Consider the following 128,065-nt stretch of genomic DNA (forward strand, 5'->3'; position numbering starts at 1 on the left):
GTATGAATTACAGTGCAGTAACATATATATATATATATATATATATGAAGTATCAAAGGAGGCAGTGACAGTACAGTGTGGTAAATAAGCCTAGAACAGGGACTTCCCTGGTGGTGCAGTGGTTAAGAATCTGCCTGCCAGTGCAGGGGACATGGGTTCAATCCCTGGTCTGGGAAAAATCCCACATGCCACAGAGCAACTAAGCACGTGTGCCACAACTACTGAGCCTGCGCTGTAGAGCCCACAAGCCACAACTACTGAAGCCCCTGTGCCTAGAGCCTGTGCTCCACAACAAGAGAAACCACTGCAATGAGAAGCCCGCGCAACGCAACGAACAGTAGCCCCCACTTGCCACAACTAGAGAAAGCCCGCGTGCAGCAACAAAGACCCAACACAGCCAAAAATGAATAAATAAAATTAATTAATAAAAAAAAGCCTAGAACAGTGCCTGGCAAGTACGTGACACTCAATAAATGTTTGTGAAATGAATGAATGAATGACTAAGTGCTATGAGAGTTCAAGACCATGGTGCTGATGGAAGGAGACAGGCACAGACACAGTGATTCTAAGCCAAGACCTAAAAGATGAGTTGGAGATTAGCCAGGGAAAGCAGGGTGGAGGTGGGGCATTAGCTGTGTTTCAGGAAGAGAAGAATGTTCCAAGCAAAGGGAACAGCACGTTCAAAGGAACTGAAAGACGCAGTAGAGCTGCAAAGAGAGGAAGTGGTCCTCAGAAGCTGACAAGAGGGTCCAGGGAGCCATGGGAAGGAGCATGGACCGTATCCTGAGGGGATGGGGAGCTGTGGAAAGATTTATCAACATCATTATCATTAAAAATAATGATTAATAAGGCCAATGATTAATGAAGATTCCAACTTGGAAAATTAAGAAACTTATCCTCTTCCCAAATAAAGATCTATATTTTTCTTTGCTTACATATTCATAAAGATACTGGATGGAAACATGAAACAACATAGTGTAGTCCCTTGGGGGGTGGGCAGTAGGAACTGGAGAGCTGGGTGAGAGGATAGATGGGAAATGTTTCATTTCATTATATACCTTTTCGTATTTTAGTGTTTCAGCCATGTAAATTTAAATAGAGAGAGAGAGAGAGGTATATAGAAAGTGTATACCACATGCTTTAAGACTTCATCTTCCAATGCAGGGGGTGCGGGTTCGATCCCTGGTCTAGAAGCTAAGATCCCACATGCCTTGCGGTCAAAAAAACAAAACATAAAACAGAAGCAATATTGTAACAAATTCAATAAAGACTTTAAAAATGGTCCACATCAAAAAAAAATCTTAAAAAAAAGGATATACCACATGGACACTGAAAAGTCATACAGCTGGAAGGAGCAAAGCTGGACTTCTAAGCTTTACAGTGAACATGCCCATCAAGGAATCTTTGCATGACAATTTCATTTTCTCTCTATGCTTTCCAACGGGGTGAAAAAGATTAGATCTGCTTAACAGCTCTATTTCTTTTTGTATATTAATAATTTGCCTTTAAGTTGTATATTCCAATCTACTATCATAAGCTAGTCTCTCTCACATCTGGCACCATGTAAGTCCCCCAGACTTACATTTTTCAAGGTGATGTTCAAAACCGGGGTTTTGCACCATTGTTATGCACTGACATTGCAAAGGCAAATGGCTTTGGCAATGCTGATTTGTTTTTAAATTGAGGTATAGGGACTTCCCTGGTGGTCCAGTGGTTAGGACTCTGTGCTTCCACCACAGGGGGCCCGGTGTTCTATCCCTGGTCAGGAAACTAGGATCCCGCATGCCATGCAGCATGGCCAAAATAAATAAATAAAGATATTTTAAAATTGAGGTATTGTTGATTTACAATATTATATGTCAGGTGTATACCATAGTAATTTGCAATTTTTAAAGGTTATACTCCATTTATAGTTATTATAAAATATTGGCTACAGTCAATGCTGATTTTATCAGCTCTTTCTCCTGACTATTCTGGTAGGTGGGTTAGTGATTTATTAACCCTGTTTCACAGCTGAAGGAGAGCCACGAAGCAGTTCGCCCAGGGTAAGTGAGAGCATGAAGATAAAAAATAAAACAGAGGTCCCAAGTCTAGCTGGGGCCGTTCTTGCATCTGATATCCTTGCATCAAGAGAGTCCAGAATGCGGACTTCCCTGGTGGTCCGGCAGTTAAAACTCTGACTTCCACTGCAGGGGGCACAGGTTCGATCCCTGGTTGGGGAACCAAGATCCCACATGCTGCGTGGTGTGGCCAAAAAGTAGAAAAAATAAATACATTAAAAAAAAAAAGAGTATCCAGAATGACTTGCCACTCTCTCCAGACCTGTTAACTTTAAACCAAGAACCCACAGGAGAAACTTGGAACAAAATATGTACAGGGCTCTTGATGAAACAAACGATGAAATGAAACAAATCTGAGGCTTCAAGTCTCAGTGGATGCCTGTTGTTATGCCATGAGTCCCTCTTTCTAAGATGTAAAGGACAGAATCAAGCTACTGAATGATTGAACTTTCCCTGCTCTGTATCTTAATATTTTCATTTCAGGGGGAAATTTGTCATATGAATAACTGCACAAGGAGATAACAAGGGCATTGCCTGAGAAAGGCTGCCACTCGAGGTCCCAAGGGCCACCTAAATTTAGTGTCATCACATTGCAGAGAGCAGGGGCTTCACCTTTGTAGATCAGGCTCTCAGCTGATCAGGCTCTCACAGCAACGAAGAGTAGCCCCTGCTCGCCGCAACTAGAGAAAGCCCGCGCGCAGCAACAAAGACCCAACACAGCCAAAAATAAATACTTTTTTTTTTTTTTTTTTGTGGTACGCGGGCCTCTCACTGTTGTGGCCTCTCCTGTTGCGGAGCACAGGCTCCGGACGCGCAGGCTCAGCGGCCATGGCTCACGGACCCAGCCGCTCCGTGGCATGTGGGATCTTCCCGGACCGGGGCACGAACCCGTGTCCCCTGCATCGGCAGACGGACTGTCAACCACTGCGCCACCAGGGAAGCCCCAATTAAAAAAAAAAAAAAAAAAAAAAAGTAAGTCTGGGACTTGAAGTGTTCAGAAAATGGGGGAAATGGCTTGTTAGGGCCTACTCCTGGGAAATAGCCAGGGTGGGGATGGCATGGACGAGTATCTCCAAGTAAGAAACTTTCTCCCAGGCCTCTCATAGCTCTTTAGGTTTTTAATCGTTTTGCTTGCAAAGAGAAAACGTAAATAGAGAAAATCAGGGTAATGGTCAACCAAATGCATATAGCAAGGAGCCAGAGCATGTGGGCACATCCACAAATATTTGTTGATTGATGAAAAGAGGGAAATTACTGGTAGAGCTCAGGGCAGGGTTCCAAGATTCCCAGATGTAGAGAGACTGAGGGGTCAGCTAACTCCACATTCTACAGAAGAGGAAACAGGGGACCAGAAAGATAAAGGATCCTGCTCAGACTTGCAAGGCTAGCTGCTGATAAGAGCCAGCCAGAGCCCTGGATTTCTGGGTTGGCCACATACCCTTCCTTCCTGTGGCGTGGCTAGCAAGTGACCTTCTGAAAAGACATTGTTTGGTGATAAGGGCCCTGTGGCCTGGTCAGCAAGTTGAGGTCTGCTTGGCAAGGGACACCTCAATGGTCTCCAGTCTCTTACTCAGGACGTTCGTATGCGGATCTCAGGGGAGCACACTAGTGAAGATGCAAGCAGAGAGCTCTAGACTTAGCTCTGGAATCCTCACTCTTTCGTGGCGACAGCGTGGGTGGGAGATGGAAAGAAGGGCTGAGGAGGCAGTTAGAAAGGGGCTCATGGTCCCTCCCTCAAAAATTCTACCTTGCCTTTTTCACATTCAAGAAACAAGACAGTGGGAGAACAGAGAGAACCAAGGATTTGAAACCCAAAGTACTTTCTGTACCTAATAACCATGACAAGCAGATTTTGAGAACTAGACAAAAATGAACTAAAGAGGTGGGAGTGGGGGAGGGCTGCAGAAATGCTCGGGCAGGGGCAGTTCTACTGGTTTTAGTGGGAAAGGAATTACTAAGCTGTATATAGACAGAGAGCTTTGAAATCTCTCTCTCTACCTCTATCTCTATCCAAAATAAAACTTCAAAGCCTAAGCAGGACCCTTCCTAAATAGCCCTTCTCAACTTTTCTAGCTGTACTTTTTGTTATATCCTGTCACCTACCCTAAGTTACAGTTGTACCTGACTATTTGCTAACCACTCATTCAGTGGATATTTATTGAGCACCTACTACATCCTAAGCAACAGGCAAATAAATAAGAATATGATGTGTTAAATGAATTTATTCATTTATTCCTATGTGATGGCATAAGCATACCTAGAAACTATTCTTTATCTTTCCCTCTCTGTGCCCTTGAACGTGGCTTGCAGTTTTTCCCCTTCCTGGCCCTCTGAGCTGAGGCCCTTCTCTCTAGAGCAGTCTTTGGCATTTTTGGTGGAGAATTGGGAAGAAACTGGAAGGCAGGAAGAAAAGCCAGTGCAGGAGTGTGGAGGCCAGGGCTGGAGGAAATTTTTAAGGGCTGTGTTGTGTGAGTATAATAACTGATAGGTGAATGAGAAAGAAAGCAAGGGATTTTACGGAGAACTATTGGTGATTCGTATTTCTTTCTGGGTGTAAAGAACTACAAGTAAAGACCATGAATAGTTTTAGAAATTGCTTTTGGTTTCACAGAGAGCATCCTTTGGATGTAGACAGCACTGTGCGGGCATGATATATGCTTTTCACATTTATTCACTGGACCAATATTCATGGAGTGCCATGTATGTGCGGTCGCCATGCAGGGCTGAACAAAACAGACCTGGTCCCTCTCCTCCTAAAACTTGAAAATATTCAATAAACAAATATTGAGTTACATATTGTGATGTGTATTTTGAAGGAAAGAAAGAAGCACAGTGTTGTGAGTGTTAACTGGGGAACTGCTTTATGTCTTTGGAACACATCATCCTGCTCTTCACACTTTTTGATGCTGAAGTACTTTTTCTGATAGTGGACTCTATCAAAAATCCTAATAATATACTGAAAAGCTCAAATGTCACGGTCTTCAGGATGCTATGTCATGTCTCCCATTTAAGCTGTTCTCTCCCAGCACGTTGCTTTTATAAAACACAATTCTGCCGAGTGTATACCTGTTGTACAGTGACCAACTGTCTCTGTTTGCCCACATTGAGCAGCTTCCTGGCATGAGTTGGTCACCCTAACCTGTTGACAAGTCTGTCTTCCCCGTTATATCCAACACTCCAGGAGGGAAAGGAAGCCTTCTTATCTCTATTCATGCAACAACTTGCATGTAGAAATAGAGTTAATATTAACAACAATAATAATAGCTTACACTTGAGTGTTGACTATATTCCAGGCCCTATGCTTGCTTAACTCCTTGCAACAAGCAAACAAACTTCTTCCTTCTATAGAGAAACTCAGGCTAAGCCAGTTAAGCCCAGGATTTGAGAGGCTGGGGCTGAAAAAGAGAACCTCTTAATCACCACTCCCCGTACTAGCACAGCAGTCCTCCAACTTTTTGATCTCAGGTTCTCTTTACACTCCTAAAAATCATTAATAACCCCCCAAAACTTTTGTGTGGGAGATGTCTAGTACATCAGAAATTAAAACTGAGAACTTAAAAAATATATATTTTATTTAAACATCAATGTGCATTCACATCAATAACACATTTTGTAAGTAAAAAATAACTATTTTCCAAAATAATGGTTTTGTGAGAAGAGTGGCAAATTCCTTTAATGTCTGGCTTAACAGAAACCCACTGGATTTTCACATCTGCTTCTACATTCAATCTGTTACAAATATGTATCATGTAGCCTCTGGAAAACTCCATTGTACACTGGTGAAAGAAAATGAAAAAGGCAAATAACTTCTTTGTATGACTATGAAAATTGTTTTGCCTTCGGAGACCCCCTGGGTCCTTGGACACTTTGGCAGGCGCCGCTGTACTGTATAAAACAATTCACTCTTTCCAATGCCTTTGTGGCAGGCCACAGGGGAAGAGGTAACCACTGGTTTGCACTAATGTCGGGCTTTGGTTATATACGGCCTGGGCCTTGCGAAGGACACCAGCGAGGAGACAGAGAGGTGCCTCCCCTCGTCCAAACCTTAACCTGCAAGCTCTTCGCGGATTGCCCACAAGTGGCTAGACCTTGGCCTACAACTCCCGGCAGAGCTCGCGGCAGGGGGCGTGTATTCACAGGCGCGAGGAGCGTGGGTGACTCTAGCCGAGTGACGAAGTAAGGGGGCGTGTCTGTTTTGGGGCAGGCGCGGTGCCGCAATTGGATAATCCGGGAAGAGGGGGCGGAGCCAGTGTTTGGGTCAGCCAATGGTTTGCAGTCAGACGGAAGGGGGGACGGGGCGTGGCTGGACTGGCTCGGGGCTGCGTGGGGCTCACCGAACCCGGGAACGCGGGTGTCGTGGGTGGGAACGCGTAGTCCTGGGACCGCCGAGTCTGGGCGCGGGAGATGGCGGCGCGATGGAGCAGCGAGAACGTGGTGGTGGAGTTCCGCGACTCCCAGGTGAGCTCGGGGCCTAATGGAGCCTTTTAAGCATGCGCCCTTCCTGGTTCCCCTCCCCCACGCTGCCGGGTCATTCTTGGGGGCGGCGGGGCGACCCCCAGTCCGGGCTGGAGAGATGGGCAAGGGAGTGACCCGGACCTGTCAGACCCAAGCCGGTGAGGGGATCCTTGATGACCGTTGCGGGTGTTTGGGGCTGGCATGGGCGGGGTTTCGGGGTTCCCCTCGTGGATACCGGGAGTGGGGTCTCCCAGGGGACATCGAACTGCAGAGATTGCGTGCTAGTGAGCGCTGAGGGGAGGCTTCCCATGACCACGGTGGTGAGCGAGGGGGTTTAGGTACCCCTGCGCCTAGTGACTTTGGGCAAGTCGCAGAACTTATTTGAGCCTCAGATGCATGGACTTAACCCTGCCTCACAGGTCTTTGGAGTGGATTCGATAAAAAAAAAAAACTGCATGCAAAGTGCCTGTTTCGCGCCTAAGCTTTTAAGTGGTTACTGATGCTAGGATAGTGGAAAATACCGTAGGTGAATAGGAGTATGCACTGCATGTATTGCCCGCGTTCGAATCCCGCCTCAGCTCTTAGCCTGTCATCACCCTCTGCGCATGTTTTCTCACCTGTAAGAGGTGCGAATCGTACCTACCTCATAGGGTTGCTGTGAGAATTTTGAGGTCATACATTTAGAATGTGTGGCACAGTGCTGGACACATAGTAATCCCAAAGGAACGCTAGTATTTACTAGGAATTTTTACCATTTTTCTATTTCATTCCTTCCATATGCCGGGCCTTGTGCTAAGTGATCTACATTTCCTTTTTCTAATTCATGAAAGAACCATGCAAGATAAGTAGATTTTTTTTTTTTTCCCCCAACAGGGAAGCTGATCCCCATTTGTCTGATCCCAAGTGACTTGGCCAAGGCCTCCCATTATGTGGTCGCATTGGGATTTGAACACAGGCGTCTGGCCCCAGGGCCTTGTTGTGCTCATTACACTACTCTGCTTCATACTGTATGAGCCTGTCATACAGTCGTTTTACAATAAATATCACGCCCCCCTTTCCCCAGCACCTAGGACAGTGTGTTGGTGATTCTCTTCATGTATCGAACACATAATTTATTGAATACCTTCAGTGTGCCAGACTTTCATTCAGTCATTTTTTCAGTAAGGGTTTATTGAGCTTTTGACAGGTGCACACTGTACCAGGCACTGTGTTGGTGCGCAGGTGATTTATACTGAAGGGGAATCTGGATTTACGATAAGGGGGTGATGTGGTTTCTTCTTTCTAAAACCTATCCCTTCTTTTGCCGTAAAGACGCATGAGGGGAGAACTTCCCACCAATTTGCTCTATGGCTGCCCTTGATACATAGTGCCCATGGAGAGTTTGAGCAACCGCATTTGGGTGAAAGGATCCTAAAGCACTTTGCACTGTCAGCATGGTGTCTATGGGAGGAAGAAAGATGCCAGACTCCCAGGGGAAAAGAACCATATTCCTGTTACCCTTTTTGTTAATTGCTTTCACTGGGGACTAAGAAGAGAATCATGTGTCCTACCTCTGAGCTTGCTAATTTGGAAGCTACTAATCTGCAAACCCTTTAATTTTCACAGAAACCCAGGTAGTCTCACCCCTACTTCTCTACACAGATGTAATTGAAAAGACCTGCAGAGAGGGTGTTGACACATATATTAGGATGCTATGAAGTCGTATCAAATAATTAAACCTAAACAGCAGTTGTCATAGTAAGAGAACAAACTAAATTGGGTAATTTAACTGCCTTGTGGGAGTTTCTGTTTTTCTTTCTGATTTTTCTATTCATTTGGAAGGGTGAGTCTTAGTGTGAATTAGTATGGTTTTGTAGTTGATTTTGGTGATCACTGGGAGGGGTAGGGACTCATTTTATTAACTATTTCATTAATGTAGAAAGAAAAAGTTAAAACTCTTCACACCGCCTTTCTGAAAAGGCAGAACAATAAACTTTTCCAAACAGCCCACCACCTTTTTTTTTTTTTTTTGGCTGCATTGGGTCTTCGTTGGTGTGACCCCATCACTTTTAAAAATCATTTAAAAAATTTAAAGCTTTTAGGTTTTTCAGAAAAAAACCCCAGTCTGAAAGGTGTAACTTTTTTACATTTTATATGTGTCATTTACTTTATAAAACAGATGTTACTTTCACCGATTAATAGTGAGGAAGCTGTGCTGCTTGGCATCTACTCTGAAGTGGTCCCTGGAATCGATGAGTGTGAACGCTAAGAAAGCTTAGCGATAGTTTTCTAGAGCAACACCACCCACTAGAACTTTCTGAGATGATGGAAATGTGGCTCTTCAACACTTGAAATGGGGCTAGTGTGACTGAAACAGTGTTTTTTTTTTTTTTTTTCCTGGTATGTGGGCCTCTCACTGTTGTGGCCTCTCCCGTTGTGGAGCACAGGCTCCAGACGTGCAGACTTAGCGGCCATGGCTCACGGGCCCAGCCGCTCCGTGGCATGTGGGATCTTCCCGGACCGGGGCACGAACCTGTGTCCCCTGTATCGGCAGGCGGACTCTCAACCACTGCGCCACCAGGGAAGCCTGAGACAGTGTATTTTAATTAATTAATTAATTAATTAAAAAATAAATTTATTGTATTTATTTATTTTTGGCTGCGTTGGGTCTTCGTTGCTGCACACGGGCTTTCTCTAGTGGCGAGCGGGGGCTACTCTTCGTTGCGGTGCTCAGGCTTCTCATTGTGGTGGCTTCTCATTGTGGTGGCTTCTCTTTGTTGCAGAGCATGGGCTCTAGGTGTGCAGGCTTCAGTAGTTGTGGCATGCAGGTTCAGTACTTGTGGCTTGCTGGCTCTAGAGCGCAGGCTCAGTAGTTGTGGTGCACGGGCTTAGTTGCTCAGGGGCATGTGGGATCTTCCCGGACCAGGGCTGGAACCCGTGTCCCCTGCATTGGCAGGTGGATTCTTAACCACTGCGCCACCAGGGAAGTCCTTTTTTTTTTAAGTTTTTTTTTTTTTTTGGCTGTGTTGGGTCTTAGTTGCAGCACGTGGGATCTTCGTTGAGGCAGGCAGGATCTTTTGTTGCCGTGGGTGGGCTCTTCATTGTGGTGTGCGGGCTCCTGTCTAGTTGTGGCGTGCAGGCTCCTCTCTAGTTGTGGCGCGCAGGCTCCTCTCTAGTTGTGGTGTGTGTGTTTTCTCTTTAGTTGTGGTGCGCAGGCTCCAGAGCTCATGGGCTCTGTAGTTTGCAGCACGTGGTCTCTCTAGTTGAGGCTCCCAGGCTCAGTAGTTGTGGCACGCCGGCTTAGTTGCCCCGCGGCATGTGGGATCTTCGCTCCCTGACCAGGGATCGAACGCGTGTCCCCTGCATTGGAGGGCAGATTCTCTACCACTGGACCACCTGGGAAGTCCCAGCACAAGATATCTTAACATTTGTATGTGTCCTTTTCAATTTCTTTCATTAATGTTTTATAGTTTTCAGTATACATGTCTTTCACCTCCTTGGTTAAATTTGTTTCTAGGTTGTAAATGGGATTGTTTGATGCAATTGTAAATGGGATTGTTTTCTTTATATCTTGTCCTGATGATGTATTAGTGTATATTAGTGTATAGAAATGCTACAGATTTTTGTGTATTAATTTTGTATCCCACAACTTTATTTAATTAGTTTATTAGTTCTAACAGGTTTTTGATGCAGTCTTTAGAGTTTTCTGTATTTAATGTCGTGTTTTCTGCAAATGGTGACAGTTTTACTTCTTCCATTCAAATTTTGATGCCTTTTATTTCTTTTTCTTGCCTAATTTGCTCTGGCTAGGACTTCCAATACTGTGTTGAATAGATGTGACAAGAGTGGGCATCCTTGTCTTGTTCCTGATCTTAGAAGAAAGGCTTTCAGTTTTTCACTGTTGAGTATGATGTTAGCTGTGGGCTTGTCATATATGGACTTTATTATGTTGAGGTACATTCCCTCTATATTTACTTTGTTGAGAGTGTTTATCATAAATGGACGTTGAATTTTGTCAAATGCTTTTTCTGCATCTATTGAGATGTTCATATGATTTTTATTCTTCATTTTGTTAACGTGGTGTATCACATTGACTGATTTGTGGTTATTGAATCATCCTTGCATCCAAGGAATAAGTCACACTATGATCCTTTTAATGTCTTGTTGAATTCAGTTTGCTGATATTTTGTTGAGGATTTTTGCATCTGTGTTCATCAGGGATATTGGCCTGTAATTTTCTTTTCTTGTGATGTCCTTATCTGGTTTTGGTATCAGGGTAATACTGGCTTCATAAAATGAGTTTGGAAGAGTTCCCTGCTCTTACAGTTTTTGGAAAAGTTTGAGAAGGTTTGGTATTAAATCTTCTTTGGATGTTTTGTAGAATTCACCAGTGAAGCTCTCTGGTCCTGGACTTTAGTTTGTTAGCAGGTTTTTGATTACTGAGTCAGTCTTTTTTTTTTTTTTTTGCAGTATGTGGGCCTCTCACTGCTGTGGCCTCTCCCGTTGCGGAGCACAGCCTCTGGACGCGCAGGCTTAGCGGCCATGGCTCACGGGCCCAGCCACTTCGCGGCATGTGGGATCTTCCTGGACCGGGGCACAAACTCGTGTCCCCTGCATCAGCAGGTGGACTCCCAGCCACTGCGCCATCAGGGAAGCCCTGATTCAGTCTTTTTAATAGTAATCAGTCTGTTCAGATTTTCTGTTTCATCATGATTCAATCTTAGTAGATTGTAAGTTTCTAGGAATTTACCCATTGCTTTTAGGTTGTCCAGTTTGTTGGTATATAATTGTTCATAGTAGTCTCTTATGATGCTTTGTATTTCTATGGTATCAGTTGTAATATATCCTCTTTCATTGCTGATTTTATTTCAGCCCTCTCCCGATTTTTCTTGGTGAGGATAGCCATAAGCTTGTCAATTTTGTTTATCTTTTCAAGGAACCAGCTCTTAGTTTCATTGATCTTCTCTATTGTCTTTTTTTTTTTTTTTTGGCTGCTCCATGTGGCATGCGGAACTTCCCCGACCAGAGGTCGAACCCATGCCCCCTGCATTGAGAGTGTGGAGTCTTAACCACTGGACCGCCAGGGAATTCCCTGTTATTTTCTTTCATTCTACTAACTTTGGGCTTCTTTTGTTCTTTTTCTAGTTCCTTGAGGTGTAAAGTTAGATTGTTTATTTGAGACTTTTCTTGTTTTTTGAGATAGACATTTATTGCTATGAACTTCCCTCTTAGAACTGCTTTTGCTGCATCCCACAATTTTTTGTATGTTATATTTCCATTTTTCTTTGTCTCAAGGTATTTTTAAAATTTCTTTTTATTTATTCTTTGACCCATTTGTTGTTCAGTAGCATGTTGTTTAATTTCTACATATTTGTGAATTTTCTGCCAGTTTTGTTTGAGTAATTAATTTCTCATTTTATACCATTGTGGTTAGAAAAGACGCTTGATATGATTTCAGTCCTCTTAAATTTATTAAGACTTGTTTTGTGGCCTAACATATGATCTATCCTGGAAAATTTTTCATGCACACTTCAGAAGAATGTGTATTCTGTTGCTTTTTTTTTTTTTAATTTTATGTTTGGCTGTGTCTGGTCTTAGGTGTGGCATGCAGGATCTTTTGTTGTGGTGCACGGTCTTCTTCTCTAATTGCAGCACATGGGCTTCTCTCTAGTTGTGGTGCACAGGCTTAGTTGCCCTGTGGCCTGTGGGATCTTAGTTCCCTGACTAGGGATCAAACCTGCATCTCCTGCATTGGAAGGTGGATTCTTAACCACTGGACCACCAGGGAAGTCCCTGTTCTGTTGCTTTTGGATGGAATATTTTAGATATAACTGTTATGTCTGTCTGACCAAATGTGTTGTTTAAGGCTGATGTTTCCTTATTGACCTTCTTCTATCTGGATGATCCATCCATTGAGGCAAGTTGGGCATTAAAATTCTCTAATATTATATTGTTGTCTGTTTCTTCCCTTAGGCCTGCTAATATGTGCTTTATATATTTAGGGGTTCCTATATTTAGTGCATAAATGTTTATAAATATTATATCCTCTTGTTGGATTAACCCCTTTATCATTATGTAACACCTGTCTTTTTTTGGTATTTATTTATTTATTTGTTTATTTATTTTAACATCTTTATTGGAGTATAATTGCTTTACAGTGTTGTGTTAGTTTCTGCTGTATAACCAAGTGAATCAGCTATATGTATACATATATCCCCATATCCCCTCCCTCTTGCATCTTCCTCCCACCCTCCCTAACCCACCCCTCTAGGTGGTCACAAAGCCCCGAGCTGATCTCCCTGTGCCATGCAGTTGCTTCCCACTAGCCATCTATTTTACATTTGATAGTGTAACACCTATCTTTGTCTCTGCTAACAGTCTTTGTTTTAACGTCTATTCTGTCTGATAGAAGTATAGCTACTCCAGCTTTCTTCTGGTTTCCATTTGCATAGAATATCTTTTTCCATTCCTTCACTTTCAGTCTGTATATCCTTCCATCTAGAGCGAGTATCCTGTAGTCAGCATATAGATGGGTCCTGCTTTTTTTTATCCATTCAGTCACTCTTTGTCTTTTGATTGGAGAATTTAGTCCTTTTACATTTGAAGTAATTATTGATAGGTTTCCCCTGTTAATAACATTTTACACTAGTATGGTACATTTTCCACAGTTAATGAATCAATATTGATATATTAACCAAAATGCATATTTAACTCAGATTTCCTTACTTTTTACCTAATGTCTTTTTTCTATTCTGGGATTCCATCCAGGATACCACATTATATTTAGTTGTCACGTCTCCTCAGACAGATGTCTCCTCTGCCCCTTGCATTGAGAGCATGGAGTCTAACCACTGGACCACCAGGGAAGTCCCAAATTTTTTTTTTTTTTTTTTTGTGGTATGCGGGCCTCTCACTGCTGTGGCCTCTCCCGTTGCGGAGCACAGGCTCCGGACGCGCAGGCTCAGCCGCCATGGCTCACGGGCCTAGCCGCTCCGCGGCATGTGGGATCCTCCCTGACCGGGGCACGAACCCATGTCCCCTGCATCGGCAGGCGGACTCTCAACCACTGCGCCATCAGGGAAGCCCCTTTTTTTTTTTTTAAACCACTACACTTTCCTTCTTTTAAAAAAAAAATTTGTTTATTTATTTTTGGCTGTGTTGGGTCTTCATTGCTGCACACAGGCTTTCTCTAGTTATGGCGAGTGGGGGCTACTCTTCATTGCAGTGCGCGGGCTTCTCATTTCTGTGGCTTCTCTTGTTGCGGAGCACGGGCTCTAGGTGCGCGGGTTTCAGTAGTTGTGGCACGTGGGCTTAGTAGTTGTGGCTTGTGGGCTCTAGAGCTCAGGCTCAGTAGTTGTGGTGCATGGGCTTAATTGCTCTGCGGCATGTGGGATCTTCTTGTACGAGGGCTCAAACCCGTGTCCCCTACACTGGCAGGCAGATTCTTAACCACTGCGACACCAAGGAAGCCCAGGAAGAGAGGTCTGAAGTGATCTTTAATGTCATGCTCAGGCTGTGGGGAACCGCTAAGGGAGTGTGAGCAAGCAAGCAGCATAGCCAGAGGTAGGTCCTGCAACAGCCCTGAGGGTGGAGGGAGCAAGGCTGGTGACAGGCAGGTGTCCCTGCCCAGGGGAGGACCGACAAAGCCCTGAGCTGAGGCAGAGACAGGAAGAAATGTATGGATTAGGAACAGACTTTCCTAGCTGTTCCTTCAAGTGTCCAAAGCTAGGAAGAGTCCAGGAGGCAGTCATGTCACGAAGCCAGTGGTTTTAAGGAGGGAGTGATCATGAGTTCTGATGCTGCCACAGGATCAAGTAAAACAGCCAGTAAACAGCCAACAGTGCAGGAGGCCAGTGACAACCTGTGCTGGACCATTTTTTATTGTTGTCCACCAGAGAGGTGGTAGAAGAGGCTTCTGAATCCAGGCTGACATAAGCCCATGCACATCCTTTCTGCTGCACCAGATGAACTGTGTTTTATGTCTGCAGAAATGCCATGTAGAAACTTTCTTCCTTTTGATGCAACGCAGTCAATTTCTTTGGATTGGTGAGACCAAATGCTTAAGAACACGGCAGCCTTCATGAAAAAATGATTTTTTTGAACAAGGGCAGCAGCAATTTGTGTACAGAGGCTCACAGAGTCTCATGAAATGGTATCTTTTATCAGCCATCAGTTAGCTTTTCTTTTCCACATTATGAATTACATTTTCTCTAGGCCAGTAAGAATCAACCGTCACTGTCAGTGCTATGGCAGTCTTATTTTGTAGAGGTCATATGACTCCTAAAGTGTGCTGCAAAGGCCACCATCCTGCAGAAAGGGCAGGGCTGTAAAGAACTTTATTCTCTTTTGTCTAAAGATGTCACCTTGACAGGGAGCATTTCTGAACATAAGTTTGTTTCCTGCAGGTGGGAGAGGAATTTTCAATTTCTAAAAACAAAGGTTCAGAAAAGGTATGGTTGGAATTTTACATCATAAAATGTGGGGATAAGGTACACAAACTTTGCTCGTCAGTTCTCTCTATTCCAATAGAAGGTTTCCCACAGCAGGCAAAGAACTATCAAAGTTCATTATCCTAGGAGGTATTAAAAAAGTGAGGGAACTGGAGAAGTATAGATAAATTCATGGGTGATAAATTAGCAAGGGAAACTACTGAAAAAAATTCTTTGAGATGTCGGCACATTCCGAGCTGGGAGGACCCTGATTTTCACCTGGTTCTGACCCATCTTCAAAACTATCAGATGTGTGCAGAGTGACTGCATTCACAAAGCACCTCATTGGGAGCTCTGGGAGAAATGAAATAGACCCTCACCTGCAGGGGCTCACAGCTCGTGGGAGAGGATCAATGTGCACAGCAGTAACTACAGTAAGTCCCCTACAAACGAACCTTCAAGTTGCGAACTTTCAAAGATGTGAACGTGCGTTCCATCTACATCAGGCGTGAGTGAAACTGCAGCTTGCCCTCCGTCTCCTATTGCTGGCGATCCTTCAGCTCTACCATCTCCCACCTCCTCTCCCTCCTGCAGTCAGTAACTCTTCTTGCCTGTTCCCTCGATGCCAGCCCCTGTATGCCAGCTGTTGTGCTGTACTACTGTACTTTTCAAGGTACTGTACTGTAAGATTAAAAATGTTGTCTTTATTTTTTGTTTGTTTGTTTTTTATGTATTATTTGTGTGAAAAGTATTATAAACCTTTTACAGTACAGTACTATATAGCCGATTGTGTTAGTTGGGTACCTAGGCTAACTTGGTTGGACTTATGAACAGATTGGACTTATGTACTTGCTCTCAGAATGGAACTCATTCATGTGTAGGGGACTCACTGTACCACAAAGCAAGTTAGGACAAGTCCTGTGATGGAGGGGCAGGGAAGGTACTTTAGGAGAAGGTGGAGTCCCCTTGGTGGACGCTGGGTGAGCTTCTTAGAGGAGGTATGTCTTGAGCCTTAAAAGTTGAGTAGAATTTCAACAGCAGAGTAGGAGAGAAGGACTTTCTAGGCGGAAGGAAGAGCTTAAGCATCTCTTCAGAATTGGGAGAGCTGCAGAATCGGGTGAGTGCTGTGAATGGGTGTGGCTTGAGCAGGTAGAGAGTGGGTCAGCCTGAGAAATTCTGTAAGTGTCTGATTTGGAAGGACCTGAAGGCTGAGGAGTCTATGCTTGATTTTATTCAGAGTGAGAAAAACCAACAAAGGTTTGAGAGCAGTGGATTGATGTAATTAGAACTCTGTCTTCAGAGGTTCAGTGTTAGGTTGAATGGAGACGGGAGAGAGGAAGGTAGACTGTTGGGAGGGTGTTGCTTGACCTTTTACTCTGGTCAGTTTATTTTTAGGTCCTTTGCTTAAAGCACTTCCCTCTCTCCATTTCCCCCTTTGGGACAGCCTAGCAAACCCTCCTTCATGTGCTCCTGCAAGCATAACGTTGGCCTCTTTCTTTCTGGGATAGGAGTAGGGAAATATCAGTTAGGTGTGGATTTTTTTGTTTTACTTCTTAAAAAATAACTTGCTCTGATAAGGTGATATGGTGAGTTATGATACTCTCATTGCAGGCTCCTGCATTTTTCTATGTCATTCTTTAATGCTTCTAGAACATTTCATTGTCTGGAGATCTATAATTTACTTATAGATAACATGAATTCAACAACTCTGTGTATGAAAGTTTTGGCTGTATTTTGGATAGATTCTGGAGGTGGAATTACTGAGTCAAAGGACATGACTTTAGGGGAGTTCCTAGTGGTCCAGTGGTTGGAACTCCATGCTTCCACTGCAGGGGACATGGGTCCGATCCCTGGTCAGGGAACTAAGATTCTGCATGCTGTGCAGCGTGGCCAAAAAAAAAAAAAAAAAAAAAAAGACAAAATGACAACGTGACTTTTTTGGGAGGTATTATTACCAGATCATCCTTTATTGTCACCGTACCACAAACTTAGCAGCTTGAAGCACCACCCACTTATTAGCTCACGGTACTGTAGGTCAGAGATCCAGGCTCTGCCTGACTGCTTTCTCTCTTCAGTCTCATAGGCTGAAACCCAGGCATCCGTTGGCTGTGTTCTCGTCAGGAGGCTCAGCTGACTAGGGAAGAATCTGCTAACAAACTCATTCAGGTTGTTGGAAGAATTCGGTTCCTGAGGGTTATAGGACAGAGGTCCCTGGTTTTTTGCTGATTGTTACTTAGAGGTCACTCTCAGCTTCTGCCATGTGGTCTGTCCATCTTCACAGCCGGCAGCAAAGAGTCTTCTCCATGTTAAATCAATCCCTCACCCTTCAAATCTCTGACTTCCTCTGTCTCTGACCTCTAGACTTAGCTTTAAAGAGTTGATGTGATTAGGTCTATCTCCCCCTCCTCCCTCCCCCAAGAAATTTTTCGTCATCTCAAACGGAAACTCCGTACTCATTAAACAATAACACCCCACACCCCCAGCCCCTGGCAACCTCTACTGTACTTGCTGTTTCTATGAATTCACCTAGTCTAGACACCTCATATAAGTGGAATCATGCAGTATTTATCCTTTTTTGTCTGACATTTCACTTAGCATAATGTTTTAAAGGTTCATTCATGCTGTAGCATGTATGCCATTGTGTGTATATGCCACGTTTTGTTTGTTCATTCATCAGCTGATGGGCATTTGGGTTGTTTCGGGTCTCTCTTTCTTAGGGTTAACTGATTTGGGACTTTAATTACATCTCAAAATCCGTTTGTAGCAGTACCTAGATTAGTGTTTGAATAATGGGGAGAATGTGTATGTACACCAAGGGCCCAGAATCTTGGGGCCACCTTAGGATTCTTGCTACCACACACACTCTAGAAAGATGGTACCGTCCCTGGTTGGAGGTACCATCTTGCCCTCTTTCATACCCTTAATGTATACATTGCATAGAAGAGTTCTGGAAATGGCATCTCATTTCACTGCCTGCTTTTCCAGCTGGGCTATTCTCTGCTCATGACTCTAGTGGAATGAAGGATGCATAATAATCCCTTTTCAGCCTCCAGTGAAAGCACTCTGGCTTCTTGTCCCTAATGTTACCTGTGACGTGTTTCTTGAGGGTGTACAAGTGAGAAACCCATTAATAAGACCAGCGAGAGTGAGGAAGAGAATTTCTGTTTACCATTTGTGATGTGTGAGTGTAGGAGAATGTACAAAATGCATTCTCTCTTGATAGACTCTTGGAAAGAACTTAGAGCATTTAATAACCAAACAACGGCACAAACTGTTTCAGATAATGCCCTGAGAATACAGCAGGACTTGAACTTGTCCAAATAAGAGAATTTAGGGCTGTAACTCCCATGATTAAAATTAGCCTCACACTCTAGCCTGAATGTAGATTTGTTTGGTTCGGTGTGGTCTTTGGGAAATTGGACCTCAGATGCTGAAAAGATGGTGATCCCTAGGAACTGGGAGACCTGGGAAATGGAAGGCAGTAAAAGGTGCTGGAAATCTCAGATTAAATGGGAACTGGGCATCTCAATGACAAGAATGTGACCGTGGATTCAGCAGAGGTGGTGTTTGAATATTACCAATTGCCATTCGGCTTGGAGGAGGAGTCCATGCCCTTTGGGAAGGCATGGATGGTGTGTTTATGTGTGTATATGTGTGTGTGTGTGTGTGTGTGTGTGTGTGTGTGTGTGTGTGTGTGTGTGAGAGAGAGAGAGAGAGAGAGAGAGAGAGAAAGATGTCCCAGGTTAGATTGTGTGTAGCCCTGGTCTCAGGGGGAACAGACAACTGCTGCCCTATTGTGGAAGGTGAATGTGAGATTTGAATGAGAATTAGAAGGTGGTTAAGGTATCCACTGTAGAGAACTGCCAGCCGGGGACTGCCTGGGCCATGGGAAGAGGAAGACCCACAGGTGTCTACCTGCCTGTCTTCTCTAACCTGAGCTGGCTTTGCTGGCAGAACTGAATCTGTGTTCTCTCTCACAGGCAACTGCAATGTCTGTGGACTGTCTGGGGCAGCATGCAGTGCTTTCCGGGTAAGTGAGCTTACAGCGTTCGTCTGCCACGATTTCTGGGAACAAATTGCAAATCAAGAGGTTTCTGGGAAATTGGAAAATACTTTCTTATTTAAGGATTACAGTCATAGGGTTTATTTAGTTCTGCTGTCCTTGTGACCTCAGTGGTAGTTGTGGGGATTATTTGCAGTTTATTTTTTTCTCTGCCCTAACAGGTGAGCAATAAAATTCCTTTGAAATGTTAGTGACTGGTAGCTTGGCCTTGAAATTGCCATTTTCTGTTTAGTGCATGGACTCTTCAGAAGGATGCTGTGTGGTATGGTCTAACAGGTAGCTAGTTCCTAGGATTGAGAGGATCTGGGTTACAGTTTGGCCATTGATTATGAGCCCTTGGACATTTATTCAGTTGGCCTTCCTGGACTTCGGTTTTCTCATGAAGCAATTCGATTTCATCATGAAGAAGTTGAACTACATAATTTCTGTAGTGTCTTCTGGTTCAAAATTAAGATTCTGGCAATTAAGGTCCCTGCATTTGCTAATCATCCTAACATTGTACCAGTATGATAACATTTAATGGTCAGAGTCCCTTTCCTTTCATGTTGCTCTAGATTACTACCTCTCAGATTTAGCTATATGTTCATTAACTTAGTTGTTTATGAACCCATTTATAAAATGAAGTGTTTTCTATTCATTATTTTATTTTGAAATCATGTTTTAAATTACTTTTAAATAAAACCATAGCAAACATTAATTCAGAAGGATATACCATGGAAAGTAAGTTTCCGTCCTACCTCTGACTCCACTCCCCAGAGACAGTTATTGATACCATTTTCTTGTGTCACCCTGAATGCATAGATAGGAAAAATTGGTATGTCTCTTTTCTGCCCCAGCCAAACTCACTTTTTTAAAAAATAGCTTTCTCGAGATATAATTCACATACCATGCAATTCACCCGTTTAAAAAAATTATTTATTTTATTTATTTTTGGCTGCATTGGGTCTTCGTTGCTGTGCGTGGGCTTTCCCTAGTTGAGGCAAGCAGGGGCTGCTCTTCCTTGGGGTGCGCAGGCTTCTCATTGTCATGGCTTCACTTGTTGCACAGCATGGGTTCCAGAGCACAGGCTCAGTTGTTGTGGCGCACGGGCTTAGTTGCTTCACAGCATATGGGTCTTAATGGGCCAGCGATTGAACCCGTGTTCCCTGCATTGGCAGGTGGATTCTTAACCACTGCACCACCAGGGAAGCCCCCCACCTCACCTTTTTCCCCACCCTGATCTCACTCACCAGAGGCAACCAGTTAAGACTCTTTAGCTATTTATTTTGGGTTGCTTCTATTTTTCCAAGTGGTATACTACATACACTGCTGTATCTTGATTTATCCATCACAGATATTCAAATTGACTTCTTACAGTAGATGATGAATATTTAGCACTTTTACTTCAGTTGTGAGTCCCTTATGTATATATACCTGGCCTTCCCCCTCCTTCCAGTGTAGTCATGTAACAATTGTTGGGTTAAATCAGTATGTGGAGTTCTTTTTCTCAGTTATTGTCAAGAGGTCCTATGCCATTCTGATCTGGACTCTGTATGTGACCTATTTTTTCTCTTTGGAGAAATCCTATCTTTATCCCTAGTGTTATCTTTACCTCTCGTGTGTGTGAAATTTTCACTGTGACCGCTTTGGTATGTGTCTTTTTTCATTCATTGTGCTGGGCACTTAGAGGGACCCTCCTCCCGTTTTTGACATTATTACCTGTTTTATCTAAACAAATAGAAAAATAACATATACTTGGCATTATGTAGCCATATTAACAACCCATAAAATACTTGCAGGTGCCCTGGAAGAACTGTATCTCAGACGTTAGATTTCTCAGTATTGACTGATGTGGATATTGTCATTTGTAGCATTCTAGGAGAGAACGGGATTATATAACTGGAAATCATGCGAGTGTTCTTGTTCTGATGTGTTCTTAGACATGCATACGTCCATGTTATTTTTCAACATGATCTTGAAGTTCACCATTTCATTTTCTTATATTGAACTTTAAAATATGTGTAGTAAGGTGTATGCTTAAGTGAACTCCTCTGAGGTAGTTTCTCTTCCTCTCCAGCTCCTGCGGGCCTGGATTCCACAGTGTGAACCAGCTCGCTCTGCAGGCCCTTGGGTGCTGGTTGTTTTTCCTCTGGATCAGTTACCATTTTTCTGTCGGCTTTCCGTTTCCTCCCTCATTTTCTTTGTGGGTTTCCGTCTTTTATGTTTTCACTCTTATTCTTGTGGGTCTTCAGTGGGGGATGAAGACAAATACGTTATGTCCAATCAGGCACGTTTATCCTGAAGTGCCCACCTTCTGCTGTTCTGCATTTGCCCTGTACTGTCTCTGATTTCCCCTGCTGAAAAACACGCCATATATATAGTGCTTGGCCTTTGCCCTGTTTTCATTCTAATGGGAAATGCCGGCCTGCCTGCCATGGGATCAGATGATTCCTTAGGAAGAGGTCAGAGTTTCTAGGTCTTGGTACTATACCAACTTTCTCAGAAGCCCCAGAAATTCTCTTAATTTGTGTCTTACCTGTGCTTCCTTTCTCTCTTAATCCATCCCTCCTTGGGTTTCTGCTAGAGTTCTACATGCCATTTTAACTTTCTACTTCCTGTCTGTTCTGAGCGGGGACAGTTAATCTTTTTCTTCATTATCGAGCCCACCTGTCCTTGCCGACTCCCGGGGGCTTGGAGCGCTCCCCAACAAAGAACCACTGATGGCTGCTGAAGAGGTTGATACACACACCAAGGATTTTTTTCTTAAAACAGAAGGAAAATAGGTGAACAAAGGACATCACCATTTTCAGATCCTTTATATTGATTGGCACCTTGAACATTATTGGCACTTATTATTTTCATTATTATTATTTTTTGGTTATTGTTTCCCCTTCTGATAGTGTTAATTTAGTTCCCATCACCAAGTAGTCAACTTGCACGGGGATTTGAGATCTTCTCAAATTATTTAGCTAAGTGATAAGCGAGATGTTTAATTTTACATATGTTTATTGCATGCAAAGCACTGTGCGTAGTGATGAGGGACATACAAAGATATTCAAGACACGCTCCATACCCCGAACACTCAGTTGGTTTGGGACAGGAACATTTACGTTAGCAGTTCTGCTACAGAGATAAGTGCTGTGCTGTAGTCCAAATGCAGACTGTGTCATGGGAGTCGTGTGGAAGCAGCTATGATCCTAACTGGGGGATTGGAAAAGCCTGGGAGAGGGCTGGGCTGGAGCTGAATCTGGTGGAGGAGGTCAGACTTCCATGGATATGGGAGGGAGGACCATCTTTAGAGACAGATCTCACAGGGAGTATGGCTCCCACTTGCCCAGCAGCCACGAGTTACTCTTGTCACTTGCACTTGTATGCCTTTCGGAGTCGATAAACGTCATGTACATCTGGGGATTTTTTGAGCACTGCTTGTGAACCGTATGTCATTCCAAATGTGCTTTTCTATCTTAGTGCTAATGCTGTTCTGTTTTCATAATGTTGATGTTGTTTTCCTAGCCGCCGATTCCTATACATCGTCAGTCTAGATGCCCCCTTCGAAGGTCACCGAAAGATCTCACGCCAGAGCAAGTGGGACATTGGAGCCGTGCAGTGGAATCCTCATGACAGCTTCGCGCACTATTTTGCAGCCTCGGTGAGCTCATTCAAGGAATACAGGAAAAGGCTTTTATTTTTTTATTTTTATAAATTTATTTATTTATTTATGGCTGTGTTGGGTCTTCATTGCTGCACGCGGGCTTTCTCTAGTTGTGGCGAGTGGGAGCCACTCTTTGTTGCGGTGCGCGGGCTTCTCATTGTGGTAACTTCTCTTGTTGTGGAGCATGGGCTTTAGGTGCACGGGCTTCAGTAGTTGTGGCGCATGGGCTCAGCAGTTGTGGCTTACAAGCTCTAGAGCGCAGGCTCAGTAGTTGTGGTGCACGGGCTTAGTTGCTCCGCAGCATATGGGATCTTGCTGGACCAGGGCTCGAACCCATGTCCCCTGCATTGGCAGGCGGATCCTTAACCACTGCGCCACCAGGGAAGCCCGGAGAAGTCTTTTAAATGTGAGATCTAGGCTGGTAGGTCTGTGTTCTACGTAGAGAAGAGGACATAATCGTCATTTCTCAGGCGGCAAAGAGGGGTTGCATGGTTCTAAAAGGAAGATGGAGGCAATTACAGATTTAAATGTATATGAAAAGAATTGGGTGTACCATCGGTAATTCAAAGAATTGAATCCAGATTTGGAAAGGGAAACAGGTAGATACCTCTATGTCTGTGTGTGATAAGAGCCCATTTTCTGCATGAGTGTAACTAGCCAGTGACTGAAAGAGGTTCTAAGGAAGGACCTGGTGAGCTGGTCTGGGGGCAACTGTCATTGCTTTCAGAGGGATCAGAAGATTCCATACACCCTTCCACTCAAAGGAAGGGATTCTTTTTTGATTGAATCCTGTTCATATGTGAATTCTTCCAGGGTAAAGATGCATATGTTTCATTAGGTTTTCCAAGGGGTTCACAACGGAAAAAATATCTGGGCTTAGATCATCTCTGGTATCCCTTGCCTGATTCTTTATCAGTGTTCTGTTCTCCTAGGACAATTAGAGACCTAAACCTCTGGCTCCTTTTGCACTGGGCCGGGAGGGCAGTATTTGAAGGAGCCCTTCTCATCCTCCAGGGAATATGACCATTCGCAGTGCTGTCTGGGTCTGTTCTTGTCGGGAATGACAGTCTGTGAGAGGAAAGCGTCTCACAAAAGAAAGAAGAGCAATGCTGTCAGCTTTAGAAGGAACAAAAAGCTGCCGTTCCCCGTCATTTCCAAAATAGAATCTGACTGTCTGCCTTGAACCAGGGACAACGACTAAAGTGGACCTGATCCCTGGGACTGTTGACAGGTCAGGCCAGATCATTCTTCATGGTGGGGGCTGTCCTGTGCTTTGTAGGAAATTGGCAGCATCCCTGGCCCCTCGCCCACTAGATGCCAGTAGCATCCTCCCCCACCCCCATCGTGACAGCCAAAAATGTCTCTAGGCATTGTCAGGTGTCCCCTGGGAAGCAAAATCTCCTCTGATTGGGAAGCACAGATTTAGGCTGACCCTTCAGTACTAGGCCCAAGTGGATTAATACTGCATGTGTTTGGGAGTGGCAAGAAAGAGCCTTATTTATTTATTTTTTTCAGACAATCATTTAAAGTGAACAATTCAGTATCATTTACTACATTCACAGTGTTATGTAACTGCCACCTTTATCTAGTTCCCAAATATTTCCATCACTCCAAAGGAAACCCCCTTACCATTAAGCAGTAATTCCCCCACCCCCAGCCCCTGGCCACCTCCAGTCTGTGTTCCATCTCTGGATTTAGCCATTCTGGATATTTCATATAAATGCGGTCATACCATACATGACCTTTTGTGTCTGGCTTCTTTATTCACGTCAGAGCATGTATCAGTACTTTACTCCTTTTTATGGCTGAATAATATTCCATCATAGGGATACACCACATTTTGTCTGTTCATCCACTGATGGACATTTGGGCTGGCTGTTATAAATAGTGCCGATAAGAACATGTACGTACATATACTTTTTTTTAAAAAAAATAAATTTGTTTATTTATTTAATTTATTTTGGCTGCGTTGGGTCTTCGTTGCTGCGTGCGGGCTTTCTCTAGTTGCAGCGAGCGGGGGCTACTCTTTGTTGCAGTGTGCGGGCTTCTCATTGCAGTGACTTCTCTCGTTGCGGAGTACGGCTCTAGGTGCTCAGGCTTCAGTAGTTGTGGCTCGCGAGCTCTAGAGCACAGGCTCAGTAGTTGTGGCTCATGGGCTTAGTTGCTCCGCGGCATGTGGGATCTTCCCGGGCCAGGGCTTGCACCTGTGTCGCCTGAATTGGCAGGCGGATTCTTAACCACTGCGCCACCAGGGAAGCCCTGTACATGTACTTTTTTGGGTACTCATTTTCACTTCTTTTGGGTATATTCCTAGGAGTGATTGAAAGGCCATGTGAAGTCTGTGTTTTACTTTTTGAGGAACCATCAAACTGTTTTCTACAATGCACAAGACCGTTTTGCAGTCCCATCAGCAATGCATGAGCATTGCATAGCAATGCACAATCCAGCCTCACCAAAATTTATTTCCTGTTTTTGTTTTTGTAATTTAAAAATTCTAGCCATCTTAGTGGGTATAAAGTGGTATCTCACTGTGGTTTTGATTTGCATTTCCCTAGTGACTAATGATGTTGAACATCCCTTCATGTGCTGGCTGGCCATTTGTATATCATTTTTTGGAGATATGTTTATTCAAGTCCTTTGCCGATTTTTGAATTGGGTTGTTTGTCTTTTTGCTGTTGAGTTATAAGAGTTCTTTATGTATTCCTGATACTAGACTCTTATCAGGGACATGATTTGCAAATATTTTCTCCAATTCTGTAGATTGTCTTTTTACTTTCTTGATAACGTCTTTTGATACATAAAAGTTTTAATTTTGATGAAGTTCAATTTACTGATTTTTTTTTTTCCCTTCATTACTCTTGGTTGGAAGGCAAGCATTTTCAGGAGAAAGAGCTTTGGAGTTAGGCAAATCTGAGGTCAAGTCCCAGTTGCAACACTCACTGTTTTATCTTGAGCGCCCATCCAACTTTCGGAGCCTCAGTTGCCTCACCTGTGATGTGGGTGATGACACCCAGTGTGCAGTGTGATGGGAAAGAGCAGAGGGCAGGTTTCTTAAGGTTCCTAGTACATAAACTGGCACTAGCAGACCCTGGAAATGGCTAGGAATGTTATTATAAGATGGGGGGGGGCTTCCCTGGTGGCACAGTGGTTGAGAGTCTGCCTGCCGATGCAGGGGACACGGGTTCGTGCCCCGGTCCGGGAAGATCCCACATGCCACGGAGCGGCTGGGCCCGTGAGCCATGGCCGCTGAGCCTGCGTGTCCGGAGCCTGTGCTCCGCAACGGGAGAGGCCGCAACAGTGAGAGGCCCGCGTACCGCAAAAAAATAAATAAATAAAAAAGATGAGGGGGTGCTTTTCTTTACACTCCTATTCCCATTGGAAGCTATTTTGAATCCTTACCTTTTGACAGGAACCTTACCTATGTAGAATTGGAAACTGGCATTTCTGGATAAAAATCTCAGAGCTGTATACAACTATCTGTCTCTGAGCTAAAATGAAAATCCATCATATATATATATATATATATATATATATATATATACACATATATATATATATATATATATATCAGTTCAGAAATTATTAAAGAGCCTACTAATAGTATTTAGTCTATTAGTGATCTTTATCCATTTTCAGTGTGTTTCATGAAGTCATGATATTTAGGGAGCATTTGCTGGCTTGTTTCTTTAAGAGAAATGTAGTTTGATTGAAGCTTTGTTTTTCTTCCTTCTCCTTATTGTAATTGTGGTTTCTTCTGGCCCATTTTCCCTGTGTCTTTCTGCTTAACCCTTAAACAAGTTCATATTTCAAGGAGTCTTCTATAATTTTGCCTTCTAGGACACCCTTTTAGTGGTGATTCTGTTTTCTTTCTCATGCATGTGTTTTTTCAAAGTGTGGTAGGTGGACTCCGGGCATTTGATGGTGGGAAGGATGAGCTGAGAACATGGAGTGTGACAGCAGCTGGGGAGATGGGTGTGTGACCGTTAGGGCAGGGAGGATTTTCCTCTGATGGTTGGGGGCGGCTCCATAACCCATAGCTCACGTGCTCACGAGTGTGTCTGTAGCCTTAGTTCAGCCATAACTGTTCAAGATGGGTTTCCCCTTGTCTCTTTTCAGAGCAACCAACGTGTCGACCTTTATAAGTGGAAAGACGGCAGTGGGGAAGTCAGCACGACCTTACAAGGCCACACTCGTGTCATCAGGTAGGCACAGCCCTCCACTGCTCCCTGGCCTGTCTCACTTTGTCACAGTGTCTCGGGAAGTGAAACAAAGACACCGTCCTCCTCCAGGCTTGACCCTCTCTGTTGCATTGGCCCCAGGTGGCTGCTGCGTCCTTAGCAGTCCTGAAGTGATGGTCTTTGCAGCGAGGAGCAGCCAGTGTTTAGGAGCCAGCATCCCTGTAGCTGTTAACCCCGATCCCAGGAGACACTTAGGTACAGCCTGGTCCAGAATAAAGGGTTAGAGCTGTTTGCTGTAGGAGGGAGATGAACTTACGCCCACAGAATCCCCCAGCTCATGGTCGGCGGTGCCCTGGAGCACAGAGACCTTGGGGGCCAGCCCTTTGCTCTCTGTCCAGCCACAGTGGGGCACCACGTGGAGCTCCTGCATCATAGTCCGTTACCCAGATGCCCAGTTGCTTCCCACTCGTGGCCTTCCAGCTGGCTTCTGGAATGTTCCTGGATCCATCCTTTTCTGGGTGGGGAAAACTTCTTGTGAGAAGTAGCAGCAGGAAGTGTGGGAGTGGTGAAGCTGACGTGGGAGGTGATGGGAAAGGCCAGAACCCCCGGCCTGTGTTAACTGTTTGTGTAGCAAGTGCCTTTCAAGGAGTGAGGATGTGGGTGGGGAGGACCAGGGCCCTGCTTGCCCTCCTTGAAAACTGTGAGGCAACACGGCAGTTTGCCAGTGCTTTAAAGATGTTGGGTTTACTCTAGGTACCTGTGGTTGAGTCTGACTTAAAAAATGATCAACAATTAAGTGGGGTTTTTTTCTTTGTTTTGTCTTAGTTTGCGCACATGCACGTATGTGCGCTTTTGTGTGTGTATGTGTTTTAGGTCGAAATGCTCTGTTTCTTTTGGTTTGGGGGAGCAGGTGGTAACCAGGGAAGGACCTGAAAGTTTCCTTCAGAGCTTGGTTAAGTCTTCTTTCCCAAAGAACTTTGGAGATTCCCAGCCTAAACCATGTTCAGGGGCCCATTAACAGTGACTTTCTGAAGCCACTAGAAATGAAATCTGCAAATGCTTTGGAAATGGACTCTGAATTTTTTCTCTTCGTTGTTGTCCTGTTTATTCCTTGTGTTTCCAGTGACTTGGACTGGGCAGTGTTTGAGCCAGATCTCCTGGTCACCAGCTCTGTGGACACCTACATCTACATTTGGGATATCAAGTAAGAACCGTTAAGAGGCATAACCACTTGGCAGTCGGATGATCTGGGACCTTTGTTTTAGAGATCGGGTATCTTAATTTGGTTTTCCCTAGATGCAGACCCTGAGATAAGGAGACATTGCAGATACGTTGTTTAGGAGGGGACAGAACTGCTGTTGGGGGTGGGAAGAGAGACAGGATCGGGAAGGCCACACAGAGAGGGCACATCGTCTACTTGGGTACCACCATGAACAGGTGGAGCTTGGTCTTACTGGGAACACTAGGGGCTGGTGTACCACTCCCTCCTCAGAGGTGTTCCCCTCGGAGGGCTGAGGAAGCGGGGGCGCCGTCACTGTCAGTCATTGGTTGAAGGCTGTCCCCGGGGGCCTCAGCTCCCTGGCACTTCAGGCCCGTCACAGAGGTTTGCAAAACGGGCTTCAGCAGCCAGGGAAATCCCGTTGTCAGAGAACCACAGGTTCTGGCATTTGGAAGTCAGGCTGGAGCTTCCTGAAGTGGCAGGTGACGGTGGGGGCATTCTGAGGGGTACAGACACACACGTGCTGCAGCGAGCAGTGCTCCAGGACAGCTGCTCTGCTCTTGGTGACGCTTCACTTACCCTCTGGAAAGGGGGCTGAGAGCCACCTCGTAGAGCAACTCTCCATGGAGCAAAGAGTGGAGGAGCGCCCAGCCCAGGGCCTGGCGCATCCTGAGTTCTTAATAAACATCCATTCCCGTTTCTCTTTGTAAAGCAGATTCCTTTCCCCATAACCGTTAACTAGAGGGCCTGTGGCCTGTGGAGTCCCCAGAAAGGACACCCTCTCCCCAGCCAGGCCACTCTGCCCCCAAATGGCGGTGACTTTGTGATGCTTTACACTGAAAGGTAAACTGTAGGCAGAGGACAAGCCAGGTATTGAGGTTTGACTGACCAGACAGACCAGGGAAAGGGATCCTCAGGGAGTAAGGATGCACACAGCTGACTTCACCTGCATCCCATGCAGGTTAGCGCTTCCAAGGTGACAGGTCTAAGGGCAGCGCCAGAGGAGGGAGAAGGAGCAGAAAATCCAGGGGAAGTGGAAGAGAGGGGCTCTTAACGAGCAAACCGCCCCCTGGGAGCTCTGGGCCAAGCGTCCCTCATTTACATGAAACAGTTGTTTTCATAATTTAAAGACTGAAAGACACTTGAACTGACTTGCCTTCTCAGGTCTTCTGAACAGTAAGCCAGGACTGCAGATTTGCCTTGTCTGGCCCTCCTAGCCCTAGGGGGCTGCCCAGTTCTGTCATTTTGACCATTCGTGGCGAACGGTTGAGTCTCCCATTGTATCCAGGAGTAGTTTAAAATTAAAAAAAAAAAAATAAAATCGTGGTAAAAGCCACAAAGCAAAATTTACCATCTTAATCATTTTTAAGAGTGCGGTTCAGTAGTGTTAAGTATGTTCACATTGTTGTGCAACAAAGCTCCAGAACTTTTTCATCGTGCAGAACTGAAAATCTGTACCCATTAACCAACTCCCCGTTTCCCCCTCCTTTCAGTCCCTGGCAGCCACCTCTCTACTTTCTGTCTGTATGAATTTGACGACTCTAGGTACCATATGTAAGTGGAATCATACAGTGTTTGTCCTTTCGTGACTGACTTACGTCACTTAGTATAATATCCTCAGGGTGCGTCCATGTTGTAGCTCATGACAGTATTGCTTTCCTTTTTAAGGTCTAATAACAATCCATTGTATGTAGAGACAGTAGTGTATTTATCTGTTCATCAGTCGTGGACACTTAGGTTGCTTCTACCTCTTGGCTGTTGGGAACACCCAGAGTAGTTTTCCAGCCCACCTTGGCAGTGCTGTTGGTTCTTGCAGAATTACGCCTCCACGACTGTCCCGTTGTTCCACAGGAGAAATGACACGAGGAAGGGGTTCCCTTGGCTCCCTCCACCCCCGCATCAGAGTCACCCAGGCCACGCCAGGTCGTGTAATTTGTTCTCTGTGGATACAACTGTATAATTGGAAATTCAGACTTAGCCTCAGCTGAAGAGGCTGAGAAAGTTCACCTCCCTGGAGGGAGACAGGCTTCTCTTTACGCTACTTTTTAAGGTCCTCACATTCCCACTGAAGTCTAAGAACCCACTGAAAGGAAAGTGAAGAAATGCGAGCAGCGGGAGAAAGGCACCAGGTGGATGGGGGCAGGTGAATGGGCTTTTGACTTCTGACTCTTACGTTTCAGAGATACACGGAAGCCGACCGTTGCGCTGTCTGCTGTAGGTGAGTGGACGCCCCCCCCCGGCGGCCTGCATTCCCTTCCTTCCACTGCTTCGCTCCCACTGACCCCCCGTCCCCCATGCCCCAGGCTCTGTCCACGGTCGCGTGGACCTGTAAGGTCCACGTCACAGGGCCCTTCTCCCGCTCCTCTCAGAAGTTAGAGTCAGGACTGTAGAATGTGGTCAGGAACTTGTTTCAAAATTCAAGGGCAGGAGTCACATTGGTTTGTTTTTAAACTTTTCTTGTGGAAACTTTCAAAAGTGTATAAAACTAGAAGAGGATGAACTGCCTTGTGTTCGTCATCCAGCTTGAACGTTGTCGAAAGACAATCTTATTTCCTCTTTCACCCGCTAGTCCACCCACCCCTACCCCTATCCCCTTTGGGATTATTTTGAAGCAAATCCCAGGTGTCATATCATTTCATCAACAAATATTTCAGTTAAGTATTTTTAATAAGAGAAGAATCCTTTTAAAAAAAAACATAACCACAATACCATTAGCATACCTAAAAATATTAACAGTAGCTCTTTAATGTCGTCAAATATTTAAGCAGTATTCAGATTTCCCCAGTAGTCTCAGTAGTTTTGTTTTTTGTTCTCTTTTTACAAATTATTTGAATCAATCCAAATAAAGTCCATATTTATAAGTGGTTGATATATTTCTCATCTCTTTCAGTTGGTAGGTTTCTCCTCCCTTCCCTTTTTTGGTTTGTTTGTTTGTTTTTCCTTCCCTGCAGTTTCTTTACTGAAGAAACTGCGGTTTCTGCACAGTCTAGATTATACTGATTGTGTCCCCGTGGTATCATTTATGGGCATACTGGGCATACTGAAACTTTGAAATCACTTTCTGAGCTACCTGTTTTCATCACTCTGTTGGAATTTGACTATTTTTGCAATGCTGCATTGGGCCTGTTACAGAGTATTCTCACCACTTCCTGAGAGTTGAAACTTGGGCATAGAACCAGTATACCTTGCCCACCATGATGAAGCCCAGCCATCAGTATTCTATTTTGGCCTCCTTGGTGAAAACAGATCATATTATCTGTCTCTTAAATCCTGCTTTTTTGTATCTTCTTGCGTCATTTGAATTCACATTTGGTGTTTGCTCCAAAATGATCACATGATTCTTCTTTTTATCCCCCTGCACCCCAACACCTCATCATTTGAAGGCATTAAGCATCATGACTGTATTAAGCAGTTGGTTGGTTTGTTCTGTGAGGTTAGGGACCACGTCTGCCTTGTTCAGGGCTGCAGACCAGGGTCAGCCTAAGCACCTGTCCTGTGGAGATGCTCTGGGAGTGTTTGTTCCATGGATGTGGAACTCAGGCACCTGTGTCGCTTGTGCTGAGTGCTTAACAGTTGTGCTGGTGCCTCCCTCACAACCTGTGCACACACACTTGTAGGCATTTATGACCTGAGGCATAGAATGGCCCACAGACGTGGTTGCAGAGGACACTGAGCTGAAAGAAACTACTAATGGTCTGTGAATGCCGCAGTCATCCATCCCTGACTTTGTTGTTTCTACTTGCAGGCTTCTAAGTTAGATGGCTTATAGAGGACCTCTAAAAAGAAAGATTATTCTAATTGCTTTCTTTTGGGAGTCTTTCTGAAAAAACAGAGGTAGGAGACTTCTTTCTTTTTTGCACCTCAGTGAGGTCTCAGTGGTGGCAGAGCTCTCATTCCCTGAGAGGTGCAGCCCGGGTGCTGCGGCTCCCCAGAGCCTGTGGTCCTCATCTCTCTGTGAGCACATTGTTTATACCTTGGGGTAGGGGGTCAGTAAGAGCTTGTCCGTGTGTGCTCCAGAGCGTTATCTGTTTCTGAGAGCTCTTATGGTCTGGGAGGTCTCCGTTTGACCCTGGTGTCACAATCCTAGTAAAACACATTGAATTAGGGGGTTCCCAGAATCCTCTGGGAGGCTTCATGTTCTGATGGACCACCTACTGGGAAAGGCATATTTTCTTGGAACTTACTTTTCTTTTCTTTTTCCTTTTCTTCTGGTTTTATTGAGATATAATTAACACACAGCACTGTATAGGTTTGCGTACAGCATAATGATTTGACTTACGTACATGATGAAATGATGACCACAGTAAATTGAGTGAACATCCATCATCTCATTTAGACACAACATTAAAGACATAGAGAAAATTCTTTTTCCTGTGTTGTTGAATTCTTTGGTAACTGTCACGTGGAGACGGAGTAGTATTTTTTTTTTTTTATAAATTTATTTATTTATTTTTGGCTGCGTTGGGTCTTTGTTGCTGTGCGCAGGCTTTCTCTAGTTGCAGTGAGCGGGGGCTACTCTTCATTGCTGTATGCAGGCTTCTCATTGCGGTGGCTTTTCTTTGTTGCAGAGCACGGGCTCCAGGCGTGAGGGCTTCAGTAGTTGTGGCTCTTGGGCTCTGGAGTGCAGGCTCAGTAGTTGTGGCACACGGGCCCAGTTGCTCCATGGCACGTGGGATCTTCCCGGACTGGGCCTTGAACCTGTGTCCCCTGCATTGGCAGGCGGATTCTTAACCATTGCGCCACCAGGGACCCTGGAGCAGTCTTTTTTTTACACACTTTCTCCTCTAGCTGATATCATTTCTTGCAAAGAAACTGGGTCTCCTAAGTAATAGGAGACCATCCTCCAACTTCAGGGTCTCCATCATTCGTTCTTAGGTGACTTAAGGTGCCCTGTGTCTCAAGGAAAAAAAAACACAACAAAAAACCAAATAAGCAAACAAATACCCTCACCAAAACCAAGCAAGGATAAAGTCTGGGCCTTACTCTATTTCCTGTTAGGTTCTGTCTCATACTCTGCGGATTCTTGGGTCAGGTTGCTCTCCAAAGTCCTGGATCCACTGCGGTGTCCCCAAGTAATAAACACCCACCCAAAGGGAGAGGGTGTCAAAGCAGAAATGTCATGTGTTGTCTGAGCAAAGAACAAGAAGAGGTGGAAGGAGAGTCATCATGTGGTTCTGGTTTAACATAATCATCCTGATTATTTTGAGTCAGCTGGAAGCGCTGCTATGTCCCAATTTTCCACCCGTCTCAGCCCCTTCTGGCATCTTCCAGTATGCCTCCTCTCTTATGTAGCTCTTTTGTCCCCATTGTTGTTACCTCTGTGTTCTGGCAGAGGACTGAGTTCACATGGTGCCAGGAGTGTTCCCTTTCCCTGTCTCCACGCAGGGCCACGTGTAACCGCTTGCTGATGGGGAGATGAGAGTGGGGGTGGGGTGCACATAATTTTCTGAGGGCAGAATTGGGCCACACTGGGGCTTATTCTTCAGCTGAGCCTCATCCGGAGGCTGTGTTTTTCCAAGACACTCCCTCCCCCAGAAACGAAACCAAAAAAACCAGTGTGGGAAGGAGCAGGCTTTGAGCTGAGGCTCTTCTGATTGGGAGCGCAAGCTTGGTGTCCAAGAGGATGAAGGGCCAGGTTGTGTGATGTGTCAGTCACCAGCCAGCAGAGCCGGGCTGAACTGCCGCTCTGTAAGAAACTGTATTTCCCTGCTGATTCTGCTTGGAGGTAACCTGAAGTTTTTTTTTTTTCTCCTTAGTGAGATTATTTCCTCAATTAGGTGACTCTGATCCTGTTCCCATGTGTTAATTCATTTATTCTTTGGCTTCATTTCCTCCTTAACGATGGAGCTGATGCAGTCCTAGAAGCTTGAAGAGTTCTGTTCTTACTCATCCGGAGCTCATTATCCAGCTCCCCTGGATAAGCTCCACTCTGGTACTGAAGGCGTTGAGGGCAACAGCTTTCCTCCCCTGATTTTTCTTTGCAGCGGGTGCCTCACAGGTCAAATGGAATAAAAAAAACGCTAATTGCCTTGCCACCAGTCATGACGGGGATGTACGGATATGGGACAAGCGGGTAAGTAATCTTTTTCCCCTCTGAGAGGATCTGAAGAGGATGCTGTGAATAGCAGGACTTGTTTTGAGAGACCGGGGTACCCTGTGCAGCCTGGTTAATTGCCACGTTAAGATCCTAGTACCAGATGACATTTGCTTCCCGATCAAACTGGTGTTGACGGAAGATAAGGGACTGAGACATTATGATCAGTGGTTAAGAAAATGAGCTTGGGGAATTCCCTGGCGGTCCAGCAGTTAGGACTCTGAGCTTGCACTGCAGGGGATACAGGTTCACTCCTCGGTCAGGGAACTAAGATCCCACAAGCTGCGTGCTACGGCCAAAAAAAAAAAAAGAAAATGAACTTGGCCTGACCTAAGCTAGCGTCCCATTTTGCTGCCTCCTGATTATGATATCAGGTGAGCCACAAACTTTTCCAAGCCTCAGTTTCCTTTTCTTCAGAATAAAGATGATAATAGTGTGTGTGTCCCTGAGGGGGTCAAGCCTGGGGGACCAGACACTATTCTAGAATGGTCAGCAGGCTTCATATTCCTGCCCCAGATTGCAAAGTGAAAACTCATTGTTCTAGGACATATACCATCTAGAATTAAATCACTGAGGCAGGATACTTGGTATGCTCAAATCTTCCCTTGGAAGTCTAGCTGTGCCGTCAGCCTCAAATGAGCCTGCAGAGGGTACGTTCTCCCTGCATTAGCCCATGGACCTGAGAGGCATGAAAGAGTTGCAGGGTTCTGGGCTGCTACTGTAATGGCAAGTCTGGAAGTTTGATATGTTGGCATCAGTGAGAACAGTGATGCAGGGAAAGGGCCTCTTCCATGACTAGCTGCCAGACGATTGGGTAAGAATGCAGAGAGTGGTCGACTTCTGTAAGATCTGGGGTGTAAATTCTGCTCTCTGCTCTGTGAAACCTGCCTTCGTGGGGAGGACCTACTGTTAGTTTTCCTGGAACTTGTTCAGGAACTGTCCCAACTGGGATGCTGACTGTATAGTGTCAGCCTTGCTTCCGGCTGCCCTGCTCCCTTCCCCTTCCAGCAGGGAATAAAGTCATACAGTTGGAGAGGAGAGGGAAGTGAAGCAGAGATTGGGAGGCTGCTGGTTTGGGTGCCAAGACCTGCTGGGAAAGGGGTGTGCCGGCCGAAGCCCTCGCTTTAGGTGGCTCTTAGGTGACAAGGTGATTTTATAAGGAAAGGATGGATGGTGCATCTTCTATACGGTAGTTTGATCTCTGTCCCTTTAGTCCAGTCTGGTAATAGTCATTCTTCATCCATCTTTATTTCTTCAATTGGCAATTGGTTTTATTCATATTTGGCACTGGTATAGCATTTAAATATAGTAAATGGTTTAACTAAAATGTTTGGTTAATTTGTAGTACTTGTGTATTTGCTTTAGACTGTTTTCAGAGCCATAGGCACAATAAACAATTGGGTATTTAGCCATGAACTCGGTGAGGACCTGTTTTCCAAACAGTAGCTGTGTTCCTTATCTTGTAGAAATGTACTGCTGAACTGTTTCTTTCTAGCCTTCGGATTGGTCTACTCATAACCCTGACTTCCCTTAACGAGCCTTTTATTTATTTTGTTTAAAGAGCTTTAACTTTTTCTTGGCTATTAATACTTAGGACTTCTGTTCATATGGATTGTAAAGCTTGTTGGTTGTCATTTCACTTCTCTGGCACTTTCTAGTATCAGAGCAGGACTATTGGCAGCAAGCATCACAGGCTTAAAAAAGTGTAGTATCAGTGGTAATGTTGGATTTTCACTCAAATTCGTGAATGACTAGTAATACTAATATTTCTTTTTTTTTTTTTTTTTTTTTTTGGCGGTACGCGGGCCTCTCACTGTTGTGGCCTCTCCCGTTGCGGAGCACAGGCTCCGGACGCGCAGGCTCAGTGGCCATGGCTCAGGGACCCAGCTGCTCCGTGGCATATGGGATCTTCCCAGACCGGGGCACGAACCTGTGTCCCATGCATCGGCAGGCGGACTCTCAACCACTGCGCCACCAGGGAAGCCCAATACTAATATTTCTAAGTGTTTATTATGCACAGGCATTGTTCTAAGAACTTTATGTGTATTGATTCATTTCTCTTTATAACTAACCTTTAAAGTAGGTAATATTATTACCCCATTCTACAGCTGAGTAAACTGAGGCACAGTTTGTTGCCAGGATTTAAATTCAGGGAGGCTGGTTCTGGAGATTGCACTGTTAACCTAATAGACCAGTGCTGATTACAGAAAGTAATACATGCTCTTTGTTGAAAATATAAAAGAGAAAATAAAAATCATTCATAGTCCTGCCCCAGAGACAAATGCTAATATTTTGGTGTTTTCTTTTCTTATGCTTTTTTTTAAAACATGGTTTATCATATCATATGCATAGTTATGCATACTTTTTTCATTTAACATTACAACAAATGCATTTCCCCTGTGTTATAAGCTCTAAGTATAACTTTTAATGGCTACATCATATTGTATCAGATAGCTGTACAATAATTGGTTCTAACATTTAATTATTCCCCACTTATTATTCATATTGTTTCTGGTTTCTAGGTGTTCCAAATAACACCAAGATGAACATCTTTGGTACCTAAAGCTTTTTGTGAATTTAGGATATTCCCTTAAGAAAGGAAGAATTTTAAGTCTGTTGATAAAAATTGTCCAGTTTTTTTCTCGAACAGGTTATACTATTTTATATGTATACCACCAGTGACAAATGCAGCCTCACTGCATTGAATATTATTTACAAATATCTTCTAACTTGATTGCTAAAAACAATCTTTTAATGTTTTAATGTATGAATATATTTCTGAGGTTTCCTTCTGAATTTGTTTTATATATGCTTATTAATCATGTATTGTTTTCTTTTGTGATGTGTGTTCATTCTCTTTTTGAGGTCTTAGGGCTTGATCATTTTAAGCTTGGTGGTTTTCCGATATAGAGAACAAACTAGTGGTTACCAGTGGGAGAGGGAAGGGGGGAGGGGCACTATAGGGGTAGGGGATTATGCAGGACAAACTATTATGTACAAAACAAGCAACAATGTTGTGTTACGTTGTACAACACGGGAAATAAAGCCAATATTTTGTAATAACTATAAATGGAGCATAACCTTTAAAAATTGTGAATCACTATATTGTACACCTGTAACATATAATACTGTACATCAACTATACTTCAATTAGAAAAAAAAAAGATTAGTGGTTTTACCCCCAGGATTGGGGTTGGGTCTGTTTAGATGTCACAGCCCCTCTTTGTGGGTGATTGTGAGGAAGGGGAGCAGGAATTGCAGACCACGGTACCAAAGGAGAAAAGCATCCACTACCTTGTGTCCTTCATTAAGGCCGTACCTGGAGCCAGAGCGGAAGTAGATTAGGCTCACAGGCCTGTATTCAGAGAATGCATGAAGGAGAGCTGGAGAAGTCTTCTGTCGTTTGTTTTCAACAAAACAAATGGAGGGCTTCCCTGGTGGTGCAGTGGTTGAGAGTCCGCCTGCCGATTCAGGGGACACGGGTTCGTGCCCCGGTCTGGGAAGATCCCACATGCCGCGGAGCGGCTGGGCCCATGAGCCATGGCCGCTGAGCCTGCGTGTCCGGAGCCTGTGCTCCGCAACGGGAGAGGCCACAACAGTGAGAGGCCCGCGTACCGCAAAAAAAAAAAACCAACAAAGCGGAGTTTCTTAAGAGTAGAGATGGTCTCTGGGAGTTCTTTGTTGTTGTTTTGGCTGCGCTGTGCAGCATGCAGGATCTTAGTGTCCCGACCAGGGATCAAACCTGCGCCCCTCTCCAGTGGGAGTGCGGAGCCCTAACCACTGGACCGCCAGGGAATTCCTCTGGGAGTATTTTTGTATTCCCACTTGGCACCCAGCAGACTGTTATATGGTGGACACTATGAGTTCCTTCTGAAGTGACAACTCTCGTTGCTGATCCTGTTGCAGAAGCCCAGCACAGCAGTGGAGTATCTTGCAGCCCACCTCTCCAAAATCCACGGCCTGGACTGGCACCCAGACAGCGAGCACATTCTTGCTACCTCCAGTCAAGACAACTCTGTCAAGGTGAGCGGCATCCCCAGGGCAGTTGGGGGAGCGTGTTTGGGAGGCATCAGGGGTGTGTCAGCACTTTCTTCAGAAGGAAATTTGCAGTAGGTTAGCATGGCACGTGTTTCAGGGGTGCATGTGCTTTTTGGGGAGCTGGGCAAGTACACCTGGTTATGTGGTCCAGCGGGAGTGATGTAGTAGCATGTATCTGATATGGCTCCTGGCATTTGTTCAGAGGCTTTTCTTCTTTCCCTTTGTGAAAGGAAGTCAGAGACAAAAACATCTAGAAAGGAAAAGAAGTTTACTTGCCAAGAAGTTGTCAGGAAGTCCCATTTCAGGACTGGCTCATCAAAATAAAAACACAACAGATAAACAAATAAAGGAGAAAAGCCCACATGGTCATTAAAGTTATCAAGTTTACCATTAGTCTGGGGTGGAAAAAGCAATTTTCTCACGTGATTATCACATCTGCACAAGTTAGGACGTCTTCGATCATCAGCATTTCACAAGTAGAGATGGAGTTGTTTTATTAGAGATTCTCTAAGTTACAGGAGATGCTCAAGGATTTATGTATGTCGGTGACCCTATTATTTTTGGTTTCTCTCAGTGTTTCTTGTTTGTTTATCCTCTCTGACTGTGGGATGTGATATGCACCCTTGTTCAAAAGGATGCAGGGCACAGAGTTAGCCATGCCCCACAGTTCCTGCATATGATCAGGTCTCTGCCTGGAAGGACAGAGATTTGATCGCAGAAATTTGCTTAGCAGCTTTAGGATTCAGCTTCAGCAATTTAATGCTTTGTTTTATTTACACAGGCATGTACGTCTTTTTGGTATGGTTAGCAAAGCTAGAATCGTACACTCAGGCTTAAAATCTAACTTCTCTCTGGAGGTTTGTAAATCCCCTGGGGTTGTAATTTATTCTTATGTGCCAACAGTGGTTTTTCTGTTTGTTTGTTTGTTTGTTTTGGATTTAAGTGTTGTCCCCATACTCCATCAGCTTGTTTCCCAACTTCAGGAACCAGTAATAATCCGATTCACCTCCTTCTCTTTCTTTGAGGTCCCCAAGTTTGTCAATATTCACTGACAACTTTACTACCCTTGAGGCCCGGATTCCATAGGTAATAAAATAGAAACAGACCAGTTTCCACATGTGAAACACAGTCCTTATTCCTTACTGGTGGGCTTAGCTTATGAATTAAATGAGATTTTGGGCATGGTATTTGATTTATTCCACTATACCCTGGTAGGAAGACAGTTTTTACTGAACATATACAAATAACATAATTGTAAAAAGTGAAGCAATTTAGAGGCACTTATAATAGTCAGCCATTGTTTTTAGTAATTGGTTGATAAGGCTCAATGCATGCCATTTTTTCCTACATAATCATTTTCTTTAGTTTATCTGACAATTTATTAGCTTATCATTTATAACAATAATTTTCATTCTATTTGTCTTTTGTGAATTCTAAGGGATCTGCTGGAACAAGATACCGTTGAATGAGTTTCACTTCACTTTGTAGATTGTAAACTGTAAAACTGTTGTATTGAGGGTTAGAGCTAGATCAAGAAGAAAGAAAAGGATTTTTCTTCTATGGCCATTAAAAATAGAACATGAACTGTAATGAAATTCGTTCATGTCAGTTTGGATAACCAATTGTTTTTTTCCTTATCTTGGGGTAAGCAGGCTATTGTACAAAATTGCCATCTTCCAGGCTGAGTCCTGGAAATCCAGACCCAGTCCCCTTGTGCATTCTGACATGTTCGTGGTATAAGGGGAGCCATATTGAGAAACCCGTACCCAGCGGCTGTTCCCTGTGATGTCAGCAGTCAGGAACCTGGTTCTTGACCAAGGGTCTTCCGACATTTCTTCAGAAAAATTTCTTTTTGATCCCTAGCTTGGAGCAGAGGCCTTTGGCAATGGTAAGAGGAAAGCAGAAGTTACCTATGGATAGGAGGCAGCATGGCTCTGGTTAACTTATTATAATAACCAACTTTATCACATTGAAATAGACTGAAGTCCTCCATTCAACTATAATGTAATCATTTCATAAGACCCCATCAATGATGGCCTTGAGAATAAGAGCTTTTTTTTTTTTTTTTTTCTGGTACACGGGCCTCTCACTGTTGTGGCCTCTCCCATTGCGGAGCACAGGCTCCGGATGCGCAGGCTCAGCGGCCATGGCTCACGGGCCCAGCTGCTCCGCGGCATGTGGGATCTTCCCGGACCGGGGCACGAACCCGCGTCCCATGCATCGGCAGGCGGACTCTCAACCACTGCGCCACCAGGGAAGCCCCTGTCACCTGTTTTTGACAAGAGTTCCTTAATACCTGATAGTTCAGAGTTTCAGTCTTGGCCCTCCTGCCTTTGGTGCTCTGCCATTTCCTGCTTTCATGGCAAATGCTTGAGCTCTAAGTGTGTTTGTTTTTCTGTTAAAAGCATAAACGTCTCTAAGGCTCAGTTTTTGTCTGGCTCACCTGTGTGTTCCCTGCACCTTCCGTGTTGGAGTGGGTGGAAGAGTGGACGTGAGTGGTTGGGCCCCAAATAGTCGCACAGTCACCTTTTTGCTATGTGGCCTTGACAAGTTACATCGTTTAGTAATTTAGCTTCCACCCTTGAAAAAGAGATTCATAACACCCACTGTATGATTGTTGTAAGGATTAGATGGGATGAAACTCTTAAAGCTCTAAGCATCTGTCTGAAATGCAGTCAGCAGTCAGTACATTTTTAACTACTAGCGATAGCGGTAGTTAATTTAGTAGTTAAATTACTCTATGTGGTGTGAAGTGATACAGGATGAAAAGTTGTCACTCCTACCTTTCAACTATGAAGGTAGTTTAATAGGCAGGCTGGCAGTGATCTGCCTCAAGGAGTGATCCTCATGTGTTCACAGAAGTCTTTGTTTCTCCTATAATGTTTCTGAGTGTGAAAGGGGCGTTTCCTGTGTGTCTCTGTCACAGGAGCATGGCCATGGGGGCTGACTCAAATGCAGTTAGAAGACAGAAAGCATGGAATTTGAAGGCTAGGCTTATTTCTTTTCTGTTTTTTTTTTTAAATATTTATTTATTTATTTGGCTGCATTGGGTCTTAGTTGTGGCACGCGGGATCTTTGTTGAGTCATGGGGGATCTTTCATTGCGGTGCACGGGCTTCTGTCTAGTTGTGGCACTTGGGCTCAGTAGTTGTGGTGTGCGGGCTCTCTAGTTGTGGCACACGGGCTTAGTTGCCCCGCGGCATGTGGGATCTTAGTTCTCCGACCAGGGATTGAACCCGCATCCCCTGCATTGGAAGGAGGATTCTTAACCACTGGACCACCAGGGAAGTCCTGGCTATGCTTATTTTGATAGTTGAGTTTTTTTGTTTTTTTTTTTTAATGGCATTTATTTCACAAATTGTACTGCTTTCTTTCTTCCAGTTCTGGGATTACCGCCAGCCTCGGAAATACCTCAATATTCTCCCTTGCCAGGTGCCTGTCTGGAAGGCCCGATACACTGTGAGTGAGATGCCCTACCTCTTGCTCGGAAACATTATCTAGGTGTTTTGGACAGAAGGGGCCAGGGACATTTCCTCTTATTTTTTTGTGAGACTGTTTTCTCCTTCTGTCTTGGTTTAGAAGTGGGACAAAGGTGGTAATGACGGCATAAAAGCTGTTATCTATTTAAAAATTTGCCCTTGGGTCGTTGGGTGAGGCTCTATACTAGAAGTGCTAGACTAGCTGGGCTGGGGAGCTGGGCAGTGTGAAGGTGGTCAGTAAGGGAGGGGAAGAGGGTAAGCTGGAGGGTTGAGAGGCTGGAGGTCAGTGGATCGTGGTGGAAAGAACTCTGGCTTTAGATTCAGAAGACCTTGGTTTAGGGCTTGGCAATGACATTTAATTTTTTTCTCCAGCTTTACTGAGATATAATTGACATATAACATGGCATAAGTTCAAGGTATACAACATGTTGATGTGTTACACTTACATATTGCCAAACAGTTACCACTGTAGCATTTGTACCATCGTCACATAATTACCATCTCTTTTCTGCAATGAGAACATTTAAGATCTACTCTCTTAACTCTCAAGTATATCATATGGTGCTATTAACCATAATCACACGCTGTACATTAGATCTCCAGAGCTTATTCATCTTATAACCAGAAGTTTGTACCCTTTGACCAGCATCTCCCTGTTTCTCCCACCCCCAACCCCTGGTAACCACCGTTCTACTCTGTTTCTATGAGTTCAGCTTTTTAGATTCCACGTATAATGATATCATACAGTATTTATCTTTGTCTGACTTATTTCACTTACCATAATGCCCTCAAGGTCCATCCATATTGTGACAAATGGCAGGGTTTCCTTGTTTCTTGTCGCTGAATAATATTCCACTGTATATGTACCACATCTTCTTTATTCATTCATTCATTAACGGACATGTAGGTTGTTTCTATATCTTGGCTATTGTGAATAATGCTGTAATAAGCCATTTAATACTTGTGTGGCCTTGGGCAAGCCACCTGTGTTTTTTGAGTAATAGTTTCCTCCTGTGTCAAACATGAATAATAGTGTTTAATATCCCTTGCTCTTTTTAAAAATTGTGATAAAATTCCTTATTTTTAAGTGTCCAATTCGGTGGCATTTAGTACCTGTACAATATGTTTTCCCTTTGGAAAAAAAAACATGTATGAAAATGCTGTATAAACCACAAAATGCTACAAGAATAGTGGATAGGCTGTTACCGACCTTCCACCTTTGTTGCCAGATGGATAATTGATCAGAGCTAATATATTTCCTTCAGTGTCAACTTGAAAGGGAGCACAGGGATGAATGGAGGGATCTTTATGCATTAGGCTGCCACCTGCTGCGTCATGGCGTGAAGAAGAGAATTGGGGTATTACTTGGCCTTCGCATCTGGGAGCACTTGGGAGGAAGTCAGGCTTTGCTCTTGTGAATTGAAATACTTCTCTGGATTAATATGTTTGCTTTAAAAAACAAACAGGAAAGCTCAGGAGTGCTGCCAAGAGGGCAGGAGACAATCAATGTGCTCTTAGGTAGCCTTGGCTTAATTCCTTAAAGAACAGAGTCTGCCTGTCAACCAAATGAGCCCCTTAGCTACCTCGCAGATCGGGTGTTTATGAGTGGAAAGTGTCAGTCCTGAAATTGGAAGATTTTCCTCTGCAAAGCTGTGGTCTTGCGGGCAGTGGGAAGGCGCTGCTTCATGTGGGTGGTGTGTTTCTGGTGCATTTCTGCATGGCGGGGTTTGTTTGCTGTCTGGGGTTACCCTCAGTGTGCTTTGCACGCTCATTCTGGGAATGTACTCGATAACTCTCAGAGGGAACTCGTGGAGAGGAGCTGGGGTGTTCCCGTGTGCAACCCCTAGAGCCATTTGCTTATTTTACATTAAAAAACGTTCTTCTCCAAGTATTTGGCTTAGCTTTATTTTTTACTTGCTGTGGTCCCTTCCATCAGCAAAGAAAAAAAAAAGGAAAGCAAATGAAAAGTAGATGTTGATGGTCAACTGATGGTATTTGGAAAAATGTTCCCCAGATGGGTTGGGGCCTCCTGTCATCCAGTTTATTTTAATTAGGCGAGAATTCCAACGTGGGTAACTCAAGACTCAGCGGATTCTCCCTGGAACAATGCCTGCTTTTCCCTCTTCTGCCACAGCCTTTCAGCAATGGATTGGTGACCGTGATGGTTCCCCAGCTGCGGAGGGAGAACAGCCTGCTCTTGTGGAATGTCTTTGACTTGAACACGCCGGTCCATACCTTCGTAGGCCATGATGATGTGGTGCTGGAATTCCAGTGGAGGAAACAGAAGGAAGGTGGGTGGGAGGGAGACCGCCAACTGATTTCCTCCTGAGCCCTGCTCACCAACAGCTCCCGTCGGGGTGGGCCCCATGATCGGAGGGGAGGATGCAGGAACAGGGCTGGCTTAGGAGCGGGAGTCAGGGAACCTCCCCCTTTAATCGTAGGTGGGTGATAGGGTGTGTGGCTGTGCTTCTTCCCCCCAAGTCCATCCTCTTGTGTTCTGTGTAGTGTCTCTCCTAGGTGGAAGGGATCTGGAGAGGTTGGTAGCCTTGCTGTTGGATCATTTCTAGAGCTGAGAAACTCAGGGGTCATCGCACACTCAGAAATCCCTGGCACTTGCTCCTTCCCCCCCCCCCCGTTTTTGTTTATTTGTTTGTTTGTTTTGTTTTGTTTTGGCTGCAACGTGCGGCTTGTGGTATTTTAGTTCCCCCATCAGGGATCAAACCCGGGCCCTTGGCAGTGAGAGTGTGGAGTCCTAACCACTGATTGCCAAGGAATTCTCCCTTCCCCCTCTATTGATTAGGGAGATGCAAGGTCATCGTCAGTACCACCTACCACGTGTTCCCAGTTCTCTTCACAAGCACACAGTGGTATTTCACCTCCCAACCCCTTGAAGATAGGTTTGGCCACGTGACCTGCTTGGATCTTGAAACATGAACGAAAGTGATGCAGTCTCTTTTGGATTGAAGTGGTAACAGCCAGTGTGCAATTATTTACCCTCTCTGCTTCTTCCGAGGTACCTGGAGAAACTCCATGTGGCGCTGCTCCCACCAGGGTGGGGGTGAGGTGAAGATGTAGAGAGAGCAGGAGAGCCTTGCATTAAGCCACTGAGATTTGGGGCTGTTTGTTATTGCAGCTTAATCTAGCTAGCCCTCATTCATGCATCATAAGTATAAGGGGGGGTTAGGAAGCCCTCAGCCTCACTTTCTCCACCAACTCACCATGCAAACTTAATTTCAACCTCCCTTGTCTTGAGATCTTATTGCCACACTCTCTAAATGTTTTCCAGACCAGAAGTATATTTCATGGTCTTTTCATATCACAAAAGGAAAACTGGGCAGTGGAGTGGTGTGACTTGTCCAGAGTCCAGGAGAGGTCTCTGGTGGACCTGGGATTAGAGCAGTCATCTTATCCCAGCTCGTTTGTGACCTTCACAAGCCTCTTCTAGGATAGTTTTTTTTGTTTTTTTAAATTTTTATTTATTTGTTTATTTAAAAATATTTATTCATTTATTTGGCTGCATTGGATCTTAGTTGCGGCACGCAGGATGTTTGTTGTGGCATGCAGGATCTTTCACTGTGGCACGTGGGGTCTTCGTTGCAGCACACGGGCTTCTCTCTAGTTGTGGCTCAGGGACTCTAGAGCGCACGGGTTTAGTTGCCCCGCGGCATGTGGGATCTTAGTTCCCCGACCAGGGATTGAACCCACGTCCCCTGCATTGAAAGGTGAATTCTTAACCACTGGACCACCAGGGAAGTCCCTAGGATTGTTTTTGAAAGGAATCTTTTGATCAGGCTCTTAATTTTCCCATCTTCATTTCCATAATCTGACTTGCTTCTAGAAACACGAGGCTGCTTGGTCTCTATCCCATCAATTTCCATGCTTGACTTCATCTTTCAACTCTTTGTCCTGCATTTTGCCATTGAAAAGAGATGATAGAGTTTCCCCATGGTCTGGCAGCGAGAGGTTGGCCTGTAGTTTTGGACTGAAATAAAAAGTTTTTAGCAACCCATTTTCAGTTGTCTATGTCATCTGTAAGCTGGCAGGGTGAATTGTATAAATTAGGTCTGTCTAGCCCGTAGTGAAATTTTGAGTACAAGTTATAGGTGTTTTCTAAAATTCCTTTTTATTGTGAGATATATCATCTACAAAATTGCATAAAACATGTAGAGTTTATAATGTGAAAATCTGTGTGACTACCACCAAGGTCAAGAAAGAAAGCATTGCTAGAACCCGGAAGCTTCCCGATCACAATCCTTTCCCTTTCCTAGAGGTAAACACTATCCTAACATTTACGATAGTGATTTCTGTTTTTATTTTTACAGTTTACCACCCATTTCTGCATCCCTAAAAATACTTTAGGTTTGTTTGTTTTTGAACCTTTTATAAATGTAGTCATCCTGCATGTATTCCTTCTTTAAAAAAAAAGTATTTAGTTGCAGCATGCACGCGGGATCTAGTTCCCCGACTAGGGATCGAACCTGGGCCCCCTGCATTGGGAGCCCAGAGTCTCACCCACTGGACCACCAGGGAAGTCCCCATCCTGCATGTATTCTTATATTTTACTTCTTTCTCAACCTAATGGTGTTCCATTTTCTTTTTACTGCCATGTCTTCTTAGTCAGTTTTTACTGGACCACCTCAGGCTTTGATGTTGGTTTTTCACTGTGGTGAAGGAGCTCTCAGAGGTAGGAAGAGAATCAGGATGTTGTGGTCCAAGGAAAAGGATGCTTCATGAAGGAATCAGAGGTCATTGGTTTTGGGTTTTGCTGAAGGATCTCCATGCAAAGTAAGAGAGAAGCACTTAATTGTATAAATAGGTATAAATAGGAAGCCATACGATCATTAAGAGACCAGTTCCAAAAGCTGATTGAGGAGGGAAGCCTGATTGTAAGACAGTGGAAACAGAGGCAGCACGAACTGGTTTTGTGAATGAGTTTGCCTTCAGAGGCAAGGAGTAGACTAAATTCCTTGGAGGAGGCTGCTGCCCTCTCTGTTTGAAGGCAAGGAGAAGAGGCAAGAAAGGGAGTAGGTGTGAAAGCAAAGGCCCTTTGAAAATAGGGAATAGGGCCGAAGACCCAAGTAGAGGATTTGGGTTTAGAAAGGAATTAGGCATAACTTTTCTTCAAAGTCAGGGACATGAAAAGAGGCTGGATGTGGAGTCAGAAAATTGTTGCTGGGACTTCCTTGGTGGTCCAGTGGTTAGGACTCTGTGCTTTCACTGCCGAGGGCCCGGGTTCAATCCCTGGTTGGGAAACTAAGATCCTGCAAACCATGCAGCGATGCCAAAAAAGAAAAAAGAAAAGAAAATAGTTGTTATGAACATGGGCTAGATGGTGGTTCTCATGACAGGTGGTAGCTCAGAATAGTTGCTGTCTTGATAGTTGTACACAGGGATGTATTAAAACATGGAGGAATGAAGGCCTGGTTGAAGGCAGTGACACAGAGAAGGAACTTTGGCCCTCACTCACTCTGTTCTTTGTTGCCTCAGTTTCCCCATCCATAATATGAGGGAATGGATGAAATTATTTCTAGATTCTTTGCTCTCTAAAGATGGCCATAAAGAAGATTCTAGATACCGCAGAATTACCCTGAAATGTTCTGATCTTTCATAAAGCTCTTTCAGAAAGCACCTTGGACCTTTTTATTGATAGGATAATTTCCCTTTGACCAGACCTATCGTGTGAAAATACAATTCAGTCAGTTAAGAACATTAAAGATTGATTATTCCTTTTACAAAGAGATGCATTTCCTTACCAAAAAATTATTTTAAACAGTAAGATGTCACGATGCATTTAAAACAATTCATTTTACAAGCAACCTATTCATCCCCAGCTCCTCTGGAACACGTAAAAGGAAGAACATTTGTGGAGGTGAAAGTTCAGTGAGACGTTAAATCCCAGCATCACTCTTCACTTGCTAATTTGTGAGCTATTATTTCACTTCATTTAAGTTTCTGCTCAGGACTTCCCTGGTGGCGCAGTGGTTAAGAATCTGCTTGCCAGTGCATGGGACATGGGTTCAAGTCCTGGTCCGGGAAGATCCCACATGCTGTGGAGCAGCTAAGCCCGTGCACCACAACTACTGAGCCTGCACTCTACAGCCCGCGAGCCACAACTACTGAGCCCGTGTGCCACAACTACTGAAGCCCGCATGCCTAGAGCTCGTGCTCCAAAACAAGAGAAGCCACCACAATTAGAAGACTGTGCGTAGCCACGAAGACCCAGCGCAGCCAAAGATAAATAAATTTATTAAAAAAGAAATAAGGGCTTCCCTGGTGGCGCAGTGGTTGAGAGTCCTCCTGCCGATGCAGGGGACACAGGTTTGTGCCCCGGCCCGGGAAGATCCCACATGCCGCGGAGTGGCTGGGCCCGTGAGCCATGGCCGCTGAGCCTGCGCGTCCGGAGCCTGTGCTCCGCAACGGGAGAGGCCACAACAGTGAGCGGCCCGCGTACCGGAAAAATAAATAAATAAATAAATAAAAATAAGGTTCTGCTCAAAGGTGACTTCCTCAGGAAAGTCCTGTCTAAAAATAGTTCCCCTGTCGGTCTCTATCCTCTTATCCCATGTTATTTTTTTCATAACATTGTCACTACCGGACATGTTATTGTATGTTTCCACCATTGGAATGTGAGATCTGTAAATACAGAGATTCTTTTTTTTTTTTTTTTGCGGTACGTGGGCCTCTCACTGTTGTGGCCTCTCCCGTTGCAGAGCATAGGCTCTGGACGTGTAGGCTCAGCGGCCATGGCTCACGGGCCCAGCCCCTCAGCGGCATGTGGGATCTTCCCGGACCGGGGCATGAACCCGTGTCCCCTGCATCGGCAGGCGGACTCTCAACCACTGTGCCACCAGGGAAGCCCAAGACAGAGATTCTTGTATTCACTTTATAGCCCTAGTGCCTAGAACAGTACCTGGCATATAGGAGATGTTCCATAAATATTTGTTAAATGGATGAATGGATGAATGAATCTCACCCCATCGCAACCTGTAAGAAACTTGATGTTGAATCCAGAAAAACCTCCATGATTTTTACCTGGTGATTTCTAGGGTCCAAGGACTACCAACTGGTTACGTGGTCACGGGATCAGACCCTGAGAATGTGGCGGGTGGATTCCCAGATGCAGAGGGTATGTATTCAATGATGCTGTGGAGGAATGTTAACTGGATACACCAGAAACTTAAGATAGAAGATTTGGTAGTTGAAGAAGTTAGAGGATACGTAATGGACATTTAATACGTACTTGCCGGTTGGCCGAGTGGCTTGTGTATGCTACACTGAGGCTTTGAGGTATTCAAGAGCCCACTTCAGTATTCAGCGCTTGAAGGCTTCAAAGCCTCTGAATGTCTTTGTTTCCTCTTGTCCTGATCTAAGGTAGTGTGGGTTAGCATACTGAGCAAGTGGCTGGGGGGCTTCATTTCTTTCTCTTATAAATGGGCTAGAAAATCTGTGCTGGCACTAGGCAGTGTTCAGAGTTCTCCACGTTCATCAACAACACCTGTCAAGTGAAGCCCTTTCCAGTTTTTGCCCCATAAATTGTATCTGATCTTATATGAAGCACAGTGGTCCCTGTGTGAACTGCTTTCGTGGCCCTTGCTTTGCTCTGCCCCATCACGGGGTTCTGTCTTCTCCTCTGGTGGCTAAATTCCTTGAAGGTGGGATCGCTGTCTCACTTGTATTGCATCCCATACAGCACTCTGTACAGAGTGGATAGAAAATGCTGGGTCAGATTTGCTACACTGCTTAGTACCAAGTCATTCATGAGCAATTTTGGTCAAATACCATCACCTTCTTGCCTTTTAAATCTGTTTTCTCCAAAAAATACCATTTGCTCCAAATGCTTTGAGGTTATGATATTTTTGCTCTTGTGTTGGCTGAATAACTCCATCAAGGCTGGAGTTTAAAAGGTTTTCTGAGATTTGCATAACCTATGAACAGGATAAAACATTTTCCAGGGTAGACTAATAGAGTCTGTTACCCTGTGTATTTAACCAGGGAGAATTGGTGATGGGCAAAACTCATTTTGATTGTATCTGTTTGGGGCTGACATCTCTCTCCTTTGTGATTCCCATTTTTAAGTCAGAACTCAATCAAACACGACAGTCCTTTCCACTGACTTCTCTAGACCTAGATCTATCTCCTCCCCTCTGTTGCAGCTTTGTGCAAATGACATCTTAGATGGTGTTGATGAGTTCATTGAGAGCATTGCTCTTCTGCCGGAACCAGAGAAGACCCTTCACACTCAGGATACAGATCACCAGCACAACTCCAGCCACGGGGAGGAAGAAGGTAATTGGTCACACTGTTTTAGGTGCGGTGCCCCTCTGTGCATCTCCGAGTTGTGGCAAATACCCCAGAACTGCTCTCTGAATCCATTTCAGAAATCTTTTCCAACAAGTTACCCTCTCTCTCCTGCTAGTCTTAAAGGAAGACCCCCCAAGCAGTCTCCTGGAAGAGAAGAAATCAGAGCAGCTGGGCCTGCCTCAGACTCTGCAGCAGGAGTTCTCCCTGATCAACGTGCAGATCCGCAATGTGAACGTGGAGGTGCTCGGGCTTAGCGAACTGTCTCTCGCTTGCGGTTGGCGGTTGGTGGGTGAGGGGACTATTTCAGCCATGATTTAGGCTAGCAATATAGCTTTGCTGCTCTAACAGGGAAGTGTTCTGTGCTTGCTTTTTTGTTTTCTATGTTATCTAAGGACATAGATATTTTACAAACGCAGATTATTTTCCCTTACCCTATTATTTTCTCATAAGATGAACCAAGGGATAAACTGATGCTCAAATGTCTTAAAAATCTCCTTAGATGCTCTAACACCTCATTTTACTCTATGTGAAGATGCTCAGCTCCTGGAAAGTTTAGTGTTTTGGTGGGAGTTACTGGCAAAGTTAATGGCAGGGCTGAGTTTGGAAGCCAGCCTCCTGACTCTCCAAGGCTCTTAGTACTTTGCTGTACGATCTTGCCTTGTAAGCTGGTCATTTCCTCAGAGATTTAGATGCATGTTAAGAAGGTGACCAAGCCTCTTTGTTCATTTAACACACAGAGAGATTTACTCTTTTCCTTTTGGGCAGGTATTGAAATTCTGTGCTTCAGGGAATTGAGTCTTTCTGTGAAGGAGTTTTAAAACTTGATTAATTTTTCTCTTGCCCAGATTCAGTTAACAGTAGGCCTGGATCTGTGCACTTACATAATTGTATCATTTGGCCTTTAAAACAGCTCTGCAATAAGTGGTTTTATCCCCACGCTACAGATCAGGAAACAGAGACACTACGAAATGAAATAACTTGTCCAAGGTCAACAGCTATTTGAATCCGAGTCTCCAGATTTCCCATATGTGTGGCTCTTTTTGCCATCCTCCAGCTGCCATCTCTAGTTGGCAGCACAAGAAATCAAAAGAGATAAAGGATTCCTTGATTAATTGGTTATCTATATCAACTCAGTTTATATTCCCTTTGTCCCAGTTGAGAACAGTTTGGATATCTAGTGATCTAGTCTAAGAAGGAGATCTTGATTCCTTTCCCAGGACTGCTTTTTAAAAATTACTGAGAGGGACTTCCCTGGTGATCCAGTGGTTAAGACTCTGCACTTCCACTGCAGGGGGCGTGGGTTCGATCCCTGGTTGGAGAAGTAAGATCCCATATGCTGTGTGGCATGGCCAAATAAAAAAAAATAATAAAAAAAAATAAAAATTACTGAGCTATAATTCACATACCACAAAATTCACCCTTTTAAAGTTTACAGGGACTTCCCTGGTGGTCCAGTGGTTGAGACTTCGCCTTCCAATGCAGGGGGTATGGGTTCGATCCTTGGTTGGGGAGCTAAGATCCCACATGCCTTGAGGCCAAAAAACCAAAACATAAAACAGAAGCAATAATGTAACAAATTCAATAAAGACTTTAAAAATGGTCCACATCAAAAAAAAATCTTAAAAAAAAAATAAAGTGCACAATTTAGTGGTTCTTAGTACATTCACAAAGCCATGCAGCCATCACCAGTGCTACTTCCAGAGCATTTTCATCATCCCCAGAGAAACCTTACATCCCCTAGCAGCCTCTTCCCATTTCCTCTCTCGCCAGCCCCTAGCAGCCCCCATCTCCTTTAGAGAGAAGGATTTTCCCAGGAGTACTTTTTTTTTGTTTTGACATCTTTATTGGAGTATAACTGCTTTACATTGTTGTGTTAGTTGCTGCTATATAACAAAGTGAATCAGCTATACGTATACATATATCCCCATATCCCCTCCCTCTTGCGTCTCCCTCCCACCCCCCCATCCCACCCCTCTAGGTGGTCACAAAGCACTGAGCTGATCTCCCTGTGCCATGTGGCTGCTTCCCACTAGCTAGCTATTTTACATTTGGTAGTGTATATATTTCATTGCCACTCTCTCACTTAGTCCCAGCTTACCCTTCCCCCTCCCCGTGTCCTCAAGTCCATTCTCTACGTCTGTGTCTTTATTCCTGTCCTGCCCCTAGGTTATTCATAACCATTTTTTAAAAAATTCTATATATATGTTAGCATACAGTAGCTAACACATGTTAGCATACATTTCTCTTTCTGACTTACTTCACTCTGTATGACAGACTCTAGGTCCATCCACCTCACTACAAATAACTCAGTTTCGTTTCTTTTTATGGCTCAGTAATATTCCATTGTATATATGTTCCACATCTTCTTTATCCATTCATCTGTTGATGGACGCTTAGGTTGTTTCCATGTCCTGGCTATTGTAAATAGTGCTGCAGTGAACATTGTGGTACATGTCACTTTTTGAATTATGGTTTTCTTAAGGTACATGCCCAGTAGTGAGATTGCTGGGTCATATGGTAGTTCTATTTTTAGTTTTTTAAGGAACCTCCATACTGTTCTCCATAGTGGCTGTATCAATTTAACATTCCCACCAACAGTGTAAGAGGGTTCCCTTTTCTCCACACCCTCGCCAGCATTTATTGTTTGTAGATTTTTTGATGATGGCCATTCTGACCGGTGTGAGGTGATACCTCATTATAGTTTTGATTTGCATTTCTCTAATGATTAGTGATGTTGAGCATCCTTTCACATGTTTCTTGACAGTCTGTATATCTTCTTCGGAGAAATGTCTATTTAGGTCTTCTGCCCATTTTTGGATTGGGTTGTTTGTTTTTTTGATATTGAGCTGCATGAGTTGCGTGTGTATTTCAGAGATTAATCCTTTGTCAGTTGCTTCGTTTGCAAATATTTTCTCCCATTCTGAGGTTTGTCTTTTAGTCCTGTTATTGGTTTCCTTTGCTGTGCAAAAGCTTTTAAGTTTCATTAGGTCCCATTTGTTTACTTTTGTTTTTATTTCCATTTCTCTAGGAGGTGGGTCAAAAAAGATCTTGCTGTGATTTATGTCATAGAGTGTTCTGCCTATGTTTTCCTCTAAGAGTTTTATAGTGTCTGGCCTTGTATTTAGATCTTTAATCCATTTTGAGTTTATTTTTGAGTATGGTGTTAGGGAGTGTTCTAATTTCATTCTTTTACATGTATCTGTCCAGTTTTCCCAGCACCATTTATTGAAGAGGCTGTCTTTTCTCCACTGTATATTCTTGCCTCCTTTATCAAAGATAAGGTGACCATGTGTGTGTGGGTTTATCTCTGGGCTTTCTATCCTGTTCCATTGATCTATATTTCTGTTTTTGTGCCAGTACCATACTGTCTTGATTACTGTAGCTTTGTAGTATAGCCTGAAGTCAGGGAGCCTGATTCCTCCAGCTCCGTTTTTCTTTCTCAAGATTGCTTTGGCTATTCGGGGTCTTTTGTGTTTCCATACAAATTGTGCAATTTTTTGTTCTAGTTCTGTGAAAAATGCCATTGGTAGTTTGATAGGGATTGCTTTGAATCTGTAGATGGCTCTGGGCAGTATAGTCATTTTCACAATGTTGATTCTTCCAGTCCAAGAACATGGTATATCTCTCCATCTGTTTGTATCATCTTTAATTTCTTTCATCAGTGTCTTAGTTTTCTGCATACAGGTCTTTTTTCTCCTTAGGTAGGTTTATTCCTAGGTCCGCGGAGTACTTTTAACTTGAGTCAGGTTTTTAACATCTTCCTGCTTTATTTTCCCATCTCAAAATAAATATAACAAGTTTCAGCCTATCTCACAGCTTTGGGATGAAGCTTTTTTAAGCAAAAACACTTTGAATTTATTAAATCGGTGCTAAAATTAAAAATCCGTTTTGAAAATGAGTTGTCCACATCTTCCAAATTCATCTTTGGAGACTCTCTCTCACTCCGTTACCAGGAACCTAGAGCATTCAGTTACCTTATTTAAACCTGTTTGCATCTGAAGACCCTTTGCAGTTCCTCTCCAAAGCAGCTATTGATTTGTCCCCTGCAGATGGACGCAGCAGACAGGAGCTGCACAGTGTCTGTGCACTGCAGCAACCACCGCGTCAAGATGCTGGTGAAGTTCCCTGCGCAGTACCCGAACCACGCGGCCCCTTCCTTCCAGTTCATTAACCCCACCACCATCACATCCACTATGAAAGCGAAGCTGCTCAAGGTGGGCATCTGTGTTCATAAGTTCTCCTTGATGTCAGAAGTGGAGAGCACTGCTCATTTGCTTCAGTGTCTGAGTCAAGCAGTGAAGTTGAGTGAAAAAACGAGTCGATAAGATTTGGACATCATGTGTCCTTCCACCTAGCAGGGTTAACGGCTGTATTCTTTTTGTGTAGAAAACATTGAGCGCTGATTCTTAATCTCTTTGGGTCATGGACCGCCCCCTTCTAAAGTCTAATGAAAACCACACACCCTTCCACAGAAAAATTTGCACAGATATTGCGTATAACTTCAGAAATATTGCATATAAATCATAGGCAATTATGTAATTGCATATAATCTGCTCACAGATCTCATTAAAGCTATGTGTTAATCCCAGGTTAATACAATACAATCTCATTTATTTGGAAACTGTAGGCAAAATGTATTCTGAAGCTAAAAGATACTTTCTAATCAGAAAAAAAGTATGTAAGGTCATTAAAAAAATCTGTTCCGTAAAAGGAGATGTTGTTACTTAGAGTGAGGCTGCCTGGCTGGACAGGTGAGGTGTGATAGGACAGCGGTGCCTGAATGGAGGGGTACAGCGTGGCATCTCGTCTTTACCTTTACAGGTTCAGAAACTTGATTTGTCAGTTCACGCAGAGCTAATCAGGTGGAATCCTCATAAAAAAGCCCCATGAGCTGAGATACGTCTTTTTCGGTCTGAGCAGCATCACATGTGAAATAGCAGAAATATCCTGACAGCACCAAGTTGACCTGAATGCTATTCATTTTTTGCCTAGTTTGTGTTATGTACACTTGATTGTTCTATCTTCTTGGGGTATGATAGGTAACCAAGAAATTGTTCAAGCTTTGTGAGGGTCTGTGAAATGCTAATAACTCAGATTTTGTGGTACTTGACGTTTTGTCCTTGGAGTCTGAACATTTTGTTGCCTTGTTTGGACATACAAAAAAGATAGATTTTTCTATTGGTATAAAAATGATAGGATAAGCAAGTGTTTTAAAGGTCTAATTCAGTGCTGTCCAATAGAAATATGATGCAGACTACATGTAATTTTCAATTTTCTAGTAGCCATACTAATAAAAAAAGGTAAATTAATTTCAATAATATTTTAATTTAATCCAGTATATCCAAAGTATTATCATATCAATATGTAAGCAGTATAAAAATTATTGCGATAGCTTACATTCTTTTTTTTTTCTTTTTGGTACTAAGTCTTCAACTTTTGGTGTGAATTTTATGCTTACAGCACATCGCAATCCAGACTAGCCACACTTCATGTGCTTTGTAGTCCGGTAATGACTTTCACGTTAGACAGCCCAGGTCCAATTTACATGCCTACCTTCAGTATGTGTATGTCAGGTTATACCGATGGCCTGTGCTTTAAAATGTTAAGCTGCATATATATATGTATATAAAATATATACATGTTATTAAAGTATAGTTGACTTACAATGTTGTGCCCCAATCTCTGCTGTACAGCAAAGTGACTCAGTTATACACATATATACATTCTTTTTTTTAATATTCTTTTCCATTATGGTTTATCCCAGGAGATTGGATATAGTTCCCTGTGCTATACAGTAGGACCTTGTTGTTTATCCATTCTAAATGAAATAGTTTACATTTACCAACCCTAAGTTCCCAGGCCATCTGTCTCCCTTCCCCCTCACCCTTGGCAACCCCAAGTCTGTTCTCTATGTCTGTGAGTCTGTTTCTGTTTTGTAGATAGGTTCATTTGTGCCATATTTTAGATTCCACATATAAGTGATATCATATGGTATTTGTCTTTCTCTTTCTGACTTACTTCAATTAGTATGATAATTTCTAGTTGCATCCATGTTGCTGCAAATGGCATTATTTTGTTCTTTTTTTATGGCTGAGTAGTGTTCCATTGTATGTATGTACCACATCTTCTTTATCAATTTATTTGTCAGTGGACATTTAGGTTGTTTCCATGTTTTGGCTATTGTGAATAGTGCGCTATGAACATAGGGGTGCATGTATCTTTTTGAATTATAGTTTTGTCCAGGTATATTAGGCTTTATATTTTTAAAGGACCCCCCCCAAAAAGGTACATTTTAATTTTCACTAAAGTGAAATCTGTTCCCCCTGGCATGTATGTATCACATGGAACAGTTTTCAGTCCAGACTGGAGGATATTACTCTAAGTGATGCTGAGATTTCTCATGGAGGAGGGTGGGGTCGGGGGAGAGCAAAGGAGTAGAACTCACTATAAAGGAAGAATGGTGGTTCTAATCGTGCTCTCTGAGAGCCAGTGCATGTGCCTGCCATGGCAAAGGAAAGGGCATCTGGAAGAGGATTCACAAATGAATCTTTTCCCTGAGCCCCTCGGGGAGGGGGAAGGTGGTGTGTTGTGTTGGCAGCCTCAGACACAGCCATGCTCCGGTGCCCCAGCATCGTTGCTGCTTCCGATGCTTCACACAATAAAAAAGAGTCAGGAGAAAGAATGTTGCTCTTCTTGACTGCGTTTTGTGCCTTTTCTAGATCCTGAAAGACACGTCCCTGCAAAAAGTGAAACGCAACCAGAGCTGTTTGGAGCCCTGCCTGCGCCAGCTCGTCTCCTGCCTTGAGTCTTTTGTGGTGGGATCCTTGTTACCAAGCTATGCTTTGGGGTTTCGTTTCCTTTCCTCCTCCCTAAAATCCTGGGCTCCCTGATCTTGGAATAATGTGTCCTGTTTTGTAATTTGGCTTGAAGACAGATTGTGGGTTTTAGTCTCTTGCTTTTAAAATTTCAGAACCAAGAAGACAGCGCTTCCAGCAATCCCTTCGCGCTCCCGAACTCTGTCACGCCACCCCTACCGACGTTTGCCCGGGTGACCACCGCCTACGGGTCCTACCAGGATGCCAACATTCCCTTTCCCAGGACCTCGGGGGCCAGATTCTGCGGGGCAGGTTGGTCTCTTTAGGTTCTCTGATTCTAGATTTCGAGAGAGAGAAGCTAAGAATGTCTGTATAAAAATTTCCATCAGAAAATGTTTCTTTGTTTTTATTTCCTGAGAACTCAAAAGATTTCTGTCATAGTGTTATCTGAAGCCGAATTGGCATCTGGGGACATACCCTAAGAATGTTCACCAGATTTACAGACTTAACTTGTTTCATTCTGATGAGTGTGAATTTGAGTCTTGACTCAACCCATTGAAAATACACATAGGAAATATAAAGTACCTGTGAAGACTTTTTCCAAACCACATATATCCCATCTCTCCTGAATCCTGGAGATTCTTATCTTTGTTTTTATTAAGTACGGCTGCCGTTGGTGAGCCTCTGTAGCTTAGGATACTATGTCTTATCCTTCAGGTATATTGAGGTAGACAAAAGATGGACCAGTGCTTTCTTAGGATTTCCCGTGACCAGCTCATTGACCTTGATGTGCACGTGTGATGTCTCCTTTGACAGGGTACCTGGTGTATTTCACAAGGCCCATGACGATGCACCGAGCGGTGTCTCCGACTGAGCCTACTCCGAGGTGAGTCTGGGAGATGCAGGTGTACGCTACATTCATGGGCCAGAAATAGGCAGACATCTGGGAATTTGTCTTTGGACAGTTTGTGTTAGTTATCACTCATTATAAGATTAACTCCCAAAAGATCATGGTTCATTGAATTTCACCCAAGCTGAGATTTCTACTGTAAAGTTACTACTAGGAGTTGCTTGATAAAAACTGTTGTCAAAACAAGGCAAATTCTTTTTTAATGTGCTCTTCCCCTATCGCTAAAGTATTATCTGAATATTAAATAAAACTAGAATAATAGCAAGAGATAATCTATAGTCTCGTAACACTAATAGGCCACTTCTAACATTACCACACACATGTAGTGTATGTGCAGCCATCACTAGAGTCAATTCTAGAACCTTTTCATTATCCCAGAAAGAAACTTTGAATCCCTTAAGGGTCACCCCAGTCCCTAAGTCCCCCATTCCTCCAGCCCTGGGCAAACACTGATCTACTTTCTGTCTATAAATTTGCCTGTTCTGGACAGTTCATATAAATGGAATTATATGTGTGTTCTTTTGTAACTGACGTCTTTCACTTAGTATATTTTCAAGGATCATACATGTTGTAGCATGTATCAGTACTTCATTTCTTCTTATTGCCAAATAATATTCCATTACATGTATATACCATGTTTTATTTATTCATACATCAGTCATTGGACATTGGGACTGTTTCCACTTTTTGGCCATTATGAATAATGCTGCTATGAACATTCTGTGCCAATTTTGTGTGGATATGTATTTTTTCATTTTTCTTGGATATATACCTAGGAACTGAATGACTGGATCATATTATAAATTTTTTTCTTAATTAATACACTTTATCTTTTAGAGCAATTTTGGGTTCATAGCAAAATTGAGTGCAGAGTACATATACCCCTGTCCCCACACCTTTACAACCTTCCCCATATTAGTGGTTTTTTAAACTTAAATATTATGCTGTAGACTTCTGGTTCTGCAGTGTGATGACCAGGATAACTTGGAAACCCTCCTGCTACAAACACCTGGTTATACTGTATATGATATAATTAGCATACTTAATAATGAATAGCTAAGCTAACAAGAAAGAAAAGACATTGCACCAAGTTCATGAACAGGTGCTACGGCTGTCCTGGGAGTTTGCCAGTTTCTGCAGTAACCCAAGCAGATGAGAACTTGACCCTACAAGAAGTGGGAGTTAAATGCCAGAGAACACCCTACATTACACTAGATTCCTTATTTGAAAGGTTGGATTAGAAAACAATCACCTACTCTTTTTTTTTTTTTTTTTTTTTTAATTTTATGTTTTTGGCTGCGTTGGGTCTTGTTACTGCATGCAGGCTTTCTCTAGTTGCGGCGAGCGGGGGCTACTCTTCATTGCGCTGCGTGGGCTTCTCACTGTGGTGGCTTCTCTTGTTGTAGAGCACGGGCTCTAGGTGCGCAGGCTTCAGTAGTTGTGGCACACGGGCTCAGTAGTTGTGGCACACGGGCTCAGTAGTTGTGGCACATGGGCTCAGTAGTTGTGGCTTGTGGGCTCTAGAGCGCAGGCTCAGTAGTTGTGGCGCACGGGCTTAGTTGCTCCGCGGCATGTGGGATCTTCCCGGAGCAGGGCTCGAACCCGTGTCCCCTGCATTGGCAGGCAGATTCTTAACCACTGCGCCACCAGGGAAGCCCCCAATCACCTACTCTTAAAAGGAAACAACAGATATCTGTGTCTGGACTTTGGGTCAGTGGGAAAGTGTTCCTATTAGAACATTTTCCTTAATAACAGTATTGTATTGAGGTATAATTTAGGGTACACAAATGTGAAGTCTGTACCTTGATGACCAGCACCCAGATCAGGATACAGAGCCTTGTCCTCACTCCCAAAAGTTCCCTGGTCCCTTTACCCAGAGGAAATGATTCTTCTGCTTCCATCATTGAAGTTTAGTTTGCCTGTGCTTGAACTTCATCTAAATAGAATCATCCAGCATGTCCTATTTTATGTCTGGCATGTTTTGCTCAACTTAACGTTTTTGAAATTGATCCACGTGGTTGCATGGATCAGTAGTTCCATGGTATGAAAATAATATAATTTGCTTATTCATACTCCTGTTGATGGACATTTGGATTATTTCCAGTTTTTATTTTATTATATGTAGACCTACACATACAAGTCTTTTTTTTTAAATTTCATACAAGTCTTTTTATGGACATGTGTATTAATTTCTCTACCCAAGGAGTAGAATCCCTGGGTCATAGGATACGTGCATGTTTAATTTTATTAGAATTGCCAAAAAGTCTGTCCCCGTGGTTATGCCGTGTTACACTCTTCCAGCAACGTTTCAGAGTTCTGGCTGCTCCACATCCTCTCCAAAACTTGGTGTTTTTAGTCTTTTCAGCTTTAGCCATTGTGGTGGGTGTGTAGTATTATCTCATTGTGCTTTAATTTGTGCTTCCATGGTGGTGACTAATGATGGTGAACAGCTTTTGTGTGCTAATTGACCACTTGGATATCTTCTTTGGTGATTTGCCTGTTCTAGTATTTTGTCCAGTTTTTTTTAGACTGTGTTTCTTATTATCTATTTGTGGTAGTTCTTTATCAATTCTTATTGCAAATTCTTTGCTGGGTGTATGTATTGATTTTCTCCTAATCTATGGCTTATCTTTGTCCCTCTTTAAAGACTTTCAATTTTCAGCAGTTTTTAATTTTGATGCAGTTCAGTTTATCCTTTTTAAGTGTTAGGGTTAGTGCTTCTGTGTCCTGTCTAAAAATAATCTCTGCCTATCCCAAGGTCATGAAAATATTCTGTGTTTTCTCTTAAAAATTTATAGATGTAAATTCCTTATGTAGAGATATATAGTTGTTATATATATAGCACTATTTATGGAAAAGATTTTGCTTTTGTTGAATTTGCATTGATACTTTTGTTGAAAATCAATTGACCGTATGTTTTGGATCTGTTTCTGGACTCTATTTTTTTCTTTGGTTTATTGGTCTCTCCTTATGCCAACAGTACACTGTTAATGTAGGTTTATATAGTAAGTCTTCAAATCTGGTAATGTTAAGTCCTCTAACTTTATTATTCTCATTCAGGATTGTGTTGGCTACTCTATAGATCTTTTGCATTTCTGTAAAAATAGAAATCAGCTTACTGGTTCCTACAGAAAAAAGCCTGCTCATATTTTGATTGGAGTTGTGTTGATTCTATAGATCAACTTGGAGAAAATTGACACCTTAACTATCTGGAATCTTCTAGTCTATTAACATGGTGTATTTCTCTATTGTTTTGAGTCTTTAATTTCTCTCAGAAATATTTTGTATTTTCCATGCACTTTTTTTTAAAAATGTGTTCCTAGGTATTGCATGTGTTTTTTTTTTTTTTTGTGTGTGTGTGTGTGTGTGGTACGCGGGCCTCTCACGATTGTGGCCTCTCCCGTTGCGGAGCACAGGCTCCGGACGCGCAGGCTCAGCTGCCATGGCTCATGGGCCCAGCCGCTCCGCGGCATGTGGGATCTTCCCAGACCGGGGCACGAACCCGTGTCCCCTGTATCAGCAGGCGGACTCTCAACCACTGTGCCACCAGGGAAGCCCGGTATTACATGTGTTTTGATGCTATTGTAAATGCAATTTTATTATTTTCCAAATGTTTGTTTTTAATATATAGAAATACAGTAGATTATTGTAGATTGACCTTGTATCTAAATTCACTTATTAGTTTAAGTAATTTATAGACTCCTTTGAATTTTCTATGTATATAGTCATAGAAACATTCTCCGCTTCTGCAGATAAAGCATTTTTCAGTTCTAAAAGTGCTCTTTGATTCCTTTTTGGAGTTTCCATTTTTTCCCCATTTCATCCATCTTTTTCTCCTGATTTCATCAAGCGCTAAGAATGGCATCACTTAGAACTATGGAAAGATCCAAGTTAATCGTGCCTTTTCAACCACAGGTCTCTGTCAGCTTTATCTGCCTATCATACTGGCTTGATTGCGCCCATGAAGATCCGCACAGAGGCCCCTGGGAACCTCCGTTTGTACAGCGGGAGCCCCACGCGCAGTGAGAAGGAGCAGGTCTCCATCAGCTCCTTCTACTACAAGGAGCGGGTAAGCGGCTGATCCACGGCCTTTGATTCTTATCCCTTCCCCAGATTCTTGTCCTTGGCCTCCCTGCCTGCCACGCACAGCAGCTAAATTAGTGATCCCCCTGGGGTCTTTCCCTTTCATACTTAGTGTGTTAGAGAAAGACCGTTGCTTTGTTCCTTTCGGTTGGTTTTTAACTACTGTAAATTATATAGGAGGGGGAGGGGTGGTTGGTTGTTATAATCCGTACTCTTCCCTCCCTTTAACCCTGTCCTGTGATCCCTATACATGAAGTCGATTCCCATCCTCTGAGATAGAATCACGTAGCTTCAGGTCTTCCTGGGTATTCTGATATTTGTCACCAAATTAAGGGATGCTTCAGAAGGCTTGGGATCCTGATATATTTGGAACTTCATAGTTGTGGGAAGTTTTCAAGTTGACCTCTAAGAGGTTTTATACTTTCACAAAGTCTGCACCGAAGTACCCATTTGAATGGACCGGTTTATACAAAAATCACCTGAAACTGTCCTTCTGTTCCTGGGTTCTTAAGGAACTCATCGTCCCTACAGTAGCTATTAAGCTGTCAGAAGCCTTTGGTGACAACAGTGTAGAGAATATCGTCAGAGCGTGGGAATGATTCTGAGAACTTTCTGTGTTATCAGGTTGAGTCTGGCTTAAACTGTCTTTTAACTGACATGATGTATTAACTGGTTACCACTGAACTACTCACAAACTCAGTCCTTAGGAATTCTTTGTTGCTCTCTCCCACTAATTGAGAAATGATGGATTGACTATAATTAAAATTTGTTTTTTTGTTAAAAATTGAGTTATTTAAAATAAAACCCCAATTTCCAGCAGGTGTTGGAGGTGTCTTCACTTTGATTACAGTGTAGTGTCTAACCTTCCTGGTTTGCATGATGTTGGCTGTCGCTGACTTTGTCAGGTCTTAGGGTTGTATGTGACAAATGAGTGGCAGGAACTGATGCTTGAGGCATGACCAGTCTTGGGCAAAACCTTCAGTCAAATAGGGAAAATGATTTTTTGGTTGCCTTTCTGGCCAGCTCCATAGTCCCTTTCTTTGCATCTCTGACGGAGTTCTCCACCCCACCGCTGCCTCCCCCCACCCCGCCCTGTCCTGCACCTGTCACAGAACTTCTTAGAACACTTTTATCTTCCCAAGTCCTTTACATTCAAAAAAAAATTTTTTTTTTTTCTTTTTCTGCAAGCTAGCGAGTAACTGGTGAGAAGCTTTGATAAACTGGTTGGAACTAAGGCATTTTATTATTGATGTAGTAGCTAAACAAACTCAAGGTTGAATAAATGTGGGAATTTTCTTTAGCACCAGGGCCAGGTTGAGGAGACCTGTTAGTCAAAGAGGCAGTTCTGAATTCCCCTTTGCATCATGCCCCGTGCTTCTCGTGCTTGGGTTCAGATTGGGCAGCATAGCTGGGACTTGCACTTTTGACCCTGTGATAGTGTGTAAAGGTCTTGTTTCATCAAAATAACTCCAGTTCCAAGAAGGAGCCTCTCCTAATGCAGAAGCCTTTGTAAGGCCTACATTTATATTTTTGATGGTCTGGACTCTCTTTTACGACAAACACACTGTAATCATGAAGAGGGAACAAAGGCACATAGATAATTAGCTCTTATCAGACAGGATATGCTGGGGCGTGGAGGAAGGATTGTGATATTTCACTTTGGGGTGATTCCCAGTGTGCTGCTTCTCCCCAGAAAACAGGCCATTGTAGTCCCCTAGAATGACATAGTAAGTGGTCTCTGAATTGTATTTCAGACAGTGAGCGAATAAGGTGGGGGGGAGGTAGTTTTATTATAATTTCATATGAAACTTTTGTATTGATGTATAGCCTATGTGCAGAAAAGTTCACAAATCATAGGTCTATAATTCAGTCAATTAGCAATCACAGGAAATAGACTGTTCCAAGACATAGACTATTCCAAGAACCCTAGAAGCCCTGGGAGAGGGAGGCACATTTTAATGTATGACACATAGTAATTATTAGGTTAAATCATATGAAACTGCTGATATTTGAGCATTTTTGACCTTAAGAAAAAGTTTCACATGGTTCAGCCTAGTAAGAAGTTAAAATCAGTTATCAATAACTGGTCAGTCAGTTATTTTGTGATGAATCTAAAATAAACTTGTAAACTCTCCTTGAAGCTTGTTCACGTCCATCCCATTTACATACGGCATGGGGAAGGAATTACAGGAATGAAATATGGCCATCTTATTTTCCTCACAGAGGACACGATAACAGTTTTATCCCTCGAGAAGTATTTTCTGATTCCTGGGTGTCTAGTTTCAAATGTCAAATAATATCACTTTTATTACTTTTGTCCTGGAAACGATTCCAGTGTACTAAATTTCTCTGTGCTTAAGTCTTCATTTTCAGCCCAAATTTTATCTCCTGCATACTTTTTTTTTTTCTCCTGCATACTTTTATTCTTGTTCAGATCTCTACCCCTGAGAGCTTTAAATGAGTAAGAAGAAAGGAAAAGAATATAACTGCATTAAAGTATAACAATGAAAGAATTATAGAGTATTTTGGAGATTGCAGAAATATCTTCCTAGAGCCACTGGGGACTAATACTCATTTTTCTTGTTTTTGTGTTTTTACCCTGCCCTACTTAGGTCATCTTGTTATATCACCCAGAGGTTCTCCAGATGGAATTCCAGTGTTTGCTCTTAAAATTTTTTTAAATGTGAGAGATGTAAAAATAAATTAATAAAACCATTAAATTTCATATAAGAAGTTAGAAAGCACAGAGAGATGCTAACATTCATTTGGTAACTGGACCATCTGTTAATAGCTGATGAAATATTGTTTATTCTTAGGGTAAATCAGAAGGCCCAGGACTTAAGATAAACATCAGGCATTGCCCTGTAAACATTTAAAAATTTTTGCAGCTTCCCACATTCACTTCAGTTGACATCACTAAAATAGCTTTAATGTAAATAACTGAGGAGGCCTTGAAGTTAATAGAGTAATTTCTGATTTTGCGAAACAGTGTTGTATGCTCCCAGTTTCACACTGATGCTCCCGTGGTTAGCAAGAGCCCTGGGGAGCATCACCCTTCAGTTCTCTCAGGCTCTCACTTCCTCATGGCACCACTCTGAGGATGGTCCTGCAGTCCCAAGGTCAAGACTTCAGTTTCCCTGGCGTGCCCCACCCCCCCCAGCCACACACCAAAAACAATTCGGTGTTGAATCTCTTGAGGAACTTCTTCCTTTTTAGGAATGAGAAGCTTCTCGCACATACGTATGCTTTTGAAGGGGAAGCAGAGTTCTCCACCTGTTTCCTTTTTTTTTGGCTGCGCTGGCCTGTGTGGGTCTTAGCGCAGCATGTGGGATCCTAGTTCCCGACCAGGGATGGAACGCGCATCCCCTGCATTGGAAGCGTGGAGTCTTAACCTCTGGACCGCCAGGGAAGTCCCTCCACCTGTTTCTTACGATCTTAATTCTTGTAAGAGAACCACAAATCTCCGTCGTAGTTCCTCTGTTAGAGCTGTGTGGATGTCAGCCTCCTGATACCTTGAAATGTGTTTCCGACTAAAGGACAACGGCATTGAAGCTGTGTATGGAGTGTGATGGGTTGGGAGGGGGGTGAGGGAATCTAAATACTGCTGTGCTGAGTTTCAGATTTTTCAGTCATTCCCATCCCAATTTTGCAGTATATTATGGTACCTTTGAATCCATCAGATGTATGGGAAGCTTTCATTTTATTCTATATTTTTTCCCTTTTAATTTTCTTGGTGTTTTTCTTCCCTCCTCGTGGGTGTAACGTTTTCACGCACAGATGTCTCCTCGCTCTGCCCGGCGACGTTGGTCCATACAAGCAATTAACGACTTCCCGGTACTGTGCGCTGTGCAAATGCTCTCCTTAACTAATCCTGTCTCTGCCCAAAGGCCCAAGAATAAAATGCCACCTGCCTGGCTTTGAGGAACCTGAAATGACAGGCTGGCTGGTTTTCAGGACCAGCATAATCAATTTCTCACTCTTGGGAGTCAGGCACCAAGGACTGCCTCCTGGTTCTATCAGTTTCAAATGGGTGAATACTGATATCGTTAAGGATTGTGAATGGACTTCTTTGAAAATGAAGCTGAATGCTGGATTTCTTGGAAAGAACCCCAGTGATAAGCCTTTAGCTCACCTGATTTCACTTGGAGTATTTGTATAATTTCACAGAGCTTTCAAAAGCCTACCTTTGGCATGGCGGGGCAGCAGAGGAAGATATAAGAGGCTTCTACCATTTTGTCTCCGTTTTTATCGTCTTGCTCGAGTTCACAGAGGGAGGTGCCCACCTGCTTCATTGGCATGACACCGAAGCTAGATTTTAATCCTTTGGGAATTTCCTGGAACAAATTTTTTCCTTGCCATCAGTATTTTGCATTGACAATAAAACCTCTGCAATGGACATCTTCTCTTCCTTTTCTCTTGCTTACTCTCTCCTCTTCTGTCTTCCTCTCCCACCCCCTTTGTGTTTCAGTCGTGCCATGGTGACCTCAGGCTGTGCAAGGCAGCTTTGAGGCTTTTGTGTACGTTTCATTTGGTGTAAAAAAAAAAAAAAAAATTAGGGGCATAGTCCTATAACCTTTTCATATAAAAACCAGTTGAAATCAGGAACCTTGATTAGCAAGTTCCACTGCTGCCCAACAACCTGGGGGTGGAGCTGCCTCCATGGCCATCTTTCCTCAGAAAGCCTGTCCTACCAACCCAACTGCTGCGTTTCCACGGATTTTTCCAGAAGTCCCTGCTCCTGCTGCTATTTAAAGAGGAACTCATTTTGACTCACTGCCCACTCTGCTGATGATTATGCATTGTCGACGGGGTTGCTGCGAAGCAGTTGGTGGCTTATTCTTGGGCTGTTTTTACATTTAACCCATTTATTGCCATCGATGTTGCCTCCGATTGTAGCAGTAACACTGGTGGTTCAGTCGCAAGCTGGCTATTGGTTGTCATTCAGTGCTCTCTGCACCAGTGCCTCCCCGCTCCCACCGCCCCTCCCTCCCTACCCCGATCCTCCCTGTCCTGTTTCCCGTAATTCCATGAACACCTTCTTGGTCTGTTCAGAGGAGCATCCCAGTCTCATTGTGTGATAACTTGTCTGTCTTGCTTTGTCTCTCCTCCCTCGATCCCTGCTCATGGAATCTGTGGGGAAGGGGTGTTTTCTATCGATGGGGCATTGAGATGACCTAAGAGAAGTGCAGAGTCCTTCACCTCCCAGAGGTACCGATTTTACTGCACAGAAATGTATACACATTTAAGCCCGTCAGAGTGGGACTGGAGCAATGCAGGAGGTTTTAGGGGGCTTTGGGGCCCCTGTGCCCTTTTCTCACCTGGAAAGGTCAGCCACACCTCATCCCGGTGTGTCATGGTTGTCGTCACCTGACAGGTACTCAGACTAGAGAGGTTATTCTAAAATCTCCAGCAAGATACTAAGGCAAAGAAATCTTGGGAAGGTGTGGATGAGGTATGAACCATTTTTGTTGCCAGAACACTAGAGGAAACACTCCGTGCTTCTTAGGGAGCACCTGGGTCCTAGGCCCTGACACCTGATTTGAGATCTACCACATCTTTGTTCAGGCAGCCTTGTTGGATTTGAATCCCCAGAATAATTTGCCATGAGACAGGTTTACTGAGTGACCTCCATAGCCCGAAGGGGAGATAGTTCATGTTTAAAAGCCATCAACCTCCAAGTTTGAAGAAAAAATATTTTGTGACCCCCCCCTTAAAGATTTTTTATAATGTTTTATAGTTATTCCTTGCTGGATTAAATGAACAAAAACAGCTGTCCCTTAATTGCTTTCACACTTCGATTCTTGGTGGCAGCTATCATGAGGGTGATCCTGTGTTAGGGAATCTCCTCCTATTGTAGGCTCTAAGGCAGCTTATCGAGGTCCGTAAAGCACCACCTGTGCATCAGCACAGAGCAAACAGAGAAGCACCTGGAAGCCTGGTGTCTCCAGAAGCTGACAAGGAAGTCCCAGGAAATACAGACAGTGACTTCTGTAATTCTGTGAAGGGTAGTTGCAGAAAGCTGCCCAGACCACTATCTTCACATTTTCATCCAGGACTTATTGATGACTCACACAGGCCCGTTTCTGCCAATCTCTGTCACCCAAGACTGCAAATGGGAGAAGAGCCCTGAGACGTCTCTTTGGACCCTGAGTTTTCTTTTCTCTGAATGTGTCGAATCCTAACAAATCCAAAAAGGAAGTTAAACGGCGCGAGGTTCAGGCTCGTGAGCCTGGCCTGAAACACAGCACCTTGGCCTGAGCCTGGCGTGTTAAGCCCTGTAGCCACAGGAGCTGCTTGCGTCTGCACGCTGCTCTGGCTCAGCAGTGCTTGGCAGAGAAGTGACTTTAGAAGTGAGTAATTGTAGACAGTGGTGTGTTGGACAGCCCTCACTGGAATCAGGTGATCTCTGTATATGCAGAAATGGATCTGTTTTTATATGGATCAAACTATTTACATATTAACAGGTAACTTAGGACTTAATTTTCCCCCCTTTTTAATTTAAAATCATACTCTTAAAAGCAGGTTAGCAAGTATGGGCTTAGCAGCCTGAGAACCTGTGTTCAAAGCTGAGCTCTTAGGAGTGTGGCCTTGAGTAAGCTCACATCCTCATTGGTGAAGTCCAGGGCGTCTCTCATTTCCCAAATACAGGCTCCTCTCTGGCCATTGTAGAGAAGGCTCTGGGGAAATAGGATAATTGCTCGTGTTCTTCTTCTACATCCATTACCCAGGTCCCTCTGCTCAAGTATTTTTGACATTCTGAAAATGATCCTTTTTAGAAATATTTCAAGTCTGCTAGGAAAAACATTCTGATGTGAACTAGTCTATTTGCAAATGAACCACTTTGGGCACATGGGCCTTAATATTATGCTTTCATTGGGTTTGCTTAAAAAGTCAGGCAACTGTGGATGTTTCCAGTGTGGCTGTTCCCATCCCTCACGAGGTGTCTATTGGTTTCCACTGTTCAGTTAAACGGATCTGTCGTGAATTGCTCAATTGTTGAAGGGCTTCTTATTTTCTCTTTGTAATGCGGAGCCAGAGTCAGTGCCTGGAACTGTTTTAGAAGCCTTTCAACAAACCTGGAAGCCCCAATTAGATGGATCCTATTTGATTCCAGATGGAATCTTTTGAATGTAGATCTTTTCTTTCTGCCTTTAAAAAAAAAATCCAGTACCCTAAATGTCATTGGAGATGACGAATTATGTGGGGCCTTGTGGGTATGTCATTTCCCGGGATTCTTAAACTTCCAGAAGTCTGGATAAAAGTCACAGTGAAGTGAGTTTATGGACTGATGCCCTCCGTGTTCTAGTTAACCATGTTGTGCCGTCCCATCACTGCAGGGTCGGTGTATGCTGAGTTACTCTCTGTAAAACCGGTCCTAGTGCTCAGGGCACGTGTGACAGCACAGTCTAATGTCAGTAAACGCTGCCTGGCTCCAGCCCATCCTGACAGGCCGTTTTTCTCGTTAGCACAGTCACCCCTTACTTGCACCCACATCACAGTTCTTCTTTAGAAAATAACCAAGGCCAGCAGAGAATTGAAGGGCTACTAGCCCCCAAGAATAGATGCAGTTTCCTCTTGTGTTGCAGAATAATGACTTGTGTATGGATACATAGTAACTGAACTGCTTCTAAGACCAAATAGGTTAAGATTCCAAATTGATAGCATATGTATTTACAAACGATGTTGAACAATTCAAATACTTTAGCTAAACATCTACATTTACCTGCCATGCACTGAGTCCGGGTGTCCTGGGTTTAGCAGGTTCCATGCCGCTTACTAATCCTATGGGAAGTTACGTGTGTTGGACAACTTTGGGCGTTAGATGGGACGTGAACGGTCAGAAATGCCTGGATATAGACCATGACTGATTTATGGAAGAGTGATTGTATCAAAATCACTGGTGGAAAACGAATTTATCTATGAACCATCTAAATGATAATATACTCTACATGCCCGAGAGTTTATGGACATTTATAATAATTACAGATTTTTAAATTGCACTTTTTCAGTTGACACTTTGCAGTCTCACCTTTTCATTGTCCCCTGATTAACCTTGTGAGATTGGAACCACAGAGCTTATCAGGAGCCCAGAGTTACCAGTGAGCAAAGAGAGAGTGACACAAGCCTGAATTCACCGCAAAAAAGGAACGTGCCTGGGATCGCAATGAGACAGGGCATGTGTTAATAAGACCAGTAAGACTTGGTTTTCTGACTCCACATTACAGGGCCCTTTCACTGGTTCCTTTTGCCTCCTTTGTTAATAAATATGTCACTTCCCTCCTGAGATGAATCACTTTGGCGACCCCCTTTCTAACTTCTGGCAATAAAATAAAATAGAATATTGCTCCCTTGGCTGGTCGTCATTTTGAAGATACCAGATGGGGCTGCACCCTCATAATTCTCATTTTCCAGGACATCTCTCATTTCCCACATACAGGCTCCTCTGTAGCCATTTGTAGGGAAGGCTCTGGGGAAATAGGATAATTGCTTATGATCTTCCACATCCATTACCCAGGTCCCTCTGCTCAGGTATTTTTGACATTCTAAATGATCACTTTTAGAAATAATTCAAATCTGCTAGGGAAGACAGGGTAACTTTTCTTGAGCTGCTCAGTTTCTGTGTCTGCCTCCCATAGATGAAAGTTTGCAGATCCCACACTGCTGTGTCTGAATTAAATTTCAACAAATCCAATTTAAATTGTCTGAAAAGGAAAGAAAAAAAAAACTTTAATTAGTTTCAAGCAAGAATTTGAACCTAGGGCTGAACCCAACCTTAAAAGTTGCTCTTCTCCCACATTTTTGTGGTCTTTACTAACTTATTTACTTGCTGTTCTTTCTTTTTTAAATTCTGGCTTCCAGGTGTTTTTGAGCACCTGCAGAATGTATATAGCACTGCAGTAGGTGCTTATTTTCCTCTTAGGATTCTGGGCCATGAGCTCAATGCCCTTTGTCATCCTTTTATTTTCTACAGATGCTGATTGATATAATTGTGGGCATGATGTAATGCAAGGTCTCTGCAAATTACCAATGACCCAACTATGGTGTGCTCTGCAAATGTAGGTTTCCATTCATCGAAGTCCCCATTAGTTATATCTTGTCATTTCCCCCAGAAATCAAGGAGATGGAAAAGTAAGCGTGAGGGATCGGACTCTGGGAATCGACCAATCAAGGCTGCTGGGAAAGTGATCATTCAGGATATTGCCTGCCTTCTTCCTGTTCACAAGTCATTGGGAGAACTATACATGTAAGTTCAGAATTTCAACTATGCCGTGCTTCCCACTTAGATATGAATATCAAAGTTGTTTATTTTATTTTTTGGCCGTGCCTTGCAGGATCTCAGTTCCCTGACGAGGGATTGAACCCAGGCAGTTGAAAGCCTGGAATCCTAATCACTAGGCCACTGGGGAACTCCCTGTTTATTTTAGTTTTTGAGATACCGGAATCCTTTTTAGAAGAGGCCCAGTGCATTAGCTTTCTTCTGCTGCATAGCAAATTACCACAGACCTAGCGTTTAAACAACACACATTTATTATCTCAAAGTTTCTCTGGGTCAGGAGTCTGGGCATGGCTTACCTGGGTCCTTGCTCTGGTCTCCCCAGGCTGAAATTATGAAGTCGGCCGCATGGTGGTCTTAACCAATGCTCAGGGTCCTCTTCCAAACTCATTCAGGTTGTTAGCAGAATTCAGTTCCTTGCAGCCGGAGAACTCAGGGAATTTCATCTTCTCCAAGACCAGCAGAAGTGTCTCACTGATGCTTCACTGTCTTTCTAAGGTCTCATCTGATTAGGTCAGGCCCACCCAGGAGAATCTCCCTTTTGACAATTACAGGAGTGATATGTCATCAGTATTGACTGGTCTTGACCCCGTTTAAAGGGAGGGTTTATACAAGGCCTGTACAGCAGGGGCCAGCAATCTCGGGCACAGTCTCAGGATTCTGCCTCCTGTACTTAATATGTAAAACAGTTTAAAAGCAGAGCTACTTTGGTTGAAGGGAGCTGGGAGGTGGGTGACAGGCACACAGAAGCTGCTGACCTGTGGTTCCCCTTCTTCCTGAACTTGAACACATAATAAAAAATATTTATTTTGTTGTTTATGTACAACACATTAGTCCTTGTTAGAAACTGCAGTCAGCATTATACATATCTAAATCAATTTTTATTCAACCCTTAAGCCTGGGGAACTCCCCAGAAAAGCTAGCTGGCAAATTGTTCTTTGAATCTGGCCTCCTTTCCTGACTTCGAAGAGGTAAGCAATTTCACCTTCCCCAGGCCTGAACTCACAGTGTAACATCAGCTGTAGGTAAGCTTTTTCTCCATGTTACGTAGAAAGGGCCAATTAAGGCCAATACGAATAAAACATTTTGAGTGACAACCAAAGAGGCAGTTTTTACTTTATTTGTTAAACCAGGAGTAATTGATTTAGAAGTCAACTGGAAAGAAACTTTTTAATTCTTCTTAAATTTCAGATTGAATGTGAATGATATTCAAGAAACATGTCAGAAGAATGCCACTTCTGCCTTGCTTGTTGGAAGGAAGGATCTCGTCCAGGTATTTTCCATTCCTTTTGTTGGAGATCTGGATTTTTCTCTTGGAGCAGGTTCCTTTCACTTTATTGTTGTGGTTTAGTGACATTTCAAGGTGTACCTCCTATTTTGTAATTTCTTTCCCATTTTCTTTGCCAAACTGTAGGGCTAGAGCAGCTTTTTAAATCGCTTAGATGTTTTTCTTATTAGTGCTTAGTTGAGGAGGTCCTAAAGCATTTACTAAGTGTTTTTATAACATCCCTTTTCTAGTCTAGGGCAGGGTGATTGTTAGTACGTAAATTTGGACGTCTTTATCTTTGCCATTTACACCCTCAGTTCTGTTTTGTTTGTTTTTTACTTTTAAAAATGCTTCATTTCATAAAAGGTTTACCAAGGCATTCCTTAAGATAGAGACACATTCAGTTTTAAAACAAGGTGTAATATTACAAGAATTAAAATTTCCTTCATCTTTGCAGAAACACATCAGTGCTTAAGCAAGTAACTCCTATATTGGTGAGGTTTTTTGTTTTTTAGTTATTTATTTATTTTTGTTTGTTTGGCTGTGCCACGCGACTTGCGGGATCTTAGTTCCCTGACTAGGGATCGAACCTGGGCCCTCCACAGTGAAAGCGTGGATTCCCAACCACTGGACCACCAGGGAATTCCTGGTGGTTTTTTTTTTTTAACTGTTTTATTGAGATTATAGTCCATAGACCATGCAATTTACACATTTAAGATGTACCATTCAGTGGCTTTTAGTATATTCACAGCATTTTGCAATCATCACCATAAACAATTTTGGAACATTTCCTTTACCCTGTAAAGGCACCCCACACCCTTTGTCACTGCTCAAGCCCCTCTTCCCCCATCCAGCCCTCGCCAACCACTAATCTATGTTCTGTCTCTATTGCATCTTTTATTCTTTAGTATGAGGATTAGATTGAGCAATGGAAACTATGAGCTGCGTCCTATCTGCTCAGTTTTTTCCTTGTAACCCTCCAAATGACCCAGAGCTAAGGCCTCCCCTTGATTTTTATCTGATTGAAAAATCCCTAAGATTTCCTTTTGTCTCCTAGTAAACACCGTCAAGTCTCTGCTGCAAACCCTTTTAAGTGAAACTTAGAGTCATGGATTTAATCTGTTTCTCTAAGGACCCAGCCACCTAAAATTCTGCAAACACTAAGAAGGCAAAACAGAGTCGTGGAAATAGTGGGGAATTTCTAACAGGAGGCGTCAGCCTGACTCTGCTCCGTAATGGTGTAACACTGGGCTAAGTATTTCCGACTCTCTCAGCCTCTGTATATTGGTCAGATGAGACCCAAGAGAATAATTGCCTCATAGGGTTGATGAGAAGATTGGTTCACGTGCTGAAAAAACATTATCTGAGGAAAAATTACTTCCTAAAGTGTTTTTTTTTTTTTCTTTTAAGTTTTTAGGGCTTTTATGGCAGGGTTGATTTGGAAGTTCAGGCTAGTCCGAGTGAAGTGGAAAGACCCTTCCCTGGGGTTCAGACATACCTGGGTTTGCATCTGGGCTCTGTCCCTTTCATGTTGTGTGATCCTAGGCAGCTACCTAATCATTCTGAACTTCAGTTTCCTCAACTATAAAATAGGAACAATACTTCTAAGGTCCTTATGAGAACTAAATAAGGTAATATGCATACAGTTTCCATACCTGTATCTGGTAGATGTAAATACCCAGTATGTGGCAAATTATTGCTGCTGTTCTTGCAATTGCAGTCATCATTGTGGTGTGGTCTTCCTTAACAGACTGGAAATGACATCAGTGCAAATGCTTGGAGAATTTTTTGTTGTTCTTTTTGCACATATTGAAGATGATGTGTGTACTGTTTTGCCTAAGAGTTATAGGAATAAACCTGTCAACTATTTCTGTTGAAGGCACTTAGGAAACGTGTATTACAAGTGAGGAAATAATGGGCCCAAGTTGTCAGCCAGGGTAGTAAACATCCTTTCCTATCCCAGAAACCTATGAACTTCTTCCAGCAACCATCCAGGTGGTCCATTGATCATAGAAATGAATATTTTTCTTTTGAACCAATACTTGTGGGGGTTATTTAAGTATACTGGAGCCACACGATTTAATTGATTTTTTTAACATATCTGATGTGTTTCTATACCTGTTTTTCAGCATTTTTATTTGCTTATTCTTTTTTTTCTTCTATTTTAAACTCCTTGATTCAAAGTCTGTATCTTCTTCCTTTCAGGTTTTTCTCAGAGTCTAGTAGTGTTTTCCAGTTGGTGGGCATACAGTGATGTATTGCTAGTAAGAAAGATTTCCCAAAAATAATATTCCATTAAAAATATATATATATATTTATTTATTTGGCTGTGCCGGGTCTTAGTTGCGGCGTGTGGGATCTTTTAGTAGCAGCATGCGGGCTGCTTAGTTGCAGCGTGTGGGCTCTTAGTTGTGGCACACATGTGGGATCTAGTTTCCTGACCAGGGATCGAACCTGGGCCCCCTGCATTAGGAACGCAGAGTCTTAACCACTGGACCACCAGGGAAGTCCCCAGTATTCCATTTTTAAAGGTATAGAGGGGAGGGGACTCTGTTGATGGTGTGATGTATTTATATTTAGTGTGTGCTAAATCTTGGATCTAATAGACACGTCATGGACATTAGTTTCTGCTTGAGGACTCCAAGCCCTGTGAGGTTTCAAGTTTAGGGATATTCCTCAGATTTGATGTCAACCAAAAGAAAGCCGAGTCTATTTTTTCTTGGCCTATTTTTCTGTAACTTCAGAGAGTATACTGAAACTTTTGTAATGGAAGGTTTTTCATTATTTGGGCAAAGGACAATCTTAAGTGTGATACCGAATGCATTTTTTTCTCCCTGCCAGTTCACTAATGAAGCAGCAGAAAAAGTCACATGAGTCAGTGGTTAAATAGACCATGCAGGGAAGTTGTTGCATGGTGTCATTCCTCTGTCATCTGCTTCATAAAAGCTTTTAAGGCTGGTGTTTCTCAAATGTGCACACAAGTCCCCCGAGAATCTTGCTAAAATGCAAATTCTGCTTCAGTAGGTCTGGAGTGGGGTGTCAGACTCTGCATTTCAGTAAGCTCCCAGCTTTGGCCGCCCCCAGAGTAGCAAGGCTTTAGGCTGTGTGTGGAGGAGGAGGTGGGGTTCTTTCGTGGTTCGCGGTCCTGTGCTCACCAGTCTGAGTGTGGGTATTTCTCTTTGATCTGTGCAGGTTTGGTCGCTGGCTACAGTAGCTACAGATCTTTGCCTTGGTCCGAAGTCTGACCCAGATTTGGAAACACCCTGGGCTCGACATCCATTTGGGCGACAGCTACTGGAGTCCCTGTAGGTTTTGAGAGCTAAAAGTGAGGAAAATGAGTGATGTCAATTTTAGGTCTATAAACACTTTCAGTGTTTTTGTCTAAGAGAGAAGTACAAAGGCCTGAGGCATGAGAAGAGGAAGTGAGACCTTTCCTTTTAGGGCTGCTATAATTTCTGTACAGAACTCACTTCTTAGAGCAGAAGGAATTATACCGTATTTGTCATTTATAACAAGGATTTGGGACTCATGTGTCCTTGAGAGAGTTATACTTTGGCCCAGAAGTACATCAGTCTGAACGCAGGAGTTTGAGTTCTTGAGGTAGAAAGTTTCTTGGGTGCTATAGAATCTCGCCCCTGAGAGCAGCTTAGAGAATTGCACGTTGGCCTTCGTGTTTTCCAAAGGCCACGATGCATTCACCCTGTTAGACAGTTTATGAAAACCTTGAGTTTGTGTTTGGTTTATTGCACTGAAATATGGCAAACTGGAAATACAGTGTGCAGAATGATTCACAGCCAGGAAAAACCACTTGAGGTTCCAAGACAGGGAGGCCCAGGTCCTGACAGAGAGATGGAAAAGCTCTCCTTCCTTCAGGTGGAGGTTTGCTTTACCTGCTTGTTGAGGCCAGACCTGGGACACGTGCTCATGCTTCAGGTTGCTCATGGTGCTTGTTCTACCCACTTCATATGAGGCTCATGAGATAGTGTGAAAACACCTTAAAACTATTAGACATTGCTTGGTAGGAAAGTATCAAGTCCCTGGGATCTCTACCTCACATTCTATCTAGCACAGTTGTACTGAAAGGAGCAAAGGGGATGTGAAGACCTAAAAGGTAAAACTATCCCCTGTTGTTCTTACTTAATAGCTCAGACTCATAATGCCACCTCCCGAGTCTGTGACCTGCTCCCCATACTGTGGTGGCACCGTGCTCTCTGAGCACCTCCATGTAGCCTTAGGTCATATGAACGGAGGACATAGAGCCCCCCCAGGAAGCAGTGTGATGCCTCCTTGGAGTTGGGGAGGCCGAGAGAGCATGTATGGCCTCACTCAGATGTGAGCTGAGTCTCCTTAATTCTTGAAGAAGCTCCATTCAAGTCTGAGCCCAGGCCTGGTGGCCAGCTAGGAGCTTTCAGATTGGTTATATCTAGGTCATGTGTCATACTCAGATACATGTTATTCCAAAACAAATTTAGCCAAAGTCAAAGTCGATCATGCCCCCGGACCTGCAGAAAGCCCTCGTTCCTGATGGGGGCTTTTGAGGCAGAATCAAGAATTCTCCCTTCCTTTATGGTTTATCACAGGATATAGTTCCCTGTGCTATACGGTAGGACCTTGTGGTTTATCCATTCTGTATAAATGATAATGGAAAAGAGTATGAAAAAGAATGTATATATATGTGTAACTGAAGAACTTGGCTGTACAGTAGAAATTGACACAACACTGTAAATCAACTATACTTCAATAATATAAATTTAAAAAAAAATTCTGACAGCCTACCCCGATGGCGACAACCCGCCGCTGTCGTGACGGTCATCCTTCCCCCCCACCCTTCTCGTGACTTCTCCTCTCCTGCCCCCTTTCTCTCCAGGCTGGCTCATTACTGCCGGCTCCGGGACGTGCAGACGTTGGCTATGCTCTGCAGTGTGTTTGAAGCCCAGTCTCGGCCGCAGGGGATACCAAACCCCTTCGGGCCTTTTCCCAGCCGCTCATCTAACCTTGTGGTGTCCCACAGTCGATACGTAAGTTGGGGGTTTCCTGGTGTGAGTTTGACTTTTCCCAGAGGTCGCCGTCACGGGGAACGGCACTCTCACACTGCTCCTGTTTGCTCTGCAGCCCAGCTTTACATCCTCTGGTTCCTGCTCGAGTATGTCCGACCCAGGATTCAACACTGGTGGCTGGAACATAGGTTGGTATGGCCTTAGCCCACGCTGGGTTTTTTTGGTTTATTTTAAACATCTTTATTGGAGTATAATTGCTTTACAGTGGTGTGTTAGTTTCCACGCTGGGTTTTTATACTCTAAATGTGGTGTGCGATTTAATATATAATCTTTACTTGATGAATACTCTCCATATTTTTCCTTGTTTCTCATTGCCACACACACACACACACACACACACACACACACACACACACAGAGTGCGCCGCGAAGCTTGCGGGATCTTAGTTCATCTTAGTTCCCCGACCAGGGATCGAACCTGGGCCCGCTGCAGTGGAAGCTTGGAGTCTTAACCACTGGACCGCCAGGGAATTCCCCCTCTTTGCCGTTTTTTTTTTAAATTAATTAATTAATTAATTAATGTATTTATTTATGGCTGCGTTGGGTTTTCGTTGCTGCACGCAGGCTTTCTCTAGTTGCGGCAAGCGGGAGCTACTCTGTTGCGGTGCACAGGCTTCTCATTGCGCTGGCTTCTCTTGTTGCAGAGCATGGGCTCTAGGTGCACAGGCTTCAGTAGTTGTGGCACACAGGCTCAGTAGTTGTGGCTCATGGGCTCTAGAGCGCAGGCTCAGTAGTTGTGGCGCATGGGCTTAGTTGCTCGGTGGCATGTGGAATCTTCCCAGACCAGGACTCGGACCCGTGTCCCCTGCATTGGCAGGCGGATTCTTAACCACTGCACCACCAGGGAAGCCCCCCCGCCCATTGCCCTTTAAATTGAATATGATGGGGATACTGTAGTCAGCAAGGTCTGGGCTTTTCGTGTTTGAACAGGCTGGTTTCTGGTCTCTCTGCCTTGCTGGGTTGCTTTCCATCTTGTAACCTTAAGAAACTGACAGTGGGACTTCCCAGTGTCCCCCTGCAAATGCTAACCCTTCTCCTTTCTCCTGCACAAGCCCCTTTCCCAATCATCTGCCACTTCCTGTTACCTCCCTCTCCCCACGTACCTCCTTCAAGGTAGAGAAATAAAGCTGAGCCTGGTTCCAGGCGGCCGTAAAGGTCTGTTTAACGAGGAAGTGTATTTGTGTTTTCTGGATATTTTAAATTTCTTTTTAAAAATGATCTTAGTTTTATTGAGTACAAAAGTACTATTTGCCCAGTGAAGAAAAACAAAACAAAAAGCATTAGTGGAGAAAATAGTAATCATTGATTCCCCCACCTAGAAGTAACATCTGTTAACATTCCAGAACATTTTCTTCCAACCTGTGTGTGGGGTCATTCTATATTTGTGGTTTTTGTGTTCCATGTTTGATTTTGTCATGAGCGTTTTCTCATGTCATTTAAAGAGTTTTTATAAGTAATGCCTGCCTAACAGTCTACATCATCTCTACCATAATTTGCTTAATCATTATGTGTGTGCTTAATTATCAGGTTACCTTAATAGTAAACACCTAGACAAAAAGGTAAGGCTAAGAAAGTGTTCTGTTTAGTTCCATTTCTCAGGATCTTCAACTTAGCTTATGTTTCTTCCAGGGAGTAAATTGGACACATGTGCATTACGAGAGTTTTCAGGTATTTCCCATGCCTTCTCTGATTTTCATCTTCTCTTCCCATTTGATTTTTTTCAGTGGGAAGAGAGACAGAGCACATATCTTCACCCTGGGGAGAGTCCTCACCAGAAGAAATCCGATTTGGGAGTCTGACCTACAGTGATCCTCGTGAGCGAGAGCGTGACCAGCACGATAAAAATAAAAGGTAACGACCTTCGCGGGTGGGAGCTGCAATTTCATGACGCTTAGATTCTCCAAAATCAGGACTCTTAGCACATTATGTGTCATTTGTTATACTAAGTGCTGTTTGGCCTTGAGCCTGTTTCTCTTAAAGGAACTGACCGGAATTTTGAATTTGATCCAGGCTTCTGGACCCCGCCAATACCCAGCAATTTGATGACTTTAAGAAATGCTACGGAGAAATCCTCTACCGCTGGGGTCTGAGGGAGAAACGAGCTGAAGTGCTGAAGTTTGTTTCCTGCCCTCCTGATCCTCACAAGGGAATCGGTGAGTAAGAATTTCTTTCTGTTCCCATCACTCTCTGAAAAGTCCTGTAATTTAATGTGCCCATAACATAATACTTGGAATGAAGTTCCAGTTTCTCATTTATAAGCAGAAATTTCTGAAGCATTTTGAGTCTGTTTCAAGCTTCTGAAAACCCTGGCATTTCATGAGGTGATTACATTTTTATTGTAACGGAAGAAGTTTTCCATATAATCCTCAGATATTGATTGGAAGTAGGGATATTTATTCAGTGATTCAACTAATGTTTATCAAATTCCTCTCAGTCACAGTGCTAGCACACTCACTCCTTCCCGTGGTGGAACTCACAGACCACTGGGAGAGAAAAATATAATTACAAACTGTGATCAGTATTTATGAGCAAACAAAAGGGGTGTTGGGGCAGGGAAGCAGCGGGGGAGAATCTTAGAAGACGTGTCGAGCTGTATCGGGAAGGCTGTCTGAGGAGCTGAGGTTTGCAGGATGGGGTGGAGCCACACATGCAGCGAGAGAGCAGCACGAAGGGCATCCCATGCAGAGGGAGCAGGTCTGTGGGGGAAATAACTTGTTCTTCTAAACAAGTGGAGGAAGACCAGTGTGGCTAGAACATAATGAGTGAGAAGAGTGATGTAAAATTAGACTGTAGGATAGTCAGACTTGAGAGTCATGGTAAAGAATTTGGATTATATTCTAAGTCCAATGGTGAACTTCAAAGGACATCAATAGGTAAGTTATATGACTTCCCTGGTGGTCCAGTGCTTAGGACTCTGTGCTTTCACTGCCATGGGCCCGGGTTTGATCCCTGGTCAGGGAACTAAGATCCCGCAAGCCGTGTGGTGAGGCCAAAAAAAAAAAAAAAAGAAAAGTAAGTGATGTGCTCTTATTTCCATTATAAGAGGATCCCTTTGGCTGTTATAGGAAGAAAGGGTTGGAAGAGGATAGAAGCAGAGGTAGGAAGGCCATTTGAAGATTCTTAGAGTAGTCAGAGAGAGATGGACAGCCTAGTCTCTGGGTGACATCGGTGAAGGTGGAGAGAGATGAGTGGAGTAAAAATGTATTTTAGAGGTAGACTCAATATGACTTAATAACAAGTTGGGTACGGGCTTGAGGAGAAGAGGCAAAGCTTAGATGATTCCCAAGTTTCCAGCTCAAGCAACTGGGTAGATGGTGGTGCCATATTCTACGATAGAAAAGATTGGAAGAAAATTGAAAACTCAGTTTGGGACAATTAGAAATGTTGGTGAGGTTCAGACTGTAGAAGTCATGCAGGCAGTTGGATATGAGTCTGGAGCTGAAACGACAGTTCAGGGCTAAAACTAGGAATGTGGGAATCTTCCCCATGTCGGTGGTGTTCAAGCTGTGAGAGTTGAGTGCATTTACCTGGGAGCTGCAGGGTGGGAGGAAGAGGATGGGAGGAGCAAATAAGAGAGCCCACTTACTCTGGGCCTTGAGAGAAACCAGGACTTGGGGATTGAGTCTTGGAGGAAGAACCAGAAACAGAGACTTAGAATGAGATATCAGTGAGTTTTGAGGAAAAGCAAGACTGTACTGTGAAAGAAGCTAAGAGAAGAGATGTTTTCTAAAGAGTGACATGGGGCTTCCCTGGTGGTGCAGTGGTTGAGAGTCTGCCTGCCGATGCAGGGGACACGAGTTCGTGCCCCGGTCCGGGAGGATCCCACATGCCGCGGAGCGGCTGGGCCCGTGAGCCATGGCTGCTGAGCCTGCACGTCTGGAGCCCTGTGCTCCGCAACGGGAGAGGCCACAACAGTAAGAGGCCCACGTACCGGTTAAAAAAAAAAAAAAAAAAAAGAGTGACATGAAAGACAGATACAAGAGTGGACTGAACACACACTGATTTCCTTTCTCTCCCAGATCCTGCCGAAGTGCCTACATAGAGCTTTTCTGTAAAGACACAACCATGCAAGGAGAAGTAATGTTGGCAGTAAAACTTGGGACCTGGTGGGGCAGATAGGTTAGTGATACCTGATCTCACGGGGAGAAAGCTGAGCCCTGAACTGGCAGCAGAAAAACAGCAACGCACATGGCAGAACCCCCAGGTGGCTCAGGAATTAGTGGTACCGCGTACCTCTGCAAGTGGCATGACGGTGAGGTCAAAAACAGGAGTATTGTGTCATGGCCTTTCTAGAGTCCCCAGATCCCCACTCCTAGTTTGCAGAGCAGTTACCACCCTTCCTCTCCCCCAGCAGAAAACGGAAGTTCATTCTCCAAAGAATGTGGACACATTTCCCAATAAAGGGGCCGCCACGTAGCTAGCATACGAATGAGGAAAGACCCAGGAATATAGAGAAGGTCCTAGAAGCTTCCAGAGAGAGAAAACAGGTCACATACAAAGGATAGGAATACGAATAGCATCACACTCCTCGGGAGCAGTGAACTAGATACTGGAACTAGATGACAGCAGTGCAGCAGTGCCTTCCCTGTTCTCAAGAAAATGACCCTCTTAGAAGCTCTTAGAATTCTAACCTAGAATTCTGTACCCAAGTTATCCATCAAGTGTAAAAGTAGGCCTTCAGCCTATCCAAGGAGGAGAAATAGATTCAAGCCAGGAAACCAGGGTGTTGGGATGGTGGTGAAGGGAGATGTATGTGACAGACCTGAAGACAGACCAGTCCAGGTTGGAGCTTCAGAGCATTGTCTCCAAGAAAAGAAAATCTGTGTATTTCAGTATATATAGTGTATTTCAGTATTCAGTGTATTTACAGAAGATTCAGATGTTTGGAGATGAATTATCAATAAGTATGTAACTAAGCAAACAGGAAAAACAAGACTAACTCTAGGAGGAACAAAATGTGCAAGAAAGAAAGGAAGTCATCATGGTACGTGGCTTGGCTTGAATAATATTTACCTAGAGAAATAATGTGAAAACAGTACTGATCCAACCAACTGATAATAGAACCACATGGGGAAGATGAGGAACAGGTGGTACATGAGTCTGGTTGGGGAGATTGGGGAATGAAAGAGCTTCCACCGGGGAAGGTCAAGAGACAGTGCTTAAATATGACAATTAAGAAATAGCTTTATGAACATGTTGTGTAGAGATAGGGAGGTAGGAACAGAAGAAATAGTTAAGAATTTCCTCTAGAGGGTGATGGATGTGGGAGTGGAAGGGAATGCTGCTTTTCATAACACGATACATAGAATAATTTGACCCTTTAAGTTGTGCGAGTATAGTTTCAATTAAAAAAACAAACCAAACTAATATATAAATACATACATACTAATACATACATTGAATAACAAGGATTATTTTAATATGGATTATCTTTTTTAAAATTTATTTATTTTTTTAAATTTTTGGTTGTGTGGGGTCTTTGTTGCTGTGCACGGGCTTTCTCTAGTTTTGGCGAGCGGGGGCTACTCTTCGTTGCGGTGCGCAGGCTTCTCATTGTCGTGTCTTCTCTTGTTGCAGAGCACGGGCTTTAGGTGCGCAGGCTTCAGTAGTTATGGCACGTGGGCTCAGTAGTTGTGGCTCGTGGGCTCTAGAGTGCAAGCTCAGTAGTTGTGGCGCACGGGCTTAGTTGCTCCGTGGCATGTGGGATCTTCCCGGGCCGTGGCTCAAACCCGTGTCCCCTGCATTGGCAGGCGGATTCTTAACCACTGCGCCACCAGGGAAGCCCCAAATATGGATTATCTTGGTGCGTGTACGTAAAGAAATGCAGACAGAAAATGCTGTTTGGGCACATATTTTTCAGAGCATCTACATGCAAGAAAGTATATCAGGGAGAGATTAATGATGGCCTGGAGCAATTTGTCTTTTAAAATTAGTTTCCAGGAAAATAAATGAATCACAGAGATACGTAACTGATGTGTCAATCCATCAATCAGTTAGACGTATTGACATCTCCTATTATAAAGGTCGTGCTGGGTTCTGTGGGCTGGACAAAGAACTGTAAGGTGTGGTTTGGGGAGGGGGTCATTCAAGAAGTCTATAATCCAATCAGAGAGATGAAACAGAAGCTCATGAAGACTTAAATGATGTTTGAGAATGAATAGTCTGTCCTAATACCATTACAAACAATGCTACAAAATTTCAGAAAGAAGGGGGGAGTGTGGATTGTGGAAGAGTCACAGACAAAAACATTAAGTATTTCATCCTTAAAGTTTTTCCTTTGGAAGAGCCAGACTACCCAAATACAGGAAACAGCAGGTATTGAATATGACAAGGTTGCCAAGTTGGTCTCCTCCTGGTGGAAAACCAGCAGTTTCCTCTCACACTTACCACATCTGCAAGGGTCACTCCGCATCAGCAGCAAGATTTGAGGGATGAAGTTGTTTTCATTTAGGGGATTAGATATTTATAGAAAGGACTCCAGGCTTCATTTATTTTGAGGGGATAATGCTAGACAGAGTATTCTTTAAAAAAATAAAAAAGGAAAAAAAACTCCATATGCAAGGTGGTTTTTGTCTTTGTTTTTTCTATTGAGGTATGAGGCGCTAGGTCAGAATGGTGGTAGAGAAGGTGCAGCCCACCCCCAGTTCCTATCTGCCCACCTGAATTTTATTCAGCAATTTTCTGTTTTGGTTTATTAATTTAATGTCTTATTTACTTGGCTGGGTTTACTTACATTTGTGTAATGTGGTGTTAATTAACACACATAACTCTTCTGTGTGATTAACAAACTAGAATTGTATGACACTAAACCTTTGGAGTTAGCTTCCACCTGGAGGTTCCATAAAGCCTTGGGAATCATAATTTGATCGTTCCATGTACCAGCAGTATTTTTATTGTCCTTATTAGTTTGTCTGTTAGGAACCAAGAATGATCCATTTCGCCTCTACCAGGTTTCACCTGCAAAGCCTGTACCTGTGATTCTGTGCCTCCTTCCCTGAGATCCCCCAAGTTAATCAGTGTTCAGGGAAAGACACTTGACAGCTTTGTGGTTTTCATCAGTGTCTTATAGTTTTCCGAGTAAAGGTCTTCTACCTCCTTAGGTAGGTTTATTCCTAGGTATTTTATTCTTTTTGATGTGATGGTAAATGGGATTGTTTCCTTAATTTATCTTCCTGATAGTTCATTGTTAGTGTATAGAAATGCAACAGATTTCTGTATATTAATTTTGTATCCTGCAACTTTACTGAATTCGTTGATGAGCTCTAGGAGTTTTCTGGTGGTGTCTTTAGGATTTTCTGTGTATGGTATCATGTCATCTGCAAACAGTGACATTTTTGCTTCTTCCTTTCCAATTTGGATTTCTTTTATTTATTTATTTTTCTTGTCTGTTTGCTGTGGCTAGGGCTTCCAGTATTATGTTGAATAAAAGTGGCAAGAGTGGTCATCCTTGTCTTGTTCCTGATCTTAGAGGAAATGCTTTCAGCTTTTCACTGTTGAGTATGATGCTAGCTGTGGGTTTGTCATATAAGACCTTTATTATGTTGAGATATGTTCTCTCTATGCCCACTTTATGGAGAGTTTTTATCATAAATGGATGCTTAATTTTGTCAAAAGCTTTTTCTGCATCTATTGAGATGATCATATGGTTTTTATTCTTCAATTTGTTAATGTGATGTATCACACTGATTGATTTGCTGAAAAATCCTTGCATCTGTGGGATGAATCCACTTGATCAAGGTGTATGATCCTTTTAGTGTATTGTTGGATTCAGTTTGTTAAAATTTTGTTGAGAATTTTTGCATCTGTGTTCATCAGTGATATTGGCCTGTAATTTTCTTTTTTTGTGTGGTATCTTTGTCTGGTTCTGGTATCAGGGTGATGCTGACCTTGTAAATTATGAGTGTTCCTTCCTCTGTGATTTTTTGGAATAGTTTGAGAAGGATAGGTGTTAACCCTTCTCTAAATGTTTGGTAGAATTCACCCGTAAAGACTTCTGGTCCTGGACTCTTGTTTGTTGGGAGTTTTAAAATTACTGATTAAATTTCATTACTGGTAATTGGTCTGTTCATATTTTCTTTTTCTTCCTGGTTCAGTCTTGGGAGATTGTACATTTCTAAGCGATTTTGAACACATTCCACATCCCTTTGTACCTCCTAAAGTGACAAAAGTTAGCATGTTTACCAGCATCACCCAAAGTGGATGCATACTCTTACCAACTGTTAACTGGTGGTCATGCCATTATGTGCAACAATGAGTGGCAAGAGAGAATATTAAGATTATGCTCAGTGACTTAGTGTTTTTGTATTTTTTCTCTTTGGGAATTTAAATCCATTTAGAAATTGTCTACACCCCTAAAGATTATTTGTTAGTTAAATGAAATATAAGTTCAAGGTCTTAAAGTTAATAAGGATGTTAGAAATTATGTTTAAGTGACACACTAAAAAGAAACATGATTACTAATGATGTATTGAATTTTTCAGCAAGATGACATTTTAATCATTTTACCCAGATAGAAGTGGAGAATAGTTTACATATACAGTTATCTCAAGTGCCAAAGAACAACCCTTTTAAAAAGACGTGTTATTATCATTCAGTTTACGTGAACACATGGTTTTTACATTTTCATAATTTTAAATGTTGAATCTTTTCAAACCAATAAAACCAGTAAAGGAAACCTAAGAAATACTAACTAATCAGTTTTTAATGAGAACGCAAAGTCTTACATAATATATACAGTTATGCTTTACAGAACTAGAACAAAAAATTCTTTAATTTGTATGGAAACACAAAAGACCCCACATAGCCAAAGCAATCCTGAGAAAGAAAAATGGAGCTGGAGGAATCAGGCTCCCTAACTTCAGACTGTACTACAAAGCTACAGTAATCAAAACAGTGTGGTACTGGTGCAAAAACAGAACTATAGATCAATGGAACAGGATAGAAAGCCCAGAGATAAACCCATACACCTATGGTCAATTAATCTATGACAGAGGAGGCAAGAATATACAATGGAGAAAAGACAGTCTCTTCAATAACTGGTGCTGGGAAAACTGGACAACTACATGTAAAAGAATGAAATTAGAACACTCTCTAACATCATACTCAAAAATAAACTCATAATGGACCAAAGACCTAAATGTAAGGCCAGACACTATAAAACTCTTAGAGGAAAACATAGGCAGAACACTCTTTGACATAAATCGCAGCAATATCTTTTTTCATCTGTCTCCTAGAGTAATAAAAATAAAAACAAAAATAAATAAATGGGACCTAATTAAGCTTAAAAGCTTCTGCAGAGCAAAGGAAACCATAAACAAAACAAAAAGACAACCCACAGAACGGGAGATGATGTTTGCAAATGAAGCGACCAATAAGGAATTAATCTCCAAAATATGCAAACAGCTTATGCAGCTCTGTATCAAAAAAAAACCCCAAACAACCCAATCAAAGAATGGGCAGAAGACCTAAATAGACATTTCTCCAAAGAAAACATACAGATGGCCAAAAAGCACATGAAAAGGTGCTAAACATCACTAATTATCAAAGAAATGCAAATTAAAACTACAATGAGGTATCACCTCACACCAGTCAGAATGGCCATCATCAAAAAGTCTACAAACAATAAATGCTGGAGGGGGTGTGGAGAAAAGGGAACCCTCCTACACTGTTGGTGGGAATGTAAATTGGTGTAACCACTATAGAGGTTCCTTAGCAAACTAAAAATCGAACTACTGTATGATCCAGCAATCCTACCAGGACATATATCCAGAGAAAAACATACTTTGAAAAGACACATTCGTCTCTATGTTCATAGCAGCACTATTCATAATAGCCAAGACATGGAAGCAACTTAAGTGTCCACTGACAGATGAATGGATAAAGAAGATGTGATACGTATATACAATGGAATATTATTCAGCCATAAAATAACAAAATAATGCTATTTGCAGCATCATGGATGAACCTAGAGATTATCATACTAAGTGAAGTAAGCCAGAAAGAGAAAGAGAAATATCATATGATATCACTCATATGTGGAATCTAATTTTTTTTAAATGATACAAACGAACTTATTTACAAAACAGAAACAGACGTACAGATACTGAAAACAAACTTATGGTTACCAAAGGGGAAACGTGACAGGGGAAGGATAAATCAAGAACTTGGGATTAACATACACACATTACTGTATATGATAGATAACCAACTAGGACCTACTGTAGAGCACAGGGAACTCTACTCAATATTCTGTGATAACCTATATGAGAAAAGAATCTGAAAATGAATGAATATATGTATAACTGAATCACTTTGCTGTATACTTGAAACTAACACAACATTGTAAATCAACTATACTCTAAGAAATTTTTTTTTAAAAAGTTATGCTTAGAGAAAGAAGACACCTTTTTTCTGGGGGGGGTGGGGGGGGCTGCGTTGGGTCTTCCTTGCTGTGTGGGGGCTTTCTCTAGTTGCAGTGAGCGGGGGCTACTCTTCATTGCGGTGCGTGGGCTTCTCATTGTGGTGGCTTCTCTTGTTGCAGAGCACAGGCTGTGGGCTCAGTAGTTGCAGCACGCGGGCTTCAGTAGTCGTGGTGCACGGGCTTAGTTGCTCCATGGCATGTGGGATCTTCCCAGACCAGGGCTCGAATCTGTGACCTCTGCATGGGCAGGTGGAGTCTTAACCACTGCGCCACCAGGGAAGTCCCAAGACATAGCTATTTTTAACCCAAATTTTCTAACCAGTTTATCTCAGGATTTACTTTAACTAGGAACTACCATAAAATTTTTTCCTTAGTTACCATGTATTTAGAGTCTCTATTTGTCCGTTTTTATGACTACGTGTTGTGGTGAAGCAGAGGAGCTGGCTTTGATAGAAGAAAGAAACCAGGACCCTTCCTCTACAGTAGGAGGTGAAAGAAGAGGGAGATGTGACGAATTGAGGGTGTTGAGATGAAGTGTCCCCCATTGGAAGGCTTCTGTTTTCTTAGGGAAGGGAGGGAAGAGGCCATCGGGTGAGAGAGAGAGAGGCATGTGGGAGGGGTTTAAGAATATGGCAGAGGTGTGAGGTGGGCACCTGGGAGTCGGGGAGGAAGAGCCTGACCACTGCACACAAGCCAGGAGTCTACCTGGAGGTGCGGGCAGTGAGACGAGCATCCTGACGGTGCGCCTTCCCATGGGAACGCTCCTGGGCTGACGCGGAGGAGGCCAGGGATGGGGCTCATCCAGGTGAAGGTTTTGCCAGGTGGTACCATGAGGGAGAGAGGGGCCAAGGAGTTCAGGATATTTGCAAAAAAGTGACTGTGGGGCTTCCCTGTGGTGCAGTGGTTGAGAGTCCGCTTGCTGATGCAGGGGACACGGGTTCGTGCCCCGGTCCGGGAAGATCCCACATGCCGCGGAGCGGCTGGGCCCGTGAGCCATGGCCGCTGAGCCTGCGCGTCCGGAGCCTGTGCTCCGCAACGGAAGAGGCCACAACAGTGAGAGGCCCGCGTACCGCAAAAAAAAAAAAAAAAAAGTGACTATGAAGTGGAACCGTGTGATTCAGGCTGGTCAGAGGGGAAACTACAGCCAGAGAGGGGCTGATCGCATGGAAGTGCAAGTGGACTTTGGATAGAATGAGAGACGGTGGTGGATTAGAGGTGAGAGGACGGTGACCTGGGAGGCCAGGTGTACAGAGGGTTAGTGGCGTGGATTTTGAAGATGCCAAGGATTGGGGTGGAGGGAAGATTGAGAACCAAGAGCAGAAGTCTTCAGGGCATGGGGTGGTGGGTGTCCAGAATGTCGGTAGATGACAGTAGAGGGAAAGGGGAAAGGGTGGTGAAGCCAGGGAGCAGTAGCCTCAAGAGGAGAGTACGGTCTGGAGGCAGCCATGCGCCACCCTCCCCTCCCACCCCTCCATCTTTAGGATGTAAGACAGAGCCGGCCTTCCCTTCGGAGGAGGCTGAGACACAGCGGGGTTTGGTTAGGGCCAGGTGGTGAGGGGACCGTTCCCAAAAGAGCCTGTAGAGCACGTGGGAAGGTCTGCAGTCGATGCAGCACAGTGGAAGGCGGTCTGGGAGGAGGAAGGATCTCCAGGTAGCAGGGGGTGAGCAAGGGAGCTGGGCGGTTAACGTGGGCCGCCTGGCCCCAGGGCCGTGGCTGAAGCGGACAGGGACTTCGGGGCAGGCGGGGACCAGCAGAGCAGGGCGGTCCTAACCGCTCTCCCCCACGCTGGGGCAGCCCTGTGGTGGCCTGACTCCGTCCATCTTAGGCTGCTGGGTCATTGGCAGGCAGGTAGGGAAGAGATTGTAAGACCAATCAGCTCTTGCCTGAGTGTCGACTGATCCTTCAGTGCTTTCAGACAAATATTTGTTAACTGCCTTCTCTGCATCTGTAGCTGTTGGGGTGGAAGAGGAATGAGATGGAGCCTCGACTGCTGCAGACACTGGGGTTTCCACCCAGGGCCTCGGGGAGCAAGGCGCCTGCTGCACCCTCTGCCCGCACCCTTCCACTGTGGTGATGACAGCAGCTCCTTAGTGAGGTTGTAGAAGAAGGGGTTCTGCCATTAAAAAAAAGAAAATTGAACAGCAGGGGTCTAATAGGATCCTACAGAATCCCCCAGATGAGTACCTCGTTATTACTCACAATGCCTGGTTCCGCTTTGCAGAACTGAACTCACCATGTCTCTTTTTCGGCCATCTCCACCCTTCTCCAGAGTTCGGTGTGTACTGCAGCCACTGCCGGAGTGAGGTCAGGGGCACGCAGTGCGCCATCTGCAAAGGCTTCACGTTCCAGTGCGCCATCTGCCACGTGGCCGTGCGAGGGTCGTCCAACTTCTGCCTGACCTGTGGGCATGGGGGACACACCAGCCACATGATGGAGTGGTTTCGGACCCAGGAGGTGTGTCCCACCGGGTGTGGGTGCCACTGCCTGCTTGAGAGCACTTTCTGAACTGACAGCCCGTGGGAGTTGTGGGAAATCCCAGAGAACCCGTCAATGCCGGTTGACAAGCTCTCTGCCAGGAGAGAGGCTCCAGAACCCACCCCTAACTAGACAGGGATGTGTTCTCCTCAGAGGCTGACACGGTGCCAGCTGTTCATGAGCCTTTGCTTCTCTTTTGTTGGCTGTTGGTGGCATGGATGTCGGTGGAGGAGGACACAGGCAGGTGGAAGTTTTCTTGGAGAAAAGCACCTGCCTCCAGAGCCGTGTTTACCTTTAAGACGACAGCATCCTTTCTGATGCCATCAGAGAGATCAAGGTTGGTTGCAAAGGACAGTCTCCTGAGCCAAAGGACAGTGGACAAATGGGCCTGTGACATAAGTTTATGCATTATGACCTGATGGACTGTGGCCTTTTAAAATATACTTAAGTTATAAATATGTAATGTACTTAAGGATCCTTAAGATGTATTTTTCTGTTTGTTATTTCTCTTCCAGCTATTCTCCCTTGGCTAATAAAATTCTAGTCATCGCTTGAAAAACAAAGAGATGAGGTTGAACGATATTTTAGTGAATGGTTTTTTATTCTGCTTCTAATTGAAATTAACTCTTTGGCGTAGGACCAAAGTCAGCGCTCACATTTTCAAAGGAAATGCTGATTTGCTTTTGTCATCCAGCAGGAGAAAATAGAATTTGACATTTAAGGTTCTTCCCAACCCCAAGAGTTTTTTTTTTAATCATTTCTTTTAACAAAGGAAAATGAAATTACATGGCAGCATTGCTGTGAGAGTCTCCCGTTGCCACTGTGTAGGTTGGCTGGGTTCCCGTAAGCGCCTCCACTCTTCCCTTGGGCTCCTTCATAGGCTTTGACCCATGTTTCTCTGCATCCACCAGTTCTCCAGAATGATTCTCAATGCTTCCCATTTTGTATGTGCCAGGAAAGAGACATCTTCTTTTCAATATTGCTACTGAAATTTATATTTATTTATTTTTAATTTTTATTTTTTTGGCTGCATTGGGTCTTAGTTGCGGCACAAAGGGATCTTTTGTTGCAGCGTGGGCTTCTCTCTAGTTGTGGCATGCGGGCTTTCTGTCTCTAGGTGTGGCGCGCGGGCTCCAGAGCATGTGGGCTCTGCAGTTGTGGCGTGTGGGCTCTCTAGTTGAGGCGCACGGCCTCAGTAGTTGTGGTGCGCAGGCTTAGTTGCCCCACAGCATGTGGGATCTCAGCTACCTGACCAGGGATTGAACCCATGTCCCTGCATTAGAAGGCAGATTCTTTACCATTGGACCACCAGGGAAGTCCCTATATTTATTTCTTAGAATTTTACAATTCCAAATTGATTAGCTTAAGAAATATAACTCCATGTCTCAGAATGTGAAAGTGTTGTACATCACTGTGGGGTTTTTTGTTTGTCTTGTTTTGTTCTTGAATTTTCATTCATTTATTTATTTTTTGGCTGCACTGGGTCTTTGTTGCTGCGCAAGGGCTTTCTCTAGTTGTGGTGAGCGAGGGCTACTCTTCGTTGTGGTGCGCGGGCTTCTCATTGTGGTGGCTTCTCTTGTGGAGCACGGGCTCTAGGTGTGCGGGCTTCAGTAGTTGTGGCATGTGGGCTCAGTAGTTGTGATTCACGGGCTCTAGAGCACAGGCTCAGTAGTTGTGGTGCACGGGATTAGTTGCTCTGCAGCATGTGGGATCTTCCCGGACCAGGGCTCGAACCTGCGTCCCCTGCATCGGCAGGCAGATTCTTAACCGCTGCGCCACTGGGGAAGTCTGCATCGCTGTGTTTTAAACTACAGGTCAGGACCCATTAATAGATTGTGAAATCAATGTAGTGGATAAAAACCAGAATTTTAAAGAATGAAACAGAGTGGAAGAGACGTATCAGAACTTACCAGACATAGTGTAAACATTATTTTCTGTAACTTGTTTACCAGTGTATATGCACACACCTGCACATGTGTATAACAGATCACAGTGTAAATTCCTTCCTTCCTGAGGGTTGTGGTCAAAACGTTTCCAAAGCACTGTTTTGGATGATGCTTATATGAACATCATCCCTGTGTTACTGGGCACAAAACACCATGTCATAAGAAAGGCCTGGATCCTGTGCAGTGAGAGCAGAGCTTTAACCTTGGGCTGTGATCCGAGGTAAGATGCCAGCGTCTTTGCAGAGTGGGCTGAATAACTAGGTGTCGTAGGTACATGGGAGGTGGATAAAGGAGGCGGCCAAAGACATCGGAATTTGTTTACTCTTGTTCACTTGTTTATATCGACACTGCTGTAATGGCACCACGGGATAAGTCGACAGGTTTTTACAGTAAGTCCCCTACGTACGAACAAGTTCCATTCCGAGAGCGCGTTCGTAAGTCCAATTTGTAAGTCCAACAAAGTTAGCCTAGGTACCCAACTAACACAATTGGCTGTATAGTACCGTACTGTAATAGGTTTATAATACTTTTCACACAAATAATACATAAAAAACAAACAAACAATAAAGACAACATTTTTAATCTTACAGTACAGTACCTTGAAAAGTACAGTAGTACAGCACAACAGCTGGCATACAGGGGCTGGCATAGAGGGAACAGGCAAGAAGAGTTACTGACTGGAGGAGGGAGAGGAGGTGGGAGATGGTAGAGCTGAAGGATCGCCAGCAACAGGAGACAGAGGGCAAGCTGCAATTTCACTCATGCCTGACGTTGATGGCAAAGATTCTGGTTCCTTGCTGGACTGAATTCTATCTACCCTCTTGAAAAAACGGGTAGTAGCTCTTTTTTCTCGTCATAGATGACACGGTAGCACTGGATTGCATTCTGAATGGCTGCTGCAACCTTCTTGTACCGTTCTGTGTTCGGGTCCTGTGCCTCAAAAACTAACAGTGCTACCTCAAATAAAGAAAATCCCCTTGCCATTTCCTCCGTTGTGAATCTCTTCGGTTCTTCAGTTACTTCTTCCTCTTGTCTCTCTTCGTCCTTTCTCTGGGCCTCCAATTCCATCAGGTCTTCATTAGTAAGCTCCTCATGTTACCCAGCAACAGCACTGTACAATAAAGTACACAAAAGCACAGTCACTTGTAGAGGACGCACGTACATGACAAGGTATGCCAGACACGTGAACTAACTTACTTGATGGGACAGGCACGTTCTCATCTTTGAAAGTTTGCAACTTGAAGGTTTGTATGTAGGGGACTTACTGTACTGAGGATCTGTCACGTTCCTCAATGAAGTCACACCATTTGCAGAGAACAGTCTTTTCCTGTTCCCCCAGTGCTTGAGCTCATGTCCTTTGACTCTGTTCCCTTATGGCAGTTATCATTATTTTCCAGTAAGACTTGTGATTGAAAAGCAGTCAAAACTTTCAGGAATGGATAACGGATGTGAACTCGGCCATCACTTTGAAAATGTACAACTAATCCTGGAAGACTGGTTATTATCTCCCGAACCAAGTAGCAGAATCCCCAGCGTTGCCACCAGGGGGGATGCCTGTTAGTGTTTGGGAAGTCCTGTATGGGAAGGCCCATGGAGAAATTCGTTTAATTTGGACTAACAGAAAAAAGGTAGGAAAAGCACAGACAGGAGTATCCGGCTTTTCCTTCTATCATAGAAATATTCCTCTTACAGTAACACAACTCTCATAACAATCTCTTAGTACTGTCTTTATCTGGCTACGTGCAGCCAAGATACAGTATAAAGGATGCGAAGCGATTGGATAGAAATGATGTCCCTTTTCTCACTGAGCTCAGCTTTGCTGTCACGGCTCTGGATTGCCACGCAGGAAAGCACTGTCTCTCACTCTCTGTGCTTTCAGAAGATTGAAAGTATGGCCTCCATTACCTGGCCCTCCCTGCTAGATGCCTCTGTGTCCAAACTGGGAGTAACTCTGGTTTAAAGGCCTGGGGCCAGGCCAGACATTAATTGTCTTCTGCCACTGTCTTGATTTAGAGAGAATCGTTGAAGAACACCTCCAAAACCGTCTCTGTGGTTTTTCTTCTTTTTCTAATGGAGATCAGAAATGGAAGAAAGGGAGAAAAGATCAACACTGGTATCCAAAATAGGTGGATTTTCTTTCCTGTCAGGAAAATGTCCCACTTTTCCCAGCAAACCTTGCTGGCTTTTAAGAGGCTTGGGCCAACCTGTTTCCTAATCAAACTTTCTTCCTTCCGTAAACATTTTGGACACAGACGCAACAGAGGTAAAATAGTTGTGCAGTACAAATAGAAGATATACTCTTTCTTGTTTTAGCCACAAAAAGCTTTGATAGAGTTGGAAATCCTGAAATAGAAATGGTCGAAGGAATTCCAGGTGAAATTTTTTCAGAGCCTAGAGCTTCCTGACTTTCTACCTTTTTAAACCTGAGAAACTGTTAACACTAGGTGGCAGCAGAGATCTAGACTTGGTGAATCTGATCGCTTCCTAAGACTGAAATGAGGTTGCCGATAAAGATTAAACCAGACTAGTCTATACCTGGTTCTCCAGTTGTGAAAGGAAAGATCTGCTCAATTCATCTAGGTTCATCGATCCGGTGATTGAACAGATATATGCCATCGGAAAAGGAAAGCTAGTTGAAGTCCTGCCCATCACCTCCTCTAGTATGAAAATTTCTCACACGTCATGGCGTTCCCTCTACCTACCTCATTATGTCCTTTCATTCAAAGATCAACTTTGGGTTGGCAAACATTTAATACGTCTCAATACATTAATACTTAAATAACGAATTTTTTTTTAAAGGACAGATTCTACTTTTCCACCCATCCACTTAACAAGTATCCGTTCGGTTTCAGGCACTGTGCTACCCTTTGTAGAAACATGCTCGTTCATTAGACATGATTCCTTCTGGTTCATGATCTTGCATTTTAGTGTGCGCTATGCTTATAACGAAGGTCTTCTGGGTTAGAAATTTGGAGTGGTGGAAATAGGGGCTGTGAATCTCAAGACCTGTGTTCCCACCCCAGCTTTGATGTGTGACTGTAGTGCAGCACAGAGCTTCTGTAAACCTCTAATTACTCACCTATTAGGAAAAGGGGCAGAACTATTTCAGGTGTTGCAAATTCCAAAGCTTATGGGGATCAGGCACGTACCAGAAATACAGGAAGAAAGTGGATGTTATGATTTGTTTTATAAAGACACTTTAAGTGGAATTCTTTAGAAAGACATTTTGCATATGAAGCACATTGGACTGTTTTCTCTTACACAAAGAATTTGTCTTTCCCATTTTTTTTTCTTGAATCCCTCAGCCTTCTAGATCTTCCATTTGTCTTCCTGTGTTGGTAGAGTCACAGTGTAAAGCGTTTTAGTTCAGCCACAGCCGACTCTACCACAGCTGGGAATAATCAGTGAAAGAGAAGTAGCTCACAGGATCTAGGAGGGCTGGAAATCAGGCTTGGGGGTCATGCAGCCAAGGGGAGTGTTAAGATACAGGATGCCCCGGTCAATTGGAATTTCACTTGGAACATACAGTTGTTCATCTGAGGTTCAAATTAAGTGGAGATCTTGTATTTTTTGTTGTTGTTTGGCTACGTTGGGTCTTCGTTGCTGCGCGCAGGCTTTCCCTAGTTGCGGCGAGCGGGGGCTACTCTTTGAGGTGCGCGGTCTTCTCGTTGCAGTGGCTTCTCTTGTTGCAGAGCACGGGCTCTTGGGCGCGCAGGCTTCAGTAGATGTGGCACACGGGCTCAGTAGTTGTGGCTTGTGGGCTCTAGAGCGCAGGCTCAGTATTGTGGCGCATGGGCTTCGTTGCTCCACGACATGTGGGATCCTCCCGGACCAGGGCTTGAACCCATGTTCCCTGCATTGGCAGGTGGATCCTTAACCACTGAGCCACCAGGGAAGTCCCAGATCTTGTATTTTTATTTGCTAAATCTGGTGATCCTCACCAAGGGTCGTGCTTAAATTATACCCTGAGATGATTCCAGCTGCTGGCTCCAGCAGGGCCCCCACTTTGGGCATGGGATGCCACCCCTCCAGGTCTCTGCCAGCTCTGACTCTGGGGTCTCACCCTGAACCTGTTCCTCATGGCTCCTTCTTTGTATCACCTGTCCAAAATGAGGTCTTGAAAAGAAGTCCAATAGCCAATACAACAAAGGAAAGATGCCCCATCTCACGGGTAATCTGGGAAATGCAAGTTAAGACAAAAGATAGCATTGGTGAGGCAGTACGCACAGTGGTAAGAGCCTGGACCCTGTGGCCTGAATGTGTGGATTGCATCTCAGCTTGCCTGTATCCTTGGCACTGTGCCTCACTTTCCTGTTCTGTCAAGTATGAGTAACAGTACTTACCCCAGTGGGGTCATTTTGAACAATATATTTTTCTGAATTTCCAAGATTGCTTCAAAGTTCATTGTGCTCTGGCATAGAGTTCTTTCTGCTCCCTTGGCAGGGTCTCCTAGAGAACGAGGGGTCTCCTAACTGCCTAATAATCAGCCTCGCCGCCACAATTTACTTTAGAAACCCTCAGGACTCAATTCGTCATGTCCTGTAACCTTGCTTATGTCAACAGAGAAAGTTAATAAATGTATGTCACTCGGCCAGATGATCAAGGTCAGCAGTGACAGTGATTAGTCATGTTGACAATGTGATACGATAATGTGACGAATAGGGCATTTTACCTCTATGGTCATCCTCTCCCAAATCCATAAGCCCAGTCTAATCATGAGAAAAACATCAGACAAATCCCAACTGAGGGACATTCTACAAAATACCTGGCCAGGACTCCTTAAAACTGTCAAGGTCATCAAACAAGGAAACTGAAAAACTGTCACAGCCCAGAGGAGCCAAAGGAGACGTGACAACTAAATGTAACGTGGCATTCTGGATGGGACCCTGGAACAGCAAAAGCACATTAGGGAAAAACTAAGGAGATCTGAGTAAAGGATGAACTTTAGTTAATAATAATGTACCAATCAATATTGGTTTATTCATTGTGACAAATGTACCATATTAATGTACAGAGTTAATAAATAGGGAAACTGGGTGTGGAGTGTCTGGGAACTGTCTGTAGTATCTTTGCAATTTTTCTGTAAGTCTAAATCTCTTCTAAAATAAAAAGGTTGTTTAAATGAATTTCAGTAAGGAATTTTAAATTTCTCTTAGTGACAGTAATAACTTTCTTCCAAAGCTATTCAGAAGAGGTAAGGCAAAGTTTGAAGATGTACTGTACTCCCTTTTCTATTAGCCTATTCTTAGGACTGCCTGTTTCACATGCACATACAATATTCATTGTCATCATTAGCATGATTTCAAATGACATGTGCTGATATTTCTAAATAACTGAATCAAAATTGTAATCATTCCTGATGTCACCTTGTTAGTTCCCTCAATCCTTAGCTTGACATTTTAAGATCAAAGAGTAATCAGAAGGGAATTCCCTGGCTGTCCAGTGGTTAGGACTCTGCGCTTTCACTGCTGAGGGCGTGAGTTCAGTCCCTGGTCGGGGAACGAAGGTCCTGCAAGCCATGTGGTGTGGCCAAAAAATAAAATAAAAAATAGACAAATTTTGAAAAAAAGAGTCATCAGGAAGTGACTCCCAGGCACTGCTCAGTATATAATTAATCTTTCCAATTTAGGCTGCAAAGCCGATTAATCACTCTTAGACATAAGGATAAACTTTTGAAATATCAACCATCCCTGTTACTACCTTGATTTATTTAATTGAGTCACCATGTTCAGAAATGGCAGTAACCTTGCACTCATGGTGGACTGGCACACACACAAAAACACACACAGGAAATGTCATTTTTCCACCTATCAGACTGGCGAAGATAAAAAAGTTGAAGCACAGATGTTGGCTAGTGTGTGGGGAAGCATGCAGCATTATATACTGCAGGTGAGAGTGGTAATGGCTGCAGCCTTCTTAGAAAACAATTTGTCAATAGCTCTCAGACTGTTCACTACCCAACCCTTAGACTCAATTTCCTTATTAGGAATTTATTCCACAGAGGCAGTTACACAAATGCACGAAAACGCTTGTATGAGCATGTTTATTTTCACATTGTTTATTATAGTGGAAAAAAATGAGACAACCTAAATGCTCATCAATCGGGGACTGATTAAATAAATTGTGATGTGTTCATACAATGGACTATTATGTCACCATTGGAAAAACATGGATGCAGGGTGTTTGTGCTGCTGTATGTATTGTGAAGTGAAAGAGCATACTGACAAACTGTATCGAGTATGGTCCTGTTTCTGTTTTTTTAAGTGATACATACATATACATTTATAAAGGCATAGAAAATTTCTCAAAGGATACACTATTCAAAGGAATGTTCTCCGGAGAATAGGCCTGGAGGGGTTTGGGATGGAAAATAATTTTACTTTTTATTTTTAATTTTTTTGTACTATTTGTTTTTTTAATATGTTACTTTGACTTTTTAATGTAACAAAAAACAAGTAAATATTGTAAGGTTTCCTTGTCAAAAACAAACGAGCAACTTTTTTAAATACAAAAAGAAGTTTTTATTGGCAGCTCAGTGCTTGACTGAGAAGAATTTGTGTATTCAAGACAGCTGGGAGCAAACCACTCCAGTTCCTCCATTTCGTTTTAAACAGGATAGCTGTATCTGGGGCAACATGTTTACATGGGTCAGAAAGGCACACACCCAAAGAATAGGTGCTTATATTGGGAGGCTTCTGCTGAGCAGATTTACTACTAGGTAAATTTTATGGGTGTGTTTCACATTTCAGATGTGATGCCAGTTTGGTCTGAGGTATTGGCCTGAAGTAATTAACTTGAAGGTTAATATTGATAGCTTAGTTAATAGGTAATGGCAACTAAAATCAGCTTTTAAAAGTCCTTCCCTAAAGAGTTTTGGCATGATGTTTATTACAATCCTTGGAATGATTATGCTGCCCAAGAAAACTTGACTCTTCTTCCAAAATAGTCTCAAAAGACAATTATAAAGAGGAAAAGGAAAGAGGGATTCTATCTCAAACAGGCTAGCTGAAGTCTGTTCCAAGAAATTTGAATTCAGAAAGTTTGGAGTGGGGCTTCCCTGCTGGCGCAGTGGTTAAGAATCTGCCTGCCAACGCAGGGCACGTGGGTTTGATCCCTGGTCCGGGAAGATCCCGCATGCCGCGGAGCAACTAAGCCCGTGGGCCACAACTATTGAGCCGGCGAGGCACAACTACCGAAGCCCGCGGTCCTAGAGCCCGTGCTCCACAACAAGAGAAGCCACCGCAATGAGAAGCCCGCGCACCTAAACAAAGAGTAGCCCCCGCTCGCCACAACTAGAGAAAGCCCGCATGCAGCAACAAAGACCCAACACAGCCAAAAAATAAATAAATAAATAAAATAAAAATTTTTTAAAAATTAAAAAAGTTTGGAGCAATGTGGAGCCAATAATGGTAATATATTAAGTGAAAAAGACATGATAAAGAACTTATATTTATGTTAGTATTCTAATTGTGTAAAACAAACCAAAAAATGCACGTATGCACATTTAAAATCGTGGAATAATAATCCCATTTCCAACTCCAGTCCTTCTGCCTCTGGGCTTCCCGGTGTAGTGAGGACTTGAGCGCCCCCAGCTGTGGGGTAAGTGCTTGGCAGCAAACTCGGAGCACCCTGCGGGTGGCCCTGGAGGCTCCCTGGGCCCCGTGAGAGGAGGGAGGTCTACACTAGCCTCATAGAGAGGACCTGAGTCCCTGGGGCCCCCGGAAGCCAAGGAGTTCAACAGGTAAGCTGAGTCGGGGCAGTTACCTGAAAAAATGAGATTAGCGGTGGTTACCGAGAGCAATGGGAAATAGAGTTTGGAAAGGCGACGACTAAATCTACTCACTGTGGGAAGCAATCATTAAGGAGGGTTGACCTATGAGTACGTATTTGGGGGCAGGATCCATTGTTTTTAAAGGTCTTTTTTCTAGTTTTATGGAGATATAATAGACATATAGCACTGTATATGTTTAAGGTGTACAGCATAAGGATTTGACTTACATGAATCACGAAGTTATTATCACAGTAAGTTTAGTGAACATCCTTCATCTCATTTAGATACAAAATCAAAGAATTGGAAAAAATATTTTTTCTTGTGTTGAGAACTCTTAGGATTTACTCTCTTAACTTTCATAGATAACATACAGCAGTGTTATTATATTTATCATTGTATGTTACATCCCTGGTACTTATTTATCTTATAACTGGTTTTATTTTATTTTATTTTTTAATAATATTTTTTAAACTATTTATTTAGGCTGTGCCAGGTCTTAGTTGTAGCACATGGGATCTTTAGTTACGGCATGTGGACTTCTTAGTTGTGCCATGCCCGTGGATCTGGTTCCCTGACCAGGGATCGAGCCTGGGCCCCCCGCATTGGGAGCACGTAGTCTTACCCACTGGATCACCAGGAAAGTCCTTATAACTGGTTTTAAAGTTTTAAAGCAAACCTCTGTCAATACCACCCAGCTGAAGATCATCAGAATCACACTTCTGGGTGAACAAGGTGAGATTTTGCCTGTTGCAGAGAGGGAGACCACTCGCCCTGGACCCTGGGGCATGTTGGTGAGAGGCTGCTCTAAGGACCTTCTTACAGGGTTTGCACTTGTGTTAGGTGATTTTGATGTGAGTTCATGGAAGTGGAGGTTTGCTCCGGGTTGGATGTTTTGTTCCTGTCGGAAGCAAGGATAATTCTATGATTAGATACGTTAATAAAACGTAATGAGAGAGGGGGAGACCAGAGTGAGGCTACAGCTGTAGTTGGTAAAGAAGCAGCCATCACTCATATTGGCTGGGAGAGGGGGATGGCTGGTATTTTAGGGCTTGGATAGCGTTCAGCTTTTATTTGTGTTCAGACACGGTTCCCAGGTGGTCTTGTTCTCGTCTTGCTCCACATGGTCTCAGAGTGGCCCTGTCCAGTGTTGATATGACATTGTCTGTTCACCAGGAGAACAGCAAGACCTCTCTCGGGGATTCAGACCAACCTTTGGCCGTAAGGAAAAGCTTTCCTCTGGTGCACCCACAATTACAATAAATTTTGTCAGACGAATACCACTTTCAAAGTAACAAACCAAGTTTTATCTACTCAACCAAATCCTTAGCAACTTGGTAGCTTTTCTTATTCTCGAGTCATTTTTTTTTTTTAACAAATGGTGTATAAAAGGGCCACAGGTCAAAGTGTTATCCGTCAGTATCTTAATGATCCCTTAACCTTTAATCAAGGGTCTTTTATCAGTCAGATGACAGCAAGAAAAGAACTCAAGACAAACAAACAAAAACACACTATGAAGCTATGCATTTTCTGTGGTACCTGTATATGCCTATAAATGCATGGAGAACATTCTGGAAGAACACACGTTAAACCGATAGCTATGGTTACCTTGGAGCAGCAGGGAGACCAAGATTGGCAGTGATGATCAAAGGGAACCTAACGTTTTTAAAAAAGAGACTTATTTTAGTTTTAGGTTCACAGCAAAGTTGAGTGGGAAGTACAGAAAGTTCCCATCTACCCGCTTCCCCACACATACATAGTCTCCTATATTACCAACATCACCCCCCCCCCCGCCGCCCGCAGAGTGTTACATTTATTACAAATGATGAACCTACACTGACACATCATCACCCAACGTCCATGGTTTACCTTAGGGTTCACTCTTGGTGCTGTACGTTCTGTGGGTTTGGACAAATGTGTAATAACTTGTATCTGTCATTATGGTATCATACATAAGTTACGGTGTCATAACTTAAATATTGTGGGAAGTGGTTTGTAAATATTTGCTAAATTGGTCTTTTTTCTAATGGTCTTTAACCAGGTACGATGTTGCACCAATAGTGCTCTTATTATTTTCAAGGTTTCTCACTAAGTTCTAATTTTATGTGGAGGCTTCTGACTTCAGTCGTATTTTCTAGCCATTGTGAAATGAAAGAATGTGGGACATACGTTTTTCTGTTTCCATGATGCTTCTTCCACTTAGTTCCCCATCTTTACTTTTTTTTCCAGTTCCTATATTTTTTTGAATTTTATTTTATTTTTTTATATAGCAGGTTCTTATTAGTTATCTATTTTATACATATGAGTGTATATATGTCAACCCCAATCTCCCAATTCATCCCACCACCCCCAACCCCATTTTTCCCTTGGTGTCCATACGTTTGTTCTCTACATCTGTGTCTCTATTTCTGCCTTGCAAGCCAGTTCATCTGTACCATTTTTCTAGATTCCGCATACATGCGTTAATATACGATATTTGTTTTTCTCTTTCTGACTTACTTCACTCTGTATGACAGTCTCTAGGTCCATCCACATCTCTACAAATGACCCAATTTCGTTCCTTTTTATGTAGTTCCCCATCTTTAAACTGGTCCTTTCTGTGTACATTTCAGTTCCATTCCTGGGAGCCCCCAAGGGGAAAAAAATAGCATATTTATTTTCACTAAAACATAACTTAAATTTATCATTCCTTTCAATTAGTATGAAGGCATGCAAATTTTTGGGGGGTCATAATGAATATTCTATTTAAGTTACATGTTTACCCCTCAGTTTTTCTTAAACGCCTCCCTTTAAAAAAAGTTTTTAGGGACTTCCCTGATGGCGCAGTGGTTGGGAGTCCACCTGCCAATGCAGGGGACACGGGTTCAAGCCCTGGTCCAGGAAGATCCCCCATGACGCAGAGCAACTAAGCCCGTGTACCACAACTACTGAGCCTGCACTCTAGAGCCCACGAGCCACAACTGCTGAAGCCCGGGTGCCTGGAGCCTGTGCTCCGCAACAAAGAGAAGCCACCTCAATGAGAAGCCCGTGCACCGCAACTAGAGAAAACCCATGCACAGCAATGAAGACACAATGCAACCAAAAATAAATAAATAATTTTTTAAAAAAAAACTTTAAAATTTTTTCAAATATTTACAAAGGTAAAATAGTATAATGAACTCTCACGTATGTCTCACCAGCTTTCACAATTGTCAATATCTGCCTATCCCATTTTTATCTCTATTCCTGACACCCTACCCCTCCCAGATTGCCACGGGATTGTTTTGTAGACAGTCTCAGACATCATATCATTTCATCAATAACACTTCAATATGTATCTTTAAAAGATAAAAATTCTCTTGTGAAATCCAACCATGCTACTTAAAACTTTTAACACTGAGTCCTAAATATTCAGTTAATTTTCATATTTCCTAAATTGTGTCACAAATGTTTATTCCAATCAGGATCCAAAGTCCACACTTTAAATTTATTGCCATGTCTATCAAGTCTCTTTTAATCCAAAGGGTCTCTAGGTTTCCTCCCTTTTTCATCCTTGCAATTTTTCTGTCAAAGAATAAAATGTTTTTTTTCTTCCAGTTAGCAAATAAACTATTGTTTCTTTGCAAATGATTTGTAGAAGGACATGTGTCCTGGAGAGTTTTCTGCATTCTAGATTTTGTTGGTTGTATTCATTCTATTTCCTGTGAACTGGTAGTTAGATTTAGAGTAGGGTTTCCAGATAAAATACAGGACACCCAATTAAATTTGAATTTTGACTAAACAATGAATATTTTTTAGTGTAAGAGTGCTCAGTAGTGCAATATTTGGTCATCTTGTATTTTTATTTGCTAAATTTGACAACCGTAATCTAGAGAGTTATCACATTCCGGCTTGGGTTTTGGGCAAGAATACATTCAATTTAGTGTTGTGTACTTCTATCAGGAGACACATAAGGTCTGGTTGTTTCTCTTCTTGTGATGTGAAAAATAATGCGAAGGTTCACGTTTTGTCAGCTGGATGCATCGTTGTTAATACAACCCTTCAGTTTCTTACCTGATGATTTTGGCAGGTGATGACCATTGCCCAGAATCACTGCTTTATTAGGGCTTGCAGAATGATGCTATTCCAGGTGTATCATTCCTTCTGCGTTCATTAGCTAGTATTCTCTATAAAGAACTTACTCTTCTGTACAGTTTATTTATTGATAGGAAAGTTAAGCTGTTTCCTTAAGTCAGAATTTTGCAAGCACCTAAGAGAGAGCCTTACAAATCTAACAGTGAAATCTTGCTATGGATTTAGATAACTTACAAATCCAGTAAATCAAAATATACAAATCAAAATATACAAATATACGAATCCAGTAAATCAAAATATACATTCAGTCCGCCCCCCCCCCTTTTTTTTTTTTTGCGGTACGCGGGCCTCTCACCGTTGTGGCCTCTCCCGTTGTGGAGCACAGGCTCCAGATGCGCAGGCTCAGCGGCCATGGCTCACGGGCCCAGCCGCTCCGCGGCATGTGGGATCTTCCCGGACCGGGACACGAACCCGTGTCCCCTGCATCGGCAGGCGGACCCTCAACCACTGTGCCACCAGGGAAGCCCAGTAAGGTTAAATTTTTAAAACGTTTCTATATGTTAAAAATCAAACATACATTTAGAAAACCAGAATTCTTCAGCATTGAAATGTTGACAGCACACTGAATTAGTTAAATCTTCCTAAGGATTACAATTAAAATTAGATGTTAAATTCTCCAGTATATCAGATTATCTGAAATGAAAACTGAAAATTTTTCTTTTCTATTTTTTCTTCACTGAAAACTGAATAAAGCCTATAAAAAGAGGCACAGTGATTATACAACTTTTCACACCTGGTTTTACACAGTATATATCAAAACTTTATTTCCTCACCATCTATATGTTTATTATTTATGCCTTTTTAGGATTGCACTCATCCACTTAGGGGAGCTGAGTAAGCATCGTTAGTTTCCTACCACACCTGAGAGTGTTTCAAGGCAACAGGCCAGAAAGGGCAGACAGAACGTGGGAACTTGGATCCACCAAACCCCATATGGACAAGCCCAGGCCTTCCCGTGTCTGGCTCTCGAGTCCACATCTTTGAACTGGAGTTAATTATAAATTTTTCAATTCAGAGCATCATACATTCTGGTTGTCTTTCCAACTTCATCCTTACGAATCTTTACTTTCTGATGTAGGTAGATGGAATTCGGCACCTCTTCTCGTCCTCCCAACATGAGTTGTAGCCAGTCTTCCCGCTGCCTGTTAAGAGCTCACTGGATTCTGCACTCTCTCTGTTTTGCTTCTGTATCTACCCATCAGCCCCCATTGCACAGTTGTTTGCTGACAAATCAACCTTAGAACTCCAGATGAAATATGGAACTGTCCCTGTCAAGTTTCTTATTCTTATTGATATTTTTCAGGTAAAGAAATAGCCACTGAGAAATTAAGCAGGTGTTTCTCATGACAAGTTTTCAGCTAAGGAGCCAGGGCTATAATTCAGGAGTACTTTCCCATCATTACTAGGTCAGAAGTAGGCACTATGTGACCTGGATGCTGTCATTGGGTGTTCGTCTTAATTGTCTCAGGCAGATGTCCTATCTACCTCCCATCTGACCTTTAATTCTTCCATTTCTTCATATCTAAGGGTAAGAGATCAGTGAAAACAAATGAGCTCGTTTACAAAGATACCATGGTGCAACAAATTGATCGTGACATCTGCATATCTTGAACACAAAAATCTCTTTTTAGTCATTATTCACTCAGTTATATAAAATGCTGACTTCCACTGACTTGTTGGAGTGGGCTTTGAGGCTTTCAGGTAAAGATATTGTTTAAAGTAAACTGTATTATTCCTTTTACTATTAAGCAACAAATTTCCAATCTAAAGGTGGAGATTACTACTGTCTCTGAGCTCACCTAGCCCATTTCTGTTGTTGATTTGTCCTTGTTTTACAGAGTCATTTGCAGTTTCATAATCTACTCTGGAAACTGCTAAGTGTAAAAAAAATTTTTATGTACTTGCCTAATTCTATATTAGCTTTAAAAATTCGATATATTTCTTTAAAAGCAGAATGGAAGATAGAATCTACGTTATGCATTCTAGCTTGGGGCATTTATCATTTTAATAGGGGTGACTGTAAAAAAGGGCTTTAAAATTTTTATTTATTTATTTATTTTTGGCTACGTTGGGTCTTCGTTGCTGCGCACGGGCTTTCTCTAGTTGCGGCAAGCAGGGGCTACTTTTCCTTGCGGTGTATGGGCTTCTCATGCTGGTGGCTTGTCTTGTTGCAGAGCACGGGCTCTAGGTGAACGGGCTTCAGTAGTTGTGGCACGCAGGCTCAGTAGTTGTGGTGCACAGGCTTAGTTCCTCCACGGCATGTGGGATCTTCCCGGACCAGGGCTTGTACCCACGTCCCCTGCATTGGCAGGTGGATTCTTAACCACTGAGCCACCAAGGAAGTCCAGTGCTTTTGTTTATCTTGCTGATTGTCATAGCTTCCTTTTCCTCATGGACTCTGTTCTTATTTTAAGACTTTGTCATTAGGAGCATTGTGTGATGTTGAGAGTATAGTTGGAAATATCCCGAAGGATTAAAGCAGCCATGTCTTGGCTAGCTCATAGAGCAGAGAGGTCATAAACACCTGATGTCTCTTAGCCTTATCGAGTGATAGTTATGCATCTCAACCCTGGAGGGATTTTGAAAACTCTCAGAGGTTCCCATGGCTGGTTAGCTCTGGCTACTTGAATGCCAAGTTGGGCAACAAGAGCAAACTAATAAAATCTAGACCAGAACTAAAATTCTGTTTTCTATTCATTTGTAAAAGCATTATTGTAGGCAGCTTACGGTATAAAATCTCACTGTGTTAGGCTGAATTATGACCCCCTCCCCAAAGATATACACATTCTAATCCCAGGAGCTTGTGAATTTGTTATCTTACATGGTATCTTAGTCTGTTTGGGCCACTATAACAAAATTCCATAGACTTGAGTAGCCAATAAACAACAGACATTTATTTCTCACTGGCAGATTCAGTGTCTGGTGAGAACTCACTTCCTGATTCACAGGTGACAGTCTTCTTGCTGTGTCCTTACAGGGCAGAAGGGGTTAGGGAGCTCTCTGGAATCTCTTTTATAAGGGCACTAATCCCATTCATGAGGGCTCCACCTTTATCACCTAATCACCTTGCAAACTCCCATCTCCTAGTACCATCCCACTGGGGATTAGGTTTCAGCCTATGAATTTTGGGGAGACATGGACATTCAGTCTACAGTACATGGTAAAAGAGACTTTGCAGATGTTATTAAATCAAAGATCTTGAGATAGAGAGATTATCCTGGATTAACCAGTTGGGCCCAGTGTAATCATAAGAGTCCTTAGGGAGGCAGGAGGGTCAGAACAGAGAAGAGACCTGAAAAGGGAATCAGATGTTGAAGTGATGTGATTTGCAGATGGAGGAAGGGGCCACAAGCCAAGAAACGTGGGCAGCGTCTAGAAGATGGAGAAGGCAAGGAAACAGATTCTCCCCTAGAGTCTGCAGAATAAATATGGCTCTGCCTAAACATTGATTTTTAGCCCCCAAGACCCATTCTTGGACTTCTGACCTCCAGAACGGTAAGATAATTAATTTGTATTACATTAAGGCAAATATATTTTCAAAAAAATAAGTAAAATTACAAGCATTTTGCAAGTTTTTCCCCTGACCCAGAAAATACAGGGTGAGGTCACTGAAGCAGGGACAAGAGAGCAAAACAGCCCTGAACTCCACAGAAGGTAAATGACCTGTTTGACTGTAGCCTGACCAGCTCTTAGAAGGAGAAATTAATGACCAAGGACGTGTGAAACAAGGAAAAGCTTTCAAAAGCTAGAACTGTAGCCAGGATCGCTGGTTGTGCAGATAAGCAGTTGGCATTGATACGGTGAAAGTGACTCTTGCCACCTTTGGAAAATGATGACGGTTATTCAAGGTTTACTTTCTTGGATAGAATAAGTTGTCATAATTCTTTCTCTAAGTCTTTATAACTCTTTTTAACTTTCTGGTACTTTTTTTTTTTTTTTTTTGCAGTACGCGGGCCTCTCACTGTTGTGGCCTCTCGCATTGCGGAGCACAGGCTCCGGACGCGCAGACTCAGCGGCCATGGCTCACGGGCCCAGCCGCTCTGCGGCACGTGGGATCTTCCCGGACGGGGGCACGAGCCCATGTCCCTTGCATCAGCAGGCGGACTCTCAACCACTGCACCACCAGGGAAGCCCTAACTTTTCAGTACTTTTAAAGTCAATACTTTACCTAAATGCAAGAAGGTTTTAATAAATCTATCATGAGAAGCCATAAAATAAATGAAATGATAATTATTGAATGCAATTAAGGACAAATCCTGAACTATTAGTTCTCCACATGGAAGTAAAACACTCCTGTAAGGAGTAATATGGGTCAATCCTGTTAGATTCTGCTAGTTCTAGCTAGAAATCCTTCCAAAAAGAATAAATTTTTTTTTAAAAAAAAGTCTTGGCTCTGTAGGAAAATACTTTCTTCTTTTAAACTATACAGATTGTCAAGATCTCAGGAAACAAGGCAAGGTTGATCAGTGCTTGGGTAGCTAATAAATATCCAGGTTCTAAGTGGGTACATTTATTGAGCATTTATTGTTGATGATTAACAAGATTGTTAATATTATTTTTTTAGTAGATAAATAAATTTATTTATTTACTTATTTATGGCTATGTCGGGTCTTCATTGCTGCGTGCGGGCTTTCTCTAGTTGTGGCAAGCGGGGGCTACTCTTCTTTGCAGTTAGCAGGCTTCTCATTGCGGTGGCTTCTCTTGTTGCAGAGCACAGGCTCTAGGTGCACGGGCTCCAGTAGTTGTGGCATGTGGGCTCAGTAGTTGTGGCTCAAGGGCTCTAGAGCATAGGCTCAGTAGTTATGGCACACAGCTTAGCTGCTCGACGGCATGTGGAATCTTCCCGAACCAGGGCTTGAACCCGTGTCCCCTGCATTGGCAGGCAGATTCTTAACCACTTCTCCACCAGGGAAGTCCTTTTAATATTATTAATAATGTAATTACTAACAATAGGTAATTAACAAGGTAATTATTAATATAATATTATTAATAATGTAAATATTTTTATTAGTAGGAAATTTGTCCTTAACTATATGTCTCCTTTTCTCTGATTTATTCTGAGGGGTAAATAGTTGGTTGCTTTATACTCACGGCATGACTTTATCACCAAATTTTGTAAGTGATGTTCAATCTTGTTTAATGGAAGAGTAAATATTAGTGATCTATTTTTCTTTTTCTTCAAATTCTAAAATTGAGATATAATTGACATATAACGTTATATTGGTTTTGGGTGTACAACATAGTGATTTGATATATGTCTAAATTGTGAAATGATTGCTACAATAAGTTTAGTTAACATGCCTCACCTCACATAGTTACAATTTTTTTTCTTGTGATGAGAACTTCTAGACCTACTCTCTTAGCAACTTTCAAATGCACAATACAGTGTTGTTAACTATATTCACCATACTATCCATTACATTCCCAGGACTTACTTATCTTGTAACTGGAAGTTTGTACCTTTTGACCATCTTCAAAAGGTAAAAACTTTTGGGAGTTTGTACTTTTTAACCACCTTCAAAAAGTTAAACTTTGGGGGGCATGGGCGAAATGGGAAGAGGTGTCCAAATGTATTTTTCAAGAGTAATCTAACGATAATGTATAGTCTTTCCATTTTCATTTTAATAGAATATGTAAGGTTATGTGTGGTGACCATAAGAATGGAACTGGGCCCTGGAGGGGGTTTTCTGAGCTCTTTTTTTTAAAAAAAATAAATATATTTATTTATTTTTGGCTGCATTGGGTCTTCGTTGCTGCGCACAGGCTTTCTCTAGTTGTGGCGAACGGGGGCTACTCTTCGTTGCGTTGCGCGGGCTCCTCATTAAAGTGGCTTCTCTTGTGGAGCACAGGCTCTAGGCGCGCGGGCTTTGGTAGTTGTGGTTCGCAGACTCAGTAGTTGTGGTTCGCGGGCTCTAGAGCGCAGGCTCAGTAGTTGTGGCGCACGGGCTTAGTTGCTCCACGGCATGTGGGATCTTCCCGGACCGGAGCTTGAACCCGTGTCCCCTGCATTGGCAGACGGATTCTTAACCATTGCGCCACCAGGGAAGCCCCATCTGAGCTCTTAAATGAAGAGTTTCCAGGGGAACAACTGGCTTTTTTAAAAAATTGGAGTATAGTTGATTTACAGTGTTGTATTAGGTTCAGGTATACAGCAAAGTGAATGAGTTATACGTATACATATATCTACTCTTTTTTTTTTTTAGATTCTTTTCCCATATAGGTCATTACAGAGTATTGAGTAGAGTTCCCTGTGCTCTCCAGTAGGTCCTTATTAGTTATCTATTTCATATATAATCATGTGTGCATGTCAATCCCAACCTCCCAGTTTATCCTCCCCCACCTTACCCCCTGGTAACTATAAGTTTGTTTTCTACATCTGTGCCTCTATTTCTGTTTTGTAGATAAGTTCATTTGTACCCTTTTTTTTTAAAGATTCCACATATAAGCAGTATCATATGATATTTGTCTTTGTCTGACTTACTTCACTCAAAACTGACTTTTTAAAAAAAATTTATTATATATGTTACAAATACTGCTTCTGAATTTGTTCCATATATATATATATATATATATATATATATATTTGTTGTTGTTGTTGTTTATCTTTTGGCCGCACTCTGCGGCATGTGGCATCTTAGTTCCCCGACCAGGGATCAAACCTGCGCCCCCTGCATTGGCAGCTCAGAGTCTTAACCACTGGACCACCAGGGAAAACTGGCTTTCTGAAGTCAAAAGAGAGAGACCCTGGTGGATGTGTGCATCCCCCCACCCCAGGATCGGTGCCTCCCACCCACCTCTCCCTGTGCTTTCTGCCCCTCCCGTTGTAGCCCCACCCATATTGCAGCTGGCTCTGTCCCTAGAACATAAGCTCCCCCAGGACAAGGGCCATTTTTGCCTGCCTCCACAGCTCAGGCCAGGCACAATCCCAGGCATGTGGTAAGTGCTTTAACAAGTACATAGCCTCTTGGAGAACCTTGCCTCAGTCCTACAAGGTTCTCCAGCTACCTAGCTACCTAGCTCGCGCTGTCACTGAGTCTTCAAAAGGCCATGCCTCCATTCTGCTAAACCAGTTGCTTCAGGATGGTGGGGACATGATAAGACCAGTAAATTCCATGTGCATGGGCCCATTGCTGTACTTCTTTTACCATAAAGTAAGGTTCTTGATCAGAAGCAGTGCTGTGTAGAGTACCACGATGATGGAGAAAACATTCTGTAAGTCCATGGATGGTAGTTTTGGCAGAAGCATTGTGTACAGGGAAGGGGAATCTGTATCCAGAGGAAGTGTCTACAGGCACACCTCGTTTTATTGCACTTCACTTTGTTGTGGTTTGCAAATACAGTGTTTTGACAAATCGAAGCTTGAGGCAGCCCCGTGTCGTCAGATTACGGTTAGCGGTTTTTTTTAGCAATAAAGTATTTTTAAATTAAGATATGTACTTTTTAAAAAAATGTAATGCTATTGCACACTTAAAAGACTACAATATAGTATGAACGTAACTTTTATTGGCACTGGGAAACCAGAAAGTTCATGTGACTCACTTTATTGTGATATTCACTTTATTTCAGTGGTCTGGAACCAAACCTGCAGTATCTCCGAGGTCTGCCAGTATTGCAATAAAGACAAAATGCTGCCCCTTCCATGATGGAAACAGTCCAATGCGGTCAAGCTGCCACCAGGTGGATGGCTGAGCACCCCAGAGAATGGTTCCGTATCAAGGGCTCAGTGTTGTTCTCTGCTTCTGACCAGTTGGACAGTTGGTGGTCATAGCCAGGTCATCCTCAGTGAATGCAAGTCCATATTTCTGAGCCCATGCGTAAAATTCCATCCCCGCCACTATGGCCACTTTGTTCATGAGCCCATTGGGTGATGACAGGAGTGGCTGGGGAAAGAGGCTGATTGGTAACCACGAAAAGGTCATCCCATCCACTTGATTACTAAAATCCTCTTTTGCTGAGTTCACTCTTTGGTGAGAATTCACAGGAGGCAAAAATATCTTCTTCACATTTTTTGCCCATTCGGAGAGGCCTCTCCATGTACCTCTTTCCCAAAATTTCTTTGTCCCCAATTTTCCAATCATGTCCCTTCCAAGTCCCTGACCATCCAGCCAAACCATTGGCTACAGCCCATGAATTGGTATAGAATCCCACATATGGCCATTTCTCCTTCCAAGCTAAGCGTACAACCAGGTACACTGCTAGACGTTCTGACCCCTGGGAGGATTCTCCTTCACCTTCATCTTTTAGGGATGTCCCAGAGAGGGGCTCTAGTGCTGCAGCTGTCCACTTGTGGGTGGTACCTACGTATCTACAGAACTGTCTGTAAGCCAGATCTGAGTCATTACTTCCTCTGTCAGTTGATGATAGGGAACTGCCCATGAAGCCATAAGCACAGCCTGGGAGAGACAAGACAGAGTAGCAGGGGTGGGACCACAGGCATTTGGGCCACTTCATCGTGTAACTTACTTGTGCTTTCAGGGCCTGCTTGGGCCAGATCGTGTATATACCCGTTCCATTTGATGATGCACACCCAACATTATGGCTTGGTGGGTCAGATAACACCCAGTTCATGATGGGCAGCTCAGGTCACGTGGTAACTTGGTGGCCCACGGTCAAGTGTTCAGTCTCTACTAAGGCCCAGCAGCAGCCAGGAGCTGTTTTTCTAAAGGAGAGTAGTTGTGTGTGGATGATGGCAGAGTCTTGCCCTAAAGCCCTAAAGGCAGTGCTGTGATTCACCCTTTCTCTGCCTTTTTGTTCTATTTGCTAAGCATACTGGTAAGGGTGATATTTTTTTTTGTTTTTTAAAGAAGATGTTGGGGGTGGGAGTTTATTAATTAATTTATTTATTTTTGCTGTGTTGGGTCTTCTCTTCTGTGCGAGGGTTTTCTCTGGTTGTGGCAAGCGGGGGCCACTCTTCATCGCGGTGCGCGGGCCTCTCACTATCGCGGCCTCTCGTTGCGGAGCGCAGGCTCAGTAGTTGTGGCTCACAGGCCTAGTTGCTCTGCGGCATGTGGGATCCTCCCAGACCAGGGCTCGAACCCGTGTCCCCTGCATTAGCAGGCAGATTCTCAACCACTGCGCCACCAGGGAAGCCCAGGGTGACCTTTTGATTACCCTGATTAATCTTTCGATTGAGTAATGTGTTGCTTCAAATGCTAATCTCTTATAGAAGCAACTCCACCAGACACACCCAGAAATAATATTTTACGAGCTCTCTGGGCATCCCTTAGCCAAGTCAAGTTGACACGTGGAATTAACCATCCCGCATGGTAACTATTAGCCACATGTGACTATTTCCATTTAAATTAATTAAAATTTAAAATTCAGTGTCTCATTCACACTAACCATAGTTCAACTGATCACTAACTAGTGGCCACATATTGGACAGATACAGAACATTTCCATCCTTACAGAAAGCTCTAGTGGACAGCACTGCTTTGGAGGATGAAACCAAGATTTGAAAAAATTCTCTGACTTGACAGAGATCAAAGATAAGTCTGTGGAACCATCAAGAGAAACACTCTTCTCTTAAACAATTCCAGAGTATTAGATAATGGCAGGATGATGGATGGAGGGTCAGGGAAGAGTGGTAATGTTTTTGAAACTTCAGCCAGCCTCCTCGGACATCCATATTCGGGTATGTATACGCAATTCCAATTCCTCTGCCAACACAATGATTATTAAAAATCTCCTTCTGCACAGCTTTCTTCTAGTGTGGAGGCCCCAACTTTGTTTCTGAAGTTGCTAAACCTTCTGAGAATCTGATGCAACTATTATTCCCTGTCTCCACCCAACCCAGCCCATTTTTCTGTATATGAAATGAGGGACTGGGGAAAAGATTGGAAGATATGTTTGTAATTTATGTTCCTGTTTTAGGCAGAGTCACTTATTTGCTTCCAAAGACAAAATGAAAATGAATCTATTTTCTGGGAAGATGTGAGTAGATAGAGCCCATAAGTTGGAGTTTTGTGTGAGTGAACGATGGGCTTTTTGCCAATTCTGGTAGAGCTCCTACGGCCCTTTCTAGTAATAATCATTGCTAACATTTATTGAAGTGTTACTGTGTACCAGGCACTATGCTAATTGCTTTGCATACTTTATTTAATAGCAGTCCTCTGAAGAGATTACTAATGTTAACTTTTCTTTGCAAGTGAGGAGGCAACCAGAGGTTAAACACCTTTTCAAGGTCATGCAGCTTCCACCTAGCAGAACCAAGATTTATCCATCTGCCTGCAGAGTTTGTGCTCAGAGCCTGGCACTGTACTTTTTCTTGATCATGTCCCTGGTATTGTGTTTATTATTCTGTGTTGGGTTTCATCTATCTGTTATGTGTCTCTCCTTCAAGACTGAGAGCTTCTTTTTTTTTTTTTAATTTATTAATTTATTTATTTTTGGCTGCGTTGGGTCTTCGTTGCTGCGCACGGGCTTTCTCTAGTTGCAGCGAGCGGGGGCTGCTCTTCATTGTGGTGCGCGGGCTTCTCATTGCTGTGGCTTCTCCTGTTGTGAAGCACGGGATCTAGGCATGCGGGCTTCAGTAGTTGAGGCACACGGGTTCAGTAGTTGTGGCTCGCGGGCTCTAGAGCACAGGCTCAGTAGTTGTGGCACACAGGCTTAGTTGCTCCACGGCATGTGGGATCTTCCCAGACCAGGGCTCGAACCCGTGTACCTGCATTGGCAGGTGGATTCATTTTTGTTTTGTTTTTTTTTAGCAGGCGGATTCTTAACCACTGCGCCACCAGGGAAGCCCAAGACTGAGAGCTTCTTAAGCAGAAAGTCAGTGCCTTACTTACTCAAGTGTGTAGTTGATTTTGGCGACCTAAGCCATTCCTATTTTTGAGCTCTCCCCACCACCACCACTGGCTTTGTAGAGTTTACCTCCCCTGTGACAGCATCAAAGGATAAGAAGCACTCTTTCCCTGTCGCGGGCCCTTAGGGTATGGACATAGGACCTGGCTTGGCCGATCACTTCTCCCACCTGGGACACAGAATCTTGAACTAGAGACACAAAGAGGATGATACGGTTAGGCCTTGTTCACGGTGATGGTGGTAGCATCCCGACCAAATGGTTTCTGCTAAAAAATAGTGTCTGTCTTTCTGCTTGCTGACCCTCCACCGCTGCCTTATTTCCTGTCCATTTCCCAAACCCAGTTCTCCTCCCTCCCATCTATTTCTTCCAAATATTCTTTTTGTGTGTGTAGCGTTGGTTTCTGCTGCTTGCAACCAAGAATCATTACTAACACGGTCAGCTTTGTATAACCAAAGGATGAGGGTAATGCTTTAGTAACTGTTTGTTGAGTGAATGAATGAAATCTCATAAGCTGTCAACATGTCTTATAGAAGGGTGGACTAAAAGGGGGACGTAGGCTATAAGAATATAATACGAATATGCTATAAGAATATAAGTATGTTATAAGAAAGTGAGGTGGGGAGGAATAGTTTTCTGTTTAAATTCTTCTCCTTTTAACTTGCCAGATGTGCTTGCTGTAATGTGGAAGCTCTGACAAAGACAGGACGTGGGACAACTGTCATTCTTAAAAATTAAATTTTTAGAAAATTTTTTTAAAAAATTGTCATTCCAAAAATTTTTAAAGAAAATTAAAACTTTTTAATTTAAAAATTCTTTTAAAAATTCTTTAAAATACAGTTAGAAAAGAGAATCCCTCTGCTTAAATCTGAGGTGCAGGTCTTCAGCCTCCTCTGAAGCTTCCTATAAATTCCACTGTGAGTCTCTTCAACAACTGCTTTTCAAACACATTTCTTCCTGGTGGGAGAATTAAGATCTCGCATGCCTCGCAGCATGGACAAAAAAAAAAACAAAAAAAAAACCTCATTAAAGTTTTCTATAGTGATGGCATATTGTCTTGATAATATTTTGGGTATATTGAGTTACATAAAATATATTATTGACATTAATTTCACCTGGTTCTTCTTATCTTTTTAATATGGCTACTAGGCAATTTCAGTTTCCATTGGTGGCTTCCACATAATTTCCCGTAAAACTTTATTAGGTTTACACTTGACCAATTTATTGAATATCTACCCTGAACTGGGCCATGCAGAGAGGAATGTGTCAAGTACCACTGGAGTACAGAGGGAGGAGAGCCGTGCCCTCGGCATTAGGGAGGCCTTCAAGGAGGAGGTGGCATCTGCCCTGGTACTCACTCTCTTCAGAAATCAGCAAGACGTTCAAGGGTGTGGTCTCGCTGTGGGCTTTGCTGCGTTCGGCATTTTAAAAGCATGGAAGACAGCACCATACACCTCTACGCGATGAAAACCTGACAGCCACACGAGTCCTGGCTTTCCAGCAAAGGGTCAAATCAAGGTAAGGGATATTCTGATATCTGAACCTTAATCTCAGTATCTGGCCTCATGTGCCTAGTATTTGTATCATGAAGTGAGCAGTAGACAAGCATTGCTGGAAAAGTTGTTTGCCTTTCAAGGACATCTAAATAATGATTTCTAAAATATAGTGCCAAGTAAAGCATACTGGCTTTTTCTGTTTGTTTACAAATTTACTACTGATTTAATATTCAGTTGGGCTTGGGAAGTCATCCTCAGCTGCGACTGTGATAATCTTTGAGCTCTAGGGGACGTTGAAATGACATTGCTAACCAGCCAATTTGCTCTATGGATTAAGAGCAGCTTCAGCCTGATCCCAGGGGAGCTCTCGGATGTGGCATGTATCACTGAGGTTGTCCTTCCACACACAGCCAGAGGCAAGGGAGCAGGGCTGTTGTACTCCCACATAGACTAGTCACTGGCCACAGGCTTCCCTCCAAGGATGGTGCAGAACCTTCCAGGCATCTCCAGACAAAGCCGTGGTGGCCAGCCAAGGACAGGAGGAGGGTGTAGGGGTGAGCAGTTAGCAGCCAACACCCTGGAGCTGGAGGACAGGTGCATGCCCCAATGAGGGCATCTGGACGGGACACCAACAGTTGTGTCACAGTCACACTTTGGGAAAAACCATGGCGAGCCTCAGTCCTGCCTATGGTGTCTCCTGCGGCTGCACAAGAATCAGGCTAGTCTTTGGAGCACCTGCTATTATTCGCCTGGCCATTCCTGTTCTGGACTGTCATCATCTCTAAGATAGAGATACCTTACCAGACGAAGGGGAAATTTCATCTTGCAGTTGCAAGACTACGCATTCAGGACGAATGGCTCTCATCTGTGTGAGAATTTTTTTAAAAAGACAAAAGAAGGGGCTTCCCTGGTAGCACAGTGGTTGAGAGTCCGCCTGCCGATGCAGGGGACACGGGTTCGTGCCCTGGTCCGGGAGGATCCCACATGCCGCAGAGCGGCTGGGCCCATGAGCCATGGCCACTGAGCCTGCGCGTCCGGAGCCTGTGCTCCGCAACGGGAGAGACCACAACAGTGAGAGGCCCATGTACCACAAAAAAAAAAAAAAAAAAAATGACAAACCAGTGCTCACTAGCATAAGAAGCTGGCTAAAGTCACCAGGGTCAATGTTAGGACCTCCAGTAGATTCAGGGCTTCAGACTCAAAAACCAGTGCTTCACCACTGGTAACCACAAATATGATCTACTATCTATTTTCTGTGATTTTTGTTTTGTTTTGTTTTAGATTCCACATAGAATTGAGATCATCAGACACCTCTTAAACTCCCATAGAGCTGTATGTCAATTATATCTCAATAAAATGGAAAAAACAAACCCCCCAAACCCAATGCTTCAACAGACACTATGCTGTCTTCTAGCAAACCAACCAACCAGCTAGCCAACCAGCCAATAAACAAAAAGCCCACCAAAAATAAATAAACAAAAACCCCAGGGTTTGTCCCGCAATGAATGAGGTACGTAGTCAATAACACGTGGAAGAAAAAGATATTACCTTCAGATTTTCCTAGTATAAGCAAAATGCTTAGTGTTCAGAAGAGTGCTTGAGGGACTTCCCTGGTGGCGCAGTGATTTAAGAATCTGCCTGCCAATGCAGGGGACACAGGTTCGATCCCTGGTCCGGGAAGATCCCGCATGCCGCGGAGCAACTAAGCCCATCTGCCACGACTACTAAGCCTGCGCTCTAGAGCCCACGAGCCACAACTACTGAAGCCCGCATGCCTAGAGCCCGTGCTCCGCAACAAGAGAAGCCCGCGCATGGCAACAAAGAGTAGCCCCCACTCGACACAACTAGAGAAAGCCCGCATGCAGCAAGGAAGACCCAGTGCAGCCAAAAATAAAGAAATAAAAATAAAATAAAATAATTTTTAAAGTACACAGTTTAATGCCTTACAGTATATTCATAAAGTCATGCAACCATCACCACAATCAATTTTAGAACGTTTGTATCATCCCCAAAATGGAACCCTGTACCCCATTGCCAGCACCCCCGAGTGGGTTGAATTGTGGCCCCCAAAGGTATGAGATTCCATTTGGAATCTCAAAATGTGACATTTTTTGGAACAAGTGTCTTTGCAGAGGTAATTAAAGTAAGGATCATGAGATGAGATCATTCTGGATTAGGGTTTTTTAAACCAATGATGAGTGTCTTTATAAGAGACAGAAAAAGGAGAACATACAGAGAGAAGGCAGTGTGAAAATGCAGGCAGAGGCTGGAGTTACAAAGCCCAAGCCAGGAGCATCAGTGGATCGCCAGCCAGCACCAGAAGCCAGGAGAGAGACACGGAAGGGATCCTCCCTCAGACCCTCCAGAGGGAACCAACCCTGCCGACACCTTGGTTTTGGACTTCTGGCCTCCTGAACTGAGAGAGAATACATTTCTGTTGTTTTAAGCTGCCAGTTTTGTGGCAATAATTATGGCAGCCCCGGGAAACGAATAGACTTCAACCTCCCCCTCTTCCCCTGGCTTCTGGTAACCACCAGTTTATTTTCTGTCTTTAGAGATGAGCCAATTATTGACATTTCATATACATGTCATGTCGTCTTTTGTGATTGGCTTCTTTCATTTAGCATGACGTCTTCAAGGTTTATCCATGTTGTAAGATGTATCTGAATCTCATTTCTTTTTATGGCTGAATAATATTCCATTTTATGGATACACCGCATTTTGTTCATCCATTCATCAGTTGATGGACATTTGGGTTGTTTCTGCTTTTTGTTTATTATGAATGATGCAGCTGTGAACATTTATGTGGAAGTTTTTCCGTGGACATATGTTTTCGTTTCTCCTAAGTTTCATACGGAGTCATATGGTGACTCTGTGTTTAACGTTGGGAGGACTGGACTGTCAGACTGTTTTCCAAAGCAAATACACAATTTTACTTTCCCACCAGCAATTCCAACTTCTCCACCTTCTCACCAACATTTGTTATTATCTGTATTTTTTTTAAAGCAGGCATCCTTGTCTTTTTTTTAAATAAATTTATTTTATTTATTTTATTTTTGGCTGCACTGGGTCTTCGTTGTTGCACACAGGCTTTCTTTAGTTGCAGCGAGGGAAGGCTACCCTTCGTTGCAGTGCACGGGCTTCTCATGGCGGTGGCTTCTCTTGTTGCAGAGCACGGGCTCTATGTGCGTGGGCTTCAGTAGTTGTGGCACGTGGGCTCAGTAGTTGTGGCTCGCAGTCTCTAGAGCGCAGGCTCAGTAGTTGTGGCACACAGGCTTTGTTGCTCTGTGGCAGGTGAGATATTCCCGGACCAGGGCTCGTACCCATGTGCCCTGCATTGGCAGGTGGATTCTTAACCACTGTGCCACCAGGGAAGCCCTATCTGTATTTTTTTGATTAGACCTGTATCCACACCACAAGTCCCCTTGGCCATACACAGCCTTCTATGTCGACACCACAAGCCCCCTCACGGCTTCGGCTTCCTCACCACGTGTCCCTTTGGGCACACATGGCCTTCCATGTCCATGTAAGTCCCCTGGGCTAACACAGTTTACTGTGTCCACAGCATGGAGACCACAGTCTCAGGTATCCAGAGCCTTCTACGTTGACCTCACGGGTCACCTCAGGTACTAGAATCTCTACCTCCCTGCTACCATTTGCCTTCCAAACACAGAGCCTTCACGTCCAACACAGAAGTTGCTTCAGGTACACACAGCTAGCTGTGTTCACACAATTCTACTCAGGTACACAAGTCCTCTGTGTCTCCATCACATATCCCCTGGGTTACACACAGCCTCCTGGTTACAGACAGTTTTCTGTGACCACGCCACAGGTCTCCTCAGGTACTCAGAGCCTCCTGTATCTACACCACAATTTCAACTGGGTACAACCACCTTCTGTGTCCCCCGGCGTACAAAGAGCCACCTATGTCCGCATCACGAGTCCCCTCAGGTACGCACAGTCTTTTCACGTCTATACCACGATTTTCCTCAGGGACACACACCACAAGTCCCCTAGGTGCTCACAGCCTTCCATCCACACAGAAAGTCTCCTCAGGGGCACACCGCCTTTTGTGCCCACATCACACGGGGGCACATGTCGACACGTCTACCTCCACACCACCACATGTCATCTTGGAAACAAACAGCTTTCTTTGTATTTCTTTTGCCGTACCACACAGCATGTGGGATCTTAGTTCCCCAACCAGGGGTCAAACCCGTGCCCCCTGCAGTGGAAGCACGGAGTCTTAACCACTGGACCACCAGGGAGGTCCCCGGAACAAACCCTTTCTGCTTCCACTCCACATGTTGTCTTGAGCGCGCACACCCTCGTATGCACAGCATGCGTCCTCTCGGGGACACACAGCTTTCTTTGTCCACATCACGAGTTTCCTCTGACACCTACACAGACTCAGGGGTCCACAGCAGACATCCCTTCGAGTTCACACAGCCTTTTTTTTTTAACTACTGAGTCTCTGTGCCCTTGGGTTTACGCAGCCTTCTGTGTCCTCTGTCCACACCACAAGTCCCCTCAGGGACACACCGTTTTCTGTGTCCACCCCACAAGTTGCATCACATCTACACAGCCTTCCACTCCCCCCCTCCACAGAATTCCCTCAGAGACACACAGACCTCCCTGTCCACACGCTAAGTCCTCTCAGAACACACACTGTTTTCTGTGTCCAGACCCAAGCCACATCTGGCACACACAACCATCTCTGTCCACAACACAAGAGCCCTCAGGTCCTTTCACCACCAATGTCTACACCACTGTTCCCCTGGGTACACAAGCCTTCTGTGTCCACACTACCAGCTCTCTGGGTACACATCCATACCCACACCACACATCTCCTCGTGTCTATACAGCCTTCTGGAAACACACCACAGGTTTCCTCAGGAACACACAGCATTCTGTGTCCCTACTACTGATCCCCTTGGGCAGGTACACACGTCCATACCACAAGTCCCCTCAAGAACGCAAAGCCTTTCATGTCCACACAGTAAGCTCTCTCAAGTGTGTACATCCACATCACAGCTCCCCTCCCCACACACAGCCCTTTTCCTCCACACAGGCCTTCTCAGACACAGCTGTTTGCCTCTGTACCACAGGGCTCCTCACGGGCACCCAGCTTCCGCTCACACGCACACATCTCGGATACACCTGTGTCCACACCATGAGTCCCCTTGGAAGCACACAGCCTTCCACGAACACACCACAAATTTCCTCCCATGCTCCCAGCTTCTTGGTCTCAGGCTTTTGCAAGGACTGCCCTAAGCAATTAATCACATAATATCTATAAAACTCAGGATGACTCAAGTTGATTGTGCTAGTACACCAGTCGCCACAGGCTGGTATTCTGATCAAGTTTGTTTTTATTTTATTTCTTTCTAGACCTACATCTAAACTGCTGGCTTCTGTGGCTTTTTCATGTCTGGAGACAATTCAACTATTGGTTAAGTTTAAACTGGCTTGTTCAAGCAGGTTTCATTGTGATATTATCATCTTAAGTGGAATTGTATAATCAAATAATCGGGCATTTCAAACTCCTCTTTTCAGTGCACCTTGGCTTTTTTTTTTTTTAATTAATTAAGTCTTTTTTTTGGCCTCGCTGCATGTGGGATCTTAGTTCCCTGATCGGGGATTGAACCCACGCTCCCTGCATTGGGAACACAGAGTTCTAACCACTGAATCGCCAGGGAAGTACCAAGTGTACCTTGGCTTCTTATTTGCAGTTTGGAGGTTCAATGTTCAGAAGTTTCAAGGTAGCTTTAGAGGTTGGGTGGGAAAGCCAGCTGCCTCCCTCAGATGCTCTGGAAAGCCTTGAGCTCCCCAAAAGTAGGGCCTTGGGGTCACCACTCATCCAGTTGGACCCAACACTCTCCAGGCAGCACACTTCCTCCAATCAGATGGAAGTGGCAGGAAAGGAGCGGACACCAAGCCCCTAGAATGAGGATTATGAAGACCCTCACGGATCGGGCACTGGCTCCAGGACGTTTCAGCGTCACCCTGAGGCAGGGATAGGGAAAGTCAAAGAGGAGACTGGTTCCGTCTTGCCCCTGCCCCGCTCCTTTTCTCACACTCTGATCTTCCAGCTCTGCCACGTTCATGTTGATATTATGTTTTCCCCATCACTGTGGACCTGCCAACCCACGTCGTTAATAGAGAATAATTTTCCTCACACCCTCTTAGAGAAAGAAAAGAGAAGATGGACTATGGCAAACTGATCTCCTAGACGGAGTTTGACTTTGGAACATCTTCAGTTAGGAAAAAAGCCAAACGTTTTCTGTAGTCAAACAATACTCTTCCCCGTTGGCAGTGAAAGCAGGAGAGAGGTGGTCATCCCGCGTGGTCCTTGTTTAGAGCGAGCAACAGAGGAGCTGTGACTAGGGGTCAGCAGTCTAGCCAGAAGGGCAAGAGGGATGATGCTTCCACACCCAGACCCTGGGGTTTGAGCTGGTTCTAGCGTTGTCATTTGTGTCCAAGCTTGGACTTGGGTGACTACTGGTCTGGGAACTTCCCCACAGTTACACAGAACAAATCCTCTCTCTAATCTCCAACCATACTGAATCCATACCCCAAAGCCAGCCTCAGAATAGACTTAGTCTTAGAATATTCTCCATCAGTGATTCTTCCCGATATCCCTTTCCCACCCCCAACCTACTTATTCTGAACTTGACTGGCTTAGGTGTGCTAAAGCAAGTGCTAACAGGATTAAGCAGGTTTCTTTATGGCAAGGTGTCTCAGAACCTTTATTTATTTTTTTTTTAATTTATTTATTTATTTTTTGCGGTACGCGGGCCTCTCACTGTTGCGGCCTCTCCCGTTGCGGAGCACAGGCTCCGGACGCGCAGGCTCAGCGGCCATGGCTCACGGGCCCAGCCGCTCTGCGGCATGTGGGATCTTCCCAGAGCGGGGCACAAACCCGTGTCCCCTGCATTGTGCCACAACTACTGTGCCTGCGCTCTAGAGCCCACGAGCCACAACTACTGAAGCCCGTGTGCCTAGAGCCCGTGCTCCGCAACAAGAGAAGCCACCGCAATGAGAAGCCCACACACCACAACAAAGACCCAACGCAGCCAAAAATAAAATAATTAATTAATTTTAAAAAAAAGAGCGCTTGAAATGTGTGCATGTTTGCTTGTGACCAATTTGTGTTTATACTTACTGGCATAATTATAAGTAAATATTTATTGGTTTTCTACTGTGTGCTAAGTGCTGGAGATTCAAACTAACATGGGAATCATTCCCTGCCCTCTAGCACTTCCAGTCTAGTTAGGGAGTGAGGGTAATAGTACAGGACACTGTATGGCAAGGGCAATATGAGTGGGACAGACAGTAAAGGAATCAGAGGAGATTCTTTGGAGAGGTGGTCCTTGAATCTAGGGGTCAGGCCTGCCAGGCAGAGAGATAGAGGATCTTTCCATTTGAAGGAGGGTGAGGTGAGCCTGAGGAAGTGATTAGGGCTCGCATCCCAGCTTGAATTTGGATCGCATCATTTTTGCAAGAGGGAACATCCGACAGTTTCTGAGCAGGGTAATGACATGTACTTAGTTAATTTGCACTTCTTCTGTGGTGTTGAAGATGAATCAGAAGAAGCAGAACTTGAAGGAAAAGAAACTGTTAGGCTATTGCACTAGTCTAAGCATCAGGGGAGCATCTGAATTAGAGAGTGGAGTTCGATTTCAACACGTATTTATTAAGCACCTACTATGTGTCTGAACCTCTGTGAGGAGCAAAACAGCAATGATGGAGGCAAAGCGGCCCCTGCCCTTGAGTTGCTCACGTCTAGTGGCAATAGAAAAATTAGCATTAAATTTGAAGTTAAACTAGGCTCCCAGCTGTATTCCTCACTAGTTCTGTGGTCTCAGGTCTAATCTTCCTCATCTATCAAATGATGAAATTGAACTATATTCCTTCTCTTGGGTCACTTTTAATTCTATCCTTTCTATGATGAAAAGAAAATACAAGGTACAGAAGATGCATTTTAAAGGAGAAGCTTGCGATATAGGTCTTGGGTGATTCTAAGATTTTGCATGTCAGGGCTAGGTGAGCTGTAGTATCGTGGACAGAAATAAGGCAATCTAGAAGGGTCTACTGACTTAAGAAAAAGCTTTTAAGACCTGAAACCATAGAATTCCTAGAAGAAAGCATAGGCAGTACACTCTTTGACATGGGTCTTAGCAATATTTTTTTTGGGATCTGTCTCCTCAGGCAAGGGAAACAAAAGCAAAATTCAGCAAACGGGACCACATCAAACTAAAAAGCCTTTGCAGAGCAAAGAAAACTATCAACAAAATGAAAAGGCTGCCTACTGAATGGGAAAAGACATCTGCAAACAATATATCTGGTAAGGATTTAAATAGCCAAAATATACAAAGAACTCATACAACTCAACATCAACCAAATAATCTGATTTTAAAATAAGCATTTTTCCAAAGAAGATAATACAGATGGCCAACAGGCACAGGAAAAGATGCTTAACATCACAAACCATCAGGGAGATGCAAATCAAAACCACAACGAGATACCCCCCCACACACACCTCTTTGAATGGCTATTATTAAAAAAGACAACAAATAACAAGTGTTGGTAAGGATGTGGAGAAAAGGGAACCTTTGTGCTCTGTTGGTGGGAATGTAAATTGGTGCAGCCACTATGGAAAATAGTATGGGGTTCCTCAAAAACTTAAAAATAGAACAACCATGTGGTCCACCAATTCCACTTCTGGGGATTTTTCCAAAGAAAACAAAAACACTAATTCAAAAAGATATATGCGCCCTTATGTTCATTGCAGCATTGTTTACGGTATTCACAATAGCCAAGGTTTAGAAACAAACTAAGTGCCCATCAATAGATGAACAGATAAAGAAGATGTGGTATATATATATATATATACAGTGGAATATTACCCAATCATAAAAAGAATGAAATCTTGCCATTTGTGACAACACGGATGGACCTAGAAGGTATTATGCCAAATGAAATGTCAGACAGAGAAAGACAAACATCATATGAATTCACTTATATGTGGACTCTAAAAAACAAAACAAATGAACAAACACACACACAAAAAACAGAAACAGGCTTATAGATACAGAGAACAAGCAGGTGGTTGCCAGAGGGAGGGAAGGGGGATGAGTGGAATAGGTGAGGGAGATTAAGAGGTACGTATTTTCAGCTACAAAATAAATGAGTCACAGGGATGAAGTGTACAGCATGAGGAATATAGTCAAGAATATTGGAATAACTTTGGTGACAGATGGTAAGTAGACTTGTGATCATCCTGTAATATATAGAAATATTGAATCACTGTGTTGTACGCTTGGAACTAACATATTGTTGTAGGTCAATTACACTAAAAAAAAAAAAAAAAAAGACGTGTACAAGAGTGTTCATAGCAACTTTATTCTTAATTGCCCCAAGCTGGAAGCAACTCAAATAGGTATCAATGATAGAAGGAATAAATTAGTGTGGCTTTTTTATATAGTGAAATACTATACAGCCACAAGAATGTACAAATGGTTACTACACCTCAAAACATGGGTGAATTTCAGGAACATAATTTGAGTGAAAGAAGGTAGCTACAAAAGAGTACACCCTATATGATTCCATTAATATAAGGATCAAAAGCAGACAAAACTGATGTACAGTTTTTGAAACCAATATGGTGATTTTCTTTGGGTAAGAAAGGAAGTAGTAATGTGAAAAGGGCATGAGGGAGATTTCTGTGGAACTGCTAGTGTCCTATCTTCTGGTAAGTGTGTGTTCATTTTGTGAAAATTCATTGAACTGTACCCTTATGATTTTGTGTACTTTTCTCTATGGATGTCATACTTCAACGAAAAAAGCTTTTTTAAAAAAGAAGCCATTGACAATAGCAAAAACAAAACAAAACCCTATAAGGTATACTTATAAATTAATTTAACATATATATGCAAGTCCCGTATGCAGAAAATTTTAAACTTCATGGAACTATATTACATATGACTGGAATAAGTAGAGATATAGCTCAAGTTCATAAATAGGAAGACTCAGTATTGCAAACATATTAATCCTTTCCAAATTAATCTATAGATTCAATGCAATTTCTTTCATAATCCAAATAGGCTTTTTCATGGACATTAACAAAATGATTCTAAAGTTTATATGAAAAAGGAGAAATCCAAATATAAGCCAAGACATGCTAAAGGAGAACAGGAAGTGAGCAGTAGACTTACCAGATATCAAGATTTAATATAAGGCTATTATAATAACAAAGACAATGTGGTATTGACAAAAGGAGAGACAAACCTGATCTTTATAACAGTATAGAAGATGCCCAAAACTCATAGAACTGTATAGTTGTCTCTCCGTATCTATGAGTTCCACATCTGCGGATTCAACCAACTGCAGATCGAAAATATTTGGGGAAAAAAATTCCAGAAAGTTCCAAAAAGCAAAACTTGAATTTGCTATGCATCAGCAGCTATTTACATAGCATTTACATTGTACTAGTTATTATAAGTACTCTAGAGCTGAGTTAAAGTATACAGGAGGATGTACATAGGTTATATGCAAATACTGCACCATTTTATATAAAAGACTTGAGCATCCTTGGATTTTGGTATCTGTGGGGAGAGGTTGGTGGTCCTGGACCAAATCCCCTGTGGATACCAAGGGACAACTATACATTAAAAAGGTCAAATTTTGTATCTCAGTAAAATAACAAAATGGCGTTATCTGTGTCTATTTCTGGACTCTGTTTTGTTCCATCGATCTATTTGTCGGTTCTTATGAGAGCACTACACTCTTTCAAATATGAAGTTTTAAGTCTTGAAGTTAGGAAGTGTAAGTCTGCAGCTTTGTTCTTTCTCAATATTGCTTTGGATATTCTAGGTCCTTTACATTTCCATATAAATTTTGAAGCAGTTTGTCAATTTTTTTCTTGTCTTTCTTTCTTTTTCTTTTTCTTTTTTTGGTGAGAACATTTAAGTACTACTCTCTTAGCAAATTTCAATTATATAATTGTTTATCAGTTTCTTTAAAAGAACCTAGTGGGATTATGATTAGGATTGGATTGAATCTTTAGATCAATTGGAGGATTTGAGATCTTAATATTGAGCCTTCCAGTCCATGAACTTGGAACTTATTATATCCATGAACTCCATTTATTTAGATGCTCTTTCATTTCTCTCAGCAGGGTTTTGTAGTTTTCAATTAGTTCACATGATTCATGCTTTTTGACATTATTATAAATGGAATTTAACATTTTTATTTTTCAATTGTTTGCTGATAGTAGTTAACACATAATTGATTTTGTATTTTGACCTTGGATCCTGTGAACTTGCTAAATTCACTTATTAGTTCTGGTTGCTTTGCAAATTAGTTGATGTTTTCTATGTAAACAATCATGTTATCTGCAAATAGAGAGATTTTTAAGCCTTCATCTCTGCTCTTTATACCTTTCATTTCTTTTTTTTAAAAATACAGTGGTGCAGATACTATACATAGAGAATCCTAAAGATGCTACCAGAAAACTACTAGAGCTAATCAATGAATTTGGTAAAGTAGCAGGATACAAAATTAATGCACAGAAATCTCTGGCATTCCTATACACTAAGGATGAAAAATCTGAAAGTGAAATCAAGAAAACACTCCCATTTACCATTGCAACAAAAAGAATAAAATATCTAGGAATAAACCTACCTAAGGAGACAAAAGACCTGTATGCAGAA

General features: G+C 43.2%; 1 protein-coding gene across 2 annotated transcripts; it reads left to right on the forward strand.

The window, feature by feature from the left end:
- Positions 1–6,464: 6,464 nt before the first annotated feature.
- WDR59 (WD repeat domain 59) lies at positions 6,465–90,566 on the forward strand (the record flags this gene model as incomplete). Of its 2 annotated transcripts, XM_082863216.1 has the most annotated exons (27): positions 6,465–6,518; positions 18,904–18,953; positions 22,479–22,614; positions 26,734–26,819; positions 27,919–27,999; positions 30,195–30,232; positions 33,999–34,087; positions 38,015–38,131; positions 41,527–41,604; positions 43,759–43,915; positions 48,671–48,750; positions 49,778–49,910; positions 50,041–50,165; positions 53,975–54,139; positions 56,645–56,740; positions 56,896–57,052; positions 57,557–57,626; positions 61,566–61,719; positions 65,511–65,567; positions 70,844–70,977; positions 72,199–72,280; positions 75,467–75,579; positions 77,142–77,292; positions 77,387–77,459; positions 79,056–79,182; positions 79,342–79,484; positions 90,022–90,566. In XM_082863216.1, the coding sequence occupies 27 exons, from the start codon at positions 6,465–6,467 to the stop codon at positions 90,255–90,257; spliced, it is 2,982 nt and encodes a 993-aa protein (XP_082719342.1). In that variant the 3' UTR covers positions 90,258–90,566. The 2 variants fall into 2 exon arrangements, with proteins under 2 accessions (XP_082719342.1, XP_082719341.1); XM_082863215.1 differs by lacking the exon at positions 65,511–65,567 and having other exon boundaries at positions 89,974–90,566.
- Positions 90,567–128,065: the final 37,499 nt, after the last annotated feature.

Source organism: Leucopleurus acutus (genome assembly GCF_964270905.1).
Source record: "Leucopleurus acutus genome assembly, chromosome: 20".
NCBI lineage: Eukaryota > Metazoa > Chordata > Mammalia > Artiodactyla > Delphinidae > Leucopleurus > Leucopleurus acutus.